We start from the raw sequence: 110,208 nt of genomic DNA, 5'->3' as shown, positions 1-110,208 counted from the left end.
AGTGAAGCCATTATTACATCAGAACGGGCTCCACGCTCGTAACCTCTCGTTCATGGGGGTAGAACTTTATAAAGTAATAGGTTCATAACATGGTCATGATGACAGACTTACTTCATCTTTTTCAGATTCAACATTTGAAACATGTGAGTCAGGAGAGTTGGGTTTTATAAGTTACCTTTAAGGTTTCAATATTTGAAATGTTGAATTCAACCTTTCAATATTCTAATGGCACTGATATACTTCCATAAGGTCTATTAAAAAAAACTATCATAGGTCTGAATAATTGAAATTTAAATCGACAAATACATCATCTTCACCCAAATATTTTAAAAATACCTATATTGTATGTCAATGCGTACAAAAATATGTTTTTGAACGACATCAAGTAGTACATATTTGTAATGATACATTTTAACGTCGGTAATAACTAAATTATTTTGTCGACACCTGCTGGTAGATTTGTGTCTAACACATGGAACATTTTCTACCCACATCATGACTGTTATAGAAACAAAGTTTGTAATCTATCAAAATAAAGAAAATCTTTAGGTAAAAGTTTATTGATCCCTCAGGAGGTCTCCTTCGGGAAATTGTTTTTTTTTCCAATAGCCACAGAAAATACAGCAATTTTTCATAAAAAAAATAAAAAAAAATAAAATAAGAACAAGAACAAAGAGAAATAAAGAGAAAGAACAAGATGATACAATCTTAGTCTAAAGATAAAGAACATAGATCAATAACAGAGAACAGAATGTCAAGATACTTTTACTCCACTCCTGCCCCCGAACTTAGAATTGTACAATTTAATAGCCCGAGGAATGAATGAGTCCTTGAGTCTATTAGTGTTGCATCATGGGAGGAGCATTCGTGCTCCATCTGCTTCTCTGCTCACTGATGACAGTGTTGAGAGGATGACTGTCATCATCCATGATGGACAGTAGTTTGTCCAGTGATCTCCTCTCAGCAACTGTCACCAGTGAGTCCAGCTTCATGCCAACCACAGAACCAGCCTTTCTGATCAATCTGTTGACACTCCTCTTGGACACATTCTCTTTATTATCATTATAAATTTTTCTTTTTAGGACATTCAAACATAGACCTTTATTTTTTGCTCATTCAAATGTTTTCAAGAAATGCAAACACTTTTTCTTTTATAGTTTTTTTTTATACAGAAGTTTTATTGTTAACATAAAAGGTAGTTAGTTAAAGAGTTAAGTTAATCTTACATTAAGACATCAGATAGATTCAACACAAAATAGAAAAAAAAAAAAGGATTTGGCAAATTTCCCTCTTGGACAATAAAGAAAAACATGGTTCATGTTAAAGACCTTCATGTTTATTCTCTGTGCTAACATCAGATCAAGGTTTAATACAAAATAGACATGAATGACACTTTTAAAAGTTAATAAATAAAGCCAGAGATAAGATGATCCAAGTTGAGATATTTAGGCGAAAATCCGCCATTTCTTCCATCTGTAAATATTTAGGTTCATGCACATTAACAAATGGATATTTTCAGGCAGTAGATTCTGTCCGAGGCAAGCACCAGGTCCTTCTCTCAACATGGAAACCTCAAACCAACAGTTATTGCTCATTGGCCAAATCAATTTAAAGAAAAAGAAAACTAAAAAGGTGCTACTAAGAGTCATTTTTCTTGTTGCCAAAACTAATATTTGTGCTTTAAAAAAAAAATAGAGACGCGAACATGTGTCGAAGATCAATGTAACACATTAAGAATGATCAGAAAAATCATAAGACAAAAATGATGGATTAAATAATCGTAAACTAAAAGTAATTTGGGACTTTTTTTAAAAGCTGATTCTTTCATGAAACCCTAAACCCTAATGGTAGCACCTTTTCAACACGCCGTGGATGAGCAGTATTGGATTTGAAATCAAATCATGTGGATCTTTTCCTCACAGTATTCACCGAAAACACACATTTGACGGACATAAATAAGAATACGGTTGGAGGACGCAGCCTGTCGACACCTCGGTCCACAAGCCGCAGCTGCAAGAATCAACTTTTCCACGACGCAGCAGAAGTCTGACGCAGAGCAGCTTGACTGACAGACACCCGTTCCTGAGCTGATGGAGGGGGGCGGTGTGTGGAGGTGAAGGGTCTGTCACCCGGAGCGGGGGAGGAGGTCGAGCGTACGCATCATTCCATTTTCTGTTGTAGCCTTCTCTGGAAGACGATGGGCAAGATGGCGAGGACGGCGAGCACGCCGAGGACCGCCATGGAGGAGAAGGACACGGCCTCGCCAGCCGTCGTCATCGTGTACAACATGGTTCCGGCTTTGATGGCCACGAAAGAAGGGGGCGCCACTCCTGAGAAACACCGTAGGAAAAATGAATGGAGGCAGGGAAGAAGAGAACAGGGGGTTATGGAGGCATCTTACCAAGGAAGGTCCCGAGGAAGAAGACCCCCAGAGGCACGTTCAGTACGGGTGACGTGATGTTGATCAACCAGTTGGGAAGGATGGGTGTTATCCTCAAAAAGATCATGTAGTTGATTAAATGGCCTCGGTGTTTTTCAACCTGCAATCCAGATACAGATGAATACAGTTGATCCATTAGAAACACTTTTTTAATTCATGTTGAACATCTTTTTTTTCTAAACTCTATTGTCTTCCAAACTCAGGCTGTAAGAAAATATTGATACACTTAAATTTAGTGATTTTATTTCCCGACTATTTTTCTGACGATGTTAAGTATATTTTTGTAGGAAACTACATTTCATTAAATTCAACCCATTCTATGTTGTGTATTTTTTTAAATTTTCATTTATTTATTAGTTTTATTTCTATTTACGTTGTTTTGTTGTCGTTTGCATTTATTTATTTTTTCTGTGTGTGTTGATGTTTTATTCATTCATTTTATTTCCCCGCTTAATCCATTACAAGGTAGCGGGTTGGGCTCGAGCCTGTCCCAGTATCTTCCAGTGAGAGGCAGGGGACACTCTCGACAGGACACACACACACACACACGGACACACACACGGACACACACACGGACACACACACACACGGACGGACACACACGGATACACACACGGACACACACACACACGGACGGAAACACACACACACACGGACACACACACGGATACACACACGGACACACACACGGACACACACACACACACGGACACACACACGGACACACACACACACACACGGACACGGACACACACACACGGACACACGGACAATTTCACCAAATTCCAAATCAACCTCTGTATGTTTTTGGACTGAAGGAGGAAACTGGAGTCCCCGGAGTAAACCCACACAACTCGGGGAGAACATACAATCTCCACACAGAAACGGTGGCTCCCTCCCGACCTGGAAGCGAACCAGCAACCTTCCTGCTGTGAGGATAACGCGCTAACCACTGCGCCAGAAAAAAGGGTCATCGCCAGGATCGATGACTGATATTTTGGTTTCAAAACAAATGAAATCAGTTAAGACTCGATCAAGAGTCACGTGTTGTATAAATTCTGCCCCTGTATTGGGATATGCATCATAGATTCAATGCACAACACACCAAACGGTGTGACTCTATATAAATAAAGTGCTGCTCTGTGATATTTTTAAACAACGCTGGAGAACTGCAGCACTTGCTAAGAACTCCTACCTGCTGCGACCACTTGTGTGCGCTCTCTGTGAAGTATTTGTAGACCACAGGCCGGCCCACCAGGTATGACAGCAGGTAGCAAAAAGAAGCACCCAGACCAGAACACTGTCAAGACATGAAGAAAAGTGGTGATATATATATAAGACGATGAAGCATATACAGTATAGATATACAACTTTATATTTAATATAAAATAAGAACTGTTGTGTCGTGGACTTACCAAGCAGACCAAGAACAAGGCTAAAGGGAAGGGGTACAGATAGCCAGAAAGGATGCTGAGGAAGATGGATCCGGGGATTGCAAATGTTTGTAGACTTTTTTAGTATTAAGGAAATATCATATATATATATATATAAAATATAAAAACATAATGCAAATAGACTTTAGTGATGCTAAATAAGAACAAAAAGGGGCAAAAAAAACAACAGATTTTCTTTGAGGATACAAGATGTATGTGGTGAAGTAGGCCACCAGCACTTGGGTGTAGTAAGCGTCTTTGTATTTTGACAAGACAGTTCCCAAAGCTTTGGCATCTTCCATGCTTCTAGGAATCTTCATGGTTTCCATTTCGTCACTAAGAACAAGGACAAAAATAAATTTACATTGCAAGAGCAAATCAAGCCAAAACCCAATTTAACATATTTTTATCGTGTACTGATTAATAACCTGGAGTATCGGGTCAACCGTGCCGTACTTACTCAGAGAGCTCCGGGAAGTTCCTGTAGGCGAGATACATGAAAGAAGCTGAGCAGGTAAAGATTGCCAGCAGTATCAATATTGACATACGTGCCGAGCCACCAGCAGCGTGAGGAGTTTCTGTGAAGATCAGAAGAGACAAAACACACCAGAGGTTAAAAATAACAGCATCAACAAGGAAGAAGGAGACAATCTATGAGAGAGGTCTTGATATTTTGATGGCCTTGAAATCCCATCAAGACAGAACCAAAGTTGAGGATTCCAATTAGTCATTAACTAAAGAGGTAAATATTTCCTTGCTGGTTGATAATTGAACAAAGCAAGAGGGTTTAGGTAGTAACAAGTGGAAAGATAACGGATATAGAATATTCATAGGACATTTATCATTTCAGCTTTAATATAATAAAACAAACCAAAACAACATTGAGGTCACTCATATGGGATTTTTGTCTCGTCTTATTTAATAATGATTTTGTGTCTATATTGTAGTAACTAATGGTGTTAGAAAATATCGATAAAAACTGAAATATCACAATCTTCCCCCCACTATATCAATATTCAACAGGACTGGATATAATATAATATATATCTCTCTGTTTGTATTTAGTTAACTGATGTTAAGAATGGTGTGTTTACTATCCCAAGGCGATATATTCGATCGCTGCCCCCGTATTGTGATGTGTATGGTATTCCCCAGATTATTGCCAATACACAGCCTTTGTAGTAACACAAGTAACTTGAAGTGTAACTTCCCATTTTTTATTTTTCTGATCTGAGTTATGTTTTGTTGATGTTTTCGTTTCAAAATGGCTGTCAGTTTGGTTCTGAATGACTGCACTGACACGAAATATTGTAGCTTTTTAGTCCTGCAATGAATGTATCTAAAGATACTTTTATAAAAATATATATTAATGACATTTAAGTACAAGTATTTGTTCATTGTTGAGAATTGTGTTATTACAGAACAGTCGCTGCCAAAAGAAGTGAATCATGTAGATATTTGGCTTTAAGAACAAGTAAAGAAAGTCATTCTGGACAGTTACTCGTGATGAACGATGGTTTCCTGAGTCAGCTGCTGTTTTTCTGGGTTGAATTACAAACACTATTTCTATTTCTGTCCACCAACACATAGGTATTTGTTCAAGCGAACGACTGAAGTTTCCTCTGTGGTAATATAGCAGTGAAATACCCGGGATGACGCGTGTACTGAGTTGCATTGTTGCTCATTGGAGATTCACTTCCTTGTTTCTGTAGCGTCAGTCAAACCGGATACAAGTGTTTTATATCACAACGAGACAATTTAAATGTTTTTTTTTTTTTTTACATCATCTGCCAGTGACTCAACGTTGTTACTAACATCTGACGATACTTATGTACGGTGAACATCAAAGCCACAGGGAAGCTAATAATATTAGCTTGTACGTGTGTTCGCTGTACTTTAAAAGGTATTATCTGACATACACTTGCTTTTATTGAACAGAATAACTCATGGAACATCCTTTGAAGAAACGTTTCTTTCGTTAGCGTGTCTTTAACGTACCTTTAAATACTGACGAGTCACTGTTATCTTTATTTACCAGGCCGTCACTATCTCGTCCTTCTCTGCTCTTCTGCTCCATCTTCTGAGACGACTGGACGCTCCTCTGAATGGAAGGCATGTTTTTTCAATGCGATAATAAACTTAAAACCGATTTACAATCAGTCAAGTATCAGATCATTTTACACTTTCTCGTCCCTTTAGCTCAACACGAGCTAGTGCTGCTGTCACAGGGCAGCTACTCAGATAATGACTGCGCATGCGCGCCGCTACTCTTCTGATTGGCGCAAACCGGTTCACGCTTGCATTCGTCAGCCGTCCGAAATCCAGACACGTGACGTCCTACAGGAAGTGACAAGATGATGTTTTTCTAAAAGAAATATGTATTTAATCTCAAGTTATTTTTTATCGTGCACATATCAAAAAGGTAAATATCTTTGAAAAGCAGTTAAATGCATTTTTTTTGCTTGTTATGCAGGTGATAAATAAAACGACAAAGTACCTCAAATAACATATTTACAAAGAAAGTTTCCTTTAATTTAAACGTATAAAAGTATATATTTCTGTTGTAGTCTTTTATATATATATATTTATATATATAGCTACTAAAACATGTGTCATATCATTACTACATTTATTAAATTTTTATTAAATTGTAGTTATTCTTCTGTATTGTAATTAGAAATAGCTAAACTGGGGGTTTATCAACAATGGCAATATTGTTCTCTAAATATGTTTCTCCGATTAACTTAATTTCAGATTCTACATGAAATCAAAAAGGAAGATAAAATTGTTCCAAATACATTGTGCTGAATTTTCTAATCATTTGTATATCTTGTACATCAGTTCGATGTAATGTAAGTAGGAAGGACAGTGGATGAAAGTTGTAAAGTAAAACGAGAATTGTTTTCAATAATGTCAGGGACTGCATTGTTTTAAGGAAAAATATTATAAAGTCTTAATTTTCCATATTGTTGTAGGGTCACAAAAATCCAATTATATAAAAAACACTTAGTTTAAGACATTTATTCATGTATTCACTCTCTACCATGTTCCAGGATCAGCAATGTATACCTGGGACTAGATTTGTGACCCTTTGTGGGGGCTGTGAACATATACTGCTCCCCAAAGACTTTGCAGTTTATCAAATTATATTTGAAAATGTCTATTAAAAACCCCTTGCCCATTAAAGTATGTATTCCCCAATTTAAAAAGGTAAGCAGTCTAATTGTAAGGTAAGGTAAGGTAAAACTTTTATTTTTATTTTTTTTAAACAAATTGTTTTAACAAAGTGTTGTAAAATTGTGATGTGTTTTATAAACTATCTGTAGTTCTCAGACAACAGTATGACACCAACATTTTGGACAGAGATGAGAAAAAAAACGTAAAAAGTTAAAGTCCAAGGAAAGTTAGCAGTAAACAAGTCTGTATAAACAATTATAAATAATATCAGTATAAAGTTATTTCTATAACTCACTATAAATTAATGTGTTTTAACTGTTACAAATCTGTGTGTGAAAATATAACTTATGCACTACAAAAAACATCTTCAGGGTTTTTCCAAAACACACAAAAAGTTGAGCCACTATTTGTGCATTTTGAAAATTCATCACACAAAACAACTGTCGGTAAACATCAGTCATGCTTCCTCACAATCTCATTCAGTTCACAGTATTGGTCCCTTGATAATATTTTACCTCACAGTAAAACACAACACTCAAACAATAAGCCCCTATGATGTGAGAGTTTAGAAATAGACTTAATAATAAAAGTAATTTATGATATAAAATATCAAGATTTACAATTGTACATTCAAGACCAAATCATCTATAATTTGTTTATTACTTTCTAATCAAATATAAGCTATACAATATAAATGGTTTGATTTGTCATCTGTTGGTTTATTTTATCTTTAGTAAGTAAGTAAGGAAGGAAGTAAGTAATTTTTATTTGTATAGCGCTCTTCCAGACCAGGGTCACAAAGCGCTTAAACAATCAAAACAATATTCAATAAAGTATATACTTTAAAGATCAAGATAAAACTGATAACACAACAGGAGTTCCAGAAAATCAAGGAATCCAAGACTTTGTAAAAAAAAATAAAAAAAATAAAAGTGAGTAACCTAGCAGTGAACAAGAAAAAACAACAATAATAACCTTCAAAAACTACATTTCCCAAACGAACAGCCGCAGCCGGATGTTGGTGTTGCACAAATTTGGCGCTGATCTATCCGGGTCCTTCATTCACTGCTTCCTTTCGCGCCGGGTAACCGGAGAGCTGTGCGTCCATGTGCGCAGTGACTGCAAATTGTTCAAGCCTGAGAAATAAATCCGAGGTCTAAAAGCAAGAGTTTTCAGGATGGATCCCGAGTCTTTGGTCGAGGCCCTTCGGGGTACGATGGACCCGAACCTGCGGGAGGCCGCGGAGAGCAAGCTGAACGAGGTAAAAAAAAAGCTGCTGGTTTTGATCGCTTGTGTGGCGCGGTCTGTGCTCGGGCCTCACAACATCAAGATGGTGCGATCACGCAGGTCCCCGATCGATGCCTTTTGCTGTCGTGACCCCCGACAGTATCCGTGTGACACCCCCTCGTGTACACTGTGTCCCGAGGATTAAAACGTTCTGCTAGTTTTTCCTCCCTTTCGAAGTCTTTTAGCTCCTTCTTTCCCACCCCAGCTGTGTTGCTAATGCTAACCGAGCTAACTTTGTAGCGTGAGCCAAAGTGGGAAGTGTTGTGTCCCGTGTTTCACTTTGACTGGTTGTTGTTACACTTCCCAGACACACACGACGTGTTACATGGAGACTGTTGTCGCGTTTATTTCGTCGATCAGACTTTGTATCTTGCTAAAGAAGCTAGCTAGGCTAGTGGTGACTGGGAGCTACATAGCCGCTGCTCACGTGTCACTGTCAAACCGACCGAGTGATGACATTCTTCGACTGTCTTATCAAGACAAATAAAACATGTTTGACAAAACGTCCGTGAGTTTGTCTGGAAATGTATTCGTCGTAAACGGATCAAGTTTTTTAAAGAGTCGGGACTGACGCTCACGTTTGTGCTGACGAAAAAGTGCATCCATGTGGCTCTTTAAACTTTTAAAATGATCCTTCATTTTTTTTTTCCATGAGGACTTTCTAGGAAATCGCCGACGAGTTGTTAACATTCCGTCCCTCTGTTGAAGATCCGAGCATCTGGAATGTTGAGCTCACAATGAAAAGATATTTGTCAGCACACTCTTTTGTTGCGACTACACATTTAATTTATAGCTGGAGGATCATCAGTGGGATCCTGTGCAGTACTTTTTTAAAGTTTTAGAATAAGTAAGCTGAAGATTAAGTTGAATAGAAAGTCATGTAAAATGTAGTAAAGATGATGGATTATATTGTTTCATAACAAGTCCAGTGTATTTTTTCCTCCATGAATAGTAATTTAACTCAAACAATTGGTTGTTTTTTTTCTTCTTCTTTCAAACCCACTCATGTAGCGTGATGATTCACGTGAACGTCTTGTTCACACAGCACATGCGGGAGGTATATCCGTGCTGTAAAATGACTTAAGGCATGTAATATGGGGGAGGACAGAGTCATTCTTTTTGGAGCTCTCAATCTAAATCCAGCCCCGATGCTTAGTCATAAACTCGCACTGGTCCAGTGTTTTTTAGTGCAGGGTGACCAGCGAAAGATGGCGCTTGACTTCAACCCAATATTAATTTAAATAGTTATAATAGTTATGTCATTGACACAGAATGTAAACTTTTTAAGTGTGTTAAGAATCTAGTCAATTGTGTCTCAAATCGTACAGATGTTCTGTCATCTGTCACATTCTTACAAGTGTTCGACTACATACCAACCGGGTGGAAATATGCTGGATGACCTATTTATTTTTTTCATGAAATGTTTCGCCGATGTTTGTGTAGCCGAGCTATTCTCAGCTGTTTTTAATTGTCATTTCAGGGTCACACCCAGGTAAACTTTGTGTCCACTCTGCTGCGAGTCACCATGTCTGATCAGCTGGATTTGCCAGTCAGACAAGCGGGTGAGTCTCGTCTGTGACGCTGAAACCCCCATATGGCTTTTTTTTCAACAACCAACATGTTTTAGTGGTTTAATGTTTTTAGCTATTAGCCATGTTGCCACGTCACATTCTTCCATATGAAGTGAATGAGATGTACATTTAAAAAATAATAATTTTTTTATGCAAGTTCTGTATCATTTTTCACCTCGCATGGTTACTTTATAATCCATTATTCGTACTCTTGTATCTGGCTACTGTGGTATTTTATCTCCTGTTAAGAGATCAGCTGTCAAATGTATTTGAAAAGGGCGAGATTGAATGATGTGTCACTAATTTATTAAATAATCGTACTATTATTTGTATAGTGAATTTCAAACCATCGTTGTGGCTTGGTGTTTAAGAAAAAAAAAAATCTAAGGGTGTTTTTATTGAATGTTTCCATGTGTGGATTTGTAACTATTGCTACAAATTAAATTGTAATGAGTTAACGCAAGAACTTTCTCCTAATGGAATGTTTTTTTGTTTGTCCAGAAATAGTTCATTTGACCTTACTTTTCTCAAATGTGAACCATTTATTATGTTTTTTTTATCCACTCATCTCTGCCCATGTTTTTACTGTCAACTAAGAACCACTGCAGCCTTTATTTTCACACGATTTACATGAAATGACAAGTATCTGTGATGATCTTTTATATAGAAAATGGCTTATTTCAAACTCCATGGTTAAATACTGAATTTGTCTGACAGTGAGACTTGCTTCCTCCTTTTCTTCCAGGTGTTATTTACCTTAAGAACATGATCACCCAGCACTGGAATGAAGCAGAGTGTTCAGGCTCGGAGCCACCTGTCAATAACATTCCTGACGAAGACAGGCAGTTCATACGAGACAACATCGTGGAGGCTATCATTCACTCTCCAGAGCGCATCAGGTAAAACGAGCGCCTTCTATCCCTGATCCTCTTTCTAAATTAACTCTTTTTTTTTTTAACCCAATGCTTTGTGCCTTCCAGGGTCCAGCTGACGACATGTATCCACCACATGATAAAGCACGACTACCCCGGCAAGTGGACCGCCATCGTCGACAAGATCGGCTTTTATCTTCAGTCCGACAACAGCGCAGGCTGGCTCGGCATTCTGCTCTGTCTTTACCAGCTGGTGAAAAATTATGAGTATGTTTCGAACCCCCCTCCATTCATCGGGACTCTGCCAAGACACTGTGACTAATTATTCCGCTGTTCCACAGATACAAGAAGCCCGAGGAGCGTCAGCCCCTGGTGGCAGCCATGCACATATTCATGCCCATGTTGAAAGATCGCTTCATTCAACTCCTCCCTGACCACTCCAGCGACTCTGTCCTGATCCAGAAACAGATCTTTAAAATTCTATACGCCCTCTTTCAAGTAATGCATCTTTTTCTACGGTTTTGGCTGCATCATTGGCGGGTCTTTTAAGTTGTGACTTTGTCTCAACAGTATAACCTCCCACTGGAGCTCATCAACAGACAGAACCTAACAGAGTGGATGGAGATCCTCAAGACAGTCGTGGATAGAGACGTTCCCCTGGTGAGAAGAAGCCTCGGTTCTGTTGTCGGCTGCTCAGGTGTTTTGTTTGTGGAGTCATAAAATGGAATCTTGGGTTCTGTCTTTTTAGGAAACGTTGCAAATTGATGAAGATGAGCGGCCCGAGCTGCCGTGGTGGAAATGCAAAAAGTGGGCTCTGCACATTCTGGCTCGGCTCTTTGAAAGGTATTTTCTGAACCTCTCAAGATGTGTTGGATTTTGTTCTAATATTTGTTCCTCGTCCAAAGATACGGAAGCCCCGGCAACACAACCAAAGAGTACGCAGAGTTTGCCGATCTTTTCCTCAAGGACTACGCAGTTCCTGCACAGCAGGTAAGAAGTTTCAAATAACGCAGTTTATCTTCTGCTGTTTCAATGTCTTTTTTTGACACAATACTGCATATGTAATTATATTCAGGAACTGCAGAAGCTCTTTGTCATTGTTCACACCGATTTATGTGAACAGCAGATAAACTTCAACACGAACAAAGAACTGTGTGGGGAGGCTGTAATTGCCACAGCCACCAACAAAACAATCTCCCATGATGCCTTTCAACACACTGCTCTATTTATGACGGCTAATTGGTTGCTACAATAATGTATTTAAATTCTATGTCTGTTGCCATGTCAACGTGATCGACGCCTGCTATTGGATGACTGGGCGGCAAAGCATTATGTTAATTTACCTTTCTTTCATCCTATAAATAATCCTTATCCTTCACATTTCAGGTGCTGCTGAAAGTCTTGTATCAGTACAAGGAGAAGCAATACGTGGCTCCAAGGGTACTTCAACAGACGCTCAACTACATCAACCAGGGGATAGCACATGCCCTTACATGGAAGAACCTCAAACAGCACATCCAGGTACTAACGCTGAGAAGGTTTTGTTCTCGTATTAGATTTACATTACATTAAACAAAATGTATGTTTTTAAATTTCCCAAATCTGTTGTTTTACTCACTTGTTTTCGTCTTCCTCCGCAGGGCATCATCCAGGATGTGGTTTTCCCACTCATGTGTTACACGGACAGCGACGAGGAGCTGTGGCAAGAGGATCCATACGAGTACATCCGCATGAAATTTGGTAACTTGGAAAAAGTTTGAGTCGAAGCTAAATGTGGTTCTTGGCGACTGACCTTGTTGACCTTACAGATGTTTTCGAGGACTTCATTTCTCCCACGACAGCCGCCCAGACTCTTCTCTTCACCGCCTGCAACAAAAGGAAAGAGGTCAGTTGTGCTGATGTTCTCCATAACTAATACACCGAAGACACTCTTTCTCCATGGACACTCGTGACACTGGTAACAAAAAATAACGTATTGTTGTTGTCCTAGTCTATTATTGACTGCAGACTGGCTGGAATCATGCAGAGAATTCCCCTTTTCTAGTCCCTGGATTTTAGTCCTGCATCCACCAACATGTTTTGAGAAGCACATTTTATACGACAGTTTATCTGGTCTGGAAATTTAAAACTAGTTTGAAAGCAGGACTGAAGCTTCGCATTCGTATAAGTCACCCAAACAGAGAGCAGATTCACCTGTTCTGGGTTAACAATGATGAATGGCTACTAGGCCCTAAAGAAAAGTGTCAGATCAACAGTTACAACAGTTTTTATTACATTGGAAAGTGATTTAATTTGAGTTGGTGCAGCAGTTTCATTTCCCATTTTAATTTTTTTTTTTTTTAATGATCAGCTGTATCACACCATCTAAAAGGAACATGATTTGGCAGGAAAAGTGAATTATTAAAGGACAGAAGTTAATCTTAGTTTATGGAAAATTAATAACTAACTTAACTGTATTAATATATATTTGGAGTTTTTACCACATTATTGTTGAAAAATCAAAATTTTAACCATCAAATCTAAATAACCACCTTTGTAGAATGTCTATTTTAAATGTTATTATTATTTATTTTGTGAATTACACCCACCTGGTACATGACCATTGATACTTTTAACTTTGTTTGGCTTCCTCCTTCAGGTTTTGCAGAAGACGATGGGCTTCTGCTACCAGATCCTCACTGATCCAGCCTCTGACCCGAGGAAGAAGGACGGTGCTCTTCACATGATCGGTTCTTTGGCAGAGATCCTGCTGAAGGTAAATCATTGGTCCATGCGCCTTCAGCCACATTTTCGTTGACGTGCAAAAACTTTACCCATTTTTTTTTCTTCCCAGAAAAAGATTTACAAGGATCAGATGGAGTTCATGCTGCAGAATCATGTTTTCCCTCTTTTCCGCAATGAACTGGGCTACATGAGAGCAAGAGTGAGTGACCTGGATTTGAAGTTCTGACAAGTAGAAAGAAGATATTGTACTCTTTGTAAATGGGCTGCTATATTTGATTTGTTGGCGATCCAGCATGATCTTCTTCTGCACATGTTAATCAGGGGAAACTGTTCAAAGTTGACCTGAAGTAGAAACTGGTGTTACAGCAGAGAGGTTTATGTTTTTGTTTTTCTTCTAAAGGCCTGCTGGGTTCTGCATTACTTCTCTGAGGTGAGGTTCAAAAGTGACCAGAACCTGCAGACGGCCCTGGAGCTGACCCGCCTTTGTTTAATCAACGACAATGAAATGCCAGTCAAAGTGGAGGCTGCTATCGCGCTGCAGGTCCTAATCAGCCATCAGGAAAAAGGTGAGCCAGCGGTCTTGTTTTTAAAGGTCGACAAAACGGTTTTTCGTTAGTCACCGACTCTTCTTCTTCTTCTGCGCAGCCAAAGAGTATGTCACCCCCTTCATCCGGCCGGTGATGCAGGCGCTGCTGCACATCGTCAGGGTAACGGAAAACGATGACCTCACCAATGTCATCCAGAAGATGATCTGCGAGTACAGCAAGGAAGTCGCACCCATCGCCGTTGAGATGACGCAGCACTTGGTAAGCTTGTAGGGCTGTGTTTTGGCAGGAATCTGGCAAAACGATTTGTCCACGATACAAGGGCAATTATACAATATATATTGATACTTGCACAATATATTTGTAGTATTGTCGAGTACTTGACTCTGGTGTTGCAGAATTTACAGACTACATAAATCTTGACGAACCAAAAATGTGTCCAAACATCAGGTTTAAACGCTGCTGGACTCGACTGTATCCTCTCGTCCTCAGTCTTTGCAATTGTTCCTTTAGCTACAGAGGATCATCAGGTTTAAACGCTGCTGGACTCGACTGTATCCTCTCATCCTCAGTCTTGGCAATTGTTCCTTTAGCTACAGAGGATCATCAGGTTTAAAAGCTGCTGGACTCGACTGTATCCTCTCATCCTCAGTCTTTGCCATTGTTCCTTTAGCTACAGAGGATCATCAGGTTTAAACGCTGCTGGACTCGACTGTATCCTCTCATCCTCAGTCTTGGCAATTGTTCCTTTAGCTACAGAGGATCATCAGGTTTAAAAGCTGCTGGACTCGACTGTATCCTCTCGTCCTCAGTCTTTGCAATTGTTCCTTTAGCTACAGAGGATCATCAGGTTTAAACGCTGCTGGACTCGACTGTATCCTCTCATCCTCAGTCTTGGCAATTGTTCCTTTAGCTACAGAGGATCATCAGGTTTAAAAGCTGCTGGACTCGACTGTATCCTCTCGTCCTCAGTCTTGGCAATTGTTCCTTTAGCTACAGAGGATCATCAGGTTTAAACGCTGCTGGACTCGACTGTATCCTCTCGTCCTCAGTCTTTGCCATTGTTCCTTTAGCTACAGAGGATCATCAGGTTTAAAAGCTGCTGGACTCGACTGTATCCTCTCGTCCTCAGTCTTTGCAATTGTTCCTTTAGCTACAGAGGATCATCAGGTTTAAACGCTGCTGGACTCGACTGTATCCTCTCATCCACAGTCTTGGCAATTGTTCCTTTAGCTACAGAGGATCATCAGGTTTAAAAGCTGCTGGACTCGACTGTATCCTCTCGTCCTCAGTCTTTGCAATTGTTCCTTTAGCTACAGAGGATCATCAGGTTTAAACGCTGCTGGACTCGACTGTATCCTCTCATCCTCAGTCTTGGCAATTGTTCCTTTAGCTACAGAGGATCATCAGGTTTAAAAGCTGCTGGACTCGACTGTATCCTCTCGTCCTCAGTCTTGGCAATTGTTCCTTTAGCTACAGAGGATCATCAGGTTTAAACGCTGCTGGACTCGACTGTATCCTCTCTTCCTCAGTCTTTGGCATTGTTCCTTTAGCTACAGAGGATCATCAGGTTTAAAAGCTGCTGGACTCGACTGTATCCTCTCGTCCCCAGTCTTTGCCATTGTTCCTTTAGCTACAGAGGATCATCAGGTTTAAAAGCTGCTGGACTCGACTGTATCCTCTCGTCCCCAGTCTTTGCCATTGTTCCTTTAGCTACAGAGGGTCATCAGGTTTAAACGCTGCTGGACTCGACTGTATCCTCTCGTACCCAGTCTTTGCCATTGTTCCTTTAGCTACAGAGGATCATCAGGTTTAAACGCTGCTGGACTCGACTGTATCCTCAGTCTTTGCCATTGTTCCTTTAGCTACAGAGGATCATCAGGTTTAAAAGCTGCTGGACTCGACTGTATCCTCTCGTCCTCAGTCTTTGCCATTGTTCCTTTAGCTACAGAGGATCATCAGGTTTAAACGCTGCTGGACTCGACTGTATCCTCTCGTCCTCAGTCTTTGCCATTGTTCCTTTAGCTACAGAGGATCATCAGGTTTAAACGCTGCTGGACTCGACTGTATCCTCTCGTCCTCAGTCTTTGCCATTGTTCCTTTAGCTACAGAGGATCATCAGGTTTAAAAGCTGCTGGACTCGACTGTATCCTCTCGTCCTCAGTCTTTGCCATTGTTCCTTTAGCTACAGAGGATCATCAGGTTTAAACGCTGCTGGACTCGACTGTATCCTCTCGTCCTCAGTCTTTGCCATTGTTCCTTTAGCTACAGAGGATCATCAGGTTTAAACGCTGCTGGACTCGACTGTATCCTCTCGTCCTCAGTCTTTGCCATTGTTCCTTTAGCTAGAGAGGATGTTGTGACTGCTGCCAGCTAGCCCCGGAAGTATAATTAAAACAATGTTTTTATTTAAAAGTATTTTCTTTTTTTTTTGTAAATGGTAACTCTGTAATATCTATTGTAATATAAACCATTAAATAACTGATAAAAATGTGAAAAAAAAAGTTTAGTGCTGTTGAATGTTGATATACTATCATTTAAAAAAAAGAAGCAATATGTGTATTGATATTTTCTCACTATAGTATGGTGTGTTCTGCGAGTCAAGGATCCAAGATGGAGTCGGCTTAAGTTTGTTTATCTTCGAGTCCCTAATCTGTTCCGGTCCCTGCAGGCGATGACGTTCAACCAGGTGATTCAGACGGGACCCGACGAGGAGGGAGGCGATGACAAGGCGGTGACGGCCATGGGCATCCTCAACACCATCGACACGCTGCTGAGCGTGGTGGAGGACCACAAAGAGGTAAATTGAAACGCGTCCGGCGAACATGCCTCCCACGCCGCCGCTCGGCACTCGGCCGCCACTTCCTCTATTGTGATCCCGCTGCCAACACGCTGCTGCCTCCCACCAACTCCTTGGAACAGGCGCTCTTTCCTCGGCATGTTTGAAATGACTCAGAGGCTGAGGCAGCAGCTAGAAATAGTGCCGGGACATGAAGTCATTAGCTAGTGTTGCTTTCCAGGAAGAATCATGGATTTCCGGGAGGACATCAGTCTTTAAAAAAACATCATAAAATGCACTTCATTAATTCAAACGATGAAAGCACTTCTTAATGAGAATCATTATTATTAAAGACGGCACCAGAAGAACTGTCATGTAAATCACTTATCGTGTCGAAGGGAAAGGTTTTTGCCAACTCACTCCTGGCACTGGTCGCCACAACAACAACAACTTTGATCTCCTTGTAAACCGCTTCATGCCACTGACAGATTTTGAATTTATTTCCATAATGGCCGAGAGTACCTTCTCCAGGAGGGTGAAACCAGAGCCTCCTTCTCGTGTTCTAAAAGCTACGGCACAAGCCAAAGTCCACATTTGTTTATGACATTGTAATTACACTGGGGAAGCCAGAAACGAATGATGATCCACGAGTTTGTGATAAGATGTCAGATGAGATGTCCTTCTGAAAAAAAATGCTTTAATTTCTGTTATTTGTTTGGTGCTTAAACTAGTTTTCCTGTCTCAGATTACTCAGCAGCTCGAAGGCATCTGCCTGCAGGTGATCGGCACTGTGTTGCAACAACACGTTCTGGGTAAGTTGTGTCTTACCTGCACCGTCGCATTCCTGCTGCCGGGTTTTTCAGAGACGACTGTTTGCCCGTCAAAGTGTTTCACTTCTGTTACTCAACCTTTTTTCACCGCTACACAGAATTTTACGAGGAGATCTTGTCGTTGGCGTACAGCCTGACCTGCCAACAGGTTTCACCACAGATGTGGCAGCTGCTTCCACTCGTTTATGAAGTCTTCCAGCAGGACGGATTCGACTACTTCACAGGTTTGTGAATCGACCACTGAGCACACAAGTGTCCCCATTTTTAAAATAAATGGGTGTCGAACTCAAACATGGGGCCACATGTCAGCAACAATCTGGGTCCAGGGATGAACGAAATAAAATGTATTTTCACAATACTGTATCCATTTTCAACAGCAGTGTGTCACATTTTAATTTATTTAAATGTATTATGCAATTTTAATGACGATATCCGGCTTATTACTGAGAACAAGAGGATACAGTCGATTCAAGCAGCGTTTAAAGCTGATGTTTGGACATTTTGGTTTTAAAAACAAATGAAATCAGTTACGACTTTGTCAAGTCTTTTGGTCTCGAGAGGGTCAAGTACTCGACAATAATACAAAAGTATCCTTGTTGCTAGATTATTGCAATATGTTCCGACAAATGTGTGTGAAAAAATTAAAATTTCAACGCGTATTTGGAGGTTTGCAAATTAATTATTGACATTTGTTATCCAATCTTTATTGCCTCTTAAATGAGTGAAACTTTTGTGTGTATTTTTTGTTTAATTTTTGGTGCGAAACGAAATTGAGGGCCACTTAAAATTTGATCCCTGGGCCTTGAGTTTGACACCCATTAGTAGAAGAGCAGTTTTTAATATTTTTTTTTTTGTAGTAACTAAGGTTTGTGCCTTTTCAGACATGATGCCTCTCCTTCATAATTATGTAACGGTCGACACGGACACCCTCCTGTCAGACACCAAATATCTGGAGATCATCTACAACATGTGCAAGAAGGTAAAATAACAACTGAATAAATCTCCAGTGTAAAATGCTTAAATTGACACGGTTTCTTCGCAACAGGTGCTGACGGGGGATCCGGGTGAGGACCCAGAATGCCATGCAGCGAAGCTACTGGAGGTCATCATTCTGCAGTGCAAAGGTCGTGGCATTGACCAGGTCAGTCTGGAGTTTTCTCTCTAAACGAATTAAAGGGGAAGTTTTAACATTTAAAAAAATGTTTCCAAGGTTGTGCCTTTGTTTGTGGCTGCTGCGCTGGAGCGTCTGACGCGGGAGGTGAAGACCAGCGAGCTGCGGACGATGTGTCTGCAGGTGGCCATCGCTGCACTTTATTACAGCCCGCCGCTTCTCCTCAACACTCTGGAGAATCTACGCTTTCCTAACAACACTGAGCCAATCACAAACCACTTCATCTCCCAGTGGCTTAAAGATGTCGACTGCTTCCTCGGGTGAGGCTTCTAATGCCGAAAATACTCGGAACTATCTGTATAGTACGGGTGTGTATTTGCAATAATCTTGCCATACGATAAGTATCACGATACCAGGGGAACAATATGGTATATTGCAACGTTTTTTGAGATGCTGTAGTAACAAGGATATATGTGTAGTATTGTTGAGTACTTATACATATCACCTACAACTGGGGCAACAATACTATAAATTCCTATATATTGCAAAACTGTAGTAACAAGGATATATTTGTAGTATTGTCGAGTACTTTACTCTGGTGTGGCAAAATTTACAGACCACATGACTCTTGACGAAGTCGTAACTGCTTATTTGTTTCGAAACCAAAATGGAGTGTACTGCATCCTCTCGTACCCGGTCACCATTGAAAGTTCACAGGATTTTATTTTTTCTTTAAATGCAGACTGACGTCTAAGTTAACACAAACACAAAAATGTACTCTTCATACATATTAAATGGAATATATCCGTGTATAATTTCAAAGACAAATTATTGAATATAAACCATAAAAGATCTCCGAAAAAATGTAAAATCGATTTGATTTTTACAGTAAAATGGTCGTGAATATTTTCTCGCACTTACTATATAAAACATCTTTTCGCTCGTTTGACTGACATTTTGTTTTTGTTCGTAAACACAACCAGCCTCCACGACCGAAAGATGTGCATCCTCGGCTTGTGCGCCCTCATCGACCTGGAGCACCGGCCCCCCGCCATCAACCAGGTGGCCAACCAACTTCTTCCAGCAGCCATTTTGCTTTTTAGCGGCCTAAAGAGAGCGTACGCCTGTCGAGCGGAGCACGAGAACGACGAGGATGACGACGACGAGGACGGCGAGGAGGACGAGGACAACGGTGAGACGTTCAAAGAATCTTAATGTCGACGAGGTTGTTTCAAAGTACGCCTCCCCTCGTCCACAAATGCAGCGGAGCTGGGCAGCGACGAGGACGACATCGACGAGGAAGGACAGGAGTACCTGGAGATGCTGGCGAAGCAAGCGGGAGAAGACGGAGACGACGAGGACTGGGAGGAGGACGACGCCGAGGTGACGGCGCTCGAAGGCTTCAACACGGCCGTTGACGACGAAGACAACTTGGTAGACGAGTATCAGATCTTCAAAGCCATACTACAAAGTAAGAACACACTGGTGGCAGGACTTGAGGGTTCGAGAACAAACGGTAAATCTTTCCCTCCTTCTGCGGCGTAGATATTCAGAGTCGTGACCCCGGGTGGTATCAAGCACTAACGCAGACCCTCGACGAGGAACAAGGCAAACAACTTCAGGACATTGGCACACTTGCAGACCAGAGACGGGCAGCACACGGTGAGAAAAATCAGAGTAGTTTTCTCCTTCGGACATTATAAACTTATATTTAGCACCGCTTGAGGCACAGTTGTTGACATCCTATGCTGTAAATGTGCTACAATAAAAAATAAAAAGCGATATTAAACTGCATGGAAGTTGTCTTCGTCTTTTGCAAGAACACATGGATTCAGAGCAAAAATATTTTGTTAATAATGGAAGTATACAATATTGAATATTACATTTTGAAACTAAATAACTAGGTATAGTTATTAAAATTAAATCATTTATATTCAAAGGTTGAATTTGTTGTTTTTCAATAATTTCATAATATTTTTTATAAATATTTAATTAAAAACTACATGCAATATTTTTTCCATTTGCCGCCTTTAAATTAATATACAAACTTTGGTTTATAGTACCAGACAATACCAGGAGAGCACTGAGGTACTTCATTTAACTTTCAATCATTGTGTCACTATTATACGAATATAAAATATTGTATTTTGAAATTATTGGTCAAAACACACGTCTTTTTTTCACTTCAACTTAAACACATGTTCAACCTTTCAATATAGAAAGTATTGAATTAAATGATTAAAAAAAGAATCAAATGCAAAAAAACAAACATTAAAATAAAGTGTCAACATTTAGCATTCAATATTCTGATGACACTGATAAACTCGAAACCCTCCATTTTGTTTCTCATTGGCTCCTGGTTGCTTCCGCAGAATCCAGGATGATCGAGAAGCACGGCGGCTACAAGTTCACGGCTCCAGTGGTGCCCCCCACCTTCAACTTCGGAGGCACCGCTCCGGGAATGAATTGAGTCGCCCCCCCGTTCTACCTTTTTATTACTCTGTGACTGATTGTAGTGAAGTGAAAAAAAGCTTGTGTTCTTCCCTTAAGTAGTGGTTCCAGAACTGGTTCTTCTCAGTCATTCTCCAAATCTATCGAGTGGGAAAATAGCAGCAGACGATGTGGGAAAGCAACCAAAATGCAACCAATGGCTGGGGAAAACAAACCAAGAACTTGAGCATGATGCAAAGAGAAGAAGCTCCGAACAATGTTGTCTTTTTTTTTTTTTTTTTTGGAGTCCGGCGTTGGAAGAGAAATGATGGCAACTCTTTTGTTTGTTTCCCAATTAAACACAAAATATGGATTTAACAGGTAGAAATTGATAATGGGACTAAATATCGCATTATCGCCGACTGGCTGTAATAGGATTATACCTCTGGTAGTGCTGATGTCTGTTATTTTCTGCATAAACTTTGCGTTTGTGCACAAATAAGCCAAGGTCAAGAATTTTCCAGAGCCTTGGCACAAACTGACCAGAGGTGTTTGTAAGGCGTCAACTGTATTCATATGTAGCATATTGGATACTTCATAGTACTATGTGATGCCTGATCGCTGTAAATTAATGACTAGCACTTTCATATTGTTCAGGTCTTCTAGCCTTCTGTATCAGACTGCAATTTTTTTTAAAAATTGAAGACGATTTAAAAAAAAAAAGAAAAAAAAAATGAATACAGCTGTAACTTTAAGTGTTACCGGGCAAGCAGCTGCCGGAGGAACCGACGTGACAGACGCCCGGATACTCGGCAGATCAGGGGGAACCTCGAAAACTTTGATTTTCAGGATAAATCATGGAGAAAAAAGAAAAAGAGAGAATGCTCTTGGTGTTCAGGGCGACGTGGCTGCGGGACATGTTTGTGAGCGCTGAAAGTACAATTGGATACATCGGTGATGCATGTACAATTGGACTTGTCGTGAAGGTCTCAAGCTTTTGGTTGGTGTATGGATGAACCATCTATATATACAACAACATATTAAAAAAAGCTAAGGGAACTTGTGACGAGTGAGTGTTTTCTTTCACCAAATCTGGCCTTTTTTACTTTTTTCTGGACAGTATTCAGCACTAAAGTAAAAGAATAAGATTGCTGGGTCTACATTAGTGTGAAGGTGGCAGTGAACATTCATACCAATACATTAGTATTGTGTATTGGAGAGTATCTATGTTAATTTGCAATAATATATTTGTAGTATTGTCGAGTACTTGACACCCGTGTTGACGAATTCACAGACCACATGACTCTTGACAAAGTCGTAGCTGCTTTTTATTAGTTTTGAAACGCAAATATGACCTAAAAGAAGCTTGAGTCAAACGTATCCTCTCATCCTCAGTCATCACTGGGATTTCATTGTCACTTCAGAGGCGACCAGAAGTTTAATCACAACAAAAACAGTGTGAATGTTTGCATGTAAATAAAGAAATTAATATAATTGCTTTATTTGATACAGACTTAATTAAACCATAATCCATTAAAGAACTATGATGAAAAGCCAAATAAACTAATATAAAACATGTTTTTTATATATAAGTGCAGTTGAATATCGATACAGTAGCTTCCAAACAATGTAAGTGTTTTGAACGTGTACGTTTTCAGTTTTTTCACTGAATGACCAGGGAAAATAGAATCATTAGATCATAATTTGCGACTTTCAAAATTGATCGCAACACAGTCACAGGTTAAAATTCCATCTTGAATCAAGTGAATCCATGTCTGTGTGAAACTTTAAATCTTTATATTTGTCAGTATTTGAGCCTCAACATTTACCGATGACGTGTCCAGGGTGTTTCATACCTTTCGAACTTCCGCTCTGTCCATTTTATTCCCCTAGAGAGAAAACAAAATTAAAATAACAAACGCGGCTCGAGTTTTTTTTTAATTTTAAGAAGAAAAGTCATCGAACATATTCCTCACCTTTCCACGGTGTGTCGCCATTTTCTCTCTGCGGTTGCGTCAGACGATTTGTTAACTTTCTTCTTCCGCGTCCTTAACGGATAGTTTGAATAACCAAGTAAAGATTCAGACAAATGGGAATTCATGAAAATTATATTTGACCACAATAATTTTTAACATGATGGGACGATGTAGGACGAAAAAATACTAAGTGTTATAATCGATTATTGGATTAAAGAGCAGGATACAATACTATAAATAAGGTAATATGAGACGAATATTTAAGTTCCCACAGCAACGTGGACAGTGAATGCAACACGCGTGTCATCAGACTTTTTAGCTGCTGCTTTAAAATATTTAAAACGTTTATTTATTTGTTTTAATTCTTAACAAATAGTTTGTTTTACTTGAGAACATTTTACACGGTTGTTTCGGAGGAATTTAAAGTGTTTTTTTTAACTACATTTTCCTGTTATTCAAATATTTGTAATCTTGCTGCTTCTTTATTTTATATTATTTTATTCCATACTTTTACTTGCAATTTCTCTTTTAAAAGGGATATGGCTTAAAATGTTCTCTTTGTGAGATCTATAAACCATGTAGTAATCTATCTTTCAAACTTATTTACTAAGTATCACAATAACACAATCTGATACTAACCAAATGTTTTATTATTTATTATTTCCGGATCTCATTGTCAATATATTTCAGAATCTTCTATATAAAAACAAATTATTATTATGATTGATACACGAGCGAGTGATTTTTATCATAATTAAAAATAAATAAAGTTTAATCACAAAAACGTATTAATAATAGTACGTAAATTATATATATTCTACAGTTTTATATTTGAAATTAATTATCATCATCCAGTAGATGGCGCAATTATTTTTAAATGACCGGATTTGAGAAGTTCGACAAGTATTTTTAAGTATAAAAAAATAGTAAAAAGTCAATCATTCCTTTCCACAAGTAGCACTGTTTTCTAAACTAATATATTAGATTCAAAATAAAAATAAAAATGTAATAATAATACTATTAAAATGATGATGAGAACATTTATTATTTATTTGAAAACATAAACCATGTTCCACCGTGACTGAAGGAATCCGGGCGTAAATGTTGAAGTATGAGTCGTGTGACGAGGTCCAGCACTGAGTCTGTCTTCAGTTACTTTCCTGCTGCTCCGTGTTGCGTTTAAATTCTTCAAATTTGATCCAACAATTCTGAGAAAAACATTCGTTTTGCAACATTATAAGATTTGAATCTTCATGAAGTCTGGTCCAGAAACACTGGCTCATCACCCGCGGCCACATGTGCCGGTCCTCGTGAAATCCACCTCACGGATCCAAGGAGCATTCTTGAGGATCATCTGCTGGTCTGGGGTTTTTCTTTGGGGGGGGGGGGGGATGGGGGACGTCCAAGTGGCTCACATGGTGGACTGGGCTCGGCTCAATGTGAGGCGAGAGAGAGAAAGTGTGGGTCACCGTGTGAGACGCTCATCATCTGGACTTGAGAGAATGATGTCAGTGACACCGATGACATCATCTTCCAGGACTCATCTGGGTCAGAACCCCCCGTCCACACACACACACACACACACACACACACACACACACACACACACACACACACACACACACACACACACACACACACACACACACACACACACACACACACACACACACACACACACACACACACACACACACACACACACACACACACACACACACACACACACACACACACACACACACTGTCCGGGACACCAACGTCTGCTGCAGGATGTGAAGCAATAAAAATAAATGGGTCTCATCTGAGAATGAAGTGGGTCGGGGGCCTTTTGAGGGCCGTTCCGCTCGTTTTATGGACCAAACACTGGACACAGCTGTGAACACACGTCGTCCAAAAACCTTGAGCTTCAAATCTCAACTTAATGCATCACATTTTTTGGCGGACGACCAGAGAATGAAATAAATGAATGAGTGACGTGTTCTCTCGGAGGCATGTCACGGTCACATGGTTTCATGAGCTGATCCAACATGTGCATATCCAACACGTGCCGATCCAACACGTGCCGATCCAACATGTGCATATCCAATACGAGGCGATCCAACACGTGCCGATCCAACATAAGCCGATCCAACGTGTGCCGATCCAACGTGTGCCGATCCAACGTGTGCCGATCCAACGTGTGCCGATCCAACGTGTGCCGATCCAACGTGTGATGATCCAACGTGTGCCGATCCAACGTGTGATGATCCAACGTGTGCCGATCCAACGTGTGCCGATCCAACGTGTGCCGATCCAACGTGTGCCGATCCAACGTGTGCCGATCCAACGTGTGCCGATCCAACATAAGCCGATCCAACGTGTGCCGATCCAACGTGTGCCGATCCAACGTGTGATGATCCAACGTGTGCCGATCCAACGTGTGCCGATCCAACGTGTGCCGATCCAACGTGTGCCGATCCAACGTGTGCCGATCCAACGTGTGCCGATCCAACGTGTGCCGATCCAACATAAGCCGATCCAACGTGTGCCGATCCAACGTGTGCCGATCCAACGTGTGCCGATCCAACATAAGCCGATCCAACATGTGCCGATCCAACGTGTGCCGATCCAACGTGTGATGATCCAACGTGTGCCGATCCAACGTGTGCCGATCCAACGTGTGCCGATCCAACGTGTGCCGATCCAACGTGTGATGATCCAATGTGTGCCGATCCAACGTGTGATGATCCAACGTGTCCTGATCCAACGTGTGCCGATCCAACGTGTGATGATCCAACGTGTGATGATCCAACGTGTGCCGATCCAACGTGGGCCGATCCAACACGTGCCGATCCAACACTAGCCGATCCAACACGTGCCGATCCAACACGAGCCGATCCAACACGTGCCGATCCAACACGTGCCGATCCAACACGTGCCGATCCAACCCGTGCCGATCCAACCCGTGCCGATCCAACACGTGCCGATCCAACCCGTGCCGATCCAACACGTGCCGATCCAACATGTGCCGATACAACATGTGCCGATACAACATGTGCCGATGGATGTTACAAAGACACAGTTTCTTTAAGTGAAATTACAGACAACAGGTCCTAAGCAGGCAAAATAAGGAAACAAAAGAAAAGTTAGTGAATACATTATTAAACGTTGCAGTAAACTTGCTAGTTAAAGTAGTAGAGAACGCTGATGTGTTGACGAGGCTTCATGAAACACTTGTGTAGTGGAGACACTGCATCATGATACAGTGTCTCTGTTTTAAAAGGCCACTAGATGTCACTCTCTGCTTTATAATCTACTAATTCAATGTAACCTGGGATCTTTTTTCAAATGTAGAGCGCCATCTAGTGGCCTCTCGAAATGAAGACAATGCATCATGATACAGTGTCTTCATTTTTGAAAGACCACTAGATGTCACTCTCCGCTTTATAATCTACTAATCCAATGAAACCTGGGATCTTTTTGCAAATGTAGAGCGCCATCTAGTGGCCTCTCGAAATGAAGACACTGTATCATGAAGCAGGAAATATTTAATGTATTTTTAAATTTATTTACCCGTCATGTCTGAAATTAAGTGATTATTGTTCTTCTGTGGATTTTTGAAAGTTCATTGAGCAGAAGTTCATCTTTATTTCTGCTCACATACCAAAGAGGATTGTGGGTAATTGAAGTCAACAGAAGACTCCATCAGCGGTTGTAGCTACAACCTTTCATTTGCTTTGTTTCCAGGGTTGTAACGAGTGAGTTCACGATGGTGTTTGATGGAACTCAAAGCTCTGGATCGAGTCCCTGGTTCTTCATCTATGACGGGTTGATGACGTATCACGATACGACGTCTTTATCTCGAATGTCCACCAGATGGCACCCCTACGCTCTTCGGCTCTGATCTACTGATTCCCAGAAGGCGCTGGTGTCTCTTATGTAACTCATGTCTTCTAATTAGAAAAAAAGGGGTCATCTTGTGTCCAAGTCCAAGACAACTGGCTATTCAGTGAAACAAATTCCTGTTCGGAGCAGAAGATTCCCACACCACACTCTCTTTGGAGGGCTTCCAATCCTAGCTGTTTGTGACTCTCGGTCGTAATCTCCCTCCACCCCCGGAGGGGGGCCCCCGAAGGCTAAATATGGACCCAGATGTTGACCTCCTGCAGCACCTGACACCAGTTTTAAGACGCTCCATTGTTTTAATGGACAGAATCCTCGATGACGTCCCGCTGTGGTCGTGAATCCAGCTTGAATTCCTGAGCGACTGCTCATCCGTCTCACGCATTTCTGAGTCTGAGACGAACATGAGCGACGACAGCGTTCCAGAGGACGAGGTGGAAGGAGGGAAGAGGGAAGAGGGAAGTGGAGCAGAAGGTCTTGTTCCCGGTGATGGTGGTCTGGTGTGTAACTGTAGATGTTTCTGAGGAAGAAGATCCTTCCAGGAATCGTACATCAGTGCTAATAGGATATTGATTTTAATAACTGAAATCAATCGTTTGCTCATTAAAAGGTTGAATTATTTAAACAAATAATAATAATAATACTTTTTACACATAGAGTATGATATTGTAATTTCAATAACTGAAAAAAATAAATGTTCCAAATTTAATATTTTGGAATTTGTAGCCTTTTAAATTCAAAATAAAAATGTTGGTATAACAGTGTCATTTTTACCAGACCAAAGCAATCGAACTCTGAGCCACTCGATCCGACTTTTAAAATCACAGCAGGCTGTAAAATTAACATTAGTTACCAATAGTTAAAATCTTACCGTTGCTTTATAAACTCACCATGATGAACTGACACACCAGAGCTTCTTTCTGATTGGCTGAAAGTAGCTTGGTGCTCGGTTGGTGCTGTCTGGCGGTTATTTATACCAACTTATTTATATTGAATTTAAAAGGCTATGAATTTAAAAAAAAAAACTAGTTTTGAAAAAAAAAATTTAATTAATGGAAGTAAAATATTAATTATATATGTTAAAAATGTATAAAAATATTATTTGTTTATTTTTATTTAATTGTTTCAAATAAATCAAATTCAACTTTTCAATATAAATACTAATTAAATTCAACTATTAAAAAATAAATAAAATGCTTATTTAAAGGCTATGCTGTTCCCCACGTGACCGCCAAATCTGATTATGGGGAAGGGCCAAAAGAACGGCAGTTGCATTTATTTCCATTAATCCCCATCAGGCGTGAAGTACTGACTTAAAAACATTTTTATTTTTATTTTTATTATTTTTAAAAAAAATTAATTTTCATGACTATGCAATTACACAGTTCGAACAGTGGGGGGAGCCAGAAACAAATATGCTCAATTCTGAAAGTTTCAACAAGAGTTTTTAAAACATTTATCTAAAACATTCCCTCATAATTCCCAGAATGCATTGCAACAAAGGCACAAATGTATACTTCCGATGGTGTCAAATAGAGTAGGTTTCAAGTACGTTTGATTTATTTCGGACAAAACGACAACAGAACATGGCACAGAGGTACAGTCACAGAAAAGCGTCGCATATCTTCGATAGTGTCACTTTGTAGTTCAGTTTAAAAACACACGAAAACAGTTCAACGTCACGAAAAAACGGAGGAGCAGGCCACTCAGGTGTTTGCACCGGGGTCAAAGGTTATTGGACACGGATAGAAAGAAGGTTAGAACGAGGTTAAGAACAAACGGGATATAAAAGGAAGCACTTGTATGTACAGGACGAGTCGAGTAAACGTTGAATAAAAAGAATAATTTACACCCGACGAGCCAGAGACGCACGTCAATGAACATTCAACAAGGACTTGTTTAAATACAAAGAAAAAACACACTTTTGAACTCGCTGTGCAAATAGTGTTTGTTTTATGTCGTTTTTTGTTTTTTTTAACGTCCGAGGGAAACGTGGCGACACATCCGTGTCCGATACAAAAATCTAGGTTTGGATACATTTGAGTGCAAACATGTTGTGCTTTAAAAATCTCTGAGCGTTTGGTTCACAAGCAGCAATAACCGTTTCCTCGTAGTAAAATAGAAATCATTTTGAAAAAGCTTTAAAATCTTTTATATTCAGGAGTTGAACCCACAGTTTGCACGGCCAGTGATATTGCTTCTATGTGCAGGTTAGAGTAGGATAACTAGTGCTTTTGCTCAGGAGCTTCTATCAGCCGCCGACCTTCACCCCACTGACCTGAGGGGCGGATCATGTGAGGGGCTGATAGCGAGGACCGGGCGCTGCCAGGCACTTTGTTCTCGGCGCTCGCTTCGCGACGACAACAAAGACGCTCTGAGATCGTCCGTCGCGGCGGCTTCTCTCCCGACGCCTCCGGGGTTCACGGCGTGACCTCGGCGTCAGCGGCTCATGCGTCAGAGATGCAGTTCTGGATCTTGTCCATCCACAGCTGAGCGCTGGGCGCGTCCGAGGCGCAGAAGTTGTAGACCCGCTTGCTGGTCTTCAGCTGAGGAGACAAGTGGACGTCAGGATATTTTAAATGTTGAAACATTTTTTAATTTTAATTTTTAATGGAAATATTATTGTTTTTAAGCATTTCATTGTTTTATGAATTGACATTTTTAATATATATATTTTTTGAATATTTTCAAAACGTGTTAGTTACTTTATTACATTTTATAAATGGAGTTTCATATTCTAATAATTAAAAATAAAAAAATAGATTTTCTAGTAGTAGTTTTTTATATTAAGTATTTTAAATTCAATATAAAATGTTAAGTAAAAAAATAAGTGACATCATTATTGGCTAAAAGTTTGATCAAACATCTTGGTTCTCTTTTGTTATTGTCTAGTCGTACTTTTATATCAATACTTTTACACTGAATTCAAAAAAGCTAGAATAAAAAAATATATATATATTTTTTTTTAAATTATTGGGATAAAAACAGAGTTGGGCAATAGAATCTCCTCAGGGGCCACATTATATATATATATATATATATATATATATATATATATATATATATATATATATATATATATATATATATATATATATATATATATATATATATATATATATATATATATTATTAGAGTGTTGTGAGGGGCCATCAAGCCAGAAGAAGAGGAGCCAAAGCATGATGAATAATTTAAAAAAAGAAGAAAAAAAAGAATCAACATTTATATATATATATATATATATATATATATATAAAAAGAAAATCTACGAAAATATGATCTCATTATTCACTGAAATAGTTTTGAGGGGCAATAATTATTCACAAAAGGGACAAAATAAAGCGGTAAAATACAGAACAAAGTACATCAAGAGTACTTATCAAGAGTTAATACAATACAAAATAAAATAGTTAGCCACATGTGGACCACGTCTGAATTAGAATAACAAACTATGTGTAAAATAAAGTCATTTAAGAAAATATCCAGATTATTAAAAGAGAAGTTCAACCTGTTAATATAGACTTTATCAATTATTCAATTATTCAAAAATAAATTCAATGCTCTAGTTATCTCAGGGTCAAGATGACCCGAAGGGTTGAAAAGAAACATGTTTTTTGGTATCCCTTGTGTTATCTCTTGTTGTTTGTTTTCAGGCCTTTGGGTCAACTTGACCCTGAGATAACACAAGATATACCACAAACAAGTTGTTTTTTTTCGTGCCATTGGGTCACCTTGACCTTGGGATAATACAAGGGATACCACAAATACATTTTTTTTCAAGCCTTTGGGTCACCTTGACCCTGAGATAACACAAGGGATACGACACACATGTTTGTTTTCAAGCCTTTGGGTCATCTTGACCCTGAGATAACACAAGGGATACCAAAAACATATTTGTTTTGAGGCATTCGGGTCACCTTGACCCTGAGATAACACAAGGGATACCACAAACATGTTTGTTTTCGGGCCTTTGGGTCACCTTGACCCTGAGATAACACAAGGGATACGACACACATGTTTGTTTTCAAGCCTTTGGGTCATCTTGACCCTGAGATAACACAAGGGATACCAAAAACATATTTGTTTTGAGGCCTTCGGGTCACCTTGACCCTGAGACACATAAGGGTTAAAAACATTTGTAATACAATAACTCAAAGTTCATGCAAGAACTCGTAGATTATTTCACGTTAAACTTCCTCACGTCAAAGAAAGCTTTTTCACTGATGTGCTTCGGAGCTCCGATGGTCGGCGCCGTGATCACCACGGACTCCACCTCGGCCAGATCGATGTGTCCTCGACAGTTGGTGTCCTCGCCGGTGTCGTAGTAGCGCAGCTGCAACGGAGACACGAGCACACGGTCAGTGTCCGTCGACGGGAAACGAGCCGCAGCTTCTGAGGTCGACCTGGTGTTTGGTGACGTCCAGCACGAACCAGCGCGGCTTCCATCCTTTCAGCAGCGCCCCTCGTTTGTAGAGGACGCCCTCGAACGACCTTCAGACAGTGGGTCAGACGCCATCAGTTTTACTGCTTTTATGACTGTGTTTTTTTGGAACAGGTCTATGGAAGTATACGAGTGTCATCACAGTACTTATGGTTTACTTTAAAATGTACCTTTTTTTTTAATTATTTTATTAAAATAGTAAAAAAAAATGTTTTCATTGAATTCAATCATTTCTATATATTTTATTTTTATTAATTAAATTTAAAAAAAAGGAGAATATTTTCAAAATGAATGCAAATTGTTTTACACATAGATTTTGATATATTGATTCCAATAATATAAAATATTTTTCCAGCAACTAAATACTTTTGAATTAGTAGCCTTTTAAATTCAAAATAACTTTAAGCCAATCATGTGACGCGTAGATGATCATGTGCTTATTATACCAACATATTCTAAATTGAATTTAAAAGGCTGTGACTTAAAAAATATGGAATATAGAAAAAATATTTTTATTATTGGAATTATAATTATTGGAATGAGAAATTCAAAATCTGTGTAAAAAAAAAAAAAGGAAAATATTTGTTTCCCATCATTGAATTAAATGAAATGTACTTTTTTTTAAAATCGTTTTATTGAAATAGTTTAAAAAAACAACAATTTTTCATTGAATTCAATAATTTCTATATAGTTTATTTTTATTAATTAAATTTGAAAAAAATTGAATCTTTTCAAGATGAATGCAATTTGTTTTACACATAGAGTTTGATATTCTGATTCCAATAATATAAAATATATATTTTTAAACTCAATACTTTCGAATTAATAGCCTTTTAAATTCAATATAACTTTAAGCCAATCATGTGACGCGTAGATGATCATGTGCTTATTATACCAACATATTCTAAATTGAATTCAAAAGGCTGTGAATTAAAAAATATGGAATTTAGAAAAAATATCTTTGAATTATTGGAATGAGAAATTCAAAATCTGTGTGTAAAAAAAAAAAAGGGGAAAATATTTGTTTCACATCATTGAATGAAATTATGTTTAAATGCCACGTACACAAACCTCAACATTTGAAACGTTAAATACATGATGTCACTCAAATACTTGTGATAACCGTGTAACTGTGAGGCATCGACTCTGGAGAAAAAGGCGAAAGGATCCGAGGAATGTTGTTAATCACAGCAACATCTGTAGCAGACGCTCCGGTTCAGCGTCAAACTGACGATGTCGCAATCGCTTCATATCTGCCATCAGTTTTTATCATTCGCGGGAAAATAATCCTCAGAGTAATAGTAAAAAATCCCGCCTAACGCGGTCCAGGCCGTCGCTCATGACCTCAGCGCTGACTCACGACCCACCTGTTCTCCTCGCTCTTGGGGGTGAACTGGTTGTAGAGCGTGGCGGCGCGCCGGTTGATCCCGTTGGACACGGTGTTGCCGCGGTCTTCACCCAGAGCGTTGTCTGGCAGGTGCAGCATGGAGCGGCGCTGGAAGGCCTGCAGGCTGGACGTGGGGACGAGGCCGGAGATGGACAGCGACTGCCTGCTCAGCTGCGGACATTGAGACGGAAGAGCTCAGGACGGGAGTTTTTTCAAGACCCGGATCGGCGTCTTACGTTTCCCTCCTGCTTCAGGTCCTCCTGGACGCTCATGCGGACTCGCTCCAGAGTGACGTGCCACCTGTCCACGGTCTGGCTCAGCTCCGCGTCCAGCCTCTCGATGTCCTGGAACAATAAGTGTCTCCGTCACAAAATGAGCCAAAATCTGTCTTTTTTTTAAAAAACTTAACTCACTCCCTTCAACATCAGGATAATTGTTGACATCCATCATCACTGTTCCTTATCTTATCTTAAACACTGATGTCTTTTTAGGTCATAATATCAACATGAAAATTCTTCTACTTTTTTAGACTATTTTATTTTGATTTATTTGTTATGAAAAATTGCTGTATTTTCTGTGGCTATTGGAAAAATAATAAAGTTTTACCTTATCTTACCTTACTTTGACACAACCATTCAACCACATTAAATTAGAATTTAAAACTGTATTTTATGTTGTTTGTTTTTAAGCAATGGCCCGTTTTTATAATTTAATTTAATAATTTCTATATTTAAAGTTTGAATTCATTTTCATTGAATTTAAAATGAGTTAAATATTAAAATGTTGAATAGTTTTTGTTGTTACTGAAATCAAAAACAAAAATACGTCAAAAATAAATGTTTTAAATTAAATATTTGTTTAATTAATAGCCTTTTAAATTCAATTAAAAAATGTCACCATGAATGTTTGAAAATTCCATCAAGTAGCTCAGAACTATTTCTCTTTTATACCATTAACATTTTTATGTGGAATTTAAAAACCTCTGAATTAACAAATATTAATTTAAGATATTTTATTTTTGGAAGATTGGAAAATCAATATCAAATGTGTAAAAAAAAATATTGAACATTTTGACAAAATTAAATTACTTAAAAAAAAGAAAATCTGACCTTTCAAAATAAAATGATAATTAATAATTAATTAAAATGCAACAATTCATCAAATAATCAAAATTCAATTCTCTGGAGACGCTGATATCCATTCAAGGTTCTGAGGTCCACTAGGTTCTAGTGCAAGGACTGGAGGGAGGAGCTTCTCACCGCCAGCAGCTTGGTGATGGCGTCGGGCTGAGCGCGGCCCACGCTGCTGTAGCACGGCCACACGATCCGGCGCTTGCTGTTGGAGATGGTCTCCGCCTCCTCGCAGTTGTCGGCCCGAGCCGCCATCATCCTCCAGTCGAAGCAGGGACCCGTGGACAGCGTCTCCTCCGTGAAGAGCTCCCACTTCCTCAGGCAGGGGATGCTGATGGACGGCTTCAGAACCAGCTGAAGAAGCGAGAAGAAACATTTGATGAAACAACGACTAGTTCACCTCACGTCTGTCCATTTAACGCAGTCTTCTCCTTATCTTAATAATCTTGATAGACGTTGGAATTATACATTTTTATGAGGCTCAGACTAAAGTTCCAGGATTAAGAGAAAAAGCAACAATGATTGTTTGTTTGACGTACAGAAGAAGATGTTAGACTGAGCTTTGTTTGACTGTCAACATCATGCTCATGATTATATTCACCTCTGCCAAGGAGGTCATGCTTTAGTCTGGATATTTCTCCTTCCTAGTTAAATACCTCGAACATTAACTTAATCGTCAAGAAATGTTAAACGTTCGAATGATTCATTTGAAGAATTCTCAGTGTGCGATGCAGAACAAGGTGTTCTTGTTCTCCTGTGCAGTGTGTTGTCCATTCGTGCTCATTTCTATCATGGTATTTCAAATTAAGAGTCTAAAATATTCAATTCAAAAGTATTTCAAGATTCTTTCCATTGATATATCAATATTCAGTATCACTGTATCGATTTATCTTTGGTATCTAAATCAAATATTATCTTTATCAAAGTTTGTCTTTGGTTTGTATTTGAAAAAAGTGTGAGTAAAATAATAAGATTTTCTAAATTTACAATTAAAAATGCAAGTATTTGCAGCGTTTTGTTCATTTTTGTGTTGCAATTAAACTTGTGTGTCCTCCGCAAATAAAGGAACAATGAAATCCGGTGAGATCCCGATGATGACTGAGGACGAGAGGATACATTTGACTCTTTAAAAGCTGATGTTTGGGCATATTTTTGTTTCAAAACAAATGAAAGCAGTTACGTCTTCGTCAAGAGTCATGTGGTCTGTAAATACTGCAACACCAGAGTCAAGTACTGGACAATACTACAAATATATCCTTGTTACTACACTCATCTCAATATGTTGTATCGATCGCAACTATTTCAAATGTTAAAAAAAAGTATACACATTACCTAAATTACATTTACATTACAATTAGATTACTCAATTTAAATACATGTTTCTAACTCTCTTTACTTTTTCCCTTTAATTGTTGATTAATAATCTGTAAAAATAATAAAAGGTGAAATACTTTGGTGATTATTAGAATGTAATACTGATTTATTTTAGTTTCACCGAAATCTTTCTGGAGAGGTTTATTTTCCAGGAGCCCCAGTAGCAGCGTTGATGACCCGACTTGACATGCGAGGGTGTTACTGGTTCAAGTGACGCTCACAACTGGAACAAACCACTTCTGAGAAACTACTGATTTGGTTGCCAAACCAAAGTCGACTTTAAGAGCAAGTTGTGACACGAGGGGCGTTGAGTTGTTTTATGAAGCCGTAAAAGCAGCTCAGATCCAATCCAACGACATTGAATCAAGAGGACAGAAGTGATGACACACTTTCACCTGCAGACGAGGAGCTAGTTTGTCATGGATTATTGGTTCACGGGCGTCCAACTCACACACAGGGAACCTGTTAAGAGTCGAGGTTGCAGACGAAACTGTATAAGGAAGTATGAGTCAAAATGTTCTTCCATTATTTGGACTCTATCTCTATATCTATCTCCGTGTTTGTTCTATTTTACCATCAACGTCCATCCGTTTGATTAACATCTGTTCGTCATCTTATCTTTTATTAAACACTAGCATTTTATTAAATTCCATTATCGACATTAGGATGTGTATTGGCAAGAATCTGGCAATACAATTAATACAACAATACAGGGGCGACAATACAATGTATTTTAATACTTTTAATAGTAACAATGATATATTCGTAGTATTGTCCAGTACTTGACTCTGGTGTTGCAGAATTTACAGACCACATGACTCTTGATGAAGTCGTAACTACTTTCATTTGTTTTGAAACCAAAATATGTCCAAACATCAGCTTTAAAAGCTGCTGGAGTCGACTGTATCCTCTTGTCCTCAGTCATTACTGGGCTTTCACCTTATGATGCCATCTTTGTGTATCAAACTGTATAGCAGAAGTATGTATCGGATACAAACTGGCGATACAATATGAATCATGACACAGGGGCAGTGATAGATATATTATATAACGATAAATATATATTGCGATATATTGTGATACTGTAGAAACAAGGGTATATTTTCAGTATTGTAGTACTGACTCTTGTGTTGCAGAATTTACAGACAGCATGACTTACAAACGCTGTGATTATTTGAATGTAAATTCTAAATTAAAAAAATATACATAAATATATAGTTTTATACAAACTTCATTGAAATATAAAGCATGAAAAAAAACTATGATAAAAATAAAATATGATTTGGAAGCCACAATTTAAAATATATTTATAATATTTATTATATATAAAATCATTAAAAAGAAAAGTTGAGTCTCGATACAGTATCGTAATTCGATATTCAAGTGTATCAATATTTTCTCAAACCCCTGATCAACATCCATATCAATGTACTTTGATTTAGGTCCAACCATCCAGTGGGCCACTTAAAATGACTTGGTGGGCCAGATTTGTGTTTAATGAATGTGTTTTAGGGTTTTAAGTGAATTTAAAAAAACACAAAATCTCACCTCGTTCTCCGAGGGGCTGAAGAGATAGTTGTAGAAGATGGGGCTCCTGCGGTGCATCCTGTTGATACACTCCCAGATGCAGATGCCTTTCCGCGCCTGCTTCTCACCCTTGTCCTCGAACAACAGGCCTGCGGAGGAACGACAGGAATCCTCAAAACTTCTCCTCAAAACTTCTCCTCAAAACGTCTCCTCAACCTCTCCTGACTTCAGACATGTTTACAGTGGAGTGTTCTGGAGTCGCTGGCAGGACTTTGTCAGCTCTGGACCGCTTCATATTGAAAGCCATTAGGCTCTATTAACAGTGGCTGCCATTGATTTTAGGAAAGAAAAACGATCGCTATCATCGGTCTTGGCCGACAACAACTATTTTAAACACAGCCGTGAAAAGCGAGTTCTAGAAGTGCAGAGAGAATAAAATTGAAAAACATCCCCCGCTGGACTGAAGCACCGACCGTGTTCCAGACGCTCGTAGTCGGAGTCCAACAGGAAGTTCTTGAAGCGGTTGGAGATGTGGTGATAGGCCAGGAACTTCAGATAGTACTGATTAAACTCAAACTCCAGAGGATGTTGCTCCAGAACCTGCGAGGACACGAGACGAGAGATGAAGGGGGTCACGGTCAACCGAGACAGCTGCAGAGCATCCTTTTATTGTGGCTTCACATCCCATTTCAACAGACTAATTAGGAACAGGAAGAAGCTCCTCGGGTTCGTATGGAGTGATATCACCGCCAGACGGCGTCCAGGCCGAGCGGCGTCCATTGTTCCCCCTCCAGGGGTGTCAAGTGGTCAACGAAAGCGAAGTTGAATGTCTGAGGGCCACCTGGGTCCACTGGCAAAAACAACAGCTGTTTTTTTGGAGAGAAGGCTCAGCTATTTTCAGCTCCTCTCCAACACTCTTCTCTCCCGTTTATAGCCCCTCCAGACCCCAAGACCCTTCGCGGCCAACATTTGCTTTTCAAAAGACAGATGCGGAAAGTATGTGTTGATGCAAGTGTTGGGGCGTGAGCCCCGGCAACTCTCCTGAGAGGAGCACAGGACGTTCACTGCATTTTCGGCATTTCTAGCATTAATCTGGAGCGGGAATGAGAGTTCCTTCTCCACCCCCGGACCCCCCGATGAGACCTCGTCTGTTAGCATGTAGCGCTTTACACGCAACGCTGAAGCATGAAGTGCTTGAATTTAACATTTAAAATGTTTAAAATGTACATTTTTTAATCAACCCTTGTGTTGTCTCTGGGTCTGGTGACCCGAAAATAAATGTGTTTAAGGTATCCCTTGAGTCATTTAGTCACCTTGACCCAGAGATAACACCTATGTGTTAAAATATTAGGTTTAGGTTTTTTTGTTACCATTTATTTATTATATATTTTTTAATACTAGAATTCAAGTATTTTTATATTGAGAGGGAACAATTAATTCAAAGTACTTTGTTTATAGAAAGATTGATTTGTTTTTGTTAAATAACTGAATATTTAAAAAAATAAATATATATATATATATATATATATATACACTGTATATTTATTACTATATAAATATTGAATCTATCATTTTTTTTTAATTATTGGAATTAGAATATCAAACTCTATGTGTAAAATAAACATTCATTCATTAATTTAGAAAACTTTTAAATAAAAAACATTTAAACAAAAAAGAAAACTTAAAATAAAATAGGAAAAAAATATAAATTACATTTTCATAATTTAAAATGTTAAATTGACTAATTCAATATGCTACACTTCTATAGAAACACATGCAACATCCATCATCTGAAACATCTGGGCAGCACTTGCTTCGCCGCGTGACCTTCACGTCGACGAACAGACTTGACTCCGCGAAGTGTAAAACTGAAACAAATGTACTGACAGTGACGGCTCAGTTCACGCATTCCTGCCGGAGGACGGTGAGCTCATGCCGGAGAAATGAACGAGAGAGCGATACGTCACCTGGTGAACGCAGTCCAGGAACTGCAGGAAGATGGGCGTGAAGCCGCTGCCCTGGCTGCTGGGACTCAGGTTTGAACGCTGGTTGAACTTGTGTCCGAACGACAGCCACTCTTTCTGCAGCAGCACCTGGAAGCCCTCCAGTGTTCGGTAGAACGGGTCGCTGAGCAGCTGCACCAACGACACCAGCTGCAGGGACACGGACACCAAATCAACTCTGTGATCAACTGGGATCAAGATTTTTAGAAGCAAAACTCTTAAAGCAACATTTAATCAACCACCTGTTCTCTATGAGAAACTCATCATGACCTCAAAATCCCACACATGACACCATTTGTATCAGAGATTTAAGTGTCAAAACCAGCTAGAAGAGAGGAGCCAAAATATGATGGAATAAAATAAGATGGAACAACATTAAATAAACTTAGTTAACATTCCAATTAAAATAGTTAAACACTTTTCACTTTAAAAAAAACTATATAAAATAACTTTTTCTTTTTCTAAATATGATAATTCAGATTATTTTGAGAGTCAATAAATATTCACAAAAATAAAACTTAAAACAAAACACCTAGTAAATGTTTTTTAGAGTTAATGCTACATGTTTTACTTTGAGCTCATAAGGGCCACATAAATGCCGTCATATGGCCACATCTGGCCCGCAATCCCCCCCATGTAATTCCTATTACTAACGACAGCAAGTAAAGCACGCCCCCTTGTGGTTACCTCATCATTCTTTATGCCGCATTTTCATAAACTCAAGTTCAGGAGTGAAGTTTTCTTGAAGCTCAGCTTCTGTAAAGTTGAGCTTTTAGGCCTTAATGTAGTATTTAATTGTAATAATTACAACAACCTTCTCAGTAACGTTGATCTGAACAGCTCCCATAATGCTTTGCCGCCCAGCCGACCACTTTTGACATGGCAACATAGCCAATACATTGGATTGAAGCGACCAGTCAGCCGTCAATAAATACAGTCCTGTGTAGAAAGGAATCATGGGATTTCGCCGTTTGATCTGCACCTTAAGTGAAGTGGATGCTGTAATTATTGGCTGTTCTGTGCTCGTCATCAGGTTTATCAGCTGTTGTATTAAATCACCCGTTTCATTTTAGTCGAACTCAAAAAAGTTCTTTGTTCAAAAGCAGTTAATTTGCACTGTATGCGACTCCACAAACAGTCACCGACTTGTCCATTTGGTTTTTCTTAAAAGTCACAAGAAACCGTTCAATACCATGCTTGTCTCAGGACTTATCAGCATGTAAGAACCCACGGGACATCCCAGTGTCTCGCCCTGCATCAGTCACATGTGACCTCTTTGATCAGGAACCTTCTCCGTCGACGATAACATCCGCGGCGTCGCCACAAGCGACACGTTGTTAAGAAGATTTCCTCTTGTATAATGACCTAGTAATAGCGCAGTGAAGGTCAATTACGAGCAAGACCACTTACGGGAATCTTGACAACGGGGGAGACAGTCTGTGGCGACCCAACGCCCTCGTGGCCAACGACCAGAACTCAGGGAGGAAACGGCTGCGGGGGGAACAGTGTGGAAATGTCACACCGACGTCCAGGACGAGTGTGAAAGTGTCGACTCCTCGGTGAGACTTGAGGAGTCAAAACATGTGGAGCCCATTTGCAGCCGGATCAGAACATGACAAGATGGAGAAAGATGCCCAACACGTGCCCAGGCACAGGGGGGTCCTTCAAACTTTTCACATTCAAACAGCAGCCCGGGGCGTTTTCTAAACCCTGTAAACACTTGCGAGGACAACAAACCCGCAGCACAAACACTTCAGCAGGTCCAAGCGGAACATGTGAGGAACCCGGGGACGGGACCAAGAAACACAGCTGAAAACTGATAAGAATCCAGGAAGACAAAAAAAAATTATTTATCGGCTTCTAAATCAAAACCACAACACTTCGTGACTGAAACCAGAGACATAAGGCACCGACGACTCCAAATCTTTTTTCTTCATTTTTGCACATTCACTCCACGGAGAGACTGATTAGACTGATGAGTCACACATGGGCCCCGCTCGACGAGTGACGACAGACCCAAACACACTCTGATAACCGATAATGACTGTCGAGATAAAAAGAAAAAACTCAAATGTAATCAACGTGTTTCTGAGTTTGACACACAAAGAGTTGCTTCAACTAGAGAAGCTTTGAAATGCATATTTAAAAGGTGATTTACGACAGGGGTCTCAAACTGGCCGGGGGCCACCATAAGGCAATTCTTGTGGAGACACGGGCCTCATGCCGGGGGATCCTTTAGCAGAATTTTGTTTGACAAATTTGATTTACATTTTTTATTGTTTAATCTTTTATGGATTCTATTGTGGTTTCACTGTCTATCTGGGCCATTTTGTTGTGATGATCTCTATTCCTTAACCATCTGATTGATAAAATAGCTTCACCTGCCCTAGATAAAGCTTAGACAGGCTATGTTTGATCTACGCCACGGAGGTCATGTGATCATCTGTTACTTAAAAAATGTCCCAAAAAACCGAAGACTGAATTTCAATGCAACTTTTAGGAACTGGAAACAATTATATTGTTGGGCTTATCTTGAGCTACCATCTGAATCCAAGGACTTTTTGAAGTTTTTGTCAATAGTGAGCTGCAGCTGGAGCTCATTCACACCTTCTGTGTGTATGTTGTGTGAGTCATGTACCAAATAATATAAATAAGGTAAATCAAAGACACACATTGGTTAATATTTATTTTGAGATAGTGACAAAAAAGCATTTAAAGTTGTTTTTGGAACATCTTGTTTAACTAAATATGCTAGTATTTTTTTTCACCATATTGTATTGATATTCAAAAATACTGTATCGATTTTTTATTTTTTTCAAAGTTGTATTTGTTAATGTTTTCAAATCATATTTTTTATTTTTATTCATGTTGGTTTATGGTTTAATTTCAATAAAATTTGTGTAGAAGAATACCATCAGCGTTTCAGATGGCAACAGTTGCCACGTCTTCCGCAGCTTAAAGAAAATTGAAATCCTGCGAGATGACTGAGGACCAGAGGATACAGTCGACTCCAGCAGTTTTCAAAAGCGTATGGACATATTTGGACATCTCGACAAGTTTTTGCAGCGCTTTGTTCATTTTTGTGTTGTGCAATTAAACTTATATGTCCTCCGCAAATAAAGGAACAATGAAATCCTGTGAGATCCCGATGATGACTGAGGACGAGAGGATACAGTCGACTCTTTTAAAGCTAGTTTGGTTTCAAAACAAGTAGTAACAACTTCGTCAAGAGTCATGTGGTCTGTAAATTCTGCAACACCAGAGTCAAGTACTCGGACAATACTACAAATACTTCCTTGTACCTACAGTATTTCAATATTTTACAATATAAAGTATCCTTGCCCGTGTATTTTGGTATGTATCATATCGCCTGATTCCTGCTAATACACACCCCTAGTCAATAGTGAGGATATCAGTAACTGTTCTGGTATTATTATTATTATTATGGGACAATATCAACATATTTTGGTTGTATATTAATAAATGAGCAGAGATTCAAGCACCAATAGTTCAAACTCACTTGGGTTGTAATGTCCCAGCCGTCCTCCAGGCTGAGGAGAACCGACGAGCCGCTGTCCAGAAGCTCCACCGCAATCAGAGCCAGCTGGAGGATCTTGTGAAGCTGCGGGAGATCAGATGTGAATTTAGAGATACAGACACGCACGCTCACTTCATCTTCCCCCTGCATGCAGGCCCTGTTTGTTCGGCTTTGGCTGGACATGTACGCTCTACAGACGCAGGTTGCAGATGGTCAATCAGATTACCCCCCCGATATGAGCTCAGTTGATGCCATCCATGGGAAGCCGTGTCTCCGGGGGGCACGGCTTCAGAGTGTTTTTTGAGCATTGTTTGGTCTATGGGTTGAGTGAAGGGTCGTTCGTAGAAAAACGTGCCGACTATAGCTGTGAAATTACTCTCTAATAACGTTCCTTAAGGTCTGGATGTTTGCTCACCTGCAGGATCCACTCAGAGTCCTCCAGGGCTTTGAGGAAGGAGTCTTCTGAGTCAGAGGAGGTAGAACTGGGAGCGCAGGCTCGCAGCAGCTTCTTGAAGGAGGCTTTGACCTGCCGTGTGTCCGCGAAGTCCACCGGCACCAGTTCACAGTTCAGAGACACGTCCACTCGCAGGCCCTGGACACAGAGGGAGCAACAGTTGAAGACGAGCAGGCCTCGAACTGAAATAGTACGTGGCCATCGAGTATCGTCAGAGAAGGTAACGAGGTCAAGGCTACAGAGACTCAACAAGGGGACACTCTTGGGCCCTTTGACTGTATTTATATGGACCTAATAAGGTCAGAGTAAACCATGTAGAAAATGACTGATATTTTCTTTTTGTAATTCTTGTATTTAAAGTAAACTGATTTATTTAACTTAAACTAAGATGTATTCACTTCTTTATTCATCACTTCTTTTCCTTTTCGTGAATGTTTATTGCCCAATAAATTCATTTTTGGGACAAATGTGTATATATATATTTTTTAAATGGAAGGTCTATAAAGGTAGGTATGTTAGGGTTCATCTAATGTTGATGCTTTTTTCTGGCTTTTCTTGTTTTTTTTTGTAGTCTCTTTTGATGATGGCCCCTCAAAACAGTCGTACAGAATACAATGTGGCCCCTGAGGAAATTTGTCAGCTAACCCATGCTCTCGACGATCCTCATACTTAGAAAGAGGGCGATAGAATGAACAGAACATGATGCAATATTTAATGCTAATTTTAGCATGAAGCATCACGGAGGTTAGTGTTGCAACATAACAGTTGTTGTTCTTCAAAAGTGACTCCACCTCACAAGACAAGAGACACTCTGGTTCATTTTTTCAAAGCACATGTGCTTTTCTATCTTTTATTGATTTCCTGTCCGTCTGCATCGATCGTTCAGTTTTCGAGAAGTTTCCAGAATAATCGTGACCGTTAAAGAACTTTCCTTGTTATAAAACAGCCTCAGGAACGTCAACCTTTGAACATTAAAATCTCCCTGGAATGTGATATCAGGGCTCGTTGTTTTCTTTTTTAAATTTTTTGACGATTAAATGAATGATTTAGGCAGCGTAAAATATGTTTGTGGTCCAGTTTTCACCCAATACAGTGGGGAAAATGCCTTGAGTTTAAGACAAAGGCTGGAAAGAAAAAGTAAGTAACAAAACAAAACAAAACCACTCATTGGTTTATGAAATCTTATAACAAAGCTAAATAAATCTATTTTAAATCAATTATAAAATAGATAAAGATACAATTTATGAAAACATTGGTTCGATTTACTCTCAAGTTAGTTTTTTACTTTTTGTGAATACAATTATTTTTAGGACATAAAAAGCACAAATAAAATGTAGGTAAAAGGAAGAAAAGGTATAAACTAAAAAGTGTTATGTTTGCTGTTCAATACAAACCATTCAGTATTTGAACAATTTAATTTTCATTTAAATATTTTTTTATTTTTACATAGAAACTTTAATGTTCATTTTATATTTCATTTTAATTGTATATTTATTCTTTTTTATAATGAATTAACACTACAACAAATTCCCAAGTTGTTTTTACAATACTTGCAATAAAGTTTCTGATTTGCCGATTTTCCTCTAGAGGGCCACATGTGGCCCCTAGGCAGCACTTTGCTTAGGTCCAGTTCAACACATTATCCGTATACATGTGTGACCAGAACACCCGTCTTCTCACCCTCAAATGTGACTTCTCTCCAAAGACGTAGAGGGCGGCTTGGTGCTTCAGAAACTGCGCTTGCAAGCTGTGACTTCCTGCAGGGGGCGCCAAATCCTTCCCTGCGAGCCTGGAGCCCACATCTGGGGAGTGGTGCTGGCCGAGCCGGCTGCTGGAGCGCAGGCTGGCCCACATGCCTGCAGACACAGACACAAACAAGAGTGACAGTGAAGGCGAGACCACTGCGTCCGAGACGGTGTCAAACAAACAAAAGGGACGAATGATGAACAACACATGACGTGCAGAGGCCGGTGCTCACATGCACTAAAGTTATGACACCTTCAGTCCATTGGAATCAGGTGGCGAGATGTTAGAAGCCGAGGTTTTCCTGGAATGTTTTTCAGGAACGGGACTACAAGTTATTTGTCTACAAGGATCCAAACAGCTGCAGGAAAGTACATGGATGCTTCTTGGTTGCTGTCGATGGCAACAACAGGAAGTTTTTCGGATCGGATTTCTCTTACACACATCTTCAAAAATGCCGGATGGTCATAATTACGTCTCGATAAAAAATATTACTGACACTGGAATCCAAACAAATTCTATTGTTTTTTCCTGAAACTTTGAAAAAGAAAAACGAAAACAAAACTTGAATAATTAAACTTAATTGGACAAGATTGTCCTAAAAATGTCAGACTATTTCATGCTTTAAAATCATCATATTTATATTTAAATTAAGTGTGTAAAATAAAGTGATAAGATTTTTTATTTACAATTAAAATGATTTTTTTTTTTTATAATTTGTTTATTTTGTGTTGCAGCTAAATGAACAATGAAATCCAGCAAGACCATTGAAACCTGAGGACAAGAGGATACAGTTGACTCCAGCAGCTTTTAAAGCTGATTTTTGGACATAATTGTGGTTCCAAATTAAAGTAGTAACAACTTGAGTCAAGTGTTCTTAAACTAGACAGTCAAGTACTCGACAATACTACAAACATATCCTTGTTCCTACAGTATCACAATACATCGTTCGCCTCTGTATCGTGATACCTATTCTTGCCAATACACGGCCCTATTCCCCGACTCTTGACTCCTGCCCACTGCGACCCCACTCGCTGAACGAAGAGAGACATCTGCTTGATTTACGACAGTCTGCCATGACGAATATGTTCCCCCTTCCTCGGTCTGGACCCGACTCTCAAATGCCCGCAGTCTCTCGGAGACGACACATTAATGAAAGCTGAGGCCACATTACAGCAGCTGCTTTGGTTTTGGGAAAACCACAGATCCCAGAAGGGTCGGCCGTGATTAGTGCGATGCAGAGTAAGTACGTGACCTGGTTAGTCGGCAGCCAGAGAGGGAGAAAACGTGGAGAGCTAGAAACAAGAGAGAGGCGGTGAGGGGAGGAAGCGGCGTCTCCACGATACCTTGATGGTGGATTTTCTCCTTACTGGCAGGTTTTTGGTGCGAATGAGTGAAAAGTTTATCTCTGTACTCGAGAACTTGGGTGGAGGAGGTGCAGGAGAGAATGATGGGAGGGTGAAGAAGAGACATTTTTCGTTACTCAGATGTTCGTCGGACAACATTATCAACAGTGAGATGTGACGTGAAATGATTATTATTAATGATTATGGGCGGTTACAGGTGTCGTCGTATTAGTGTCAATTCATTAGATTACAATAATCAAATACATTACAAACAATGTCCATCCAAACCAGGGTTTTTTTGAGCCACAAATGGCTTTTTAATCCTTGTTTATGGCTCCTGGAGATATTGTTATTATTGTTTATTTATTTTAATTGTAATGGCCATTTTTAGAATTTTCCACTTGTCAATTAAATTAAACTTGACAATTTGTTGATCCTAAAAAGCAAAAAACAAATGATGGCATTTCTGAGAAAAAATGTTTAGGACACGACTGTAAAATCTTACCGTGTAAACAATTTAATTTAGTTATAAAAGAATCAAAAATTTGTCAACAGTCTCACAAACTCCTTTCAGCCTTTTGTTTAATTATTAAAAAAAAAAAAATGGAATCTCTCTGTAATCAATCAGTTTCTAGATTGCTGACAGTTATGTAACAAAGCGTGTTCCAGTTTTGTTATTTTCAAATTGAGCGTCGCATAAATAAAGTCAAACTAAATGCCCAACAATCATCGTTCACGATCCCTCAGATGAATAAAACCACATTGAAAAAAAAAACTGCTTTGTCATGTTTTTAAAACAGTGGAGTCACTAAATGACTAACTCTCCAGACATCCATCAGCACGTAGCACACCAGGGAGAGAAAAAAAAAAAAAGGTTTGCATTCTTTGCCCGACAATCACGATGCGGATTGAGTCAGACCAACAATGTGAGCAGTTGTGAAACTAAAACACGCTCGATTACTAAGACGGCTAAATCACGTTGAGATCAACAGTTATGCATCTGCATGTGAAGTAAACCTGGACTTGCTTTCGTGAAGATTGTGTCACGAGGCAATAAATACTTAAGTGATAACATCACACGTCTTTGTTAGCATTGATGTTGTTTAACACATCGTTTCCTGTGTTTCTTCATTTTCCTGGCACTCCAAACGCCTGTTTGTAAATGTCAGGGTGACCCGAAGTCCCGAAAACTAATGTAATTGTGGTATCCCTTGTGTTGCTTCAGGATCGAGGTGAAAAACCTCCACCATTGCATATGTATTCATGGGAGCCAGGGGGGTCACATTGACCCTGAGATAACACAAGGATAATAAAAACCTCATCAAAAAGGCTAAATAGTAATAAAAAGGTACCGTTCTTAATTTAATTGGATCCAAACTCCAAGAATATGAATTACAAGCTACTTTTCAGTGACTTGCGTAGGTTTACCCTGCAAATGAAAAGTTTAGTATCGACTTCCACTCGATGAGTTTGTAGGCAAAATAAAACTACATCTAAAAACTCAGAAACCACCCTTAAAACATGTTTTTATCCCTGATTTAATCAGTATAAGTTTGAGATCTGACAACAAAGTCTCTGACTACTGATATTTTCTTTATTTTCTATTTTCTCTGATTATGAAGTTTGAGAGTATCTGGGCTTCCATCGCACTTGAAATGGGCAATAATCTCATCAGTGCAATAAAATCTGTTAAAAGTAAGCAAAATAATTAAAATAAATAGAACACCTCAGAAAGGTTTTTATGGTTTTATGAGAAGGTTTTCAGAGGTTTCCAAGCAAAGCTGACCTAAAGAGTAACTTTGCACCTATGAACTCTTAAAACAGTCCAGAAAGTATGTTTATAATGAAGTCACTCTTTGAAAAACATCTTCAACAAACTGGAAACATCACAACAACAGTTATAATTCCTCAAATACTGTAATGACTTAAACTTCTGGAAAAAGTTTGTTAATATCAACAGTTGATGACCTAATATATGCATTTATTAGCCTGTAAAGTCTTGATGGATAAAGTCCAGATCATGATTTATCCGGACACGAGCTCACCTCCTCTAGTGAAGCTGCTAGCAAAAGGGAGATCCAGATGAACGGGGGTCATCTTCGGCATCCTGGACGTCCTTCGTTCAGTGGCTGCAGACAAAACACAAGAGATGTTTAAAAACCTGGACAAACATCAACAATATGGATTAGACCTTAAGTTTAAGATAAGTGTTAAGATCATTCTACACTATAAGAATAAAAATCCATGGACGGGAAACTTCCTGGACAAACTCAACAATGAGAGTCTGTACTTGGGTCACAATCAAGCCAAGTTTGAGAAGATGGATGATCTGGTCAGTGACCTCAGATTGTCTTGTGGTTCTTACATAACCTTTTTATTGTCCACGTTTCCTGACAAATGTTACTAAATAACTGATACAGTGTCTCCCACACGGCGGCCGCCTCACGCACGCGCACCTACATCCGACCACGCTCCGCACACAAAGGGAAAAATGTCCGACGACTGGGTCAAGACGCAGAATGACGGGCAACAAAACAGGTCTGCAGGGACCCAAAATAATACCGCAGAGTGCAAGTCTGCAGTTTGTGTCGTTATCGGAAAGGAATAAACTTGACATGACCTCCTGCCACCGGCGAACAAACCAGAAGTTTTTCCCACGACACACGGACCAGAAGAAAAATTCAGGTCAGACGGTCAGGTGACACTGTTTTTGAGCAGTACAGTAAGTCAAAGGAGACTCGACGAAATACATATCTGTGGCCTAAATTAGATTTTGACTGCGATACGTTTTAATAAAGAATAATGACTTTGCTGCTAAAAATAAAACTTGTGTGTCTATAACACACTCCTTAAAATTTTTAAATTAAATTAAAATGTTTAGGTGACACTTTTCAGGGAATTAAAGCCACATGTTATAAGTTTTAAAAAGCGGAAAAAAGAAAATAGAACCATGATAAAAAAAACAAGCAAACAAAGTTTGTAGATACAGTATTTAAATTGAATTATAAAGCATTATTTAAATAAATCCAAAATGCAACTATTTAATAAAAGAAATACCCATTTAATTGAAAATTAATTGAAAAAAAACCCCCATAAACTACAAGAGATACATGTTCTCCATTTCATTAGTATATATTAATTTCTTATATGTATTTATATTCTATGAATAGTCCATGATCAAAGGGGCCAGTACATTTACTCAATATCTGTATCTGTGTGATATACATAAAAATTTGTCATAAACCATTGAAACATCATTGAAAACACACTGTAGACAAATTACCACTGGATTGTCTTGCAAATACAGATGCTTACCGTATTTCTAGGACTATAAGGCACCCTTAAAAACCCTTTAATTTTCCCCAAAAAGTCAGCAAGCCTTGTAATCCTTGTGTACACAGTATCGCAGATTCTAAAAATATTGTATGGTTACTGAGTGACGAGGCTACGAGACGTGTGTAGTCGTTATAGCTTTGATTTGGTAACTGATTCACAGACAACGCCAAAACACAGACGCACTGTTCTTGTCTCGAACTGTTCAAACAAAAAACAACAAATCTCTTCTTTCTCCTTTTTCCTAGAAACCAACACACACTTCCTGCTACTCAGCCAATCGGTTAATCCCTCGGTCTCAGACACCGAAAAGGAGAAAAAAACGACACTACAGAAAAAAGGGTGGGGACGCAGCGTGATCAGAGGAGCTGTAGTATATTTCCCAGTGCGAGTGATCATTGAGAATTTATTGTTCTTAAAATTGCGTCTGGAGTATAAACTGTGGGAGAATGTGGAAAATGTTAATGACATATTGGGAAAGTTTATAAAGATTCCAAGGAGGCCTAAGTGTGTTTTTAAATATGAGAGACTACTATAATACAGGTTGTACTTACTGACCTTGAACTGATTTAATCATCGCTCAAAACTCAGTCAAAATATTTGGGTACAACTTTGGTACGCACAAATCCGCTTTATAATCTGGTTCACCATATGTATGAAATTAGACCTTGTTTACCGAATTTTTGGACTATAAGGCTCAATAACGATAATTACACATTGTTAAAAAATGTGCAATTTGGTGCAAATTAACCGTCATTTTAAGTGACTCTTGTTCTATTTGACCATTGACAGGAAAGGATGTGACTCACTATGAATATGTTCTGCATATAAAGAGGAAGTCTGTCATGATAACTGAGCACAATCATCACTTTTAACCAACTGCTTCATATTTTACCATTTTTAAGGAAAGAGGAGAAACTAAGCCGACCTGGTGAGAGTCCTATGAGCGAGCGGTTGGTGAGGGTGTTGTGTCCGTTCATCTTGAAGTAGATGGGGATGGAGTCCAGGATGGCCTGCAGGTATTTCTCTTGCTCCAAACTACTGGAAGAATCCGAAGACGACGCCGGGGCTAAAAAGGATGACAATAAAAACGAGCTCAGTCATATTTATTTTATTTCAACTAAAGATTAAAAAAAAAACTCTAGTCTGACCTGATGAGGACTGGTTTTGCGATTTAAAGAGTCCGACGACGCTCTTGCCGTGGAATCCTCCCGAGCGCAGCAGCACAGCTTTAGTGCGCGGGTGTTTCCAGCACACGACGGGCAGACGGTTGTGCCTGTAGCCTCGTGCAACTTTGTGTAAACTGCTGTCCTGAACAGCCTGAGGGACCACGAGTAGCCCTGGGTAACTGGGACACAAGAGGGGCACAAGGTGGATCAGAGGAGGTCTTTAAACACACTTTTTACATATTGCTTATACAATGGTCCCTCGCCATTGCAAAGATGATTTAGATAAACTTCAACATGACCATAGAATACGCCTGAGTTATGGTGCCAACAAAACTCCCATCATGCATTTCTATTCACTGCTTTATTAAGTAAAGATTAACTAGATACTACAAAACAGTGATAAAATGTAGCTCCTAAGCTTTGGAACGATCTTCCTCTCTCTTTGCGCTTGATGGATCTACTGACTCCTTTAAGAAACATCTTAAGACGTTTCTATTTGTTCAGGCTTTTCCTTGATTTTCTGGAACTCCTGTTGTGTTATCAGTTTTATCTTGATCTTTAAAGTGTATATACTTTTTTGAGTATTGTTTTGTTTGTTTAAGCGCTTTGTGACCCTGGTCTGGAAAAGCGCTATATAAATAAATATTACTTACTTACTTACTTACATCTATGCTGCTAATGTGTCAATTGTGACAGATGTGATTGCTTGGCTGGGCGGCAAAGCATAATGTTGAGAGGGATGGCTCTTCATTTGTATTTGGGTCAGCAAGCTCAAATAAATCTTGTTACATAAAATGATTGAGAAACTAAACAGTCACTACTTTCAGTTATTTCAGTTGATGCAGGGAGGTTTTTATCAAGTAACCCCCGCGTTAAACGAGGGACACTGTTGCTGTACCTGCGACACAGAGAGTAGAGTCGGTTCACTGCAGTGATTCTGAACTGGTCCCCGGACTTGGAGCGGGACGAGCTGGCCGTGATGGTGCCGAGGCCGAGACGCTGGTAGTCACGGAAACAGGACTGCTCCACCAGCTGCTCCATGGTGGACTTCTCAGACGTTCGGAGAGTGCTGCTCGGCGGGGGCTCGCCATCGTCTGAGACTGATTATCACAAAGTTGGAAAAAGTCACTTACAAAAGTTTCTCTGCAAAAAAGCTCTGTTTCTCCTCCTTACTTGAGATGTCGTCGTCCTCGTTCCAGGTCGTCCGGGAGCTGCGGTCGCTCTTCTTCAGAGTGGTCTGGTTGCCGCGGCCCATTGTGATTTTTCCAGCCCTCCTCGCTCCCTTGACAATAGTCTTGGAAAGAGTTCTGCAAAAACAAACGTAATTGTAACACGGCTGTGTTTCAGCACATCAAAGCTTGTTCAATCGCTCGGGTTTCAAAGTGTAAAACAAACCTAAAACCTGTGTTCCTCTCTTTCTGCTTGGGAATGATCAGTTGTGGGACGGTCTGCCCCGCTGCGAAGGCGAAAGACGTGAAGATGGATTGAGGGTAGCGGAGCCTCTGGAGGTGTTTCCTGAAGATTTCCACCATCTCTGAGCTCACTTCTTCATCGAAAGCCACTTTTATTAACTGAAAAAATAAACATCTTTAAATCCAAGCAGCTCATTGTCTTTACGGACACATCACGCTGTCGCCACATCTGGCCGAGCGTTTTTTTTTGACACATCAAACTGTAAAAATAGGTCACAAAAACACATGTAACGACGTGTTCCTGACCATAAAAACTTTGCGAAAGCATAGCAGAAACATTCCTCTCTGAAACAGTGAGTCTTTACTTAGTAAGAAACAACACAAAGCCATTTAAACAGATGTAAAAAAAACGATGACCACGTAGAAATCTGTGATTTTAGGTTTGAATGTTTTTAATGAACAGAAAACCTAATTTAGTGACATTTCTCATGTACTCCTAATTTAGTTTCTTGAGAGTGAGGTGCAAAAGTTCTGGGGGACATATATGGGGGCTTGATTTCTCCACCACAGCAGCAGGTTCAGCTTTTTGAAATTGTGTTTACAATTTACAATTGTGCAGTTGTTTACACACCCTTTATAAACAAGCATTTTCTTTTCTTCATATGTAGACAAAAAGTTTTACAAGTAACTCAGGATACATGTGAGTTTAAACATTGCTGCCTTGGCCCTTTAGTCTTATAAAACATATTGATCATAGTATTGAAAACAAAGCTCAAGTCGTATACGACTATGGCCACTCTCTAGGCTCATTCTATCCTCAAAACAATTTCGACATTGGCTTTTTGATCAATTGAAAAGAAAACAAAGCTTATTTAAAAATGCTAATTCTAAGAAACCGAGCTTATGCAACCCAACTTCGTGCGACACGGTTGTTAAGTGCAACCACATTAAGCGTGTGTAGCTGAATTCCAGTGTGTTCGTGAAGAGCCTGAAAAATTGTCTTTTAACAAGACACGCTCGTTAAATAAAAACAATCCATTCATCTCATATCAAACAGTCGCCTCTTTTAAATACACATTTTCAGATGTGCGTTACATAACGACAAATTAAAGGGCAACTAACATGTTGATTTGAGTGCGTCTTAAATAGATCTTGGACTCTATTGTATCATCAGTATGTGTCTGTTTGTAAAAAACTCTCTTCTCATTGAAATATTGACAATAGAAAATGTGCTTAAGCCCCGGCCCTGCTGTGACCGGTCAAAGATTGAGGTTTGACACCGCAAGTCATACATCCTGGGACTCTCAACCCGTAAGAGACCTGTTGTATAAACAAAGCGGGGGGTTATTACAGCTGGCTGTAGCAGGAGGGAAGTCATTATTGTGTCATAATGGGATCAGCTCTCATAACCTCTCCTTCGCCGAGATCTCAGACGGGGAAGAATTTTATAAAGTAATAAGGTCAAAGCATGGTCATGGTGAGGGACTGTCTGCATCTTCATGTTAGTTTCCCTTCAATATTCTCATCAAAATTCAAGAAGAATGTGATCTTATTGTTCGAAAACATCTCTGATTGAACAGGCGAAGTGCAGCCCAGGAGCCACATGCAGCCATTTGACTGTATATTATGTAGCCTTTATAAGGTTAAAGATAATTTCAAATTAAAAATGGTATTTTGTACCTATTTATTTTATTCATTAGTAGTCTCTAAATATGACTACAGGGTTTTTTGTTTTAGGATTTTTGTCCTCTGCTCAAATTTTTTTTAAATGATTATTAAAAATGTTTGGTAAAAGGGTTTTTATAGCAGATGAAAAATATTGTTTAATATTCAATAAAAAAGGGCATATTTAGCTTTATTTTATTACTTTATTTTAGATTTTTTTTTCTTGACCGCCCCTCATGAAAGTCACTGTATTTCCCTGATGAAAATGAATTGCTAACAACTGACCTGGAAGGAGGCAGATCGGAGCTGCAGTCCTTCCTGCATATTCTGCTGTAGCTGGTTCTGGATGCTGATCTTCTTCTCTTTGGTCAGTGTAGACACGGGGAAAGCTCTCACCACCGTCTGCTCGCCCACTGAACACATTCAAGCAAAAAAACCAACGTCATTATAGATGAAAGCTTCTTCGAATTGAAACCTTATGAAAGAAAAATCATTGTTTTAATCAGATGGAAGTTAATAGAATTACCGAGTGGGTCAAGCGGAATGCCTTTGAAGACGATACGGTACGTAGTGAGAAAGAGAGCTCCCTCTGCTGGCAGGATGTGCGGGCCCCCCAGCAGCCCCCCTGTCGCCTCCTCTCTGCCGTCAGGATCCAGAAGCACCCTGAGCCCCTCCGACACGAACTCCTCTCCAGGAAGCAGCACTGGACGGAGGATTTTGGGCTGATGGGAACACGCAAGAAAACAACAAACAAATCAAACTTGACGATGGCTGCTTACGCACGAGGTCGAGCGGCGGTTTTGTCACAGACGGTCTGAACAGGAGAGCTTTTTAAGAGACCGGCGATAAATCATGGAAAACATTTGAGTAACTAAACGCTACAAAGCTGTAGCTAAGGCCGTCTCGCCAACAACAACAACTTCATGGATTCTTTGGGGAACAATTTTAGATCATCGCTCTGCTTTCCACTTAAGCACTGTCTTTTTCCCCTTGATTTGTGGATCAACTGAATCACGGTTCTGTATAGTTTAAGCTCCAAACCGCTGGCCCCCATTATATCTTAATTACTTTCCTAATTTCTTCACAGAGAGTCTTGTATAACTTGATCACAAAGACAGCGAAGCCAAGGAAAGTTAACAGTCATCTGGACACATATACAGCATGTTCCTAAATATTTGTGAGGTCATCTGGTCAATCATCTCAGTCATTACCACGACTGGTATCTCACAAGCAAGGCCAATAAACCCATCGTTACCAACAGAGTCACCCATTGGACAATGAACTCCAGTACACAGACACAGTGTTAATGACATAAACGCAGCAAAGGCACGTTAGAAAAGTGCAGGAATGTACAGTATGACAATGTTTTAATCACATTTTTAGCTCCAAGTTTGAATCATAGTGTGTTAAATGGACTTTAATCACGGTGAAGTCATTTACAGAAACACTTCGACAGGATCAATATCAGCAACAATAAAGCTGGAAGTCACGAGTGTTATTGTAGTAAACTTGATCGTTGACAGGCCGCTTGCAGTCAGCACTCAGCAGAACAAGCCAAAACATAAACCAGTCCAAAAGTTAGCCACAAGACTCAGCCGAGGGCTCACCAGACGGTCCGGGCTGCTCCCAGTGTTGTTCTGGACTGTAGTTGGTCTGTGTGTGCGCGCCAGTGTGTTAGAGGGAGAGGACACAAAAATCCTTGACTCTTTGGCCAAAAAAACAACAATCAGATGGGATTGGAACAGGAAAGTGAATTTGAAAAATATATCTAAGTGTTGGGCGTCAAAGAAAGGTATTGAGTAAAAGGCTGACAGTTAGTGCGAGGAGGATGAAGTCACAGGAAAGTTGGTGATGATATCGTTGAGCAACTCCAATGCCTGATTGTTCTAAAGGAGGTCAAGGAACTTTGACATTAAAAGGGTATTTACAATCTTTAAACTGGACAACCATGGGCATGGACACTGTTTACATAGTCTTTTATTTAAAAATATGTTCTTTTATTTATTCTGTCAGTATTATTTTGGGGCTTAATTTTGAATGCGTGACAAGCACATTAGGTCTCCATCTTCTTTAAAAAAAAAACCCAATAAGTCTGCATTCAAGATAAAAAATGTAATTTAAAAAAACAATTGTAAGCTTTTTATTTTCTGTCTAGTTTAACCAGTGCCCTATTTCTTTTTAGTGCAGGTGTCAAACTCCATCAAGCAACAAGCCAACAAGTTAGGGGCCAAAGAATGACCATCACCATTCATTGTGACCATCAAAGTTAAATTAAATAGCCCAGACTATCTGTCCAAACATCAGAATCATACCTGAAAAATCGGAAAGAAAAATCATACAACACTAAAAAAAAGCGGAATTGTATCTCAGACTCTGACATGGTCTAGTTTCTAGTTAAGAGTTCAACTACTAATTCAGTTCTTTAAAGCTTTTGTGGTCCACATGAAGTGACCTGGAGGGCCGGGTTTGACACCCATGTTGCAGTGCAACAGCCCCCAACTACCAGGCCTGAACCACGGTTGTGTTGATTATAAATTATAAAGGTGTTTTAATTTCCAAAAGACAGGATTTTCTCCAAACTCATGTGACTCTTGACATTTTATGATGCTATTTCACTTAAGCTTAGATAAAAGATAATTCAAGTAGAGACACTTTTTATGCATTTAACATTTATTTTTTGGTGTTTTTTATTTTTTAAAACAGTCTGTGAAGATATGGCCTAGGAGTATGAAGAACATCTTTAAGAACCCTTCTATGATTCTCCATCACTTCACAAAGAGACTAAACATCTCCACGACCAAGGAAGTAAATTCAAATCCTCACTTGCACAACAAGCTCAATCATCACATTCTATTAACTAAAGTAATGCAATTCATGCTGTAACTCCATGTAAATATTGGTATGTTGTCTGAATTACATTCATTTTATTTTCAGGCTAAATTTTGAATTTTTTTCCAGTTGCATTCTGTCAGTTTTAATTTTCAAGCTTAATTCTATCAATTGCAACCGACTCGAGTTAAATTGAGCCAGTTTTAAATTCAGGCAAGTTGCCCTTCATTAGTTTCAGACTCAAGTTACTGTACATTCTGTCAGTTTTATTTTCAGGCTTAATTCGACAAATAGTCATAGACTCCTGACTTACATTCTGTCAGTTTTAATTTTCAGGCTAAATTCGACAAATAGTCATAGAATCCTGAGTTAAATTCTGTCAGTTTTCTTTTATTTTAACCCTTATGTCATCTTAGGGTCAGTGTGACCCGGAGGGCGGGAAACAAATGTCTTTTGAGGTGTCCTGTGTCTTGTCGATGGGTCAAGGTGAACAACCTGAGCCATTGTATATGTATTTATGGAAGCCAGGGAGGTCATTAGTTGAGTAGATGTTGAAAGTTTATAATTAAGAATGAAAATAATAGGGAATGACTCAAAAATAAATAAAAAGGCACAGAAATCCGAGTAAGGGTTTCATCTGGTAACTACCCTTTATTCTAGAATACTCAAGCCCACCTGCTGCTCACAACACACTTGGTCGTCGGCCAGTAAACACACTCACCTTCTGTATGGGCGGTAACCTCCTGCTCTCTCTGTGCACCGCCTCCAACGCCTCCATCTGCATAGCAACGATGCCTGTGGGGCAGAAGTGGAGGTCAGACGCCATATATCCACTTTTGACTGGAGTGTGTGTTCAAGGTTGTCGGGCCATGATGCAGTTAATGAGACATGTAAGTGTGACGGGCTGGTCTACCTGGGATCATGCTGTGGAGGCTCTTGATATGTTCCTGGGTGACCCCACTTTCCGTGCAGACCTTATCGATGAAGCGGGCGACGAACCGGACCACGGAGTTCGCGGCGTCGCTGGTCTCGGAGTCCTCGAAGCCACTCTCCGTGTCGAAGCTCTCGGCAACGCTCCCGGCGATGCTGCAACGCACAGGAAGACACATGTGTGATCGCGGAGAGCTGCGGCAGTGATAAAGAGCAGCAGAGAAGACTGGACTCCTTCCAGGTCTCAACAGCCCTGACTCGGCCAAACTGCTGAAAGCCTGAATCAATCTTTCAAGCTCATTTAGCCAAGAATAAATGTTGCACATGAGACTGGGATAGAAAGTGGATTCCTGAAGAAGTGACGGATGAGATCGAAACGTCTTGCAATTCAAACAAACAAATCTGGGATTCAAGTTAGATTCCCGACAAACAAATTCTTGGCTGCCCTTATTAAACTAGTAATTCAAGTCAAACATTAACACAGTGTTCTCGAGATATCCGCTCAATGATTGGTGTTGCAGCCTCACAATAGGACCGTCCCGGGGTCAGCTCTGTTACGTGGAGACTCAAGTTACCCACATAGACGAATGGAAGTCGCTTCTTTGCCACGACATGTGCTGGACTGGGACCAGCTATGACTGATAAAATGTTGAAACTAAAATACAAACTTGTGTGTCTTAAGATAACCTGGAAAGAAATGTCTATCAAGTGTCCCAACAAAACTCAAAGAAATGATATCTAATGTTTGTTTTGGGTGAGTGAAGTTCAGGCCCATTAAAGACCTCTTCAAGACTTTTAAATTCCATACACTCTATCTCAGCAATAAAGAAAAACGAAAGCCCAAAGGAAAGAAAAGCAGTTAAAGAACTGGCTGAAGTAGAAGGAGGCATTCATCAGTACATCACTGAAACCCCACAAACTACTCATCGCTGTGCTGAGGGATATATTTGTACTCCAAATAAAATCACTTCTTTAAAGGCCTGAATAAAAACATTCCTCACAAAAACGTTTCCTCATAAAAATCATGCAAAGAAGTTTTGTTTCCATTATAAAATTTGGCAAAACATGAGAATCAATTAAAAAAAATGTCACAATTTTTAACCCTTGTTTTATCTCAGGGTCAAGGTGACAAGAAGGCCCGAAAAAAATGTGTTTCTGGTATCCCTTTTGTCGCCTCTGGGTCATGTAAACAACCTCCACCACTGCATATTTATTTATCGAAGCAACAGAGGTTGTTGACCCTGCGATAACACAAGGGTAAAATACAACATCTTAATATTAACAACACCTTTCTCCTAAATAAAAATGGAATAGCAACTTACAAACTTAGTAACATTCCTTGCCTTTTTTTTTTTTTCAACCAGGAACCATTACTTAAGGGGGACCACATGCAGCCTTTTGACTATATTTATGCGGCTGTAATGAAGTTTTATCATCCATTTTTGTTTTAATTTAAGATTAAATATTTTTATTTTCATTTGTCAAGTATAGATATTTTTCAAGTGCCTTTATATCATAATTTAATTAAATAATCTTTTGTTTTGGAGATATTATATTATATTGTACATATCGATTGTTATTTTACATTATCTATATACAAGTTTTTTTTGTGCGAGTATATATATATATATATAATTTCATATTTTTGTATTTTAGGTAAAAATAAATCAAAAACATACATTGTAATATCCAACATTCGTAAGTACATAATTTTAAGGCTATTTTTCTTCATCCCTTTGTTCTTCTGGCTTGAGAGCCAGTCACAACAGTATAATAATCCCTGCTCTATTTCTAATGTTCTTCATTTGACATTTCCTGTCTCCCCTCTCCACGTGTCGAAACCATCCGAGTTCCCGGACACTCTTTGTTCCTGTGACTCTTAACTCTGCCTTATGTCTTTGTGACAGAACTCTGATCTAAAAATAACACTGAATCTAGAGTGCTAGCTCTATAATGATCAGCCGTTTTATTAAATTATATATAGAGCAACTATTTACGAAAAAACGGAAGCCTCGCGCTTCTGAGATAATTTTGCTTGTATTAACTTTATTGAACGTTCGAAATTAAGTACTTTTTGATAAACCTGAGTCTGGTTTTGAAAAGGTTTCGTCCTGAGGAGGTGTTGAATCTAACATATAAACTGATCCAAGTCAAAGGTAAAGTTTCAATACTGTTTCTGCGAGAGGAAACTCTATTGTGACTCTGCTGACCTGTTGGTGACGATGCTGTTGCTGCCACTCTCCCAGTCGGCAGTGGGTGTGTTGCGCAGCAGCTTGTTCTTGCTGGTGTCCAGAGGTACCAGCAGGTACACCATGAGACTTGCATAGTGGATGGCTTGGCTGAACACCGTGCTCTCCTCGTTCTTTACAAGCTCATGTTGCTTCTCCTTTGTCAGCAGTGGCCACGCGTGAAGCTGTTCTGCCCCCAAATCCATGGCCGTCTTTTCCTCCTCGTCGCCCCCTGCAGGCGTCTGGCCAGAGTCCTGGTCGAAGGATTACAGAAAGGGTAAATCATGTTCATCCAAGTAGTTAATGCCTCATGTGCCAATATATATATAACAAATCTACTCTCTGCTCCAACCAAAGTTTAACTGATAAGTTAATATTTAGAACAAAAACAAACCATCTTAACAACAGATAAACACTCCATAGATTCTGAACTTGTGGTAGATCTTGATCAAAGCAGAGGCCAGAACCATTATTGCCTTGTTTGAGCAACTGTTGCTTATTCTAGTACGACAATTAGTCACAGCATGGAATTCATTACAGAATGTGTTTTAATTACAAATCAATATATGCCTGTTTGATCTGAAGCATCCATAAATAAATAAATAAATAAATATGCTTGTTTATACCAGTGAGTGTTCACTGAAAAACAGGTGAACCAAAAGAAAATCAATTAGGAGTGTGTAGAGTTTGTATGTTGGTGAGCATGTGTGTATGTTTACCTGTGTGCTTGTGGATGTTAGTATGTTAGTGAGTGTGTACCTGTGTAAGTCTATATGTTCTGTTAGTGAGTGTGTGTGTACCTGTGTGCAAAAGTAAATTTACGTTTTTTTAGCGAGTGTAACTCTGTGTATGTGGAAGTTTGTAAGTTTTGCGAGTGAGTTTGTGTGTGTGAACATGTGTGTATGTTGAAGTCTGTATGTTTTGTTGGTGTGTGTACCGGTGTGTATGTGGAAATATGTATGTTGGTTTTTAATGTGTATTTGCCCTTTCATGTGTATGTTATGTGCGCTCATTTGTGTTTGAACATTCTTTTTTGAGTTTTTGCATGCTTGTAGTATGGTGTTGTGTACATGTATGTATATGTATATGCATAATGTATGTTTGTCGTGTGTGTGTGTACTCTCCACATGTGTGTGCATGAAATGCATGTTTAATTAATTGATTATAAATGTTTTCGTAAACATAAAGTTTACTTCATTTTCAAGTAATTGTCGACATCACATGATTTATGTGAACAGACTTTGAGGATTAATTCATATTCAATCACCTAAATAAATGAACAACTATTGAAGTCCTCATTATGCACCTGAACGTTGCTGCTCACCTGTAACTTGGCAGTGATGCTGCCCTTCTCCTGAGTGCTGAGATACAGAGCTCTGATCTGACCCTGGACTTCGCTGTAGAAAGTAGCTTCCCAGAACTGCTGATTGGTCCAGATAGGATGGTCCTGTATGCAAGTGTAGGCATACTGGTTCACACCAGCGATCAGCTTCTGCGAAGTACAAGCAAAAACGAGGAATGAGAACAGAAAACACTGGATGTAAATTGGTGATGAAAGACGTACGCTGAAGCAGGTCATTCCGCGCCATGAAATATACCTTAACTGTGGCTGTCTCTGGCTCTCGTCAATATTTGGAGGGAAATCTGTCTTACACATGTCCTTGTAAAAAATGTTTTAACACCACACATTATGAGCATGTGTAAATAATTGAGGGTTGATAACGGGGTTGTAAAAACAGAATAGAAATCATACAACGTTTATGATTTTTTGGCCCAGTTGACTCACAGGACACCTGTTACTCTTCCTATAGAGAATAACACAGACCAGGTGTCGTGTCGAGTTCAGCCATAGAAAAGTGTGTCAAGTCTGCTTCTTCAGGAGCAACAATGTATACATTAGCACCAGAGTGTAAGGTTACGAGAAAGAAGGGGTGATAGGTTTGTAGGGATTAAAAGGGGGGCAGAAATGTAGTGAAATTTACACCATATTATTACATGTTATAAGCATGATTTTCGCTCTTTTGCTCAATTGTATCATATATTGTATATCACAATCCGCCTAAATGTATCAGCTTTCATCATCCCGAAATAACCGGTGACAGCTTTTATATATTTTATCCAAATTATTTCCATTTTTCAGCATTTTAAATTTCATTATAGTATTCAAAGTACACCAAACTACCACATAACGCAAACTAAACAAGGAAGAATGACAGAAAAGAAATTCTCTGCACATGATTCCTGAATCCAGACGGCAATTTAGAAGTCACCAAAATTGAATTTCCTGATCTCTATTTCTTTAAATGTTTTGAGGTTTCAGGTATTTTGCAAAAAAGATAAAAAATGAATGAGGTGGAGATCATATGTGCAAATGGTAAACGTGCAAAGTGGTCTCTTGCCAAATCAGGGTTTACCTTCCACGGTCTCACATTTTGTTTTTGAGACACGGTAAAAATAAAATATAAAAATAAACCTACAGGCAACCACAGAACTTAATTGGAGGCACTAAGACCAAAGTCCCAAGATGCCTATCTGCACACTGCTGTATTTGGTGACAACTGGTTGTTACAACACTGTATTTAAATTCTACGTCCAAGTTGCTCTGTTGAAAGTGATCGACAACCGTTATTGGTTGGCTGGGCGGCAAAGTATTAGGGGAGCTGTCGATATCACAGTTTCTGAGAGGGTTGTTGATATGTACTGCACCTCATACACACTATTGGGTTTACAAGTATAAATAAATCTTGAAAAATTATGTGGTCAAACCTTTTAAGGATTATATCTACATTTAACCCTCAAATAAACGAGGGACATCAGATGATGAAAAATTCAATTTCAAAAATTGTTTTCCCTATTCAACTGTAAACACGTGTGTATAATTGTGCATCGCTCATATAACAGTCAAGAAGGAAGAGCAAACCCTATTAAAAATAGTTTTTACAAACTAAATCTCAACTCTGTACCTACCTGAATGATGGGAAACTGGTTATTGAATTAAAGTCGTAATTTAACAATGATACTCAATATATTTTGATTTATTAACAATAATAATAATAGTACATGAGTAATACATGTGTAACCCCGACAAGCCCTGAGTTATGAATGTCTGGGTCATGTTCTGGTGTAACAGACCACCCCTCACACGTCCAGAGTGTTTTTTAGCAGCAGCACTGTTGTTGTTCCCTCGTGCGGCCCGGAGCATTAAGCACCTGCTGTTTGCAAAAACAACCTTAGAAGGGAATGTGCCACGCTCAGCTTAAAGAATGACACTGCATTCATACATACAGTGAAATTCCACAGAGTAATGGGGGGGGGAACCATGAACGTTTGCTTTCGATCACAACTGCCACGAGTGTCAAAGCAATCGACTGCGTATCGTCACGGCGAGGCTCATTTACATCGCAGACCTGTAATTGGAGCCGCCTGACACAACACGGCATCTTCTTTTATCACCTCATACATTAGCCATGCTGGAAAAGAACCAGAGGAGTTAATTGTAACAGGCGGAACCAAAACAGATCTATTTCTAGCTGGATGGGCCGAACGCCAAAGGAACAGACGGCGAGGAGGACGTGGGTGAACAAAGAACGGAACCATCCTGCAGGATAGTTACTTGTCGTGACACTGCTTCCACTTATAAGGGTGATTTTGATTGTCAGTCTGGTGTTGCTTGTTTCAGCTGAAACCTCATTGGTTAAACTGTGCATGCTTGATCGGTTGGAACAAAAACCTGCACCCACTGCGTCTCTTTGGGGACCGGGTCGGCCACCCCTGATCTAGTCTACCTATCTAGAATATATCTAGTCTACTAATCTTGTCTACCCATCTAGTCCACCAACATATTCTACCCATCTTGTTCATCGTGTAGTCTATTTGTCTAGTCTACCTATCTAGTCTACCCATTTAGTCCACCTATCTAGTCTACCTATCCAGTACACCCACCTAGTCCATCCATCTATTCTGGTTCCATCTAGTTCAACGTGTAGTCTATTCGTCTAGTCTACTTATCTGGTCTAGCCATCTAGTCAATCCATCTACTTGGTTTAGTCTAGGTTAGGTTAGGTATAACTTTATTGATTGTTTGTCTACTTAGCTAGTCTAGCTGTCTAGTCTCCCTTTCCATCCATCTACATATGTACGTAAAATACGTATGTATTTTAGTATGCATACTTTATTTATAGGAGAATCCATGATTTCCTTTTTAAAAATAAATTGGATTGTTTCAAAACAAATAGGAAATCCTATCACAGATTAAGCATTTTGAAAATGAATTCATTTTATGTGGCCTTTAATTTATCCAAACATCTTGTTGCCTGAAGAGGAATCTGTTGTGTTAAAAGTTTGTCTTTTTTTTATTAGAAATATTAAAAGAGGTTTTCTTTTTATATACAATTAATGATGGACAACTAGTAATGTTTTTTCCCACAAAGTTGAAAAAATGAATTTTAAATGAACATTTTAAAAATGAAATATAAAATCATCAAATATACGATAAAATAAAACTTTTAGTTTATAATATCACATCAATCAAACCTAATTTACAGTTGTTTTTATTATTTATTATATTAATGTGGTTTAATTGAAATGAAATACAAACAGCCACATTAAATGTCATTATATTCAGTTTATAAAACACACAGAAAACTGTATAATATCAGAGATATCAGTCTAATTAGAAAGTAAATCAAATGAGATTAAAGAACTGAACAAAAACACAGAAGAAGTCTAAGACTTTGTTGTTTAGCACCAACAGCTCGTGTGTGTGTGCGTCTGATGTCACTTCATTACACACTTCATCATTTTTGTTTTTGCGGCTGACCAGTTACACGCCGGTCACTTTGACCGGGGGAGATACTTTCCAACGTGATCTATAGAGAGGACACGAGGAAACTGAGGAGAGATGGAAGCAGGAAGGGAAACGAGAAAGTAATGAGGTGGGAGGGAGCTTCTCACTATCAGACCCATCAAAGTGTGTGGCTTGTGAAGAGGAAGAATGCAGGATTGCAAAAGAAGGGGTTTGGAAGACGAGCAGAGAGTGTTGTGAGGTCAAATACATAACTGAGGCCTTAGATCTCAAGGTGCCTCTGTCAGAATGACCCCGGTCTGCAGAATCAGCCGGACCTAACAAACGTCGGTTTTATGATGGATGCCTCGTCTGTCGGTCGCTTAAGTGAGTTACAGTATCTGATTTATTCCCAGACATTTGGCTGGAGCGGTGCTTGCAACAATTTGGGAAGAATTCAGAGTATTCCAGAATTGTTGATACAGACACAGTCATTACTCTTGGACTTGTCATTTGTGAGAGAATGTGCGTCTGACATGCACACATCCATCTTCCTGTTTTGCTGCACTTCAGAAGATCGTCTGGTGGACATCGTTGCACTCTCCGTATCAAACTATTTATGAAGCTCAGTCACCAAAAACACAAACACGGACTACGCTTGAAGCCGGGCTCGCTGACGTATCCATCATCATGTGGACATCACTGAGCTAAACATGATGTGCAAGTCTCATAGATGTTCGTGTAAACACAGATATGGCGAGTCAAGACTTGGGCATTTCCGAGATACTCAAGGGTCAAGCTAGTACGTCACCAGAAGTACAACAACATGGCAAAGAGCATTTTGACAAAGAAAAATAACACCCCCCCCTCTAGTACATACTTACATAAACTATTACAGAAAAATGCTAACAGTCCCAAACTCTTGATGAACTCTTGATAAGTCCATAAGCGACTATTGAAACACCATTTAAGATTTCTTATATGTATTGGTTGTTAGTAAAAACACAAGCAAAAATAAGAAGATTTTCCTAAATCCAAATTATGTTGGATGAGGGACTTTTTTCTAGTTTATTCTTCCCATATAAATGAGTTTTACTACATTATTATTGATGACTGGGACTTGTTTTCTTAAATGTCTTTTTCAATTAAAAATGAATTTGTTTAAAAAAAATACAACAATGACAAAATATGGCCCATTAAAGTTTAATTTAGGAGCTTATAGACATTTTCCTTGGCTTCCTCAATAACAACAAAAACTTGTGTTACTATTTAAACTCAACAGAAATGGTCATTTTATGGTGTGTTTCCCCTCTGGGGATGAATAAAGCTTTTCTATTTCTATTTCATTTTAGATATTCTATGTTTTTTGTTAGTCACACATGAGTGACTACATGACTGCAAAATGAATGTTTGAGGAAAAAAAGGTTTGATTGTGTTAGATTTTTCTGCAATAAATTATTAACAAACATTTAAATGATATATTAAATTAATTAAATTATCATTTAATACTTAATAATACAAGTAATTTTATAGTAAAACGTATTTATTTGTCAGGTCCCGTCAATAGTAACATGTTACAATTGAGGAAACACCTTAAACACATATTAAACATTTCAATATGTAGAATAAAATCTGATACATTAAGTAAAAAAGACAAATTCTTTTTACCTCTTGCTGGCTATTTGTATTTCTTTCAGCTTTTTCTTTCAGACTTTTACAAGTGTTATTGTTGTTCTTTGCTATGAAATCTCTAGGAAAACTTTTTTGTGGGCCAGCATATGACATTTGATCAGCTCACGTCTGTTAGCGTGTTATGTGGGAGCAGACGGTTATATAAAGATGTGGCTTCCCACGTTCCCCGACAGAAAGACTAAACGACCAAAGAGACAGGAATATTTGGTTTATGAATGCCGAGCTAGCTTGCCAAAGTTTATGAATGCTCGCCATGTGATGAGAGAGGTTCTCATATTGTCCCCAGACAAATGACAGAAAAAGGAAGGTTGCTTTACTTTGTTACTCACGACGAATAAAATCTAACAGTTACATTAAGTGGGTCAAGTTTTGGGTACCTTTAAAGATTGTGTTCTGAGGTTATATATTTACTGTTAAATAAGTATGCCACCAAATGTAAACTTATTTAAATGACATTTTAAAAAAACAATATTGGAATACATTTAAATAATCGTTGAAAATGGCATTTTGATTGGCAGAAAAAGTAATTAAAATGATTTAAACCTGTTGAATTACATTTGCAGAATGACACAAAACCAATTTAGGTTCCGTATGTCAAACTCTAGGCTTAACTAATTGTGATATTGCTAAATTTGCGCCCCTTGCAGTCAGTGGCCCCGTCTGGCCTGACTTGTCAGCCATAGTTAAGTTTACAAGAAACCATGTCAGAGCAGTCGATGCGGTCTGGTTTTAGTAGTGTCCGACAACCCACATCAAGGATGGCAGCTGCTGGGAGTAAACCACAGGGTGCTCCACATCCAAACTTTACTTCTGCTTTTGTTTCTGACTGATCTTACGCCGTAAAAGCAATTTCATTTTTATATTTCTGGAAAAAAAAACTGGTTTGATCTTGTGTTCAGACAAAGTAACTACTAAATAGGACAGTATTTTTTAAATGGAAATAGAATGAACGAGAATAGCCTAAAAACAGACATATAAAATGCAGCCATTAAGAAACATGACAGAATGTCTGGAAGTTTTCATTAACTTGAAATACTAATCTGAGGCCGTTACATCAGCAAACAGCATGTGATGTCAATGAGTCATGCACAAGGGTCTCAGAAGTCCCCCTTCATCAGGGCATGGCAATGATGCCCAGCAAACTGCCAATGCTGACATTTGTGTCTGTCACCAAAGTAACAAAAGATGGTAGGAAAATAGTTGTGGTTAGCATCGCTGGTGTAGTGGCTTGGAAAACAAAAGCTACGGTAAGTCCATCACAAAGACAGCCAAAGGTCAACTGTTCCGTTTAAACTAAACAACACGTGCATTGTTTTAGGAAGATCGTGTTGCCTGCATAACAAAAGTTCATTAAGTTCCTTACAAATATATTTAAATATTTGGGAATAATTATGCCATAATGGATTGGATTTTTGCTTTGAGATAAGGGTTGTTGAAAAATGTCCTAAGATGCCTAAAATAAATGTATTCAATTAATTATTTCCCTCAAACGAGTTTTACAGAATTACATAATTCCATTTAATAACTTTCGCTGGCTGTGTTTAGGAAGGGATTTTCTCTTTTTTTGCCGAATGGACACAGTGTGCAGGCGCTGATTAGACGTGGCACCGTCAACTGGGTTGTTTTCACCAGATGGGAATGAAGCATCTTCTGTGACTTGTCTGGACAAAATTAAAAGTGGAATTCAAAACTTATCTTGGGGTGAAAATAATGTCATCTGATTTATGAGTGAAGAGTGTCCATGACAAGTGCATTAGTGGTTTCAGAACATACAGTCGTCTTCTTGTTAACTGCTTGTTAACACCTACATCAATACTATTGTGTTTCATTTATCAATCCAATTCTATGATACATTTTAACATTTGAAATATCCCTAATAGGATACAAGATAATAGTAGTAATATGTAACTTGTGTACAAGACAAGTACATTGTAGTGAACGGCAGCTCAGACTGAAGCTTCTTCTCCACCACAGAGAGTGACTAGATAAACCGTTTCCCGTTCCTCCAACTTCTTGCTGACCAGAAGTAATGCTACCTACTCAGGCAAGGCCTTCATAAAATAGTGGCGTGAAATTTTGAGATAATCGTGTACTTACCCGACACAAAAAGGTATTTTCCTGGTACACGGACCATGAAACATCTTTTCGGATCGACATACCATATCCACCTTCAGGTAGTATTTATTTAAAATAGCGTTTTTTTTCTTGTATTGGGAGCATCAGTTAATCTCACTTCATTGACTACACTCTGACCAATCAGTGGTCGGCAGTAGGTCGACATCATGTTTTTTTTAAAACTCTTCTTCGTGGTAAATGAGTCGAGTAGGGCTAAGATGGCTGATGGACATATCTGTTTCAGGTATATTAGCATGAAGATCAATTATTTGGTCAATTAATTAAGTATACAACACGATAAAGTAAAAGGTGATTCTCCAAATATAATTCCTACAAAAAGCTAGAGAACTGCTACAGATGCTTCTTAGACTTTTTCAGTTGTTCATGTTGCGATGACGACGTGTGATGCTTGGACAGCATAGCCGAAGTACCCATAAATCTCACATCTCTCTGCAGAACGTTACGTTTTCGAGAACATTTCAACAAGATCCGAAAAAAACAAGATGGATTTCTTACCCTGTAAAAAGCTGTTGACAGGGGCAGCAGTGCAGAAGCAACAGTATATTCTTCTGAACTGGAACAGTCCTGTGGGTCAAACAACAGGGGACGTGTAAGTGCGTAGCGAAAGTAGCGGGGGGTATGTTACATGGCTTTAAAAACACCTATTTTACTGGGGGCCCAAAACAAGCAGCACAGATTCCCAACAGAGAGGTCACACATACCAAGGCCACAGGGAAAGACATCGTTTAATGCAACGATATTTCGCCGCTTGTGCTACACTGACCGTACAAAATTAAGATGTCATTATCAGTGCAATGGTTTATACATCCTTGTGCAATGACAGAAAGCCTTGATCCAACTGAACCGAACCCACTTGTTCCACAGTTTTAAAGACATATGCTTTCAATAGTCTTATATAATCTCCCGTTGATGTGATTGTGAATGACAGCAGCTTTCAACTTGGGTTGCATTCCTGAATTGCAGATAAAATGGATCTGTTGGATCAAATTCATCAGTCACAACAAAACATGGTTATTTTTGCTTTGCTTTGGACACAAGTCTTTTCCTTGTTGACAAATATCTATATAAAGGTTTTTTTAAAAAAGGAAACGATTCACAGTGTATTTTGAAGACCTTTGTTCAGATGAATTGCACATTAGGAGGCTTAGAGCTGAAGATTAGGGGCCCAAACAAAACTTGGAGATCAAGTACAATGATGAGAACAGCAGTGAAGGATTAGAGCTGGGACTAAAAAGTACTTCATTCACAGGAAATTGGTACTTACCTGTGTTTTTTTAAACATCTGTGAACGTAATGGCCGGAGGAGCCTTTTTTTTTTCATTTTTAAACAGAGTCAGCATTTACTGTCTAAACACGTTGACTGAAAATAATTGATTTCAAAGTCATCTTTAAGTTCTCCATCTTTTAGAATCGCATATTCAGATTTCTATAAGCAGTCTGTACTATAACCTGGGCTTTAACTATTCCTAGAGAGAAGAAAAGCAACAAGACGACAGAAAATACCAAACACAAGGTCTCCAGCCATACATGAAAGTCCGCCCCCCACGGACTGAGCAATGTACTCTTTGGTCTGTTTTATTTAACTCTGCTGGTGTTTTTCTTCATAGTTATTTGGGCTGCTGTAAAATGTTCCCATTTGAAGCAGCAACAAAGCATTGTTTACTGGCACCCTTGACAATGAAGCGGGTCACAAGAGTTTTGTGGAAACAAGACATAACAGAATAACTGAGATAAAAGTGTAAATATTTAACACAAACCCTCGGTGCACGTTACCCATGTTTACTGCAGGAATATTTCAGCCATTTTACTCAGCAAATTCCCCAATCTTGCATTAGTTAAATTGACTTTGTGAAACGGTATGTTCCCATTAAGCTAAAACAAAAGAATGAACAAAATAAGTTTGAATTCTACCAGGCCTATTATTCAGGTGTATATATATACACACAAACATACAATACATACATAAAAGAAGACATTTCTATATATAATAATAGCGTGCCAACATATTGTTTCAATTTCGAGAGGCGACAGACCTTGTAATCAGACCTCAGTGACTCTGTTGGGAGTCCAAAGCTAAACCACTGAGCCACACTAAAGTACCACCTATTAAAGCAGTCCTTGCCCTTACTGGTGAATTGTATTGTGTTTGGAAAAAGGTACATTTTAGAAAAGCCAGAGTGCTTTGATTTGATTTTAAAAATACATGAAATCAATTATTATATACTGTAACTTCAGGAGGGCATTCTCAACATGTACTGCAACAACTTGGCTATTTCATTTTGTAAATTGATGACATTTTACATCAGAGGTTTACATCCCAACTTTAAAGGAAATTTCTAGTAACCCTTACGACTCTACAAAAAGACTTAATTTAGCTCCTTTCTTCGTGGTAAACTGAAACATCGTCATGAGAAAATAGCTTTTGCTTTAAAGTCTATCAATTAAAAGCAACAACAACCTTCAATTATAATAAAACATTTAACAAAGAGATAAACACAATAGAAATTGTTTTTAAAAAGCTGAATAAACCAAAGGAGTAAAGTTTGAGAGAAGGCGTTTATTTTCTGTTCACAAAGCCTTCCTTCGATCCAGATCTGGTCATTATTAAGAGATTTTTTCTGTCTAATGCACAAATATTTCAGCAAAAATGGTGTGAGGAGCAACAGCGGGAAGGAATGAGAAACCTCACGGGTCCTTTTTTGAAAGTTTACACTGTCCAACAAGTGAATGTTGCTTTGGATGGACAAAGTCGTCACGCATACCCTGTCAAAAGCAATTGAATTGTTATCATTTTATATAACAGAAGATGCGAGCTTGACAAAGGGAGTCTGCGTTTCATTGACTAAATCGACATTTGGAAGGATAATAAGCAGAAATAAATACACTATTCTCGCCTAATAACCAGCTCTGGATCGAACCCGTTATGCAAGCGAGTCTCTCTTTTGTACGCACATGTTCGCCTGATGTAAAAAAATAAAATAAATGTGTGCCAAATGTAAAAAAGATTTATGATTCTCAGGAAATCATTTAGTAGCTGCACAGTATGGTAACAGAAAGTGTACAGAATCAGCAGGTGACGAGTTCATATGTTCCTGGAACGTGATTGAATACAGGAACATGTTCTTTCACACTGTTCCGAGTCGTTGTCATGTGGAACTTATATGCTCCACGCTTCCCATGAAACCCCCCCCCCCCCCCACACACACACACAACCTCCCTAATCTGGTCTCCTAGTAAACTGCCATCGAGAGTGTGTTACTGAGCACCATCATGAGGCCCTTAGCCATAAGAGCAAGGAGCGCAGAGGGCTCATAATCCTATCTGGCAGGAAATTGTTGGGATGCCAGGAGACATCCGCAGCAGGACACATTCCCCCACATGGTTTTTTCGCAACGTCCACCCACAGTAGTCGCCGTCATGCTCCGACAGCCAAACCAATAAATGTGCAATTAGCACAGATATCTTGATGACATTCTTGACATGATTCCATCATGACTGTGCTCATAATGATCGCCTAAGCCCGGACAGGAAGAATGTGTCACAATAAACCCAGACGTCTTAACAAAATTCAGAATGTTTTTCAAGATTTAATCACAGCTTCAATACGTGGATGGTTTTGGAATGGATGTGAAAAAAAAAGTGTTTTAATCTAGACTGTGTCATTGAATTAATTATACATGTTGACGTTGGCATCATGACGAGACATGAAGCTGAGAGGAAACACATGCAGGTTGGCACGTAGACAAAGTGCAACAAAGGTTTTCTTCCAGAAATAACAAAAAAATAATTTGCTAGTAATCTGACGCACTTCCTCTTTTTGCTTCTAAGGAAGGAGATTTCAGTAATAAAAGTTACATTCTATTACCATTTCCTAAACATTATCTTTTATATACGTGTTGATCATTTAGATTTCAAAGTTTAATCAAATATAATAATCATTTTATCTATTTAATCATTATGCTAGTCGCAAATGAGATATGCATGAAAAAAAGAAATAGCTTTTTTGAAGAACATACTTTAAAAATTGGATGTTGAATATTATGAATTCAACGTCGCCAGATCTTCAATGAATAACTTATGAAAGGAGAAAAACTCTCGCTTTCATATGGCTAAATAATCTAGCTTTTCGTCATTCCAAGGAAACAAAGAATAACTAGGATCTTAGAGTAATTTACTGCGTAGTACTGCGTTTGATTGAGGCAGCTTGCAGTGATTAAAATCTCTAGTAAAGGCAGATTTGATCCAGTAAAACATGAAGCACTACTTGTGAAAGCTTGGCTCCATTGGCTAAGTGACGTCTCAGTGACTTTTTACGAGATTTGCCAAACAAGAAAATCACTTATGTGGGCAAAAGAACACATGTTTTCGAGGTTGCATTTTATTTTGGTGCACATCAATATTAAATTGGGTACAAGATGTTTGTTTTTTTTAAAGACATTCACGTCTTACCGAGAAATACAATTGCAATAGTCAGGTTTGTAAAGCTTTAAGTAAAAGAGGCTTTAACATTTTCCACAGTCTTGCATTCCACTTCTTGTTTCCAAACTCAGGCAATCATTTAGTTTTGGTTTCAGTTTCTGCGGGGCTTACTGACTTCAGTATCACTTTGTATAATGACATTTCACCAAGTGTTGCATCAGGGAGGCACTTGGGAGGCGGATGTGGGGGATTTTTGAATAGAAGAGGAATCATTTCGGTGAAAACGTTACTACATTTTCTTTTAAAAACATGTATATAGTTTTGGAAAATCAATTTAAATGTTCTTTGAGAATATTGTTACCAAACTTTAGGTTTTATTTATGAGGAACTTGCATGTCCCTGTGCTGATCGTTGTTTTTAAAACTATGGTTTTATAAAGGAAATAATGCAAAAACATGAAATTACCTGCAGTGCACAGTTCATCATGCGGATGATGTAGTCAAACTGTTGGTGATCCAGAATGGCACGATTTTGCTGGACGTGAAGACTCAGTTCTTCAGTGAGACACTGACGAGCTGCTTTGCCTTTCAGGGCTCGCAGTGCAGCTGGAAGAGTCTGTTTAAAAACATGGATGAGATAAATATGTCTGATAAACAGTTGTTATAACATCCTTAAAAACTTCAGATAAGATCCGCTTTGTGATGATGGACTATGTAATAATCTGGTGTATTGACATAAAATATGTAGAATTTGGAAGAGGAGATCCTAATCTCTTTATTTAAAGCTGAATGTCAAAACATTTAATTATTATATGTTTCAAGATCTTTTAAGATTATAGATTATTAAAAGATAGTCAGAAAATATCACTTGCTGACTATTAAGTTAAGGTCAAACAGAGCGTCATGTCCAAGGAATTCTTTTGTATCTATGGAACGAAAAAGTATTGAAGTTTACCTTTTCAGTCTCCAAGGTTTTGTACTCAAAGATGAAGGAGATGCAACTCCTCACCACCTCCAGCCTTCGAGCGCTGTTAAATACCGAGCAAGTCTTCCCCATGATGGACACTTGATTATGGGGGAGAGAAGGGACTAAATTAAGAACCATGTGAAACAGAATTTGGCGGTATCATCTCAGACGTACCGACAGGTGGTCCAGCAGGGACCACGCATTTCTTGACGAATCTCAAAGTAGAAGGGGCAGCGCTGTGCTTCGTCACAGCCTCCTGTATGAGACTCTCCACCTTGTCATCGTCTAGCTGGGGAAAGGGAACCAGGTGCACCCGCATGTGGGATCCTTCAGACGGTCGAGGCACTTTCTGGAATGCCATGTGGGGATTTGGATTTTCCTACAGAGCGACACCACAATTAGATTCACGACAGATTCGAGAACATTTATTTAATTAACTTACGTTTCGGTAAAGCTGCTCTGATAGGTTCCTAATCCGCTTGTGTAGCTTCGCAGGGTTGACATCTTCTTCACGAAAGCTCTCAATGTCTAAGGCCACCAGCTTTCATTAGAGGGAGAAGAAAGTCGTTAATTAATAAACAAAGTATTTTTAACATGAACATCTTTAGTTATGTGTTGAAATTACAACGTGGGAGTTGTTGTGTGACATTTTCTGGTGCAGTACCTCATCAAAGAGATCGCAGGCTCTGTAAGGCGGACCTCTTTCGGAGACGAAGCCGGCGAAGGCCATGCCATCCAAAACTTTAGTCAGGAAGTCATTCTCAATGAGGCCTCGCTGGCCGAGAAAGGCAGTCTGGAAAATGTCAAGTGTAGAGGAGTATTAGCCGCAGATAGATTCAAGCCATCGAATGTTGATTTAGGGATTTATTATACAATACATTGCAGTCATCAAAGCTATTTTTGGAGCGTAATAACAACATGTCCAGCCCTCTCTGCAGGGGACCTTCAGACAATGATATCCTCTATATGAGCAAATAAATGAGCCGACCTCATCAAAGAGTTTTAAAATTCTTTTATCCATTTATAATCATTGTCTTGTGGAGGACAGGACGACACGAGGGTTCATTCAGGCCTTCGCCATGTTGGAATTCCTGCCGTACAAACGGAGCGTTCGGCAATAATAGAATCCATGTGGGGTACTACGAAGATGAGGGGTTACCAGAGAGACAACACAGACAAGAACAAACAAAAACCCTGGCACAAAACCGAGATGTGAACCTGATACTTTTCATATGGTGTCCTGGTGGCTTTGCTCGAGGTTAGAGGATTCGGAGTAGAAAATAACAACGTATTATGAAAAAATGTGGAGCTTATACAACTAAACACAAACGCATATGCAGAAGGATTTTATCACTTAACTTTTCGAAACACCAGATTGAGACTTTTATTACGGAGGTAACTTGCCTTGTGGAAGTGGATAACAGGTTCAGTGTGGATGCGAATGAGTTGCAGACATGACCTGTAGCCTTGGAAGAGTTGTGCAAACAGTCGTAGGAAGACGGCTCTCGCCTCTTTGTCCTGGAACATCGTTCCCCCAAGACACAGTCAAGATCAATTCATTAAACATCTGTGCTCCAATTTTATAATGCAATGAGAAAAATGTTGAATATTAAACTTGAATAAACTCAAAGTAGCAATGTATGGCGACTCACCAACAACTTGAGGTTAGAGGGTGCAGTCCGGAGAGGAGGGAACGCGTTATCTGCTATTTCCAGGTCTGGGTTCAGGACCTAAAACAATGATCGAATGACTGTTTTTAACATTAAAATGTTATTAACATCTAAGTGAGGAAAGAGTAACAACTTCGTTCATGCTTCTTTTTCTTTTCTCCAATATAGTCTTATTTAAACTGTAAAGTAACTTGAGATAACTTTGTTATGATAAGTCACTTTAAATAAATTTAAATTGAATCAAATCTTCAGTGTTTAATTGTTTTAATATAGACCAGATATAGAAAAAGTTGCTAAATGGTTCTTCCTCTCTACCTCAGTGGGGACCAGTATTGGTCTGTGAGAGATGTGTTACTGGGCCACACAGAAAGAAAAACACATTTATATAATTTATTTTCGTATTATTATTGCTGTCTGAAATGTGTTTTTTTGACAACATATGGTATTTTCTCTGAAGCAACATGAGTCACTGTGACTCTCGACATGTCAAGATTCTGATTTCATTCAAAGTTTACTCAAAATATAAACCTGTAAACTCAAAATCTATATTTTATTGAATGATTATATATATTATATTCATATGCGACAGTAAGCTGGTCCCAGGGGACCCCTGATCTACTTTCTTCTAACAGTCTGTCATACGATTAGATTAAATATTACTTTGTTAATCTGTTGGGGAAATTCCTTTGGGAAATTGATGAATAAGACCCTGTATTTGAGTATGTTTCAAAAGTGTTTGGTAAATATTTGAACAGCTACAGAAACATACCCTCTTGGCAAGGAGGCAAGGAGTGAGCAACTCACTGCTCCGGAGCCATATGCAGTGTGTAATATTTATTAACATTTTTATTGAGTAACTTATGCGGCTCCACCGACATTTAAATCATTTTGTTTAACTTTCTTAAGATGCATGATTTGTTAAAACTCAAACAGAACTTGAGCTGGATATTTTAGTTCAACATTAATTTAACAAGCGACAATGTATTTTTCTTTCAAACGAATGTAGTTTCTTAGCTGATCTAATGTAGTTTCTTTTGGGGGGGTTTAGAGGTTGAAACCTGCCTCAGGTGAGAGAACTGAGATCACTTACCGAAGACAGAGCAGTTTGAGTTTGATGAAGCAGAGGTTCAGGCAGCAGCGACAAGTGGATGCACTCGGGGATTTTGATTGTTCCACCATCCAGGTCTGCAATAATTACATCTAACTGTTGGGGAGACACAACAAGGCCGTTTGACTGATGTGTAAAAATGAACAGAATAACAAATAGACGGATAATTGTCCTTAATATAAATGTCTTGCTTAAGGACTCACCAGATCTTGGAATTCTGTCTGAAACATGGAGTGCACCCCAATGATGAAGGGGGTCGGGGAGCTCAACACCTCGAGGAGCCTCGATGGTAGAATGGGGATGTACGGATAACTGAACACACACACATCAACAAAAGCAATGTTTATTATGGAGATCAGTAACACATCATTCTGATCTGATAAAAGATTTGTGTCAACCAAAAATTACAATAGTAAAGACAAGGACTTACATAAAAAAAGTGACAACAATTTAAAAATGGGAGCTTCTAGTGTTTTTAAAGGCAATTTATATTTATATTATAATATTTCTGATTACAAAGCAAAAAATTGAACTATGTCAATAAAATACAATCAAAGTTGGTATGTGGAAAAGAATTGGAATGTAATAATTCACTGGCCTAAATAAGGTAAGGTAAGGTAAAACTTTATTGATCCCTCAGGCAACAGACAAACTTACCTGTATTTGAGGGGAAACATAAGAGCCTCCAGGGCACGACAAGCTTCTCCAAGCCTTTGGTAGCTGGTGGAGTGGAATAAAACTTTGTGCTCAGTGAGAACTGCACAAAACAGGCTCAGCACATTTTGGATTCCTGGATTGGATAGAAAAAGTCAAGTCAAGTCGAGTGAAAACAATGTTTACTTGTTGCTTTATGAGAAACTCTTGAAACCGACTCAATCCACAACTTAAAAAAAGAAAAGATTAATTACATAGAAAAAGTCAAAGAGCTTTTACATGGTGACTGCTGCACAAAAATTGGTTAGGGATGTTTATTGTTATGTTTAAAAGCAGCTGGATTCAACTGTATCCTCTTGACAAAAACAAAACAAACAAAAATGTTTGCACAAAAATGAACAAACCATGTGAATGTTTGCAAGTTTGTATATTTTGTATTTTATATTTGTAAATTTTGCATGATAAATTAAAGAAAAGATTGAAAAATAAATCAATGTATTTTTTATAGACACCCTATTGAAATATAAACAATGAAAGTAGAAAAATATTTGTAAAAAATATTATTTGAAAGAACAACAACAAAGAAAATATATAAATTGAAAGCAAACTTACAAAAACGCATTGCTGTTGAATATCGATATCGAGTATCGTTGAAAGAAATATTGCGATATAACGGTATATCAATGTTTTCTCACATCCCTACTATCTTAGTTTCAACTATAAACATAAAACTGTAGCAGTCTAAGTGACCCAGACGCCAAAAATACATTTTAAGTCCCCAAAATTACATTTTGTGTATTAAAGTTGGGCTGGTTTTAAAAAATAATGAATCACCTCCGACTAGTTTTTTTTCGTAAAACCATGATGCTGACATCCTGGCGCCAAATTACATGTTAACCACCAATGAGACAACCATGAAGAATTCAGAGTTCACAGTTCCTGTTGTTGTTGTTTCCTATCAAGCTACTGACAAATCCATTAATCACACACACGAGTGATAAAGATGGAGAAACACTGGCAGACAGACATGAGTAACCATCAGACAGGTGGGTGATCGTCGCTCTTCAAGAAGACACAACAATGGATTTAGGATGAAATAACTTAAAAATTTGATTCGCTATTCTGGAGTTGTTCTGAATAATTTCCTAACACCGAGGCATCATATCCCATCGCTCAGGTGTTTACATGTCTCACGGAAGCAGTTACACATTTCCGAATCCGTGATTCAAACGCTACAGTCCTGGACAACAACCAAGGAAAAACAAAGGCAACAAACAATAAACAGCAAAACTGGTGATAGCCAGTTTTATCTCAAATCCCCCGGGGGATGTACTTCCTGTGCCGCGTGACATGTTTAGCACACATTCTTCTCTTGTGACTGGTGTTGTTTTGGAAATCACTACACCTTCTATGGGCAAGAGCTGATCAATCGTACCTGCTCTCCTGTCATGATTAACCTGAAGTGGAAAAAGTATATGAACTAAACCAGATGGATACCACGCATCAACTACTGGACAAAAGAAGATGCTGCATGCGGTGTAGCCATAACAGGAATAATCAACACTTTAAATAAATGTTTTTTTCTTTTGAAATGTTACTCTCCAAATGATCAAACTCAAGGTTTTTCACAAATTGAAAATAAAAACCTTTCATTTCATTCCAACATACGCTCCTCAAGTGAGGTGACGATTTACGTCAGGAATTATCTGTTTAGTCTCCGCTGCTCAAATCATTGCAAACAGCTGACTTCCACATGACTGTTATTGTATGAGTATCGTGCATGGACCCCCTTGTGTAGTCCATCCAAATAAACAAAGGATGGTGTTAATTCACACAAGAAATAACATCAAATCTGTTTTGAAGCAAATTCCTCTCATCAAATGAAACTCGGATAGAGCCAATGTTCCACTGCAAATCAAAATTGATCTGATTATATTTCACCCCAAGCGAAAAGCTTTCATTTCTTGTCAAAGGTTTTCACGATCTCAAATGCAACAGCTGCACTCTTTTAAAAAAAAGTGAAGGGGCCATTTGCAAAGATAATAAATCATAAATCAGCTATTGTTAATCTTTTCAGACACGTGCATCTATAAGACGCTGAAGAATGAAGAAGCAAACACAGCAAATAAAAGGCTGTAAATCACATCTTGACCAACGCTTGGTTAAGCAACGATGCAGCAAATTGAAAAACCACACACACAACAGATGTAAATATAAAAAAAAGCCACACTCTTCATCATATAGTCAATTTAACACACTTCTTGTGTTGGAAAATGAAGAGGATATGAACTGACCTAGCTGCTGGAAGAGCAACGCAACACTCTTTCCTGTGACAGGCAGTGTGTCATTCAGTGGCGTCTGTATGAGCTGGCGGTCTCCTGCTCCGAGGCTAAAAAGCTTCTGTTGGGGGGGGAAATAAAGACTGCTAAGGTCAGGAAGCAATTACAGAAATCAAAAAAGACAATGTTCTGATATATATGACGACTTAATAAACTAATAAGACTTAATAAGCATTGAAATTAAGATTATTTTGCATTTGAGATACATGAATTTTGAATGATTATATCAACGCTCTCTCCAGCTCATGCAATTGAAAGCCAATCTGGACATTGAGTTGAAGTGGTTCGCACTAACCTGTGATCCACCTGCAACTGGAACTTGAAATGCAAAGAGATTTGACACCAAGCCCTCGAGGGGGAAACACAGGCTATCGACGTAGACCGTGTAGATCAGTCCCAAGCATCCCTGTAGAGAAGAGCATTATATTAAATGAATATAAATGTGTAGAATAAAATCCTTTTTTGGATGGTAAACAGGATTAATATTTAAGAACATTTTAGGGTCTTCGTTGACAAGGACACAGGTTTTCATTAAAACCGTCTCACATCTGAGAGAAAGATTCAAATCTTATTTCAACGAAAAAACCATGACGAAAATAAATCATCATGATTCTCTTAAAATTGGTGTTGATCATGCGGTTTCCATTTACCCTGAATATTTCCGGATAATCCAGCCTGGAGACGAGAATCAGACTCTTTGGGGCAAAGACTTGAGCTGGTTGGATCAGGCCATCCTCTTCTTCGTCTTCATCCTCATCAGCTTCAATATTCTTGGAACCCTAAATTTAAACAGATGTCAGTGCTGAGGTTTAAAGAGGATCGCAGTCGCCAAAGTGCATTTGTCTTCTTATTGCATTTCATTAACTCGGCCCCTTTTGATTAAATATTGCAAAAATTACATCAAAGCTTTGTAAAGAATATGATGACTTAAAGCAACACTATTCACCAAGTTTTCAGAAAAGATAGATAGAAAAGTGATGATGCACATTTGCAACCTAAAATATTTCATTTAACAATTCAAGGACTTCTCAGCAGGTCTTCAGTTTTAGGAGCAGCTGTAGCTCTGACTGGTTCCAGCTCCTGTGAATCCTCCATCATGACACTGACGCATCAACTTCTTGTGCTCAATCTGAACTTAAGCTCTTATCATAGTCTGGTATATTTCCCTAGTCAGTGAAAACATGCCAAAAGTGCTTCAGTATCTCTGCTCGCAGAAAAAGGGGATGAAAATAATTCCTGCAGATGGGGGGTTGCATTTCACCATTATTCTTAGGATTTACTCCAATTATTAGACAAAATACATTCCTCCTGCGACTGTCTGGACACTCTGTGGAATCCAATAATGCAGATAAGAATGTCAGATGAGATAGTAGAGATTGTTCAAACACCCTCACGTTTCAAGTATATCTTTAGTGCCATAGCCCGCATTCAGGAATGTGTGTTTGTTTGACTTTAATACGCAGCGTGAACAAGTCCAAATATAGTCGGATTTCTATATTATCATAAAGCTGAACAGGAGGTCAGAGGTAGCGTGGTGACAAAGCCTGATGTGTAGGACAAAAAGTACACTTAATTGATCCTGAGCTTAAATTTTAAATTGGAAAACCCTTTTTTATTTTTTTAATGTACGTACAATAGGTTTACAACTGATGGGTATAATATATATATATATACTGTATATATAAAATTGACACATTCTGGCATACATTTGGGCTGACCTTGTTTAATGTGTTGCAATTTAATTTGTAGAATATATAGCTTTAAAATAAACTTAATCATCTGTTAATGAATACGTATTTCTGATTAATAATATTACAAAATAAAAAAATGATAGAAGTAAAGGTCATCTAAATTATTTGAGGTCAAGTTTTCTTTACATACATTTCCGAATATTTTTTTAAAATAATAATAAAAAATATTATTAAGAGATCTACATTGAAAGTAACACATTAGGGCAAAGACATTTTGACAGAAAAAGGACCCGATATAACAATTTCAGATTTTTGTAAGTACACAGCAATTTCATAAATTATGGTTTTGTTATATTCGGTAATATAAATATAGGGGGATCTAGAAAAGGGACTTCATACTTTACTGGCAAAAGAAAATATCCAGAAAAATAATCTTTATCCAAGTAATGACAAAACAAAAAACTTGCCACGTAGCAGAAAAATAAACCCAGACAAACAGCCAGTAAGAAGATTATGGTTGAAATGAGGCTTGAGAACGGTCTCCCACATCTGTATTCAGCAGCAGGGTACAAGTAATGAGATCGCTCTGTCACCTTCTTCTTCCAAAACTACCCCATTTCCAGTTAATGTTAAAGACGGGGTTATTCTCGGATGTTTTCAGCCTTTGATGAGGAACCCTGTCCTAAATTCTTCCTCTGTTGTCGAAGCAATGAGGAAAATCTGCCCAGTAAAAAGAAATGCCGAATGCAAGTAATCATAGTGATTTACGTCTCAAGTTTCCACGTACAACAGATAAAAGATGGGCCCCGTTGATACACAGTTTTCCAGTAAGCGAATTTTTCCAACTATTTAAGTGCCGATATTTATTTTTTCATACATGACTGCGTTTCAAAATGGACCTTGAAAGGGTTGGATTGATTGAGCAAGAAAGTAATTGACGACTGCCTTCCACATGTGATGTTAAAATCAATGGGCAGAGCGACAAGAGTCGTTTTCAGGCCCCCTATAAAGAACAACACAGTGAAACAATTAGTGAGGTATTCCGTGTGCTGTTGACAACAATCCATTCACTGGAATCACATAATTAGGGCCAGACAAGTCTCAAGAATGAGGCCATGAATACGATCTTCAATCACACTTGTTTTCATCAGTAAACACAAAAAAGCTCAAGGCAATCGTAATATGACCATCATCTCTTTTATGACACCATCCATCAGCCGCTCCAATTTTATTAGGCTGGCGTGGACGGGGCTTTGTTTCTCGACTCGTGTACTCAACGTTCTGGAAGACATCCCTGCGACAGACCTAAGGGAAAAGCTTAAAAAAAAAAGAGACTAACGGGGGATCTTAAAATGGAAAGAAGAGGAAAAACAAGAAACATCCCATTGCCTGACTGCGATAACCCCGGTGGCTTCTGAGGTCACGAGGAAAAGGAACGACCTCAAACTCGTCATGAGGATGCAGAGACAACTTTGCGATGACCTTAAAAGTAGGTGTGACCTGAGCTGTCAATGTGGAAATCGCAAATAACTCTACGACTCTATGAGAGTTTATCAGTGACATCATGACATTGGATGATTGAATACAACAATTTAAAATGTTAAATTCAACCATTCAATATTTTTATATAATTCCATACGACTTATTCATTCTTGTTTTTCATTCAATTGCACACAAACACGTGCGATCTGTCCACATGTGCCGTAGAGATGTGCCAGAGCTGCAGAAGGCTGTGAAAACAAATCTGCTGCTTCTACACAACAAACTAGTTTAAAGTGAAACTGTTTAACCTTTGTTTAGAGGCTTGTTGAACAATATCAGTTGAGATAAGGTTACGATGTGTTGTGACTTAAAGCAATAATGTTTATTGAAGTTCACAACAGTTGAGATCAAGGACCGTCAATCCTCGCTTATTTTTCTCCTGCCTATAAATATTCTTTTGACTATCCCTCGTGGGTTAACACCATGTACCTACACAATACATGGAGGGAGACGTTTTGGTTTTGGATATTTGGGAGAGTAATTATATCACAAAAATAAATGTTTTATCCTAAAATGTTAAGGACAATGAAAGAGAAAGAGTTTTCTTACCTGTAGATTGACCTCGGCCTCATAAAAGGTGAGGCACGAGCAGTAGTGTCGGTCTGAGTCGATATCCGTCAGAATAATGGTGAAGAAAGTTGGTGCTTTCCTCTCTCTCGACAACCTCCAACCTCCAGGCTGGCAGAACTGTGGAGGAAAAATATGTTTAAAGAACAATGAAATGGTGTTTATCTTACATATATTAGAAATTGCATTTAATTAATTTGGTCTCTTGTCAAGAAAGACAACAGATACCAAAGTCATTGTGGAGAAATCCAGGTTGAAATAAAAGAAATGTTGCTCTGACCCAGTTTTTGTGTATTTAAAATCATTTTCACTCCAGTGGTTTGAGCAACAATTTTTCATCTTGCGCACATCATCGAGAACATTATGATCTGATTTCGAAAAACACTGGATAGTTTAGCAGTTTGACTTCAATATACTTAAATCAAAAAGATAAATACTGTACAAAAAAAAGAAAAGAAGACAACTATGTCATGCGTTGAGAATGTTCAAACGTTTCGCTGACAAGTTTTACTATGTTTAGGCTAAAGTTCAAAGTTCTGTGTCTGCCTATAAATAGTTCTACTGTCCCTCAAAGCGTTGCACTGGGACGACTACGAACGCAAAGTTTAGTTGTGACACAATGGTTTGCAGGAAACCTCTCTCAAACCACTACAGCCGTGAATGAGCCTGTGAGTGTGCTCACGTAGACAATGAAGCCAGAAAAGGACCAAGGACAAGTGCAGATAACTGTCCCGAAGTATTCCAACTATGCCATTGAACGTTGTGTAGCAGAGACACAAACACCTTAGGGACAGCATACCTCAGAAGATCACAGAGGATATGACATCCTGTGTGGCTGTGGGTGTGTTTGTGTTTGTCTATAAAGTGTGTTTTTAAAAAAAGATGTAAAATAAATAACGGAAAGAGATTTTGTGCGGTTACTTAACCACATCAGTTAATAGCCAGTTTATTAAATATAGCACGATAGTTATAAGTCCTCACGATGCGATAATAAAAAATACAAACACCTACCATTCAAAATTTGGGGAAATGAATTAAATTAAATAATTGGCTGAAAAAAACAAACAGATGTTATTCTTGAATATGCAACATGACTGTTCCTTGGCCGTTACCAGATAATAGGAAAATTGTTTGTTTGGAATAGTGCTGCCTTGACAACATATGATGACAAAAACATAGTATTACAAATCTAAGATTACGTAATAAGTTGCCAAAATTTACGAGAATTAATTTTGAAATGTTATGTGGAAAACAGGAAATCAGGAAATCAGCAATACAATTGAAAAACGAACGTTAAAAAACACTCTAGTTCCGTAAATTACTTAAAGGAGCAAATAAGTAATTTTGACATCTTAATAGTTTATTAAAGAGTTATCTGGACAAAATTAATCAAGCAAATTATTTAGTATTATGATGTGACCCATCAATTACGCTGGACGTCAGCTTTAGACTAAAGAAAATAAACATCCAGAGCATGTCCTACGTGACAATGATTGGGAAATGAAAAGGGCAACTTTGAATTCTTATGCAAGTGTCACAAGGTGGACGATCCCTTCTAAAGGTAATATTAAATGACCTGCTATGGACGGAGGAGGAGGAGGAGGAGCAGGTGTTTTTCCTTTCGATGCCTTTAAAGGTTTGAGACGTCAACGGTTGGAACATTTATTAAAAGAAATCTAATATTATCTTTAAGAGTCTGACAATTATTAAACGCAGGCGGAGACACACACTGAACAATGTTAGGAAGTAATAAGTAAGTAAGTAAGTATAGGTTATTTGTCAGGGGAAACCAAATAGAACACACTCAAATATGAGTTCAAATCTAAACAGGTACAAGGATCAACATTCAGGACACAAAGATTTTGTACACACACATTCGTACACAGGGCTGAAAGGACAGATTCCTAAATTAGAACACAGTCAAGTGACAAAGGAACTCCGGGGTAAGTCTGCTGCTGATGTAAAAGTGGATAAAGTCCTGCCCCAGGGCTTTTGCATTTATGTACCGCGTCATGTGCTACAGCGATGCCTTGCTTACACTCCACTGTGATATTCCAAAGTGACACAAGATCTGCAGTTTGACCTGCTAGGCATCATCAAGCGCATGAGACAGCAGCAATAAAAGCAGCGAGGACAACCCCAACACAGACTCGATGGGATGGTGCTGCATTCATTCAGGACCGGCCAACCTTCGGGAGTATGCTACTGATGCAGTTATTTTTAAAGACGGTGTGTCAGAGGAGGTGTATCGGGGAAGACGTCAGGAAGAAACCCTCACTTACTGCAGGATGGAAGAGATCCACACGCCAGACATTTTTGCCTTAAGACCTTAAACTAATCCACATTTCCTCACATCTAGTAATCTCTAAAGTCTTGACAGCATTATTATGATAGAAATATTATTATATACTTGAATGGAATAAGACATTATTATGCTCATGGGCTTTTGCAAAATGTGTTATGAAACTAAAAAGTTGGAGGTCAGGTTGTCCTTAATCTTTTAAATTAAAAATTAAACTCTGGGAATGATTGGCTACTATTTCCTTTCTTCACAACATCATGGACAACCTGACCACATCGTTTCCAAAGCGATGGAGAGAGGTTACCATAAATTGTTTTTTAAATAGTCCCATCATCAAAGTGTCTTCAAAAGACATGGACCACCTTTTTGTGAAGTTACACATTGGTGCAACAAAAGTAGAGTGATGTACAGTAACAGTCTTAAGAATTAAAACTGATCAAAAGACATTTGAGTCCTAGCGTTTGTGGGCTGGCATGTTAAAATCAAAGGCGTTTCTGGCATTTCAAATTACCAAAAGAATTATGAACTGAAAGGACTGGGGTATGTGGATAGAAGAGGTTACTTCAATTCTCAACTTTCACTCAAAATTGTGACTCATATTGTGATTTTGGATGACAAATCTGTGAGAATGAGCACATTTTAGGACTGAAATCGAAAACAGATTCAGATCTTCCTTTAAATAGTTTGGAAAACAGATTATATTGAATTGCATTTTACTGAATTAAACAATCAGGATGGTAAGCGATCAATGATAGCTAAGAAAACACAAATTCCATTGTGATCTCCAAGACCAAGCCGCCAGCAAAATCTAAAACAGAGAAACAGCCAAAGATATGTCTCTTTAATGAAGGTAAACAAGTGACCGAAGTGCAGATGTAGGTGGGTCAGGAGCCACCGGGGGCCAACCTGCCTGGTGTAAGTCCAAAAAAAAAAAAAACAGGGACGGATTTTTTTTCCTCCCAATATGCTGATCATCCATCAGGAAAGTCCTCAAACACTGAACTAAACGACGGAATGAATCATAACAAACTGATCCAAGAATTACAGTCGTATCCAGGTAACGAGTCCAAAAAAACATCACGTACTCCCTTTTGTTTTTTACCAGAAATTACAGTTGAACATCAGCGTGAAACAAATTAGGGATGTAATGAGCAAGAAAAATATAATTGTGTCATTTTGTCTAAACACAAGTGAGTTGAATAAAAGGTTAGACATTAAACTGTCAGGTCTAGTGAGCAATAAAGGGAAAAGAAACAGTCAAGGGTGAAAAGAAATACCCTTCATCAAAAAATAAAGAAAAATCCCTTTCATAATTTGTGGTAACTCCTAGGGTTTTACCAGTTTTGGGGGAAATTCTGGTTGTAAAATGAATACATAACAACGGGAGTCATTTCTAAACATTCCCGATCCAATAAATTGTCAACTCCATGATAGGAATCTGTCAAAGCTGAAGCCTAAATAGCTTTGGGATCAGCTCGATGACGTTCGCAACATAACCACCTCTGATAAAGGGAACGATCTGCGCTTTCATGTGCAAACATGCCTGCTTAAGCTAGCAAGTTAATCATAGTCCCTGCACTGTAGTTTTTGGACAGCAGGAACGTCTTTTCAAAGCCGTTTAATAAGTACTGAGTTCCACAATCATGTCAAGTGTCTTATATATTAAACAGGGATCTGGCGAGGCTGCCCTGCTGGCCTTCCAGAGTAAACCATTATGAATTTTCGGAGCTTCTAGTAGATAAGTGACAGAACAAACCAGTGAATGTGGCACATGTAAAGACGAACTACAAGGTATAATGAAGGCACTACGAGAAACAACAAGCTGTCCCTCGCAGCTGCTGTTATTCTAGTGTCACAGTATTAGCAACGGACAAATGTCACGAGCACTTAGCAGACTAGGTGAGAAAGTTAAATGAATGACCTAGGATGGATACAAAACATAGTATAAATGTATTGTTATTTTAAGAATGATTTTCTCACCAATAAATCGATTTTTATTTAAATTATGACAGTTGTCCATTATCTATTTACAACGGATCAAAACATCTTTTTAACCCTTGTGTTATCTCTGGGTCAAGGTGACCCGGAGGCCAGAAAACAAATGTGTTTGTGGTATCGCTTGTGTTACTTCTTGATCAAACTCTTTTTTTATTTTTTTTCATAGAGTACGTGAACGGGGTTGCTACAGCTTATGCAGAGTTAAATTTCTTTCTTTTTTTTTAAACTACCATTAGAACTTTGACAATTGGTCCAAAATTGAAAACACACACCATATTATTTTCATTGGTTCAATTTAACCCAAAGGTTTAAATTTTTAACCACAAAATAAACTTTTCCTTTAAGTGAACTGGAAAACTTTCCTTGACTCTCATCATGCTGATATCAAAACATAAATGACACCATGTCTCGTATACATTGCCAGGTACTTCATTCAGCCATTAAGACAAATGTTGCTTGTTCAGTTAATTCTCATTGAATTTACACTTTCCCTGTGATGCCCGAAGCAAACTTTCTGAAGTTGCTACATGAACCGCGTGAAATTAGACCTGCAAAGTGCATCTATGATTAAATAATATTTCCATATTTTATAGGTTTGAAACTAGCATACAATCTTTCTTATGCGTTTACATTTTGAAGACTTTTAGAAATTAGACTTATTGACAATTAAGGCCATATTTTAAGATTGTAGATAAATCTATGTTTGGGGTTTCAGGCTTCTCTTAAAAAAAAACATGCTGTATATTGAAAAAAAAACTGAGCACACGTATGAAGGAATGAAAGAAAGTGTAAACAGGGTTATCCTGGCCTTGTAGATCAGCACAATGGTAGTTGTGCGTCAGACTAGATAGCACCCGACAATGACCAGAGTCTGGAGCAGGTGCTTCCTCGACCGCCTCGGTCTCCTGCAGCTAATCACCCCCCGTTTCTCACAAATGTAAATAAATTAACCCATATAAACACTGCAGTGTTCTCGGAACAAAACAAGCATTGTGGAATTTGGTGCAACTGTGTGGGGAGGACTTTTAAGAGAAGATGAAAAGTCAACTCATGACAAAGTTATTTATCACTCGAAACACAACAATGGCTGTTTGAGTCATTTAAACAATGTTATAAAGTCCAAGTTTAATCAGTGAACAACACTAGACGGAAATTATCTTGCAGTCATTAGGAAAATGGAATAAAGTTTGAGGCAAACGTTCAACCCTCAAAGAACTAAAGATTCCCTTCAGTAATAAGATGCATTTTATAGTAATAGAAAATTTTATTGAACTTAAACTCATTTAAGGTAATAACTTTCAATGTGCACTTTACTTGCCGACTTAAATAAAATACATACTTCATTCATTTGTCTTTCATTCTTGTGTTGCCGAGTAATCTTAATTAGAAAAAAAATGTGTATTCCATGGGCGCATTCCGTCTTCATGTCATCCTGTGTATTCCCATTTCCCGCTTAGCTCATTGTGCTTTTCAGCATGGAAAGTCCTGCTTGTTTCCTGATTTGTTTAGCTCTACTGGCGCACGGACCATTGATTACTCATGTGTGGATCTTCCTGACAAACACATGATCCCATTCCCTGACAGGCTGGAACGGCATCCTGCAAACTGGAATGCGAATGTTTAGCGTAAGTTTAGCAAACATTTTGAGAGCGACGTGCCGTACGACATGTCAAGTTATGCGGCCGTGTCACCCGAGCAACAATGGAGGACACTTCTGATGTGACTAATGCGACTGTGGCGGCGGAAAAGCCTGTAAGTGAATAATGTCGCATTGCTGAAGATGAGCAATGGAGGTCTTCAAGTTTGCTCAAGAACTGCTTGGAGGCCAGATTAAGTTCAGCTCGATAATTGCACCTTTGCTGAGATCATGACAAAAGTGAGTCATGAAATCAAAGTTGAGTGATCAGTAAAAAATCTTCCCGCAAAAGGCGGAGCGACAGTCAACACATTTTCTGAATACCACAAGCATCCTTCCTGGAAGTGTGGGACACGTTCCTCATTACAGCGAGCTATACAGGAGGGGGGGGGGAGGTTGAAAAGTCAAAGTTCTAGACCGGAGAACTGACACAAATGTTTACAGTCTGGTCGTGTCGGGTCAAATTCCATAACCATACAAACCTTACCCCTCGGAGTAATATTGAGAATGTTTCCTTTTCTATTCCAGAGGAGAAAAAAAAAACATGCGAGGCAATTAATGAACATGTTGAATTGATTTTCCTTCTTTCAAACATTTTATGACTTCATCATGCTTTCTTCAATCCTTATTAATGGAACGGAATTAAAAGATAATCAACAACATCAAAAGTGACTAATACCAGAGCGAACGATTGGATTAAATTCAAAATCACTTCTTAAATAAGCCATGAGGAAACTGAGTAATACACAATAAAATTCACCACAAATCATATTATATGTTGGTAGATTCTGCGATATAGTAGATGGTGAATGATTTGAAAATGTTGACCAAAACATGACTCCACAAAATCGAAATCTTAAGTATCTGCCCGATTGGAAAAAGCAGGAACTAGTTAGCTTCATACTTTTCGTCGGGAGGCGGACTTGGACTCACTCTCGAGTTCAACACTGAAACGCGTGGCACGGCAAAATGTTTTCGACCCCTTAGACAGATGACAGAGCGTTTGTCTTCATCTCGACTAACACACACCATCACCGGCACGCACCGAGGTACAATCCAAGCATGAGCGTAAACAACGGAGATTTTCCATTGCAGAGAGCTTGCAAAAAGATTTCATTACAAACCAGATACGACCGCCAGAAATGTCTTCATATTTGAGTGCAGCTTGCATCGCACTGCTGGGTGACCTCAATCATTTCAAGGGAAAAATAACAGAAATGTAGTTAAATCTAGAATATTTTACCAAGTATACCACCATTACCACCTGGACTTACACAGTAGTGCGGGCCAAACATAGATTTAATAGCATATTCCTCGAGCTTCTCAGTTAAATACAATTATTAGAGGATGTGTATTCACCCACCGTATCAATAAGATTCGGACAAATTCAGTTTTATTTTCATTATTATGCATTTTTTGGCAAATAAGTGCAGCCCAGTTTTTAAAAGTAAGGTAATAAGTTAAGTAAATTCATTAATACCATGAGAACTAACCGGGTAAGAAGTGATCCTTCTTTTTATTCAAGTTAAATGTAACATATTTTAGCATAAATTGATTTGAATCACAAAACATAAGAGATTAATTTAGCTAAGAAGTTATGACTAAATAGAATACACCCATTCTAAACTATGAAGCTTCAACAGGAAAGTAAAATAACTTCAATTATGATGAAGAAATGACTCATTGCAAGTCTACGTGTTACCTTCATCTTATAACATCTATTTGCATTTATTGCATCTTCACTTCAATGCTCTCCAGTCAGTCTTTGGCACTTTGAGCAAAAAGCTTGTAGTCCACCCGATGAGCACGTGGAGCATGTCGAACACACACCTCAACAAATCATACTGGCCACTTTGACAAAGCGCTGTAAATAATGTCAAACCTAACACGTGGTAGGAATATTCAGATGTCGATTTTTCACGGGTCATCTGTGGACTTGAACAGGCATGCATAGGATGTTGAAAACTTCGAAGAATAACACATTTTTTTGGCAAGTCTTAAACTAATCCTATTGCATGTCCAACAGGGTTGTTTTTTTTTCGTATTCAACAGTTCTGGGATGTAACGTCAACATCATTCTTTATTTCACTGAAGTATTTATTTACAAGTGAAGCTGCATTAGCTTGGCAAGCTAGCTTCCCTTTCATGTGTTTGTGCAGCGTTCCTCGCTCGTCCGGCTGCACACGCACCATCTTCTTGTCACTCGCTCGCAAAATCTGTGTTTTGTAAATATGGGTAAATGTTTTCTTCGGTAAGGGAACCGTGTTATGTCACAGAAATCGGTTGCACATTAGTTATGGGAAGAATGCAATGCATTTTTTTCCATTCACAAAGTCAAATATACATACTTTCAAAGAATCAAAGAAAATCGGACATACTTGGATACTCAGTTGAAGGAAAGAGAGAGTTTATTGCAAATTTACTTCTCATAATAAACAGTGAAAGTGTCAGCAAAATTTTTTTTCAAATGTTAAGTAAAGATTTCCATGTAACATGAAACAGAAACAAAAAAAAGCTCCTTAATCTGTATTCCTTTCATCTGATTACTAGCAATAAAACCTAAAATTGGTTCCATTTGGAATCGTTACCCATCATTTGTCCTGGCTTCAAAACATTGAATTTATTCTTAGCGTTAAAGCCTGAAGGTAGAGCTGCAGAATTTTTCCAATTTATCAAGATTTTGGCTTCCACGATTAAAGAACCCTAAGCGCCTGAAATTGTTACAATTTTAGATAGAGCTTCACTGGAATCTTATAGAGTTCACCTAGTTGTCAGCCAAACCACTAGGGGGCCACCACATGATTCATACCTCATTAAAGTGCCTTAAATAACAAGAGAGTAGCAGAGCAGTAATCTCAAACCACTTCTGAAATAGCTAATAATGTCAGAAGAAAGATGGAAAGAAACATTCGGAGCAAGTTGCCATTTGTAATAGCACTTTTATATCATTATTCTGGTGTTGTTTGTTTGTTTTTAACTCAACTTCTACAAGCAAATTTTGCTTGTCCTTATACTGATATAGATTTTACATTATTCTTGATAAAGTGCAACTTTCACCTGTCCAATACTAGCTTTTTTATGTATAATCTGTGTAAGTTATTCTGTGATCTCTTCTGCCGATACTATAAAAAACATCCAGTGGGATAAAGGTTATCTTAACTTGGTTATTATATTAATATACATTTTAATCTTAATAATAATTCATTGTATTAAAGGAGATCTGTCAGGACGCACAAGGAAACTTTTCAGATAAAAAGGAAGAATATAATCACATAATTGAATTAAGACTAAAAAGAAATCTACATTATTTACCATTTCAAAATAAGCATTTCGCAGCTCTTGCACCTTTTTCTGTTTGTGTCTACCACTTTTACTTCTTAACTATTATATCAAAAATATTATTCAGCATTTTGATTAATTGGATTATGTAGAAGGATATATAGAAGGATATATTGATATACTGTACTTATATAAAACAATATTTATTTTGACGGTAATGTATGATATTAAAAAGCAGTGTATATATTTTTTTATTAACTCTTGTAAAATACAAATACAGATCGCTCTGTTTGAATTCAGTAAGTTGATGTTAAGCATGTAACAGCAATGTATGTTTATGTTACAACAGTTTTCCAATTAAATTCTCCCTTCAGTACTGCAATATATCGTACCATTGCCCCTATATGCTAAGTATCGTATCACCAGATTCATGCCACACCCTTAGTTTACAAAATATATTATGAGTTAATAAAATGCCAAAAATGACATATACAGACTTGCATTCTACCAAAATAGCTTGAGAAATACACTTAAGCTTCTTTCAATAGTCCAATTTTCCCTTGCATTTCATCCATAAATACGTAAGAAAACGAGCCTCAAAGGTAAACGTCAGCTCCTCTAAACCAGGCAGAAGAACAAAACAAATTGAAAAATAGGTCAACGCAAACAAAACAATTGTCTCAAAAGACAATTAGTTTTGCTTTGAAATGTTTACTATACATGTTCTCCGCCATTTGCGTACTTTAATTAGTCACGGTTGTTGTTTGTGTTCATTACGGAAACATCGTTCTCCACGAAGCGAGGCGGTGGAAATCTACTAGATATGAAATGTGGTGACCTCTATCTACAAATCTGGCTCATCCGTTGCAGATGAGGGCTTGGGCTGGTTCCTATCATCATCACTTGCCTGCGAAGATTGAAAACACATTTTTTGCGCGCACAAGTTGTAAACGCTTTTTTAAGTACATTCCTCATCTGTGGTTGTTTAGTTTGCTGGGGGCCTGTTGTAACCACAACATGCTTTTCGTGCTCAGCCCGTCCACTGTGTTCTACGGATGTGAGCTTTTGGTGTTTATAAATGACTCATGTCTTTTTCGGAACAATCTGCAAATAATAAAGTTTTACATACCGGCACAAAACCCAGCCAAATGCTAATTGCTCGGTGGGTCTGTAAAACACCATGGTGTACCTTCATTAAAGCTTCAAAGCTGGATCTACGTTTATTTGGCCCCCAACCTAGATAGTCGGACGAATTGTTGTGAAGCGACAGCCAGTATAGAACCTCAGTTATGTAGCCATTGGTTCCAGATTCAGCATCAACAACTTCATATTTTAAAAATAATATACCTTTTTTTTTTTTTACTTAACAGCCATTCAAGCATCTCAGATACAGTTATATATATATATTATCAATTGTACAATTGTACTGTATTTACATCACATTCAATTGTGTTATATTATTATATTAAATTAAAGAGATTTCTTGCTCTGTTTTTTAATTTATTTTTGTCCACTGCTCTCTTACATTCACCAAAAAAATACCCATTTTGAATGAGTCATAAAAAACTTGAAAATAAATTCCTGAAAATGAAGTTGCCAGAGTCTCAAGACTTTCCCTTATTTTACAAGAATACAATTACTTCTGCTTTGTCGATGTTGCTTTGTAGTTTCACTTCAAGTATTTGCACCACCGCAAAAATTACCTCACCTTGTAACACTGATAATGAAATATGCTTGCCGTGTCATATATTTCCTCACATGTCATTTTGGACATCAATGAATCTCTCAAGAGATTCCTCTGTCATGCAACATCTCCCTAATTCAAAACGTCATCTGTCGAATTTGATGAACAACAAAAAGAAATGGATAAAAATAGCCAACAAGACTGAAACAAATCCAGAAAAAAAACAAGTTTAGCCTGGGTTTTCTCAACGTCAGGTAAACAAGAAACATGCCTCATGCTCTCATGGTCTGGTGGGGATTGTAGTATGTCTCAATTTAAGTCGAGCTGACACGCCATGATGAAAACTTGGTGTGCATCCCTTTAGGAGGGTGGAACAGTTAAATTTACACACAAGCACACTGGAATGAGGGATGGTATGCAAGTCCTCGATGACATCTGGAAACACTAAGGTTATAGACTGTGTTGAACTTGTGCAAGTGTTTCTAAATATAAACTCAAGGAAAGCATGACAGGGTGTTTAACAGATGATGCTCCGTGATTAGAAACATCCAGGTTTCGTCCGACAGAGTCAATAGGAGGCTAGAGGTCCAAAGTGGATTTCCTCATTGTACAAAATGTATTTTTGAACTCACTTGAAATGTTTTGGACATACCAATCTTTGACTTATGAAGCAGAGCCAATGCTGATTTTTTTTACTCTGAATAAAAACAACATCTGTCTAAAACTAGGTACATAATAACAAAAATGCACGAAAACCCTTTTATGTCAAATATTATATTAGTTTTAACTGGTGCTGGGTATAGGCAAGAATCTGGCCATACGATACCTATCACGATACATGTGTGACAATACGATGTATTGGGATGTATTGCAATATTTTAGGAACAAAAATATATTGTTTCTTTCATTTAATTGTACAAAAACCATCATAGCATAGTAATCATGGCTGTCAAAGCGCTTTGTGACCCTGGTCTAGAAAGGCGCTATATAAATAGAGATTATTATTATTATTATTATTATTATTAATCATCCAATGCATTACATGCATGACATCACGTCGACGACACTTTTTTTTCTCTACTCAAATGTGAAAGAGCTTGTAGGAAATTTCTTGTAGGAAAATATTAACAAAAGAAAATGTATATTAACAATGCAAAAGGAAATGCATTTACAGTCTCAAACGACCTGGAGCAACATGACAAATCCAGTATCTGTCGGTGCTTATTTTTTTTAAGTCAACATATTTCTAGAGGAAGACATGCTGGTCCACATGCCCAGATTTCATACTGCAGATCTTATCGACGTCGCCACTGTCTTGCATTGTTTTTAAGACAAAATGGTTTCAGACATCAGCTTTGAAAGCTGCTGGAGCCTGGTGTATCCTTTCTTTTTTAAGTCATCGCTGCCAGTTCACCGGTTTTGTTGTTACTTTGGGCACAGAGCAAATAATGAACTCTGTCAAATTAAAGCACACAAATGAATAAACGCCATGAATATTTGAAATGTTAATTATACATTAAAACATCAAATGATAAAATGTTGTTTCAAATATATATATAAAATATTGCAATATATTGTAACATCAATATTTCACTAGTATTATATTAGACGTACATGTGCAGCAAGCCCTGCAGAATTCTGAAGAGAAAGAGTGACTAATTCAGACCCGCATAGTTGATTTTATTAGGTCTGGGCCCAGTCTGACACACTGCCTCTCATATAAAATATAACTCGCAGGATCAACTAATGGACGCCAACACACACAGCAGGTTACACAGGAAGTCGACTGCATGCCTTTCTAAAAAAATAATAGTTGACTTATATGATGAAAATAACGCCACACACTTGTCTGTAATGAGTTGCCTGAATAAACTCATTACTAGGACATCAATATTGAGCAACAGTTAACACCCTCTGGCCACAGAATCTTCACAGCAGTATCGGTTAGGTTACAATAACAGGATGAACGTATAATGTCTGTCGTTAAGTAAAAGCAAAAGCAATACTTATTGATATTAAAGTTAGACATGTTGTGGAATGGTGGAACATTTTTTCTCTTGTAAACTATTTTCAGATGGATCATTCATTAATACTTTATTAGAATTGAAGTTGACAGGTGAAAATAGAACAGGAAAACAACCACTGATAAAAGTAGTTCTGGTAAAATGAAACTTAAAGAGAATAGATGTGACTAGAGAAGATACTCAAAATAGATACAGGTGGTTGAGACTGACTTGCTTCCATTAAGGGGAAAGAACAAGAAAGTTTTCTTATTAAATATGGTATTTTAAGTCAATCACTTACCATTTCCACGCCCTGAGGAAAAGCGGTCCCCTCCCAGTCCTTTTGGGGATATCTCTGAATGATCTTTCCGCATCCTTCGCCTGATCCTGAAGAGAAAATGACGAAAAGAATCAACAAGTGCTAAATAAAATGTTTATGGGGAGGAAAAAATGCATTATAACGACAGTAAAATATGTTTGGTTTTCTTGTCATTTTGCAGTGCGAGCAATATGTAAAAGTGAAAGTAAATAATAATAAAAATTGAAATAACTGGTATGTTTTTTAAGTTGACTCATACAAGGAAGGAAACATCATCATTGGCAGATGTATTACAATATGAGACACAACCTGCTGCAGAATCACTTTGACTGAACACAGATGTTAAATATATTTTGCTTACATAAACTATTATCTAAAAAGCGACAACAGAGAAGCGCAATCGCATACCCTATACGTGTGTTTTTTATAACAAACATTTTTATAGGCCAAACCCTTTGGTGGAAAACCAAAAGCTTAGTCTAGTTTTGGGTACATTTAATAAGATTCAATAACATTCTGCCGTTTATTATATAAAGAGCAGAATCCAAGGTTTATCGAAAGCCTGATAATCCAGATAAGGTTAATTTAGCAAAGATGTGCTCCGTTTCTCTTTCTTGGTTATGACACAACTGAAAATCAATGACCCATTTCAATGAGTAAAGAAGTTGGAGGTATTTTTCAAGAGCTGCAGTTCATTGAGAGTACTTCCCCATCACTTGCATTTCTGCTTGACCTAATGTACCTGCGATGGTATAGAACGCAGCAATACAATTAGGTCTCTGGGGGGAGGAATATATTCAGATATTATTTTTGACAGATACTTCAAGTTTGAATCCAAAAGAATTTCCAAATGTATGTAGGTCAACATATTCCGAGCGAGCCGGTGGACAGAGGTGGACTATAAAAAATGCAGAAATTTAACTTGCAGCTGGGAAATGAAGCGTAAAATTTTCTCTAAAACCAAAGTAAGTTTTAAAAACAGTTAGTTAACAGATGTTTTTAGGTTCAGAAATACAATTTGATTGTAGGAAAACTTGATAAATCAAGTCATTTTATATGGCCCGTCGAATGGTTAGCTCAAATAAAGTAAAATTTCACTTTAAGTAGAGATAAAGAAGAGAAAAAAAATAATTAATTATAGACCAACTTCCAATAAGAATACAACTGACTTTGAAGAAAAGGAACATTGATAATTTGACAATATTGTAACCAAACACTTCCTGTGACAGATAGTTTGGTTAAGATATGAGCTTTTTTTTTGGCCCCGACTCCAATTGTTGAAAGACTTTGGCCCCTTGTATAATTGGGTTTGACACACTTGCTCCAAGCAATTGATATGTCGTGTAATTTAATTTCCCCTTTAATCATATTGCATGATTTATATTTTTTAATTATTAAAAAGAAGTATTTATCATGATCATCCCAGCATTTTCCATTTCTTCCGCAGCATGTGTCACAGTGCGCTGTGTGACCAGATGACTGCATCTCAGTGTTATTTTAAACACTTCCACATTTTGACAGTTAAAAAAAAAAAGACAAATCAATCGGTCAGAAGAAATTGATTTCATATGCTTGATTGTTGGTATTCGCTCAAAAAAGGAGAGGTGATGAAATACCTCAACGCTCAGAAACAAATCATTTACTTGACTAGATGTCAGAATGAGATCACATGAACATTCTTATCAGACGAAAGGAAGTGAAGTCAGTGGTAACAATACAAGATGTTAAATTATGATTAGCAATACGCTTGAAAACACGTGGCTCGAGCAAACAATAGAACGGGAATTACTTGAGAAACATGTCTAGATCGTATCTGATCGTCCCCATATACGGTTAACCATTAACTTAACTTACTCGGAAACACTTTACCGAGCAGGACATCTGGATTTTCGAGGCGACTTTTAAGTGCGGACGTGTGAGGTGGCACGAAGTCCTGACTGTTACATGTCTTCAGGTCCTTCTTTCCAATTTAATTGAAATCACATGGTTGCACTGGCAAGTAGTAATTTTCAACCATGGATGAAAATAAATGACAGAATTCCTCACATTCCACAAAGCTCCTCTCTTATATTAAAACAAGCTGCGCCTTTAAACGCCGCCTCCCTAATAACTATAAAGAACCCCAGCAAGGATAATTGAACCCAGGCCTAAAACAGGAACATGGTAATTTAAGCATCTGTTAAAAAATGCGACGCAGGTTTTAATCAGAAATGCTTTATTTAACTTTTGAAGTTATGCCAACACGAATAATAATTGACATGTACGAGGACCTCAGGTGAATGCATAACATGTGTAGGTTTTAAATATAAAGCGTTATTCCACCATCTTGTTTTCTATGCTCCGTTGATTTTTAACGTTTTTAACAGGTTGATAATAGACTTCAAATGTGTTTTATCCTTTGGGGCAGTGATATAGTTGTTTAGAAATCAGTCATTTGGGTCAAAAACCTTTCCCACGATACTGTATTGATAATCAATACTGTACTGATTAGTTTTTTATTCAATATTAACCTGCCAATATATTAATGGCGTTTGTTCATTTTTGTGTTGCAAATAAACTTCCAGCCATTTTATGGTATTAGTCATTACAGCCTCCTTGCCAAAGAATCCTGTGAGATCTAAGCGATGACTGAGGACAAGAGGACACAGACGAATCTTTTGAAGCTGAAGTATGGGCTTGTTTTGGTTTCAAAACCAATTAAAAGCGGTTGAGACTCTGTCTGAGCCATTTAGTGTTTAAATTCTGTAAAGCCAGAGTCGTCGGGCAATACCACAAATATACGGTTGTTCATCATCACCAGATTCTTGCCAAAACACACCCCAAAATTGAGTGATAAGATATGATGGCTTTACCAACATAGCCAAAAGACAGTAACGTCAATATTAATTAAATTAAATTAAATTAAATCAACCCTCACATCTATGCCTTTGACGTTAAGAAGGAATTGGACACACACAGATGTGAATTTCAGTTTAGTTTTAATAGGAGCATGCACATAAAAAGACTGAGCTTCAATAGAAAAACAGCACTCGTAGAGAAACGGGAACAGTTGAGCCTGAGCTTTTGGACTTAATTTGTACTGTACATATATATATGTTGGATCAAATTAACATTTCATGGATTGATTACATGAAAAAATGAAAGCCAAGTTTCAGTTCTATTGAAAAACAGCTGTAACACTTTATCTAAGATCAGTATCACATACGTAACCTTTTTATTATCAGGTAAAAAATACTCAATACTAAATAAAGGTGCGAAATGTTCGGGAAAAAGCACAAAGTTATTTCTATAGATAAGCTTGTATATATAACAGTTGTCTGTTCAGAAAAAATGATGGTGAAACAACCGGTTATCATCAACATTCAAGTAGTTATGTTTTTTTTTAATCATTTATCTTGATAGGATTTAACGATTACTCACACAAGAAAATGCCTTTTTAAACCATCAGCACTTTTGGAAATGAGTAATTTCCAGATAATATTGTGAAATCACTTGAGTTTAAATTGTATAAGGTGTGCTTACATCTGGCTTTGTTCAAATAAATCTTTGCAATGTAAATTAATTGTGCCGATAGTACATTTATATTAAACATATTGGTTGTAAGTCATGTCTACCCTTCTTTTATTTATAATACATTTTTGTTTATTTATTTTCATGCATTAATTAGATTTTTTTTTTTTATTATTATCCTTAAATTATTGATTACATTTTTAAATGTTGTATTGTTGCTGCCAGCCAAAACAATGTTTGACAATAAAGATTTTATCTATTTTATAAATGACACTTCTTCCCAAATAAAATCCGCAAAACCCAATCCAATAGCAGGGTTCAGATTTCACCACGGTAACCACGGTACTTGCCGTGCACGTCCTCAACACTTGCCCTGAAAAATGTACCCGTGTTTACGGCAACAACTTGCCGTGAATGCCCTTGGCTTTTAATTTGTTAATAAATACTGGTAGTTGAATTAACATAATAAAATCGTCCCAACTTGATTGTTATCTAACATTTTCAACGGTTCAATATCTAACGGTAAAAGGTAAACAACATGAAAAAAAAGGAAAGACGAGGAATTAAAGGCTGTTGTGAAAAATACACAACTTTTTTAGGTACGTTTATTTCATTGATAAATGCAAAGTATTTAGTGGTTTCTTTGCCCTCGAAACTCGCCGGGTCCTAAACCTGTCGATGTTGTTTATGTGTGTGTTTATTTTGATTCGTGGCAGTCAGGGACCAAGTGTGTAACACACGTGGATTTGTATACTTTTTGTACATTGAAATCAAGCCGCTAATAAAAATGATAATATTGATAGAATGATAATTGCATGGCGTTTTATATATTTGTTTATTATTTCCTCTAAACTATATTTATATTTATATATAGATATATATCTATATCTATATATATAGATAAAGATATATTGAGGTAAAGGGGGATAGACCGGTCTAGGGGGCATGTGGGCATGACTAACATGGTTTATATTCAGTGATTAACCAAATCTCATTACTCATTTTACTTTTAAATATAATCCAGTCATTTATATTATTATGTTCTTGTAATTCCAATTGCTTAAACATGTATGCCAGGTGCTTATTTATTCAAAGCATTTTATTTATGTTTGTGAATATTTGTTATAATACATCTTTGTTATAAATTAATAATTACTAGCAGTAGAAGCCCAAGAAGTTAATGCACAGCTGATACGCTAACATGACATTATGTCAAACCTGAGTACATTATTTAAAAATGTTACTGCATTATTTGTTGCAAGCCAAAAAATGACTGAAAATAATACTATATTGAAATTGTCATTTTACTTTCTTGTTGTTTTCAATAGGTGTTAATAAGAGCATGATACATATATATATATATATATATATACTGTATATATACACACACACAAACATTTTCTTTGGTGCCCCTACTTCGAAAGAAATGTTTGCCTTGGTGCCCTTAAATATATGCTCTTTTTTAAGGCAACACTTCCCTTGACCTTAAAGATTTTAAATTCAAAGCCTGCAATAGGTTTTATTAATGCACCATTATTACCAGTATTACAGCCAATAACGTGTCCTCATACTAAGCAACATAAACTTTTTACATTCTCCGATTTCACCAAAGATTTTAAATGCTTTATGAAAAACTCTTCTCAAGCCCACGCCAAATTGGTTATTTAAATTAACTGAGGGAATCTATAATGTGCTATAAAAATACTCAATTACAACGTATGAGTATAAAAAGAGAATCGCATTTCACCCTTTATTTGAACACAAACTTGGAAAGCTGTCAGACAAATACTTAACAACGCTGATGCATCCAAAGGCTGCAGTAAATCATACAAGTTAAATTAAATTAGACCAAAAAAAAGGATGAAAGGGGCTAGCTAGAATGCTCTTTTTCAAGCCCACTGAAACGTTTCTTATGTAAAATATCTGCTTCAGATCAGTATTACCAATCAAGGAAGACTTTTTCAAAGTAGCCATTACAAAAGGCTAAAGAATGAAGCACTTTATAAAGTCACAGGCGGAAATGTGTTCTCAGATTTATTGAAGTAACATTTGTTAATTGTTTAATTCTGGTATTTACTTAGACCGCTATGACGGAGAAAATGTTTCTTTAGTTCACAAATGTCACAAGAGCCATTTTAGAATTTAGAAAAGATCACATTTTTGCCACATAACTTTGCTTGTGGGTGTAATGCAGCAAACACACAAATCTTTGTTTGAAGGGTTTTAACAGAGATCCGATTGACAAATATCTGAAAAAAGATACACATGTGCACGTTATATAAAGAGGCATTTCTAAGCTATGTTTAATACATAACAGCAAAAAAGAACTTTCGAAACACTATACAATTTTAAAGATATGTCCACTTAGGTCAATGTCATACTTGTACAATGATGCACATGGAAGCATTTTGCTCAGAGTCAGTGTATTCCTCTTTTTTTTTTTGGTTTTGTGTGATTGCAATAGTTACATAAGCCTTTCACCAAATTCAGAACAGATACTCTCAACTATTAGGTTACCGATAGATGGGATTGTGTGTCTTTGTAAGCACATTCCACAACTGTTTGAATCAATATAAAAAGACACAAATGGTTTGGAGAACAGATGGGGGAATAAAGCATCATTTTTATAAGCTTATAGTTTATGGTCAAAAACACACATGACTGAACATCTGCTGGAATGGTACGATTTCATTGTCCTAGTTTAACACCGGGAACGAGGGTTCAAGTTTATACAGATCATCCACCTTTAAACTTCTCATCTGTAGTTAAGTACCCGGGGATACTCAAATTTAAAAAATAAATTAAAAGTTTAATATAAATAGGTTCAATACATTCTGTTCTGGCCATAAATGGATTTCCAGAAATAAAAAAATAATTGATGGTCATATAAGGAAGTGGTCTTCAACCTTTTTTGCAAAACGAACCGGTTTAATGTTGGTATTTTGTTTTTAACGGACCAGCCTACAGATGAAAAAAATGAAAAGGCATGACCTGCAGAAACCTTTTAGTGAATAAAAACACATCTCACTATAACGCTGAGTCAGCGAGAGCTTGTGCGTTTCTCCCTTTTTTTTGAGTAAAATTGAACCGGAATAGTATATTGATTTGTCGAGAGTCATAGGCTCATATTACTTCGGAAAAAATCTTAAAATATCTTATAGACGATAATAATAATCGTTACAACAAAAATGAAACAATTGTATTTTTCTCTTACGGCCCAGTATCAAATGCCTCGTGGACCGGTATCGGTCACGGTGGTTAGGGACCACTGATATAAGGAACCGTGAAAAATAAAAGTTGATTCCCACGCGTTTGTCTTGAGGAGCATTTCTTTCAATGTTGTTAAAGTAAATCAGTAAGTAATTTATATTTATACAGCGCTTTTCTAGACAGGGGTCTGCATTAGTATGCATTAGGATAGTGTACGTACTAACTAGTACGCAAATTCTCAACAGATAGTATGTCTCAAATCAAACACTGGTGCTACGCACTAACAGGTAATGACGCTACAGCTTCTTCTTCTACTTCTATTTAACGATGGTTGCAACCAGCTGTAGGAACACTATCGCCGACACCTGCTTGCAACACGTTTTGCAAGTTTGGAAGAAGAAATAAAGAGAAAATATGAGAATCGAAGTATTTGCGAGATATTTAAGCTGGTATCAGCACCGAAGACGAATTATCCTTCTACTGCTGCTGAAAATGCACCTGTAAGTATATGAATATATGTATATATATATGACGTAACTTCCGTTTACAACGTCACTAAGATGGAGACGTCTAGGGTAGATAGTGTCCATCGAACCATACTCATTTTTGTGGGCGTTTTAGTACGACAATTTAGTGTGCATGGCCCACTAAATTTCGCATACTAAGAATTAAGACGCACTTACGCACTAAAAATACTAACTTTGAGTACGCAAGTATGCGATTTGAGACACGGCACAAGATAACACAGAGAACAACACGGTAGTCCCTGAAAATCTGAAAAAAAGCCTTCACGAATAAGAGAGTCTTAAGATGTTATTGACTAGGATTAGTAAAAGCAATATTACTAATAATAATACATAATAATACTAGTAAAGTCCTCCTCAACATCCATAGCTTCAATCCATTTATTTAAAAGCATATGTCAGAGACGGAGGTAAAAACATGTATTGTCAAAATGGTTTCTTAAAAAGAATCAGTGAAAAATGGGGACCATGAGGAAACTTTGAATGGACTCCTGCACAACTTCCTGTCCCACCAAGAGTGGAGGGAGAGCAGGGGTTCTCCGGATCACAAGTGGGGGCAAGTCTTACCCGCAGCTGTTGCGAAGAAACGCCCATAAAGAAGTTAAAAAAAAAAAGAAATCCACCAAAACTTCCGATACAAACAACAACACATCAAATGTATGACAAGTGCATCTACTGTCTGGACGTAGAAACAACAGCTGACATTACGCAACGATCACACAGACAGGGACGCAAACATTGCTATTTTTAAAGAAAAAACCCGTTAATGAAGCTTTTTTTAGAAACAACAGTTATTTTGCCAGTTGAAAAAGATGTTTGTATTTCACACGTTATCCTCGTAACTGTCAGTGAAGCGTCTCAGGGATGATCAACAGGGACAGGATGTGACACACTTTCAATCCATGAAAAAGTTTCGCTTCTTCCCAGATACAATTATGGTCACCCTTTTTTAAAAAAACAACAACTTTGTAGCTCACAAACACATCCAAATTAAAGTTAAAATCCCACCAGGAAGCGGAAACGCATCCCATAAAAAACGCCTTTTAACAGCGAGGGAGGAGAAGATGTTTCCAGGCTTTTTTTTTTAGGCTGTGTGGCTAAGCTAACGATGCTAAGCATCAACATCAACACGACTGTTCGCTTCAAATACTCGTACTCACCGGCCTTCTCGTGGTCGTATCCCACGACGATAAAATAGTCAGCAAATCTCGCCATATCCTTTGCTTTTCCCGGGCTATATCAAAACAATTCAGCATTTTTCCTGCTTCCAAAGCACAGCCATTTTTTTGACAGAAGGAGTGTCAGTGCGCATGCGTGCGGCAGCTGGAGCCCTCCATATGGGCGTGGGTCCACCAGTTTACAAATAAACCTCTGTTGCCCACTCAGGGATTATTTTAGGGCTGTGGGGGGTCAGTACCAAATACACATTAACAACACAACACTTTGTCGAATTCCTTTCATCCGAAACAACTGCTACTATACCAGGGGCCAAACAATAGTGCATGGATGGAACCAACAAGTTAGACTCTCATTCATTATTCAATGTTTTATGGATTCCTTGTGGAGTTTTTACAGATACGAGTCGGTCCCTTAGACCAGAATGACCTGTTAAAGCATTGGTCAATAGGAGATTAAATATATTTAGAATCATCTTTATTGTCAGGGATTGTCATAGAAATAGGTTTATTGGTGTCGTTCGCTTCCTTTACGACACGACAACATGTTTTTTGACTCAATATCAAGTGCTTGTATAAAGAAAGTAGTCGTGACCACGGTTTAACTGTGAAGACAGGGTTCAGTTTGTGGCCCTCAAAGTGCTGGGGTGAAGTACTTGCTTCGAGACATGCCTGGTAAAGTGGGGGTAAAAATAACAAAATCCCAAACTCATTCCTCACCAAGATGTTTACAAGAAATTTAAACTTGTTCCTTCATTGCTATGACAAATTGGTACTTATTTACGATTAATTTAGCATTTACATGTAAATAGTAGGTAATTCACTTTACATCTATGTTAGAACAGTCACCTTTGACAATATTGATCTTACAATATTAATCGAATATAATAACATGGATGAGTGAAATGTATATGAAATATATATTTTGTATATTCATGTATTCTGTTTCGGAAACATACATTCCAAAGCCTAAAACTAAATCATCTGTATTTTTCAAGGACACTTGACAAGTTGTAAAAGATAACGGTAAAAATAACAATAATACAATAAAACCACATAATGCAATACAATTAAATAGTAAAAAGTCGTAACCAGAAAACCCACAGCAGGAGTTTAGAAATAGAAAACTTAAATGATGTTTTCACGGGTCGTCAAAAAGAGAATGAATAAGAACTTGATATTCTTATCAACCTTTATGTGCCAATTCCTTGCCGCAATAACAACAACGATTTCAAACTGTGTGAAGGAAAATATTTTCTCGTCTTATCTAAAGGTCAAAGGAGAATTAAGAATAATATGAAGTTTCTGACAATAAAGGTTTCTGACAAAATCCTGTAATAAACTAATTTTACTTTTTGTGTCCTTTGACCCTGTTGAGATCATCTTGTAAAAAAAAAACAGGAAAATGTGTAATTAATAAACTGAAATTTAAACTATTCGCAGCATAACAAAAACCTACTAAACCGCAATAGAATTACCCCAACAATGACATCGTCACTTAAATTATTTCAATTTCTTTTATTAAAAAAAACAGCTATACCTACGTATAAATCCTTCCCATATTACACTAATACAACTATTAACATGAAACAACAATGATCTTGGTATAAGCTAGTAATTAATGTAACATCACATCACAGCTATTATAAAATTGGACCAGAAATGAACACTTTATTTACAGAATTTTGTCCTTAAAAAATACATTTGGGATCATTCATTGCTTCATTTAAACCCTTATAGGGGTTACAGGGGGGCTGGAGCCTATCCCAGTTTCAGCAGGCGAGAGGCGGGGGACACCCTGGACAGGACGCAACATTCATACTAACGCACAAGTTCCCAATCAACATCTGTATGTTTTTGGAATGTGGGAGGAAACCGGAGTGCCCACGCAACACGGGGAGAACATACAAACTCAACACAGAAAGGTCACAAGTCGCCTCCCTCCCGACCTGGAAGTGAACCGGCAACCTTCTTCCCGTGGCGCGAGATAATATAAAATAAAAAAGAGGATGTTATTGTGCAGCACGTGTTTTAAAAAACCCTTTTCCCTCAGAAAAAAAATAGGAAAGAATGTGATCCGCGACATTTCTTTTATTGTTCCAGGACAAGACGAGAAGAAATCCATGGAAATATTTAACAGGAAATAACATTTCCAAGTTCATTCTTTGAATACTACAATTATCTGGGTTTGACACACTTGTTTTCCTGGCAGAGTTCAGCGTCAATTCTCAGGTTTCCTGCCCCACGAACGTGTCACCGCGCCAAGGTGGGACATTTGTAATTACAAAGCGGACAAGTTGTCTATTCGGCGACACGAAAACAAAGAATGTTTTATGTCTTGATTGCACAATCGTCTTATGGTGCGCTCTTGTCGAGGGGATTACTCGCCTGCCTGAGGCAATTATCATAACAAACTGCTTACAAAACATTTGTTGGTTTACGGCACATGTGTTGAACATTTATGGGCTTTTTTTCTTCTTTTTTTTTCGTTTAAAAACCATATGTGGAATGATATCACATGACATGAGTGTAAAAGATTGAAAGCCATTACACATAAAATCAGCAAATACTTTCCTGTCTTCACTGCAATCGTAGATTGAAATATGTACTCGAAGATACTCATCAACATGAAACACGTTTGCCAAATCACTGAAGACAAGTCTCGGCATGGTATTAATTGGTGCTCATTAGAACTCTATCAAACATGATGTGGTCCGATTCCAGTCTTAGCAGGCTCACAGTACATCCACGTGTAAACAGAATATTACCGTAGAAAACAAGTCCTGAACAGAACACTGTAGGCAGAAACGTGACTAACACTGTGTGTCAAGCTCAAGAAAAGACAAGATGGTTTGATAAAAATAAAAGAAGATCAATGTTGTTATCCTGACCTATGAGGGTGCAAGTAAGATAAGGAACAGAGATTGTGGAAGTGAATAAAGAATCATAAAAAATGAAAGTCTAAATTTAACGTGCACTTACGATTACAGTAAAATGAATGTTGAAGGAAAGGAATTTGAAAGTAATTTGTTACTCCCGCTTAGTAACACTTGGGTAAATATACAATTTGTTCCATGCAACAAGGAGTGTTAAAAAATGTTGGCCTCTTGTGTGATTAATCTGACTTATAAAATGGTTTGAATCCGTCGAAAGTCCTAGTTTGGGGTAAACAACTAACCTTTCATTTGTCTGGGTTTGCTCGACAAAACTCTTTTGTCACTCTAGACCAGTGGTTCTTAACCTGGGTTTGATCGAACCCTAGGGGTTCGGTGAGTCGGTCTCAGAGGTCCGGACACACCAGAATTATGGTGTAAATTCGTGATGACACGCTACACTGCTTGGCCAATCAGTGCTGAGGGGAATTTAGTGCTCAGTAGTCAACGTGTGACTGTCGTGGCAGTACGTCATGTGATTTCCTTGTTAATATTTGAATCCATGCTAACTATGTCGGGCAAAAGAAGAAAGTGGTCGGACGAATATGTACAACATGGATTCACATGTATCACGGAACGTGATGGTAGTGAGTTCCCTGTCTGCATGATTTGCAACACCATGTTGCGCGATTCTAGTCTCGCACCGGAAAAAGTAAAGGAACACTAAGAGGGGTTCGGTGAATGCGCATATGAAACTGGTGGGGTTCGGTAGCTCCAACAAGGTTAAGAACCACTGCTCTAGACTAAATTTGTTAAAGGTCATTTGTTTGTTGTCTTCTATCTATTTATTTGAGACGGATGTCAGGTACATTAATATATGATATATTTATGATATCACTTCTAATACTAATAAGTAAAAAAGCACTAACGTCTACTATAGTGCTCATTTACACACATTCTTAAGGTTACATTAATGAATATACACAACAGCTTTTAATTGATATATAAATAATAACTGTTTTTACATTTGAAATAGATAGATTGATAGATAAATAGATGAACTTTATTAATCCCTCTGGAGATTTGCTTCGGGAAATTGGGTTTCCAGTTCAAAGCACACGATAGCTTCATAAAAACAAGAACAAAGTGCAATTAAAAATAACAGAGTGCAATTTGTAGCAGAAGTCTGACGTGTAGACGGAGAGGAGCCAGTACTGTCCCCTGAGGTGCTCCTGTACTGCACACCACAGTGTCAGACGTGATGTCCTTTCCGCCCGACGTCCTGTTGTGGATCGGTGAGGTAGTCCGAGATCCAGGAGACCACATGCATCTGTGTCATCATCAGGAAACTTCATCATTTGTTACTCTTTACATTTTGAAGATTATTTTTGAGTTATTTTCGAAACAAATTCAAAATCAGATGACACAAGTGTCAAACTGGTTCGCCAGGACGTTTTATGTGGACCCGCCAGATGCTTGACTTAGAATCAAAGTCGAGCAATGTTCACGTCGATATGGTGACCTACAAAGATACCGGGGTTTAAGATAAGATGAGGAGCAGATATTATTCATTTTACTAATCATACAGAGACCTTTAATAAGAGTATAATGAATGTTGATAGGAAGGGATTTGATGAACAACATGGAGAACATGGTGAAGGAGGAACGACATGGAGATCATTAAGTTAGACTGAGCATCCAAACTGAAAAGACAATATTGCATCAGCCTCAAATGTCACAGACATTCAGGTAAATAATCACATCATGACCCTTGATATCTAAAAATATTTTGGCCCCTTGTTTGCTTGGCTATCTTTTACACATAGGTTTTTCATCTTTTCTTCCCCTTTCTCCATCACATTTAATTTACTTATTTTCCTTACAGACTTACCGACAAATAACCAATTACTAGTCCTCATCAGGTTTAATAGACTTGATTTCTAATCTATTCATCTTGAGAGTGTGACCGTTTCCGGACAAAGTTAATTAGAAGAAAAACAATTCCAAAAATGCGAGATAACATAATGAGGCGTCATGGTTTGTTTGGAGAATTATTTTTAGGTTATTGTAAAATTCCATCTGCACCTAGTCGAACGGCAAGAAGAAAATTACATGGTCGAGCTACAGTCAAATATTTGCGCTGAACAAATAAATACCAAGTGAATTGGGTGTACACTCTATTTTTAATAGGTTACCTAATACTGTCTCTCTCTAAAGCCTCAATTAATCAACCTGGTTGGGTTTTCTTCTCCATGTCAAGGAGTGCCTCCAAGTGAGTAGACATGAACAAACACTTTAAGACTCACTGAATGAACGGGCGAGTGTAGAGAAAAGAAAGAGGATGAAATCCGATCATGACAAAAAATGATTCATCCTCGGGAGGAGAAAAAGATGCTGTCTGAGAATGAAGACTATTGTCTACTCACCTCCAACTTTCTCTTCGGCCCCAACGGTTGATTTCCCAAGACTTCGCCGCATGAGAATTTTTTATCTAAATTTTATTTCGATGGTTCAGTTCCAACTGTTGTGAGTCAATTTGAAAGAATCTTTTCTGAGGT

General features: G+C 38.2%; 3 protein-coding genes across 6 annotated transcripts; 1 reads left to right on the top strand and 2 right to left on the bottom strand.

The window, feature by feature from the left end:
- Window positions 1-1,314: 1,314 nt before the first annotated feature.
- tmem41b (transmembrane protein 41B) lies at window positions 1,315-6,110 on the bottom strand. 2 transcript variants are annotated; one of them, XM_087793757.1, is made up of 7 exons: window positions 5,872-6,110; window positions 4,334-4,451; window positions 4,081-4,209; window positions 3,856-3,949; window positions 3,636-3,740; window positions 2,402-2,540; window positions 1,315-2,330 (listed from the first exon to the last, which is right to left on the bottom strand). In XM_087793757.1, the coding sequence occupies exons 1-7, from the start codon at window positions 5,987-5,989 to the stop codon at window positions 2,161-2,163; spliced, it is 873 nt and encodes a 290-aa protein (XP_087649883.1). In that variant the 5' UTR covers window positions 5,990-6,110; the 3' UTR covers window positions 1,315-2,160. The 2 variants fall into 2 exon arrangements, with proteins under 2 accessions (XP_087649883.1, XP_087649884.1); XM_087793758.1 differs by lacking the exon at window positions 5,872-6,110 and adding an exon at window positions 5,521-5,702.
- A 2,002-nt stretch (window positions 6,111-8,112) lies between these two features.
- On the top strand, window positions 8,113-21,318 carry ipo7 (importin 7). 2 transcript variants are annotated; one of them, XM_087793704.1, is made up of 25 exons: window positions 8,113-8,311; window positions 9,818-9,899; window positions 10,654-10,807; window positions 10,889-11,047; window positions 11,122-11,278; window positions 11,351-11,440; window positions 11,529-11,623; window positions 11,686-11,770; window positions 12,167-12,301; window positions 12,421-12,520; window positions 12,589-12,665; window positions 13,419-13,535; window positions 13,614-13,703; window positions 13,905-14,070; window positions 14,150-14,310; window positions 16,721-16,849; window positions 17,574-17,640; window positions 17,757-17,882; window positions 18,540-18,637; window positions 18,704-18,799; window positions 18,869-19,089; window positions 19,753-19,961; window positions 20,034-20,240; window positions 20,315-20,431; window positions 21,142-21,318. In XM_087793704.1, the coding sequence occupies exons 1-25, from the start codon at window positions 8,228-8,230 to the stop codon at window positions 21,237-21,239; spliced, it is 3,120 nt and encodes a 1,039-aa protein (XP_087649830.1). In that variant the 5' UTR covers window positions 8,113-8,227; the 3' UTR covers window positions 21,240-21,318. The 2 variants fall into 2 exon arrangements, with proteins under 2 accessions (XP_087649830.1, XP_087649829.1); XM_087793703.1 differs by having other exon boundaries at window positions 18,516-18,637.
- A 7,265-nt stretch (window positions 21,319-28,583) lies between these two features.
- sbf2 (SET binding factor 2) lies at window positions 28,584-104,981 on the bottom strand. 2 transcript variants are annotated; one of them, XM_087793734.1, is made up of 42 exons: window positions 104,763-104,981; window positions 96,341-96,426; window positions 83,120-83,257; window positions 79,988-80,116; window positions 79,633-79,743; window positions 79,293-79,398; window positions 77,002-77,134; window positions 76,548-76,656; window positions 76,327-76,440; window positions 75,219-75,296; window positions 74,971-75,084; window positions 74,231-74,359; window positions 74,009-74,107; window positions 73,741-73,945; window positions 73,555-73,664; window positions 73,066-73,215; window positions 68,677-68,745; window positions 60,895-61,062; window positions 59,553-59,824; window positions 57,326-57,498; window positions 57,134-57,207; window positions 54,110-54,305; window positions 53,869-53,996; window positions 51,902-52,077; window positions 51,680-51,813; window positions 51,405-51,606; window positions 50,489-50,685; window positions 50,266-50,406; window positions 48,050-48,133; window positions 46,005-46,079; window positions 44,596-44,771; window positions 42,877-43,053; window positions 42,444-42,545; window positions 38,888-39,073; window positions 37,394-37,520; window positions 36,942-37,069; window positions 34,149-34,373; window positions 33,126-33,233; window positions 32,870-33,060; window positions 31,465-31,552; window positions 31,263-31,394; window positions 28,584-29,606 (listed from the first exon to the last, which is right to left on the bottom strand). In XM_087793734.1, exons 1-42 carry the CDS (start codon window positions 104,815-104,817, stop codon window positions 29,508-29,510), a joined length of 5,694 nt encoding a protein of 1,897 aa, XP_087649860.1. In that variant the 5' UTR covers window positions 104,818-104,981; the 3' UTR covers window positions 28,584-29,507. The 2 variants fall into 2 exon arrangements, with proteins under 2 accessions (XP_087649860.1, XP_087649861.1); XM_087793735.1 differs by lacking the exon at window positions 46,005-46,079.
- Window positions 104,982-110,208: the final 5,227 nt, after the last annotated feature.

This window comes from Callionymus lyra, chromosome 6 (genome assembly GCF_982586985.1).
Source record: "Callionymus lyra chromosome 6, fCalLyr1.hap1.1, whole genome shotgun sequence".
NCBI classification, from domain to species: domain Eukaryota; kingdom Metazoa; phylum Chordata; class Actinopteri; order Syngnathiformes; family Callionymidae; genus Callionymus; species Callionymus lyra.
The sequence above is the reverse complement of the archived record's forward strand: the minus strand, read 5'-3'. Positions and strand labels throughout refer to the sequence as shown.

Excerpts from the sequence above, each read along its gene's own strand:
- sbf2 (XM_087793734.1), bottom strand. The coding sequence starts at position 104,817 with ATGGCGAGATTTGCTGACTATTTTATCGTCGTGGGATACGACCACGAG. Across the intron at positions 33,234-34,148 it reads CCATCACCAAGCTGCTGGCG|GACATCGAGAGGCTGGACGC; the intron begins GTGAGAAGCTCC and ends TTATTGTTCCAG. Across the intron at positions 33,061-33,125 it reads ACCTGAAGCAGGAGGGAAAC|CTGAGCAGGCAGTCGCTGTC; the intron begins GTAAGACGCCGA and ends CAATGTCCGCAG.
- ipo7 (XM_087793703.1), top strand. The coding sequence starts at position 8,228 with ATGGATCCCGAGTCTTTGGTCGAGGCCCTTCGGGGTACGATGGACCCG. Across the intron at positions 12,521-12,588 it reads GTACATCCGCATGAAATTTG|ATGTTTTCGAGGACTTCATT; the intron begins GTAACTTGGAAA and ends TTGACCTTACAG. Across the intron at positions 17,883-18,515 it reads CGGATTCGACTACTTCACAG|TAACTAAGGTTTGTGCCTTT; the intron begins GTTTGTGAATCG and ends TTTTTTTTGTAG.
- tmem41b (XM_087793757.1), bottom strand. The coding sequence starts at position 5,989 with ATGCCTTCCATTCAGAGGAGCGTCCAGTCGTCTCAGAAGATGGAGCAG. Across the intron at positions 3,950-4,080 it reads TACTTCACCACATACATCTT|TCTACAAACATTTGCAATCC; the intron begins GTATCCTCAAAG and ends ATACTAAAAAAG. Across the intron at positions 2,331-2,401 it reads CTTCCTCGGGACCTTCCTTG|GAGTGGCGCCCCCTTCTTTC; the intron begins GTAAGATGCCTC and ends GGTGTTTCTCAG.